This window comes from Pipra filicauda, unplaced genomic scaffold (genome assembly GCF_003945595.2).
Source record: "Pipra filicauda isolate LSUMZ 115617 unplaced genomic scaffold, ASM394559v2 scaffold15_size4787011_pilon, whole genome shotgun sequence".
Lineage (NCBI taxonomy): Eukaryota > Metazoa > Chordata > Aves > Passeriformes > Pipridae > Pipra > Pipra filicauda.
This window is the reverse complement of record NW_024104096.1, coordinates 1,306,400-1,443,543: the sequence shown is the minus strand read 5'-3', so window position 1 is coordinate 1,443,543 and position 137,144 is coordinate 1,306,400. Positions and strand designations below refer to the sequence as shown.

The window sequence follows — 137,144 nt, the reverse complement described above, 5'->3', positions numbered from 1 at the left end:
CCAGGGCTGGGGCATCCACAACATCTCTGGGCAACCTTTTCCAGTGCCTCATACCCAAGGCTTGATGCAGTGTGTGTAATTTGTACAGAATTAAACTAGTCTATCTCGTAATTTAGCATCAAACAAGCACCAATAGTCACCAAAGCCAGACCTTCAAATTAATGTAGTTCCCAAGTCAAAGCTTGCTAACCTGAGAAAACAAAGTACCTCTTACTGATGACCACATTCTGGGCTGGAAGAACTACTTTGAAACAACTGTACACATAATGGTGCTTTCCAACCAAGTTTTAGGACTGCTTGAAATTCTACTTAAAGCTAAACAAAGAGCTGCCTTCTGCAAACATGCACCAAGCCTGCATAAAGACAACTTCTGCAATGTCCCTTGTACTTCGCTTAACTAAGAATTCAATCTGGCAAGTCTGTCTCCATGTATGTTATCTTTGGAATCCATTTAAGCAGGAAACTGCCTTGCTTTCTGCAAATGTTATGGCTATTGCAGGTTTCTAGGTTCGTGTGTTTTTGTTTTGTTTGTTTGTTAAATCCTGCTTCCTAATGCTTTTGGAGGTTTTTTCCAAGCTTAGAGAAACCAAAATTACACTTAATATCCAAGGTATACATAGGCAGTGATTTAGTAACTCTAATTAGTTCAAGTTGAATATTTTGCTTTAGTCCTTTGTACTGTCTCTACAAAGCTTAAATTTTACCTTAAAATTGCCAGACTTAAAGGCAAATGCTTATTTTTACCATTAGAGGTATCCCCAACTTTACTACCATCTCACAGTAAGGCAGGGTAAGGTTGTAAGGCAAAGAGCACATCTTTCTAATTAAGCCTTAATTCAAGTGCAAATAGGGCAACTTAAGCCATGTTAGGAACTGTGGAAAACTTCTAAGATGAAAACATATTCACATATCAAAGATTTTATTAACTTGCTTACAAATGATGAATAATAATACAGTGTTAACTCTAGTTAGGTGTGCAGTGTTAAATAGAGCTTTGGTACATGGCAAACTTTTAAGCTTTTAAGGACCACAGCAATAACTGACTTGTGCTAAGTTGCTTTGTAATCAAAAGCTTGGAAGCTGCAGTTTTTTCTTTAATCCAGGCAGAGAAGTGCTGCAGTAAATATGCAAGAAGACAAGAGAAGAACTCTTTAATAGCTGTCCTTTGCTAAGGTTAAGACATTTTTATGAACTTGTAAACACTGGGATCCAAACTTGCAACTGTACATCTCAAGTTGTATCCAGCTGGCATTGCATTTGCACAAACCAGCACACATGAATTTAGGAAATTTCTTAGGTTATCTATCCCTCCCCCAAATCTTAAAGTCACACATTCAACACTTGTTCTATTTTCTTAGCTCAGTCATGTGGGTAGGCTAACTTGGAGTTGCGTGTCTGTTATTAATTTACCAAGTAATCAAGAAACACAGTTACAGATGGTGACCTGCAGTATTTTCCTTTAACATAAAATTCAGACCAGGATTTGCCAGGTTATAAGAGGAAAATTCCACAAACTAAAGGAAAACATTTACTGCTCAATTTCCCTTTTCAGATGAGGAAAAGGAGTCAATCCAGAGAGCAGAAACTTCAAACCCATAAATTCTGACTGAGGTGCAAAAGCTGCAGGAATGGGGAGAAAGGAAGGATACACTGCATCCTGCCAAAAGGCTGTTCCAGGGACACAGCAAATTGAACTACTCTGCTGTTCAGTCAGAGGCTCAGAAATAGCTGAGCTTTCGGAACATGCTGGCCGTGTCTCCAATACACTCCAGTTCCAGGGGCCTTTGCGGGGTGATGCTGTGCTGTCCATGCCAAGTCTGTGCCTGCCAGAGATTTCCCATATGTCAGGGTAATTACATTTCACAGTTTATGCAGGCTGGATGCTTAGGTACTCCATTGAGAAACCAGGAATACTTACCAGTATACTGGGAGCAAGTGAATTGTGTGGTTAACTGCAGTGGGCTTTTTGCTGCTGTTTCTGTGTTAGTTCTCTTTGAGTAAATGTTGTGCTCTCCAGATGCACATTTATGTATTCTGACCCTGTTTCACATGACTCATACTGCACTTGCAACGATTTAATTATCAATCACAGCCTAGTATCTGAGAAATAAAGACTTCAAGTAGAAATCTGGAACTGTAAGCCAAGGGAAGAGCTAATGCAGATGTTAAAATCTAATTGCTTTGCAAGAACAGGACTTGAAAAAAGTCAGTTCAATTTGTCACGATCTCTGCTGTAGCCAGAGAAGGAAGACATTAAAAAGACATCTACTACCAGAAGATGACACACTCTGATTCCTGCCTTTCTTCTGAATCAGAGCCACCTCACTTAGGAGCAAAATTGACTTTTGACTCTGCGCTACCAAAACAAGTGTGGCTTTAGGAAAATGCTGCACTGTATGCTGATCCATTTCTCCACGCTGCCCACATGTCCACACAGTCCCAATTATAAAACACTTCTGGGACATTTGCAACTGTTCAATCTTCATGCTTCTATTTTGCGAATATCATCACTCACAAACCACAACAATATCGTCAACTAAACTAAAAGTACTGAGATGCTATTTCCTTTTCATTTGGATGCTTTGGATACCTATATAAACATGGGCAAAGTTAATTTCTGGGCATAAAGTCAAAATATAGCCTATACTCATATTCAAGAGAATGTGTTTTCAAGAGGTGGCAGAGGAAGGAATCATGCACACTAACAAAACCAACAGTCAGTGCTGGCCCACCAGAGTTTGTCTTTGTTTACAACTAATTTAATGCTCACCCACTTAGGCATCGTATCAGTTAAATTATCAGTTCATTTGCAAGCTGGAAAGGACAACCTGGCAGAATTCAAAGTTGACACTTCTGCTTTCTTTGCTGCCCTGGTGAGAGCTGCAAGATGTGATCAGCATTTCAGGCTTCTCACGGCCGGCGCAGTCAGCAGTAGTTAATTATTGTTTATAAAATGCAGAACTGTGTGTTCTCGCAGTTACAAGTTGCATCACTCATTGGCTGTGCTTATTATTTATCAGCTGAAGAGCAAGGCAGCAAACAAAGCAAGAAGAGTGAAAAAACACAAAACCCCATGACAGTTTACATGGGCTGTGTAGGGCCAGGGAAAATGAAGGAGGAGGAAGGGACATGGAATGCACTTGCCATCAGCCCATTTTCCCTGGCTCAGTTTGGTTTCTTTCTCCTGGTTTCCCACTGTGCGGTATTTTTGCCTCCAGTATAGATGTGGTCGCAGCTGCCAAAGCCACCACAGTACTGCTGTGGAAGAGATTAGAAAGCCTGACCCCTGGGAGCCTCTTGTGTGCTGCTCCTCTTCCCACTCGAGCAGGTAAAGTAGCTCCAACCACCAACACAGGAGCCTGCTGTGCCACCCCAAAGGAGAAAACAAACCAGCCAGTATCGAGGTCCAAATAGGCTGAAGTGGCAGATGGCTACGAACACCCTACGAACAGCCTGTTGCACCTGCACAGAAACCCAGAGAGAAACTACAACCCTTACACAAGAGCTCCAAGGCCCAACTCTGGCTGTGAGGATGCAGCAGCCAGTGCTGCCTTCATAGAACCATAAAACCACGGAATATCCTGAGTTGGAAGGGACCGATATGGATCATTGAAGTCCAACTCCTGGCCTGCACAGGACAGCCCAAGAATCCCAACATGTGCCTGAGAGCATTGTCCAAACACTTCTTGAACTCTGTCAGGTTTGACTGCTTCCCTGGGGAGCCTGTTCCAGTGCCCAACCACCCTCTGTGCAAAGAACCTCTTCCAAATATCCAGCATAACCCTTCCCTGCCTTCATGCCCTCGCCATCCCTCACACTCATAATAAAAAAACAATAAAAATAATAGAAGACTCAGAGCCACGAGTCCCTCCCTGCTCCTCAGGACTGGGGGTTCACACTCACTCTGTCCCCACTTCACTCACACGGGGGGCAGGGACGGACGGACAGACCCTCAGTGCCTGTGAGGCACCCTCAGTGCCAGCAACCGCGCCAGCTCCCAGGGGTGGCCATGGTGTGGGATCCATCACGGTCCCCACCGCCTCTGAGGTCCCCCCGATGGTCACCAGCACCCTGTGTGACCCAGCCTCGAAACTCCCCTCTCCCCTTTTCACCCCCCACCCGGGTTTGCCAGCCCCAAAACTGACCCACGCCTCAGAGCCCAGCACAAGGCGGGCAAGGCCTGAGGGCTGTGGAGCCGAGACGGGGATGCCGGGCCCAGGGAGGCAGCTTTGTGCTGCTGGAGTGTTTGCAGAGCAGCAAAATCACCAGAGTCATCTGCATCTTGTCGGATTCCTGCCAGGTGAGGATCAGCCTGGATTTGGGGCTGAGTTGCACACTTTGCAGATTTGTCTGTTTACCCATTCAGGGTGTCTAGAGGCAAGGGGGGTTCCTCTGCATTTCGTTAGTCTGCTGCTGATCTGTCACAGAGTAAGGCTTGCATCCGTGGCAGAGATGTATTCAAAGTACTAAATGACTTCTGCAATTATTAGATGCCTTTATCAGCTTTGCTTTGGCATTTAATCAGCCGCAAAAGCTATTTATTGCCTCATAAACTCCTCTGCAGCAAACATTATCCTTTAATTAATCCCTGAAAATTACAAAGGCTGATGAGGTAACCCGCTTTTCACACCACCCAATTAAGCTTAGGAGAATTTGTTTCCCCTTTCATTTTGTTTTTAGACATTTGTCAGCTGGCCCAGTCAGAGGGCTTGTTAGGACAGGTAGTAGCAATTTAGCAGCATGTCCCAGGTAACAAATACCAGGCAAGTCACTGAGCTGTGAGGATTATTCACAGCTGAGAAAGTTGGGAGATGAGTAAAAGTTAAACCCTAATTTAATTCACATTAAAATAGGAAAAGCAATCTGAACAGCATGTGGCTTCAGAGTTAAATGATGTTACAGACTCATTAAAAGATTGGACCAGCTGCTAATTAGGAGTTTTTGAAGCTGAGGACAGAATGGCAAACCTCCTGCATACTGAAAGACTTCAGATGCATACTTGATTTGTATTTCATTAACTTTTGTATATCAGCACTCATAGAAATTCAAAGCATCTGAATCATCAAGATCTGTCTGTGTCTAGAACAACTCAATACCTTAGGATTTCCCCTAGAATAATGTTTTGTAGTCTGTATACAAGGTTTTTTACAGCACAGACAAAATGTTTTGCTATTTCCAGGTACCTCATCCCATACCTCCACCAGAATCAGACATTAGTTTTAAACTAAAGCAGTTCACAAAATAACAGAAATGTTAGGTATCATGATTTCCAACTTTTATATGGCCATATGAGGGCTAGAATTATAGCAGGAAATTCAATGATCTCATGTAAACTTGTTGATTCTACTGGGGACAAGGAGAGAGGAGCAAGAAACATTCTCCTAAATATTTGGGAGCTGGTAATGCTGAGTCCTACCTCCTTGCTTCCCATATACGATTGATAAAAACTCTTGTGGAATTGCCATTGCCTGCTTGGAAATATAATGTCAAGAAAGAAGGTATTTTCACATATTTATCCAGGTTAGTTACTGAGTTGCAAAAAGGTTTCAGGATCACATAACCAGCCAGACCTACAGGCAATGTTTCATGATCTGTGACTTGTATTTTAGGAAATACCTAGTGATGTAGGTAGTTAAGGAAGTATAAATTTGGCAGAGCACAGGAAGCATGGGAAAGGAGATTTCTCCAAAACTCATTGCACAAATTTCCCCATCAGCATTTAAAATTTCCAAAGGAAATTCTGAAAGGAAAAAAAAAAAATCTCTTGTGTTTGAGAAATGGGAAGAGAGAAAGAGAAAACAGGAAAAAAATATTGCCTTCCATGTTTCTTACGGCTTTTTGTTTTTCCTCATCACTGGAAGAAAAAATCCAACTCAAACTCACAAAAACCTCAACGTTGTTCTAATCCTAGCTCACAGCTGCTAGGGAATTTACATCTCTTGTGTCAGGTGTTAATCACAGTGAGACTAAAGAGCAGTTCCACTACAGCGAGTCTTTCTATGTGTTAGTAGGTGGTAGCATAGTCAGGACTCAAATTATAAGAGATTATGTTTTCAGAAATGTATTGAAAACTCCAACCCAGCAATTATGTTTTCCAAAGGAGTCCATTTGTGCTGTGTTACTGCTGGAGACATTCTGCATTGCGTAAATGGTGCCTTCTGGCCGCCTGAGTTTCTGAAATGTAAGTAGGGGAAAAAAAGATGAAGTAGGTGGATACTGTTAAAGTAAAACTTTAGAAGCTGCGAAGTCTAATGCTTTATGTCCCAGGAGGAGTTGTGGTAAGGTGATGTAGTTTTATGCAGTGATAGATGGTACAAAAGTCAGCTTCCTGTATTGCTGGGGAATGGAGGGCAGGTCTCTCCAGTGGTGAAAACACCAGTTGCCACAAAGCAACACAAATTGAAGTATCATAGGGAGCAAAGAGTGGGAGAGTGTGTAAGGATATCAGGCTGCTCACTGTAGTCTGGCATTTTGTGTGCTTCTCAATGGAAGGGACTATAATTGTGTCTCTGCATCACTCATTTTATGCATGTTAAAGCAAAACTTCCTTTGGCTAAAGTGCATAAAAAGTCACAGTACTGTAATTGCTACTTACCTACAGTTGCTTGAAAAACATTCTCTTGACTGTGTAGTGGATGCAGAAACAAAACAAAGAGAAGGGAGTTTGTTTCCCCCAAATTACATCACATCACACAAACTTCTATTACGCTTCTTTTCACTGTTGTTTCAAAAAGATGACAGCATCCTACTCAGTGGGCCAAAGGAATGATAATGCATTCTTACAGTGTGAGGAAATCAGCCTTGTTAGCTCTTCTTCCAAGAATAAAGCAAAACAAAAAGGTTAATGCAAGGGTCAGAGTTGCACCCTTTATAATGTGATTCATCAAATGCATTAATGAGAACACCATTTTGTTATCATTTCTAGAGAAGAGTGGTTGGATCAGAACAACTTGAAGAATAGAAACTGTCTCACCATGCTGACCCTGGGACTTGGCAAGCTGGGAGCTCCCTGAAGAGTCTTCTGCATCACTGAGCCCAGCCTTGCCCCTCCAGAAAACCTCCCATGAGCAGCAAGCTGAAGGTGGAGTCTCTGTGAGTGTCAGGGGTGGGGGGGATTGTCTCCTACAGCTTCAGCAGCGGTGGGGTGCAAGAGGCAGACAAAGGCAATGCTATTATTAATGCTTTATTTGGTACAAACAACGCATTTTAATCTGCCAGAAATCAAGCCTGATTGAGTCATAACTGTTGTGAGCTTGGATGCCTGAATTGTTCCTAATGTCTGAACAAACCTTTTCTTCCTGCTTCTGCCAGTCTGATTTGCAATCCAAAGGAGTTTGTAGCGTTAATGTAAGTACATTGAATAGGCTTTGACTAATTCAGTCTCAGTTGAAAATGAGTGTATGTAATGGGATATTTCTGAGAAGAAGCCTCTTGTATTGTGCTCTTCTGAGTACAAGGTTTGTTTGAACGCTGCCATATCCTTACTGGACATCATAGTCATGTCTTTGAAACACTGACCTAATAAAATCCAGTGCTGGGGGTAGGGAGCCAGTTAAATGTGAAATTATCATAACCTCTCTACCCAACAGGGTATCCCCCCAGACAGGGATCAGACTTTCAACTTCAGTTTTTGCACAGTGGGAAAGAACCAGCAATTAAAGCTCCTTAAACCCCTGTAGTTGTCAAGTGCTGAAATTATATGACAGCAATATATGTTTTCTACAGTGGAGATGGGACAGAAACAGGTTATCACATTAATTATATTTTTCTTTTGAAAAAAGGATTGACTTTATTGAGTATCACAGGCAAGACCACTGCATTCCTGACTGGCTGTATGATCTCAGACAAGTCACTTATTTCCTTCTGTTCCTTTTACATGCTCTTTTTGTTTTTCCTACTTAGACTGAAAACACTTCAGGACAAAAGTTCTCTCCCCCTCTGCCTTATGTAATGCCAGGCCTAACAAAGCTCTGCTTTGCTTTGAGGCTTTAGAGAGTGATGAAATATAAATACTTTCAAAGACAGTAAGTGACACTGGCTTTGAATGGGAAGTCATAGCATGGCCTGAGAAGGGGCAATTTTTACTGTTCTTTCCTATCTGCTGATCAGTATTCTCTTGGAAAAAAGAAGACTGGAAATTTTTGCAAGCATTATAGATACTTACACTGTTGTGGCGGACTCTGAAAGAACTGGATTATGAGTGGTTAAATTGCATTTGGCTGAAAATCAAATTAGCTTTATTGATACCTGTATGCCTCAATAGCACCTAAAGCCCAGGAGAGGTTTAGTAAAAATTAAAAAACTCCTTTTCCTAAGTAGACACTCATGATTAGTTGCAAAATTTAACCATCAAGTGTCTTGAGGGAGACGAGCTTGACAGTGTGGTAATATTCAGGCTGGAAAACAAACAAATGAAAATAGGCTTTACTTTGAAGAATTATGAAGATTTTGCATACCTTCTTTCATTTTTTTTAAAATTATTTTATATCACCTGAGACTCCTGTCAGCATAAAGGGCCAGGCAACATACAAACCCTGCCACAAAAAGGCTGTTGTTCCTCCAAAGAGCAGTTGGTCTTGGGGCACAGTGAGAGGGGCTAAATTAAGTTGCGTAAGAGATGCTTGGTCTGACTACATTTTATAACCTTTTTTTCTCCAGAAGTTCTTGTCATGTCAGTTCTACCAGTTGATCTACCTTATTAATTTTTTTTTTTCCAACTTGGCTCTTTTACACAGTCAGACTGCATTCTGTAATAATTAGATGGATGAAGAGCTGAGATAGGTGGAACTCTGACAGAGACATAGGATTAAGTGTCCAGAGAGTAAAAACCTCTTAACCATGACCAGCAGCAGAAGACACAGCAAGTGAACTTGCACTGTTTAGATTAAGTCAGCCCTGATGGCACAGACATGGAAAATAAGTGCAGTAAGAAACTCCTTCTGGCTGATTTGGTGCCAGGCTGTGATGAGGAGCACCTGGAAAGACAGTCACTGTTACAGTTACTCTGGCCTTTAATTTTTTTTTTGTTTTAAAAGCTAAAGAAAGTCCCAATAAAATTATTTTAACAAATAGACTGACTGATGTAATCATAGAAGGGCACATTTAAGTATTGTGGTAGTATATACAGTTTGCTTCACCCCACTTCTCCTGTACAAGGAGCTTTTAACAGAGGTGGTATCACTAATTATTCCACAAATGAAACATGGAAGTTGTGGTCTGTGTGTTTTCCCTCAGAAGATTTGTGACTGTCCTTCGGAATCAAAGAAAATATTTCTCTCATGGTAGTGGTCCAGGTTTAGACAGTCTGTTGATATCATCAAGGTGGATGATTCTAATTCACCTTCTAGTTCACTAAAATGCATTCCCCGTAACGGCAATTTTTTGAGAAAAAGCACGAGGTCACCAGACCTCCTCATCCTCCAGGCCGGCTCATCATTCACGTGCCTACAGTGTATATAAGTGCAGGTAATATCTCATAAATCCAGTAATCGGGTGCATCTTTAGAGGCTCCTGGATACCTGTTAGGTGATTGGGGAATTCTGAACCTGCTCAGTGTTAAGTGCAGTTAATGCTTTCATACTTGGCAATGCAACTTCACCAGGAGTAGCTCAGAGGAAATGGTGTGGACAGCAGCAGTCCTGAGATCTTGTCCTTCTTTAGCATGTGGGAATGTCACTTGAAATTCACACTTGCGTGTCCTTGCAGTCATCTAACTATTTTTTTCTTTCTTCCTTAACATGTCAGTGTAACTGAAGTTCTTATGAACCATGAGAAAAGATGGAGGCTTGCTGGTGTGAAATGAAAGTGTCCAACGCAGGCCTACAAGAGCACTTGCTCTTTGGATTTTGGTGCTGTTCAGGCAGACACTATTTCAGTGACCTGCTCTGCTTTGCCAGGACAGGCAGTTCTGAGTCTGTGCAAAGGCAGCTTTAGGCAACTTAGTGAGCCAGATAGTTCAGACAGCTTCAAGGTTATGGAGCAGCTGAGTAGGAGTTTTCAGGAACAGTTTTGGACTTTAATTTTTAATTGCATCCTTTTTTATTTTTTTAGTTTGGCCCTACAGTGAAATTTGATTAAGGCAGTAGTAAAGGTTTTCCACACCAACAATTTCACCTTCAAAGGCATTTGCAGCTGTGACCTCGGACATTGTCCCTGTTTCATGTATTTCTCCTCTACTGACAGAAGGAGGAATTCATGTTTGCTGTTCATAAATAGGATCATGCCAGGGAACATCCTGACTCTGCGTACAATCTCTCTGCCTGCAGTCTGTCTGCTTGATTTGCCAGCCCTGAATTTTCAGCTACCCACTGGATTTGAAAAGGGGCAGATATTAGATTTTATTCTGAAATTAACTCTTTCTTCTAAGGGCCATGAATGGAAACGAAGGGCTAATCTCCTTGCTGTGGTGCTTAGCCCTGAATTATGCAGCAGGCACTCTGAGCAATGCTATGATATTCTTAGAAATCATTTTGATGAGGTGCCGTTACATCAGCTGGAAGCAAACGCAGATGAAAAGCTCAACAGATAACAAACCAGAGGAATTCCCTTCAGTCTGAGGTTCATGTCCTCATTCAGGAGTTGAATTTGGAATCTGCTTGTCCTGGGTGTCATGAAAGTATGTTCTGAAAGCACACACACAGCTGTCCAGAAAATCTGAAAGGACTGCCAGCCAGCTCATTTGTCTTTACCGGCTACATCAGGCTTTGATGTGCTGCACATGCACCCATATGATCTTTGTCCAGGTGGACAAATGTCTAGTTTAATGTTTAGCAGTAGGTCCTTCATAGCCTTTCAGTCAAGGGCTTCAGTTACATATTAATGGCACAGGTCTTTGTGCAGGTTCATCAGCAGAAACATTGGTACATACTGGGGTCGGGAATGTTTCGGCTCACCATGTCAGATATAGCTGCTGGCCCCACTTTGGCAATTACTTCAGTGTGCATGTAATTTTAAGCACATAAGTTATTCCAGTCAGTCAGGCTTGTGTTTAGAAGTGCATTGCTGACCGGGGAATTTCTGGCTCCTGTAGCTGTTCGGATGTTGGCTCCCAGGAGTCTTCCTCCAAATTTAACAACGTTTCTGCTTTACTCTCTTGTGGTAGAAAAGTGGTAGCCTGCTTTGCTCTGTCAGCACAGACAGCAAATCTGCTTTAACTACCATCCTGAGAAGGTCTATCATTTATGCATTGGACAGATAACTTGATGGGAATAAACACGCGATGGTTTACTCTGAGAGGCCAAGCAATATGCATTCCTACAGCTGGGACTTGTTAGCTTGGTTGCATAAAAGCTCAACCTACCCAACTGGCAAAAATTTTACACAAAAAGTTGGGTGCTTGTTCCACGAAGTTTAGAAGTTTTGCAGAGCCTAAAAAGGGCAGTAGAGAATAAGAACCAAAAGATATATTAGAAATGGAATTGCTTTTGCAGCAGGTTTGGGAAAGAAATGTGTAAGCTTCTTTGAACTAGAACATGAAGCTACATCAGCTCCATGCTATACATGAGATAAATATTGTTCAGGGATGTGTGGAGAAGATATAGCAGATTAATCCTGAGGGAGAGGAAGGAGTGTTTGGGACATTTGTAGGTAAGGGAAATGTATTTAAAACTGCTATTCTTTATCCTGATTTTTTTTAAAAAATGGATCCTTCACTTTACTGCACCATAACCTATACGAGTGAGGGAGTTTCTCTTTTCTCTGGGCAGTGATGCACTGTATCTTTTTTTCCTGTATTCACTTGTACTAGGAAATGTCTGCAGGCCATCTGCCACTTCCACCTTGGCTGTGGAAGAATGAACCTATAACAGGGAGACAGTACTGCCTTACAGTGCAGGCCTTTCTCTTCCTTTTTAACCACATCCTTCCCTTGAAGAGCAGACTGTCCAGCCTGGCCCAGTTCAAAATGGGAGAATGGCAAAAGCAGCTTTTCCTGTGAAGCTGTGCTTTTTACAGCCAACTGTATAATTTAAACTTACTTATTATATCATTAAATATATATTTAACTCTTTCCTGTTTTCAAAACCATCATTGCCTATTCCACTGAGGTTTTGGGACACAAGCCCTTTTTATAAGAAGAATCTTGGTCAGTGCTAGGTTTTCCAGATCATGGATCACTGCTGTACACACACATCAAACAATTTTTCATCTCCTGGAACTTCAGATGTATTCCAGCACCATTCTCCTATGGGGAGAGTTGTTCCACAGTTGCCAAAATCAGATTTCCTATGCCTCCTGCCTACGCATTTGAGACCGTCAAGTCTCTGAAATGGGACACGGAATTACAAGGATCATGGGCTTAGGAAACTCCTAAGCTCCTGCAGTACTGCCTGGGCCTTTCAGTTGTCTGTAACTACAGAAGGCAACTTCACATCAGAAGTGGTCTGGATAAATGAGCACCTTGGACACCGCCCTCCCACCATATCTTCAGCTCTTCCTCTACACACCTGGAAAAGCTACAAGTAGCTGGGGAGCTCTGTCAGCTGTAGCTAATCTCTTCTCTGTCAGAAAATCCACAGCTGTTCCCAGGTGCAGCCCAAGTATATCCAAGCAAAACAGCAAGAAGTGGGGTTCAGTTTATGACAGGTTTTCCTGGCTTCTATAGAATAAATGTGAACTTATAGCTCTGTGGGTTACATCAGACAGCACAGTGTGGTATTGCTCTCTCCTTTCCTCAGCTGTGCAGTTCAAGCTTCTGCTCATAATTAAGAGTGAGGATGATCTAAGGAGAGGTATGTATAAGGGTCTACAGCATGTCTGGGGCTGTGCTGGTGGGGAGAGGTGGAACTGACAGAGAGGTGGTATCAGCACCTTCAAAAGCCTCAGAAGGGATATCATGTTCTTCAGATCCAGAGAGAAGCAGCATCTTTGCTGACTGCCTTGTCCCACTGCCAAGATGAGGCTATTACAAGTAAATGGCTTGGTAATAGGAGTTGCAGAAGGGCCCCAGGAGTCCAAGCAGGTGGCACAGCTGGTGATGACAGGCTCAGTCTGTGGGAACAGTATGTGTGCTGGAGATAGCCAGGGAGGACTCATTTTAGCAGGAGCTGGGCAGACTCACAGTCACATGGGTTCTGGCTCAGCTGTACAGCCTGAGCTTTAGGAAGCTGAGAAAATCAAGTTTTCAGAACTTGCATATTGCAGCTGAGTGACTCCACAGCACACTGACTCCATTTCCTGGGGCCAATGAGTTGTTCTCACAGTCCTATTTCTGCTAGAATCACAAAACAGATGACAACCGAATTTCTAATCCGATAGTGTATTTAGAATTGGCTCGGGAATTGGGCAAAGATTCAGTTTGAGTATTTGATATGAAGTGTTCACTTCAGGCTAATGCTATTTCTGTTACATCCCTCCTTCAGAGCATGATTTAAGAGGACTGTCTGATAGAAGGGCACTGCTACTTGCTGACTCTACGTTACCTCCTGCAGCATTTTGAATGCAGCTTAATTCCTCTGTGAAAAGAACTGATACAACCAATCCCCATGAACTCTTCACACTTGATGGAAACACAAGTGAAGAAGTTGATCCATAATAATTAGGGAATTGGGATCAAAAGCAGGCAGGTTTAACCCAAACTGTTTTGCTCAGAGGCAATACTGCAGCTTATAATACACAACTTAATTACCAGAGAACATCCTTTCTGCAAGTAAAGGCACTTTCCAGAGTGGAAAAGCTGCTATAAATATAATTTTAAATTCTACTCAAACTAGGTTAGGAGAGCGTGAGCTTGAATGGTACTTGAAAGACCAAAAGGAGAATGTCACGTAGTGTTGTCCTATTTTGGCATCGCTCCTCAGTGGAAAGGCCATTGTCACCTATCTGCCCTCACATGTGACTCAGAAATAAGAAATCAAACACAAGACAGAAATTATGTTCCTTAACATCCTTTTCCAAACGGATGTTTTTGTCCTACTTTAGAGCAGTGGCAGGCATCTTCAGCACAGGGCTGCAATTGCTCTGTGAAAGGCACACTGAACTATGTTTTGTATGAACAGTCCTTTTGCACGTCTGAGACACTGTGCTAATACAAAGCTAAACTGCAGAAGAGATTCATCCTCCCCCACAGTTTGCTGCTTTTCCTCTTATGTTATACACTTACTGTACACTCTATAAGCTCTGCTGAGTGGAGCTCAGACTCATAGGATGGATGTAAATTTAAGATTTAGTGTTTTTTTTAAATACATTGTGTGTGAATAGTTTGACAAATGTGGAGGATATCAGATATTTTAGCATTTGTTTTCCTTTGTCTCATACAACCCCTGGCTTCACTGAGGATTAGCTGTCAGCAGCCATTACACAGCAGTGAGTTAACTACAGGAGTTACTGGGTTATATAATCGTGTAGAAATTTCCACACTCAGTAAGTCATATCTCCTCATGACCAGGTTTTTTTCTGGCCTTCTGGCTATATAGTCTATACTAAACTTCTTTCAGGGCAGTGATTGAAGCAGTATTACTGAAGGAATTCTAGCAATAAGTTTCCTGGTATCTTACAGATTTTTCCAGAATAAAACATTAGCAAGACACCATTACAGATTCTCATGTTTATATCCTGTGTGCTCTGAGCGTAGTGCTTTCATTACATGGCCTTCATTACATGGTACTTCTCTGCCTCTAAACTCTCTTTACAGAAAAGTGCTAAAACATTCTATCTCTAGATTTGCTTTTTTGTCCTTTTTAGGATTGGGGTGTGGTGGCTGCATTATTGCTTGGTGTTTTTTTTTCGTCATAGAATTCTACAGCACTTCAAGACTTTAATGTCCTTTTCCTCTCTGTGGCAGGTCTTTTTTTTCAGTGCTTGCTGGAGTATATGTTTTCTGCTATGCTCTAGTGTCAATACTTGGAATCTTTGACTAGAACAACCTAAGCACCTAGTGTAAACATTTCAGCACATAAAAAATCTCAACTGAGGAAAGGAAAACCAAAGCTGAATCCACAAAATTGTGTTGATGTTGTTGAATTTGAGTATCACTGTGTCTAAGTGTTTTGTTTGTGGTGGCTAGAGCATAATTCATGTCCTTGCGTTAGGCACCTGTAAGAAAATAATGTGATGCAGAAATACTCAGGGTGCTTTAGCATTGGCTTATTTAGTTGCTTTTCAGGGTGTGTTATCACAGAGAGCATTTCACGCTCATGACAGTAGTGATACCTCGTGTTATGCTGCCTGTGACTGGAGGAGGGCTTTTGCTTTCTGTTATTTCACTTCTATATAAAATGAATTCTCTGGACTAAGAGGGTGGGAGCACAGAAATGACTTACTAATTAAAAGGCTTGGACACTCCCTTGGGAGGGAGGAGCCCTCGGTTCTGGTTTCTGTCCTATTTCTGAGCTCCTGACATAATGAGTATCAAATTCTCCTGCTTATTTCTGTCAGAGTGACTGAAATTTTTCTGGATAAAACATTAATTAAAATGGAGATAAAATGGACTAAACCTTTCCCCATTCCTTCTCACCTGACCCTTGCTAGCTCACACTTGCAGGTTATTAGGTTCAATTAAGTAAGTTAAAAAGCCATGAGCAGGCATTTCCTAGGCTAGAACCTGTTTAGTTAGATAGCTGTAAAGTAACAGAGTAACATTAGTGTTTGTCTAAAGCTGGAGCGGATGAGAACGACACAAAAGTTGAAACATTTTCTGGTGGAGTCCCACTGACAGCCGTAAGGTAGAATTCTGTTTTCAAATTAGTTAGAACAATATTCTATTCCCTTATATTTTATGTATTCTTTTGGGCTTTGATATTATATTCCATTTTTGTTAGAAAGTGATTCCACATTAATGTGTTCAGCATATAATGAGCTTGTTATACAGAGGTAAAATGTTGGTTGGTGTTGTTAAAATATATTTACATTTTTAATATTTGTAGCAAATCTTAAGGGGGGAAATGCTTTTGGTTTTCTTCGTTCATGGTTGCAGATAAAGGGATGTGACTGTAAGAAGTAAAACTGTCCAGCTCTGAGCTGTGACAAATTCTACAACAGGTAGTGATAATGGGGAAGAGAAACCAACAGCCAGTCACCCGCAAACTAGAATATGTGTCATGTCTTTTAACCGGGAATCTAATTGCCTTCTAGAGTAAGTTGTGACTACACTGAACTTTACTCCCTACAGATAATCTCTTTAGGTAAAATCCTTCTCATTGTGCAACATCATCTTACTAACATCCCGGTATTATTTTGGTGCTCTTTGAGAGGAGCAAAGAAATATTACCATTGCTTGTCACTCATTCATAAACTGGTGACAATTTACAAGTGACAGCATGCAGGTCTAGTCCAAAGCAAGAAAGGCAGAGGCAGAATGCTCAGCAGGACATTTCTGGCACATGTGTGTATGCTGTGAGTCTGTGATGTGGGCTCTGACTACAACAATATGCACCAGGCACAGCTGGAGGAATTAGGTATGTCATGAACAAGATTTTGTCCATCTCTTAGAATTTCACGTTTGTTATTTGACACTGCCCATGTTCTGTAGTCTGACAATGAGATTAGAGGCCTTTTTGTAACTTTGAAAGCAAAGATCTTGGAGACCAGATGAGATGAGATCATGAATTGTATCTTTGCCATGGTTTTTGGCGGTATTTTGCAGAATTATTTTGCATATGAATTGTATCAACCCTCTCTCTCTTTCAGACTTTTATTTCAATGGGTACATGTGGAAGCTGGCAAGTAAGTCAAGCAGGTGTATCAGAGGGCACAATGTAGTTACATGTAACAACCATTTTGATTATTTACCTTAGTGGTGATGTTTATGCTGTTCCAGAGACCATTTTTCTTCACTTGGTAGTGATCAAAGTACGTGTCATCAAATAGTTAAGAGTAGTTGCTACAACCACGAACAAAAAGGTTAACTTCTTGCTCCAGAGTGCAGGAAATTGTGAAAAAGAAAATAGCAAAAACTAAAAATATCCCCAAGTGTTTTGACCGCTCAGGCTATTGGATAGAGAAGGAGAAATACACTGTTCTCCTGTATGTGAAACATGGGCTGATAAATATGTTCGCAAGTGCTTTATGTGTTTAGGCCTGCAGGTGAAAAAAACTACAGGGGAATACCCTGAGAATCTAAGTAGATCTTAGGTTATTGAACAATTGAGAAGTATTAGGACAAAAGCAGTTTTATACATTTCTGTTCACAAAAACACAGGTCCAAGCAATGCCAGGCAGCAGCTCGAAGGGGATTTTAGGAAGCTGGTAGCAAATAAATATCACTCAAGCTCCCAGAAGTAGTAAATGGATACTTGATCTTACTGATTTAGCCCCAAGTGCCTACCATGGCACTCAATGAATGGTAGGCACAGACACATTGAGAAGTTATTGTGCTCTGGGGAAAACAGCAGGAATTCTGTCCTAACTACTGCCAAGGGCCTGCCATATGACTTCATACTTGCTTACGGTTTATTTCTCCTTCAAAAACAGGAAAAGGGGGATATTTGGGGACCTTTATCATGTTTCCTTCTCTAAGTGTTGTAGGTACAGTTTGTTACCTCAAGATAAACTGCAAAAACTTGCTTGCCCCTGGGGAGAGAGAGAAAATTCATTTGAACAGCCATCATCTGCATGTGCAGCTGGTGCATGCAACTTTGTCGTGTGTTCATAATAGAACTCTGTGGCATAGAGGTTTTCAAATAGCTCTTAACACTTTTATGAAAGCAGGTTGCATAGGTTGCGTGTTTTAAAACTCATTCCTTGGTTCATCCCTAGGAGAGAATGTAGCAATTCTCCCCGTGTGCTCCTGCTGTTTATCTTTTGCTAAACAGAGGAAAGCAGATTATGGCTTTTAAGAGCTAAGCTCTGGCTTTTTCTGCAGGTCTGTGTGAGGAGGGACATGTTGCTTTTGTGTCTTGAATGCAAAAATGCTTAGCTTAGAAGCATGTCTAAATAAGCTTAATACAAAGCTTCAAGAGTCATACAGGTAGCTATTTTAGTTCAGTTTAAGTTTGCCAAAATAACACATACAAACCAGAGGCAAAAAAAGGCCAGGCAGCCCTTCGTACTTAAGTGCATTGGTTTAAATTAGGTTACTGCAACCTTTAATGCAAGCAGAGTTAAATGCTTTTATCAGCTGCAGAAGGGAGATTGTCATTTTCAGTGTACCTTGCAAGAGGTATGGCTTACTTTATCAGTAAGGGAAGGATTGGGGATTAGAAGGTCCACAGCAACAATTGTTCTCTGTAACTGAAGAGGGGATAAACCCAGACTGATTTTTGTCCGGATGGACTTGGAACATCGTACAGTGAAAGGCTACAATTAGTAACTTAACACTCATTAATTGGAAGGTGTTCATAAGAACTCCCTTCTCAAATTCAACTCTGAAGTGATGAGAAGCCTACAACTTCTCATCCATTCATTCACTACTGGAATTCATATTACAGATCACTGTCTTGTAAAAGCACTTCTCCCGGAAGAGCAGCCACTAGACCATTCTCCTGAAAGTTATAATTATTCACTACCAGTTCGAAATCAAGTTCACATATGAGATATTGCACCAGGTAATATCAGGATAAAATAGAGTAACAAAAGCCACAGGGCTCTGCACACTAAGGAGCTTTCACAATACTTAGCACAGGTAACCTCATCAGCTTTTCGTAGTTTCCAAAGGGCATTTAATTTCTGGTGTAATCCTACTCGGTTCCAGCAGGGTTCTTGAGCTGCATTTATGCAGACATTGAAAGAAAGCAGTGACATAGACCATGCACCATTCTTGTGGTCTTCACTTGCCCTGACATAGCAGAATTCATATTTTTTTCAAAGAAATATTCTGTGCAGTTCCACACAGCTGTATCACTGAACTTTGTCTCCTATTCTTAAAAAGTAAGTCATTATAAACTACTGTTGTGATTTTTTTCTTTTTTCTTTTTTTTACTGATCATTCTAATCCCTAGCCTGCAAACATTGTTAAACTTCTAATAAAGGAGTGCAGTATCTTTGCCAGCAATTTTTCTTAAGCTCAGAGAAAATAATTCAACACTTCCTATTCTCATGGCTCTTGATGCTGCATTTCATGGGGAAAACTACATTCTCAGAAATATTTCCATCATATGTATTTTTGTATTTACCTTCAGCTTAGCATAATAAATAACTTAGCAAGTGTGGCTTTTCCATTTTAGAGAGAAAACATAAGTGGATCATATATTGCATTATAAAATAACTAGAAAAAGACAGTTTGTGTGCGTGTAAGTTGTTTCTCTGCTTAACCTTATCCAGTGTAAACAGTTCTCCAGTACAAGATTTGGGGGTTTTGTATCTAGTATGCATTCCCATAATGCATATCCCAAGATTTCCTTAGCATGTGCAAAGGATGACAAATATCAGTACTTCATACAACTATATTTAATAAGTTATTACAGAAAAAAATAAAGTCCAAACTACAAAGTTTAAGCAGTTGTAAGCAATAGCAGCATTGAGCTCCATGTTTAGTCACAGTACTGCAGTTCCATACAAGCATTAGTCCAAGCCAAAAAGGAAGAAGCCTTGTTAGAATTACTAGCAAAAACAATCTAGGAGAACATGTAATAAAAGATACAGTACATTTAAAATTAGTTGAAAAACAAGTACAGAGATCTTAGCTGTGAATGTTCTAAAAGTTATGTCCATTAGTTTGACAGTAAAATTACAAATATCTAATACTTTATACCCCAACAGAACTATATCCAGGAAAGAAAAAAGAGCAAAAATTATCTCTTATTAGCACCCTGGTTTTCCACTTACTGATGAACTTTTTCTCATGTAAATTTGAGTGTGTCAGAATTATGTGACCAATGTGATTTCTGACCAGCTACCCATTTGGGGTATAGAGTAGTCACTAACATGAATATAAAATACTCTGTGGTATGATAGAACACTATAGCAGCAGAGATTAAGAAGTTTGTTTAAAAAAAAAGAAAGGAAGGAAGGAAAAGAAAAAGGGTTTAGCTGACATCATACAAACTAGCATAAAAGCAACTACATACAAGCCAGATTAAACAAAAGAGACATTTCTACAAATCTGTGACTAATCTTTCACTCATACCTTGCAAGTAGAGATGTCACAATACTGAAATATTAACATGGGAGCTTTTCCCAGTTAAGCGCCTTTTTTTTTTCTTTTTCTTTTTTTTTTTTTTTTTTTTTACTACTCTAACAGATAGTGAAATCAGCAAAGTTATTTGCTAACTGCATATTTGCAATACAATTTGTTTTAGCCCATGCCTTGCTAGCAGGCTATAAAATACAAGCATGTCGGCAGAAATATAAGCATAAACTTTGTACCACTTAGCAGGAATTTTTTATTCCCTCTTCATTCCTTAATCTCCTTTGTTTGCAATTTGTGTACATTCCAACCAGTAGTACCTAATTTGAGTCTAAATTTTACTTCACTATTTGATCTAGTCTATACATTACTTACAGAACTGAACACACAGAGGATACACAATAGACCAACTCTGGGCACATTTCTTCCCACAAGTTACCGACGAGCCACTCTAACACTCTAGATTAAGTTAGTCTAAAAGCTCATCAGTAGCTTGTGGAAGCAAGAGTTTTGTCTAGAGAAAGCCATTGTATGCCCTGTTTACGCAACACCAGTTTTAGTCTGGATTGTTTCAGGTGCCAGAACAGAGAGTCACTGGCTTCAGGAAGGGGTTTCTTCTGGCTGCATGGGGAAACAAAGGTGATGTAAATGGAGGTGGAAAGTGTTCTGATACTGGCCCTTGGTATTGCCAATACAAAAGAAAAAAGGACAAAGACACAAGAGAGGCAGAGAAGAACAGAGAAAGACAAAGAAGCTGAACGGATGTTCAGAGGAGGCGGCAATACGGGGTTACTGCATTGCCACCAGGAAATGGACTGAGAGTATTTTGCATCAACTGGGCAGCTACCAATGCCTGTGGTAACTGGGTTAGAAAATGGTGTGGGCACCGACAGTCTGCTCCGTGCTGCCACTGAGAAACGCATGCAGAAAGGAAGGTGTGCAGGAAAGGGTCAATTTAATTAAATAAATAACACGGTGGCAAAATACAATGAAGAACAGATATTTTAGGAGGTTCGATCTAAGGCTACCGAAAAGAGAGTTTATTGAGTTCATGACAAGAAAAGTAATGAAGAATTATGCTGAATGGGCAGGGTCAAAAACCCATTGTTCAATAGATTTAGTTCCTTATAACGGCAATAGTTTCATCAACACTGGTGGTGTATAAATCTAGACAGCGAACTGGTACTGTGACATCCCTATTATCTCCCTAAATCATTTTGATAAAGGAAAAGGCTTTTCAAAATATCACGTTTTTTCTGCTTCATTCTGTCATTTTATTGCCCAATTCTTTGTTACAATTTTCCAATCACTTTACATAACCAACCATTTTCATCATTGCCACACTATTGTAAACCACATCAGCAAGTTAATACATAAAGCTTTGCATTTCAAAAAACTAGACACTTTAGTAACAATATTACAAAGATTTTAGCTTCAAAAATAACTGAAAATGAAAAAAATAAACTTTTAAAGAATCAGCATCATAAAATTAATTTATTCCAAGTAAAAATACAAAATAATATTAATGACATTGACCAGATATGAAAGTCTCTCCCAGAAACAACTATATTAATGGTTGAGAAAGCACTCCTTAAAGAAAATACGAAATAAAAATGAAAAATATGTAAATATGTTTAATTTTTTTCTTAGCAAAAAATCTTTCTAAAAATAACAATGAAAATTTGTCTCAGTACAAAGGCTACATTACTATTGAAAAAATACCAGCATGAAGAAAAGGTACATATTTGACAGTAGAAAAATGATTTTAGTGAATCACAATGTCTAAAGTCTGCAATGAAAATAAATCTGCAATAAAGATTTATGCCTTTTTTCTTTTCATTTTTCTTTTTTTTTATACAAACAGTACAAACAGTATTGCACATAACAACAAATAGTCGAGGTTAGGTTAGCCTTCAAAAAAATCGACTAGTTCAAGTCTCACATCAGAAAAGGCCACAATAGGACCTGTTGTACCCAGGGGCTTCTTAGTCAAGTTGCAGTTCAGAACTCCATATTTTAAAAAATAACTTTTTTTGAAGGACCCTCTTTTAATATAACATATTAACAACTCAGGGGCACATTCATTTACAAAACAAAAGGAGCATGTCATAATTTAATAAACTAAAAAAAGTTCTCTTTAAAAAAATACAAACAGAAGAACTCTCACAATTCTGGTCAGTCGTGCATAATCACACTTGATTATAAATATACAAATTAAGGGAAAATATTTTTTCACCTTCTATTCACAACTTTCAGCACCAAATGGAGTTTGTGTTTACATCTGTTCTTTATGATGATTTTGTTTCAGATTTAATCCAACATTATGCTATATTGTACATTTTCCAGCTTCTCTCTCTCTCTCTCTCGCTCTCTTTCTCTCTGGGGGTATTTTTCTACATGAAAGAGGGGTATTTCTTCAAAAAGATTTACTTCTTTCACATAATTAGGTAGATTTCTGTAGGTTAGCTATGATCTTTAATATTACAGTTATAAAGCTCTAACTTCTTCATTTTCAAAAAAACTCAAATAAGCATGAAAAAAATAAAGTTACCCATCTGTTAAATCATTTTTCTTGCAGAATTAAATTAATATATATTTTTCTGAATAAACTTACTTAGAAAATATCATTTTCTTTCCTATATTTCAAAATTGAGGTATTGCAAAAGATCATGTCAGTCAGAAAGCATGCCTTTTTCTTTAAAAAAAATCATCAGCCGACTGTTGAAAACTGTCTAGATACAAAAAGTAGTGCATAACAAAATGTCTTGTACAGATGAAAAAAAACAGAAAAGACACCTGGGCTGGGAAAAGCAATATCACAAAACCGCCCAGAAGTAACTTCAAAAGGGATAATTATAATAAGCATTTTAAACCAGTAAAAAACTATTTTTTCTTTTTTTTTTCTCCAAAAACAGAAAAATCCTTTCAAAGCCAATACTTGCAACTAAACATTGGGAAAACCGACTTACTAAATTAGACACAAAGAAGGACATCACAACAAACAAAACCCAGAACATTTAAATCTACTATGCGGTGTCATATCCAGTCAGATTGTCCCCAGAACTGCAAAAACAAAGGAGGAAAAAGAAGAAAAAAATAGTGTACACATTCTCACAATCATTAGTATACCAAGTGTGTTTATATTTATATGCTATCTGCAGCCCCATAGTTCATGCTAAAAAAATGTCCACTGTATTAGCAGGTCTTAATTGTATTCAAGCTTCACAGGATACATCCAGGGATTAGAGAGATAACGCCACATCCACAGAGCAGACATCTCATGTTACTTTTATATGCAGACATTTCTTTAGCACCACTTTTTTTCCTAACTCCCTTAAATGTGCCTAGTTTATTAGTTTGACAGACTATCTAATCGGTAGTGTATGTACGCTAACATGAGCTCTTTGGTTTTCTGGACACGGTCTGCAGCTACGGAAATGATGCAAGCATTAGGAGAGAGATTGTATCTAAGAGCTCATTTCTGTTTATGTACCTGTTATGAACTGTCAAAAATGTGTTAATGTCGGATACAGAGGCTTTAACAGTTAAGTTTGATCACAGTACTAGACATAATCACTTTACTATATAAAATAAATTGCACGATATATAACAGAGCACCGCAAAGTACTTCATCTACCATCCACAAATTTGTTTTAAGAATATCCTACAGCTAGTTTTTATATTTGTTGTAATACAGGTCATTCTGTAATGGGCTGATCCTAATTTCAGAAGCATTACATTTACTGAGGCATGCCTTCCTCCAGTCAGTAATCAATTTTTTTTTTGTTACTGAGCATTTTGTAGCCTACGAAGATTCATAATTTGTGCATTGTGGGCAGGTTTTATATTAGACATATATAAAATTTATTGCATGCAGCAACCTGATTAAGTAAACATGCAGTCAAAAAATATTGACCTTCCTTGGAAGCTTTTCTGTATGCTATACTGATCTCCTTTCAGCAGCCATCACTATTTTAATCACATATTCATTTTTAATTGATACCCTAGCCTGAATAGAGTATTATGGTATTAGTAATACCATTTTAATAGCAGCAAAAGCTATTGCAGCATACATTTACATAACACTAAAAGACCTAACAAAACAAAACAAAAAAACCCAACAAAACAAAACAAACAAAAAAAACCCTCAGCAAAACAAAAGAAAAAAGTCTGATCCAGCTTATGAGGTATCATCCTTACAAGTCAAAATGGAGAGCAACTAAAGGCTTATTTTCTTTAAGGGTTATTACTACTCTAAATGACCCAAACTAATGATTGCTGAATATCTGTTTAAGTTTTTGCTACATCTGCCACCTACTTGTGAATATTACCTTTGGTAAAGTCATCTGCTAGGGGCAAGTCTAAATTTCTGAAAATAAGTGCATGCTCCAGTTTAAAAATAAAAATAATTATAATTATATTAAAAAAATCTTCATCACATACACATCAGCCCAGTGAAGGCTGATGAGAATGGCAGTCTACATAATGTCACTAGTGACAAGTCTTGTGTAGGAAATTAAGGTACCAAGCAGATGTTTGTGTGAATCAAAGTGCAAAATCAGTACAGTTACACTCTGCCGGTTTGTATTATACTGGACACTGAGTTCAGTAATGTGACTGTAAATAATAATAATAGTAATAAAAAGACCCATATCTTCATTAAAGTCGAGGACGAATGCACAGATTTCCAGAACACTAAGCCCTGAGGCAGCGCTCTCTTTTCACTCAATTTTATTTACTCCAGTACTTGTTGCTGGGCGAGGCCTGGGGTTCAGCTCCAGCGGAACGGGACGTGGCGGGGCCGGTCGCCTCCCTCCTTTACCAGTGGTTTGTGGAACTCCCGCCCAGCACGAGAGTGTATGCTTGCCCAGCAGTATTCACAGTAATACTGCAAACAGGTAACGTTGGCACAAAAGAACGGAGCAAATTTTCCACCACAGCGAGTGCCCTGGCATTCATCACACATCTGATCATCCAGCACATATGGCTTCACTTCCACCTGCACCAGGAAGAAGAAGAACAGCTGTAAGGAAATTTCATACTTTTGCTAAGCATGAACAGAAAAAAAAGTAATATTTTAATTCTTTTTGACACTATTGAAGGTTTTCAACTGATGCAGGATTAACCCAAGAGGTTGGTATTTGAATTTTCATACGAACCACTTTATCTGTCAGAAAATCTCAAGAAAGAAGGGTGTGCTTTTGTAACTTTTTCTTGGAAAAGTGAGGTGTGGGAAAGTACTAAGATGGAAGTACAGTAAAAATAGCATCTGAGAGGATTTTCCCACCGTCTAAGAAAACTCCAGGAATGTGAATACAGTTGTTACGGGGACAGGCCACAGAGAAGCATTTGGGAAGAAAAATTATAAAGAACAAAATTGTATTTCTAAACTTCAGAGGGTTTTTTCTCCAGAGAAGATTTTTTCCTTTTGTTTTTTTTTTTTGTGAATTGCAAGATGCAGGACCAGACTGATAAGAGAATCAAATTGAACCAAATTAAAGGTACTTGTATTAAATGCTCTTAATTCTGTAGGCAAAAATCACTATCTAAAGATTTTTAGCTCTTGCAGTGCAACAACATTTCACAGTAATTCCAACTAGGGCCTTGCCATCAATTACAAACAGGCTGGAGAGCCGATGACTTTTGTCCTACACTCAGTTGTAAACATCTTGGGGTTGGAATGCTTTTTGTTTTTAAAGCACTTGTGCCAAACACAGCAGGGCTGATGAATGACTAGACACTTGCAATAATGCTATTACAGGAGTTGACAACATGTAAGTTCTTCCCTGTGTGTCTGTTCCTATGAATCAAGTCATGCCTACACATTTATATTGAGTGCTCGTTCATTCCAGGGAAATCATTAGTTCATGCATGTATAATTCTTACAGCTCTATGATGCTATTTATAAAGTAGTTGAAGTACAGCCAACTGCATTAGAAGACACAGAAAAATTTAAATACACATTTATTATAAATAATTTTGTTGTAACTGCACAAGTGCTAGTCTGGCACAATTTGTATACTGCAAGGAAAACCTGACTCTAGTAATGACACTTAAATACATACAAAGTTAAAGAAACACAGAAAAAGATGTTAAGCTGAATGACAAGAAGCATTCCCCACAGAAGCTTTATGCTGTATTTTACTTCAGCTTAAACTGATCACACTTCAACAAATGTTATTCATTTGAAGTAAAGCTCATATAGTGAATGATATTTCTTGCCTATTTAACAGGTAGGGCTGCCAATCTGTTTTTTTTAATTATACCATGCTACCAGTATTGCATGGAACAAGTCTGAATAAGTGCCATTTTGCATATCAGATGTCATATCACTAAAATTAGAAGCATCCTGTAAAATAAAACAGCACTGTCTCAAATGAAATTGGAAGAAAGCAGGTCCAATGTCCAACACAGCTCTAGATCCCCACCTACTCACATTTCCCAAGCATGAATTGTGAAGGCCTGAAATAGAGTCTCTCGCTCTCTCATGCCTTTTCTTGCTTTGGTTACTAGTGAAATGATTTTAGGAATGTATGCTGTACAGTCCAGGGATTTCAATCTATTAGATTTAAAAAACTAAGATTTAAGGACTTATTACGAGACTTCATACTTCTTCAAACTCACAGATAAACCTATTCAAAACAGGTAAGAGATAATTAAATAAACTTACATTATCAATCAACCAAGTGAAAAAGGAAGTGACTGATAAAAAAACTACTAGCTAGCATCTTTTGTGGCTCTACCCTAAAGCTTAGAAAGAAACCCCTTGTAAGCATGGCTGGTATATAAATCTCAAAGTGTTCAACATGTGATTGAGACTCTTCCCAATCTAAGATTTTTCAGAATTCAATGGACAAGAAATCTTTAGGAATAGCCTTGTCTTAGTTAATGCAATATGGTGTACAGCACCACAGAAAAATTATTTGAGGACTTATAACTCCATGACCTCCTTGAATCTGACAAAAAGCTTAATTCAGATTTTTAAAGAGATGTATTTCAAACGTTGCAGCCGTGTGGATTCATATGCATAGTGCACATAACAGACACACCCAATACCTGTTAAACTAACTTCTGAAGAAACAATTTATATCAGATTACGGAGAAAACAAGTCATCCCTCCTGGAAAATACTTTGCAGCAGTGCATGCTGTATGTTCTCCTGAATAATTCTAAATTGCTGGGCCCTCAAAAACATGTATGTGTAATCAAGAGGTGAAGACAGAAGGTCTAAAGGAAAAAAAAAATCTTGGAAATTAAGTAATGTTTTCTTCTAATGTATTTAACTCAGATTTAAGTGAACTTCACTCTATACTTGAAAAGCCCTTCAGAAACCAGGATTTCATATTGACTGAACAAAACCAAGTAATTTCCCCCCCTTCTGCCTATCAAGCATCTATTGGCATATGGTTGTACTCAAATAATGTTCAAGACTTTCGAGGTCAGCATCACCTATTTTACTTACAATAAACCTCTGCTTTAGGGACATCAAGTCTAGACATACACTACTGACAGAAAATGGTGCCTCATAACAGCAAAAGTGTCAGAAGCTATATAAGTAATCACCAAAATAAAAGCCATTGATGCAGAATGAGCAAACATCTAAAGGAAGAGAAAGAAGCTGGGAAATGCTGTGGAATTTGACCTACAGGATTCAAAACAAAACCAAGAGCAAATGCACTTACAACTTTTTCAACTTTTAGTGCTAAACATGTCTGAAATATTTTTTTGACTCTGCTTTAGATGCTTAAATAAGCTCTTAAAAATTGACATATGTCATCTGAAGAACAGAATTTACAGTGTTCTCCAACAGAATGTTAATAATAATGATTTTAATTTCTGTACAGTTTTGTAACAACCAATCTGTTCCACGCTATTTTACTTACCCGTTTATCAATGTCATTATGTTGGAGCTGGACAAAGCGAGCACTGATAGCAGCAATATAGCTCTGCTGGTTGGAGAAAGCCACTCTGCCAGCACCTTTTGGATACTTCAACTCTGGGTCTGTATCAATGCCAGCATAGCAGACACCTCCATATAAACGGTCCATAATCATTGCCAATTCAACTGCAAGAAGTCAATTGTTAAATATAATAGATTTAACATAAGTAATAGTGTTGCATTTGGATTGTTGCATTTAAAAAAGCACTATTTGCCTTAGCATACTTGTCCTCCAAAGTCTAAAACTGCAAACTGAAATGCTGGTTTTAACAGACTGAATCAACTCTACATGAATTATAGTAAAACATAAGGCAAAAAATAGAATCTGTAAAAAGAAACTTGGTGTGACTGAAGTGTGAAAAATATGCAGAGTTACACTGTTAAATCAGGTATCGGATCAACTAGAATTTACAATACTATAAATTAAAACTCTGGTATTAGGCATCAGGTAGCTCCAGCCAGGCTTCTTAATGCTAGTTTGCATGTAAGATCACTTAGAGATATTTCTATATTTAGAATCTGATATTTTGCCCCAAGTACTAAGGTTCAAAAGACATTAAAGAGGTGTTTTACATTTGAAAAAAAAAGTGTGAAACATCAGATGTTACTACAGGTAAAGCAAGCCTACATTTTCGATGCAACTTAAATTAGTATTTTGGTGGAACATTATCTTGCTCATGGATCTTTTAAAATGGTTTGTTGCTTTTTCTGATACTAAGAATAACTGTAAAGAAGTCAGAAATATCATTCATAAAATAAGACAGGTTGAGTGCATGGCTGAGGAAGCATACAGAAGGAAAGTTAAGGGAAAGAACTGAAGGAAGAGAAAGAGAGGCTGAAGAAAGCAGAGAAAGGCATGTGAACTGTGCAAGGACGTATGGTCACTGAGCCAAGTCCTCTGTCATTAAAAGCTCACAGGCAAAGAAATTTGTCAGATGGACAACACAAAATACCGGGACCTGTACAGGCCCTGCCAAGTCAGCCATCTTCTAGTGCTAATGTGTGAAAACACTTTCTATAGTGAGTTACAATTCAGCTATGCAAAATAAAATGAAAAAAACCCACCCTAAATATTTAAATCCTTGTAGTTCTCACAAAATTCTGACTAGTAAATTATACATAGAATAGAGACAATTTTAAATTGAGTAGGTATCTGTGTTTGTATAAATTTGTGTGTGACTCATTCTACCAAACCAGGTAATACTCTTGCTCCAAACAGTAAGGAAAAGCTATCAGCATAATGTAGTCACTAGTAGATTCTTCTGCTTTCTAATGATTTGGAATCATCATGTGGGTAGTGATCTCAGAAAATGACAGTACAGAATAAACATCAGGAACACTTAAAGACATTTACAACAGTAGTTCCGCTAAGTTACTCTTGCCAATGGACAAAGAATACACAGGATTCCAGGGCAAGGAGACCATGCAGTGCTCAGATATCTTAGGAAAAACTTCTGTACCAGATCTTTAAAGCTGCAAACAAGAAAAACTGGAAACTGTTTGGCTGCTTTGGAGAAGTTAACTATTTAAAGGCATTAGTTTTCAAATGTAATGCATTTCAAATGTGATCTATGACAGGCCAAATGACATATAGTTTTATAAAGGCTATCATTAGAAATGAGGTAATGTTTAATTGTTACTATTTACATAATTACCATCTTACAACTCTGCCTTATTTTAAGATGCAGAGGGAAGTGAAAGCTGCCAAGAAACCTGGACTAGGAGAAATCTTACTGTCTGCAGTGGCTGGGGGACCTTGTGTACAGCTTCCCTAAAGATTTAGGATTAGGCAAAAGGTAAAGTGAGGAGCTTAAATTCTAGAGGGCTGGAAAGCGGCTGCCAAAGGAAAGTGAGGGCTACAAGGAAACCTGATTCAGAAGTCTTTCTTCCAGACAGTGACCAAGAGGTCTTGTCTACTACAGTCCTGGAAAATGAGGATTAGGATTGAGCGGGTGAAAAAGAGAAACCATGCAGCTGCCTTGGAGTGAGCATGGAGAGGGACTACTAAACAGAAGTGAGGGCTGCCAAAAGATCTAGCCAGGAGAGATGTCTTGACTTGTTTCATGACTTTGTCATTGGCTCACCAGAAACGTAAGGGTTAGGAAGAAAGAAACGAGTGTCGAGCTACAGTTGGGAGTGGTGCTGAAAGGGGCCTTCAAAACAAAATGGGGGCTGCCAGGAGATCTGAGCTGGGATAAATCTTTCCTCTGGCCAAAGGCTAAGGAGTCTTGTCTATGGCTCTGCAAATAAAAGTGAAGAAAAAGAGTTAAGGGTGAAGAAAAAGAAACGGAGGGAAAAAACTACATTAGGAAAGAGTCTGGAAAATGGTCTTCAGTGTGGGGCCACCAAGAGACCTGGTTGGGAGAAATTTTTTTCAGGACAATAGCTGAGAGGCCTTGTCCATAGCTCCATGAAAAAATTAGGGTAAGGGTTGAATAAATGGGAAAGAGTTGACGTTGGAATTGGTTTGGAAAGAGTCTGGGAGAAGTCTGTCTTCTAGTCAAAGGAAAGGGGAAATTGTCTGCATCTCAGCAAACAAACGCAGCGTTAGGATTAAGATGGTCTACATTACAAAAAAATCAGACTAGTTCTAGGTATTATGCAAAGATGGGGAAAACTGTTTCTACTGGCAATCCTCATTAGTAACCTACTTAAAAGGTAAAAAATGTTCACAGTTTGTATTCTGCAGACAGGAAGAGACCCCTTGGCTTACAAACCAAGCTGTGATCTGTGGAAAAGACATGGTATATCTTCTGTTCTTTTACACATTTTTTCTACTTAATCTGGACCCCCCTCCTACATGCCTACATTTTCCTTCTACTCACCAGCTCGGAGGGGCCGTGGAACTCCTCCAACAAAGATTGTTTTTCTTGGATCCAAAGGCTGAGACCCATCCATCACAAAGTCACTGTCACTTAGGTTCCAAGGTCGAATTTGCACCTGTATTAAGGACTGTTTTTAGTCGAGGAACTTGGCCACTTAATTAAGAAACTGCCAAATCCTTCTATAATTAAAACCAAAATTTTAATTTGATGAAGACAGTAAATCGGTGGCATGAGCACCAAAACAATGTGAGAACATTGCTTATATAAGTGTCCAAAAGAAGGTGGACAATTCATTTACCACCTCTAGAGGCCAGGCTTGAGTTAAATTTCACCATTGCAAACTCCTACCCTCATTAATCCCCTGCCCCTAATCGCCATTATAGTAAGAAATCTGTGAAAGGTCTTTCAGAACATTTTACCATCTATCTACAATTACGGTTGCAGTTTGGACTTCTGGCTTTCCTGAAATCGCATCCAGTGATCTACAAATTCTAAAGCACTGATAGGAGTGGAGATAAAATTAATTTCAGCGCTTGGATACAAAAGGAGTTTGTATAATGTGTGAATGCCTACTTATACTGAGCAACAAGCAACACAGTTGATAAGAAATCTTCAGACTGTACAGAAAAAAAAACTGCTCAGAAGTTATTTAGATAGAGTCGTTCATCAATCCATTTTTTTTGATTCTAGAAATCACACAAGCCCACTCACTGTGCTGTAATCTTGGGTTGTTCATTCATCTGTGCAAGATTTTCAATATTGATTTTAAAAGGCAGCATGTTTTTTATCTTATCTTACTTGTCTGTAGTTTTCATCTAATCTATATACATCCACAGGCAAAAAAAAAGACTAACATTAAAGAATGTTGGAGATGTGAACAATAAAAACAGGTCTTCTATTCTGCTATAGCTGTCTGCAGTACTTGATTTTACCCTGCAGTTTCTATAAGGTAAATGAGGCCTAAGTTACAAATTGATTAGCTATTGCATGCATAAAAAAATAATAATTAAGAAACCCAATGAAGTACAGAGGATATTTGATGCTTTCTGGATTTTAATTTGGCAGGGTTAAGCTTCTTCCCTTCACCGCAAAAGGCTTTTTTTCCTCTCAAATAACATAGCCAAAAAATTACAATTCCATTGTTTTACAGCTAACATTCTAAAAGGATGCATTCTCCTTTTAGATACTAGAGTACCAAACATAAAAATTAAATGAACATGGTATTTATCAGAAAAAAAGTAAATGTTGAAGCTGTGTTATGCTGATACAGAAAGTCAATTCAACGTAACAGCAAGGGCAGAAACAGGAAGTGACAAGTAATCAACTGTATTTTTTTATTTATTTATTAACTGAAAAGAGTAACAGCAAACGTGCTAGCAACCAGCATAAGGGTCATGGCATAAGCTACTTACTGGTTTATCCTTGATTGTGGGACTTGACACACATAGGTAAAGTTTCCCATCTTCTTCCAGACAGGCATCTATCAGAGCTTGTACAGAGCTTTCTTCCTGGAACAGCAGAAAGGCGTAACCTTGGAAAGGGCAAGGGAACAAGAAAGAAAAATAACAGATTCATTTATAAAGCAGGTTTTTTTTAATAAACAAACCCAAGAAGTGGATAAGATCTACAAATTACAAATAAGTTGTTAAGGTTGTTAGTTTGTTTTCATAAATTAAATTCACCGAATATATCATACCCTCATGCAGTACTGATTTCAGAACGGAGACTAGTGTTTGCTGCATGTGAGGATGTTTATTTGATTAATTAATGATTTTGAGCAGTGAGAATATAGGCTGGTGAATAAGGGTTTCTTACTATCCAACAACTGTATTGGAGCTATTTCTCAGTGGTATCTGCTGGTATCAGTGATTATTATCTTACAATGGAGGCACAAAATTTCTGCTTACTATATACAATTAATAAATTCTAGAAGAAAGGGTTAATTCCAGAAGAAAATGGTCAGGTAAACAGAAAACCAGACTTTTATGCTTACATACTTAACTATGAAAAAATGCTCCCCTAGAAACAATAAACTCGAGAGAAAAAGAACGTGTTGTGGTTTTTAATGAGTAAAGACCCCTTGTTGTTATTTATACTTAAATAAAGCAGTTAAAAAGAAAGAAGTCCAATAAAATTGTTCATGTGATTCAGAATTTTAAGACTTTAAATGAGCCAGTAAAATTAAGTGTGTGTAGCACTCTGCTCTTCTGAATGCAGCTGCCAAGAAAACTCTGAATTTTACTTCACGTTGTTAAATTTGAATGAAGATTTGACTCAAGCAGCCTATGCTTCTGATACCTCAGAAGTAACAACTAATACAGCACCCTGTGCCCTGAGCAAAGGCAGGTAAGGACTGGCTGCTGACTGGAACAGAGCTGCCTGGTTGAGAGGATTTCCTACGGAGCGTGCAGTGCTCCTTCGCTCCACCATCAGTATAACGCAGTTTTCTCACTCCCTGTGAACGTGCTGGCTGTGATTGTTATAATCTGCCACTTGTGTGTCTCACAGAATACCTCTTTCAAAAAATCCTCAGCAACCAGAGGCAGCTGGAGCTTAAGCAGGGACTGCTAGACTTCCTCTGCCTAAGATTCTTGACACAAACTGAGCACATACACGATGACACATCATATGTAAGTATCAAACAAAGCCATACAGAGTCTATTTGCCATTAATATAGTACTGACTTACCCTAATTTTTTATGAGTATTGAGTGAAAACTGTTTGACATGCCCTTTTTAGATAAATACTACACAACTCTGATTTATAAAAAAATTCAATACAGACACTGAAAAAGTGTTTTCTTCTGTCAAGTTATCTACCAAACTACCTCTTACCCTACTGTCCCTACTCCTGTGTGACTTCTCAAAGAATATTAAATTCTATGCAGCTGTTTGCTTTTAGAGGCCAAAAAAAGTTTTCATTAACATCATTATAGCCCAGAACACATCTAGAAACACTGACTTGCCCAAGAAAACAACACGGTTTGATCATCACTCTTGCTAGCAAACAAGGAGCTTGCATAGCTAGAGCTGGAGTAGATTAAAGATACCAGTTCCAACAAAAAGTGAAATAATTCTTCAGTAAAAACATCTGTTTCCTTTACAGCAGAAATATTTCTCTTAAAACAGTCCCTTAAAGATATAAACATGCTTCAACATTCCAGTTTTAGATTTTACAAAATTAATTAGAGTATGAAAATAATCCCTTTGCAATCACTATCACTTTTGGCTTCATTTTATTTCCATCCATGCACTCATTATATCTACCTCCATTCCATCCCTTCTGATTACATGTAATAATTACAGCTTCATACAAAATTAACTTCATACAAATTAAAGTATCTTTAATTTAGCAGTTCTTTCAGTCTTATAAAATGTCCCAGTCAAAAACGTAGATACTTGGAAAAGACTACACGGCAATTACGACTCCAAAGCCAAATGATCACAATTTAAGCCTCAGCCCAATCCTTGCCCTCTATTTTAGATAAATGCCTCATGAGACAAATTCACAGAAGATGCAGTGTAGATCATTCCAGTACTATGAAAAAACTAAGTAAGAATACATGTACATTTATACATACTTTAAAAGAACGGTTTACAACACATTTAAATAGATGCAAACATTTAAGATTTATCTGCTGGCCACACCATAAATTTTGAACTCTAAAAGAGAGAATTTTGTCCATTTTGGACTTTTATAATCTTAAACCAGTAAAATATTGGAGATTTCTCTAGCATAAAGTCAAAATGAAAACTGGAAAGTGTTTCTTATGACTTAATTATTTAGCAAAAATCTGGGCAACAGACTGGAGTGTAATCTTTACAATCTCAGGAAGCTTGTTCAGGGTTTTCTGGGTCATAGTAAGAGGTCACATCTGTGGTAGCTGGAGTTGACTGCCACTTGGGGGTACTGTAAATGGTATGATCATAATTTCCCAAAACAGTTAAAATTAACCAAATTAACCAAACAGATACTCCTAATTTCTCTAGACCTCTGTGACTAAAACCTTCCCCTGCATGCTATGGGGTCCATGTGGGTCCGTTTAAGACACTGGTAAGCAGTTCATTCTGTTAATCTAGAAAAGCAAGCAGGCTGGATTAGCATGACAGGATGTCCAGCATTACTTCAAAACCTGGTGACAGCACATCTATTCCGATTATTCAAGGACTTCTGGTACTGAATATTAACAAAGATTACACCAAAATGAAAACTAAATAAAGAACAGAACTTCTGATAATATTAGGATCATGTGGAGGTTGATATGGTCAAGAAAGATACCTGCTGAAGTTAAAGGTATTTTTTCTCATTTTCCAGAAGCACATAGGGATGTAAAAACCTTACATTCAGAAAGGTGCAGGTCCTTCTCATGAGCAGTTCTAGGTGTTGCTGTTACTGAAGAATCACTCTCTTCCTCACAATACCACTGTTTAGAGCTGCACTCTAAAGCAGGAGATGCACTTTGAACTCAGATTCCAGTATAAAAAAATTTTGGAAAATACCCATGCCAAAACTGACATTGCACAAAGAATTATCTCACACTATGTGCAGTTTAATAATCAAATAACTTTGTTTGTACAGGAGCAAAGCACCATTTTTAATAACTTCAGCCAAAATTTAAATTAAAACCAGCATGCCAATCTGTAAATTAACAGTAACTAATTTTCTTTTTTCTGTATTTAAATCTTAAGTTTGGCTATAAATTTATAAAACTCTAAGAGTATTTCTTCCTGAAGAGATTCTCAAAACTGTTTACTTCAGGCATTATATCCTGTCCTATAGTTTCTATTTCTATTCCTATTTCTGCTACACACAGTGAGACCTTACCCTAATCCCCTCAAAGCTGTACTGCATGGCCAGCTGACTTCTAAAATTCAGAATAGTCAGTTATAAGGGTATCTATATTTAAAAAAAAATTAATGTTTAAAGACAGTAGGTGAGGTAGATTTAATAAGATGATCAACCTACAAACCAAAAATGTATTAATCCAAATAATTAGAATTATTTTGCAGCTGCTGAAAGTTGCTTCAGATTCCCCAGTCTTGTGTCCTTCAGCACATTCTCCCATCTGTACTTCACGTATAATATCATACCACTTAATGCTCACGTTTTTTCCCAAGAAGTAAGAGATTTGAGGAATCTCAAAATTTTAATACTCTACAGCAGAATTGTGGTAGCACACTGTGGTGGTACCTTGCAGGCAAACTTCAGCAGTGCTCCTTTCTTACCTTGCCAGACATTCTAAAGGTTTGAGGGCTCAAGGGACTTATCCTGACTCAGATTCCACAAAGTAAAACAGGCAAGATATTTGAGGCCTCAGAAAATAGCAAGCTACCTGACAACAGCTGAATATTCTATATACACAGATAAATAGCTTCTTGGAAGAGCAGAAACAATCCAGCTCTTCCTCTCTTGATGGTACAATACATCACTGTAGTGCTGACAATAAACATTGCACCTTGCAATTCTCTGGGAAAAGGCAACAACGTATTTTGATATTAAAACAGTCACTATAACTTTTCAAAGGGTACAGCAGAGGGAGGATGAGAAGAAAATTAATTTCCCTATGTTCTGAAGCAGCTCCTCAACCTTGAGCTCCAGGATTCATTATTTTATGGAAAGAAGTACAAGAACTAAGCTCCTTTGTACATGTCACATTCTGACATCCAAACAGTGACACAATTTTCATATGAAAGGATAATTTAGTCCAGTTGGTCTAATTTCACTTAACCTTGCTGAGAACAAACTGGAAAACCTGGCATATGCGCTGTGTCCCACAAGCCTGAAACCAGGTTGTCACTTGAAATGCAAAATACATTTGGAACAAAACAAAATTGTTATAGTCTGGCAAATGCGTTTTTGCCAGCCTAGTTAGCCTGGAAAAATCCTTATTTCAATTAATATCAACACAGACATATCTTCTCTAATGATGGGAGCCTTTCTGTATTACTGAAAGTACAATTTGTAATAAGGCCTCAGCGACCTCTTCAAAAGAACTAGATGGAAAGCTTACTAAGGTGTTTTTCCTGCCTTTCTTATAATAGCAGATTATTGATATTCATACTATTGATATTCACACTTTTATGTTAAAAACTGGCGTGTTGGTACAAATTACAGGCAGCTAGCAGTGCATCACACACGTGTACTGCCCATTCCTCCTCAACATAATCAAAAAGAACTATTTTATCAGGGCAGAATGTGCATTATGTGTATCAGGCATATGAGAGAAAACAAACTTATGGGCTTCACAGACACCATTCAATTTAGCAAGCCATAGCTGGTAGAGTTTATCAGAAAAGACTATTCTCTTGTCTAAAGCAAAATATTTCTCAGATTATCCAACTTCATGCCTGTCATGGCTCACCAAGAAAAGACTGACTGCACTTCAGTGCATTCATGAAGAAAAGATGTTAAAAATAACAATAAAAAAAGGCTTTTTTATAATCTTCTAAACCTGGTAACACCTTCTCTGTACAACTCCACTGTTAGGCATAGTTTGGTGGTTGCATTTTGTAACCCATACGAGATGGTAGGAAAGACGTTTGGTACACCAGAATTTTTATACTCCTTTCAGTTTAAGTGATTAATTATTAATGCTATGAGAGTGAAGGTTGTCTGATCAGTCTCTACTTATTTAGGAACAAAGGACTATTTCAGAAAGGTACTAACGGAGTAACTGCGCAGATCTCTCACTTAATAAAGTCCAAAGTTGATTCTTCAATCAAGAGTGAAGAATTCAAAACTCTGAAATAGTTCCATTTCATTATAATAACTGAAAGGTACCATTTTATGCTCAACTTGTGAACTAAAAGTAATTTCAAAGTTCTTTAAGTTCTTGCATTTGACAACACCAATATATAAATTGCTGTTCAAATACATCAACCATGAGCCGTATCTTCCAGGACAAAGCCAGTATTTTGGCAGGCAAATGTTATATAGCCAACAGGGAAGGATTAACCTATTTCTGGCTCTTAGATTCCAGGCTCTTTTCAAATAAAGTAAAAAACTGAAATGAAGAATTATATATCAGGTCAAAGAGTATTTGAATATTGATGTCAGACGTGTGTGTATCATCTACTGATTTTATTTGTAACTGACCTCAAACCCATAATTCCCAAAACTCAGCCCACTTACAAAATCAGATATAGAAATCATACTCTAAGGGTCATGTGTTTTCAGCTTTCTAACTCTGAAGTTGGGTATTCTTAGTCCTTAGAATGAAGAGAACTTTCTCTTTTCTTTACATGCAGCACAGCATGTCAGAACAGTTTTTGGGTAGTCACATGTGTTGATTTCATGTGCAAAAGGACCAGTTATGCTTGAAAAAAATTAAACTACCTTTGAAGCACATTTTCTTTCACTCATTTAGACAGTGTCTTTTCTGATGTTTTTATAAGCTTCAAGATTACAACAGAATCTACCATCAACCTAAGATTTCTTACGAAAGTATTTCAATATATATATATCTACCTCATAATGCTATAAATAAGATGGAGTTAAAATGGCAAAGAAAATTAATGTTCTAGTCTCGTGTCTTTGAGTTTATTTTTAGATGGTTGAGATGGATGCCTCAAGAAAGTAGATTTAAACAGACTTAATTTTTTATGAAATATAAATTTTACTTTCTCATTTTATTTTTTTTTACTATAGCCCTTAAACAGTTTGGAATTGAATTGTGGCTGTATTTACTAGAACTTAAGAGAATAAAGTTGTTTTAAAAGCCTGCAGCAAAGGAACATTTAGAAACAGTGTGAACCAAATTTCTAAATCAGTTAATGTGATGAGAAGGGTCATTGCTCAAAGTCACTTTAGTAATCTTATTAGAAGATGCTTTGAACATGAATAAAACACATTTCTAAATCCAAAGATGAAACGACTATTAAAAATGAAACTCATTTTTGAAAAATAAAAATCCGAGGTGTTGGCAAAACTGCAGACTTTCCTTTAAACATTGCAGTGACATGACTGCATTTTCAAAAAACTTCAAAGGCTTTAAATACTTAAGAAACCTCAAAATAGAAAGGGCTGTAATCTCACTTAGCTACTGCAGAAGAGTGAAATTATGTATTAGTCAGGGCTGCAAAGATTAATTTCTTTTAGTCAGTCTAATTTTAAATGGCAGTGTTTGACCCTGTCAGCTGATTCCTTTCTCTAAAAAGCAAAAGGTGTATAAGAAACACGAACAGTTTAGCATCTTACAGCGAGTCTCCTATGTCTTCATGTTTACATTTTTATGTGTTTTTCATGAGTACCAGGCTAAGTCTGAGGGGTCTCATATGTAAGAAATTCCCCACATGCCACATTAAAGACAGGTATTGGGGTAGGGTTTGTTTGTTTTTAATTAAAGGTATGTACTCCATATACTCAGTTACACTGAAAAATAATTGAATCCTGAATCTAAATAGGAAAGAAGCATATATGTCAAATGGAAGACAGGATACATAACAAGAAAAATCAGCAAGCAAGCAGATCATATGGAAGAGTTGAATGAAAACTGAGGTTCTGTATCAGTAGCTTCTGTAAAATAAATTGCATGTCTTCATAATTCCAGTTTTACCATTACATAGCCCACATCATGAGATCACCAAAAGAACTGAAACTAACATTTAACCCTTACTACTGATGATCTGACCATAACAGAAATGACAGAGAAAATAGAAACCTTCCATTTTGTCATAAATATTACAGAGTTTTTCCCCCGCACCTTCAATTTAAGAGGAAGAAAAAACCCAGTCCAGCCACAGAACCCCTGTTTGCTGGACACGCATTATTTCTGGAAAGTGGGAGAGATGCCCCAATGTTTCCTCTGCACTTCAGTGCTCGACAGAAAGGACAACATTTCAACAGTGCTGTAGTAAATACATACAGCTAAAGATTTATAACATCCTTTCAGTTCCAAAACACGTCAAGAAACAAAAGGGATTTTCTAGCCATCATTACTTCCCTTTCACCACTTATGGGTAAAAAAAAGCCCCAAAACAGCAGTATACACACACCATCCCAGTTTGTAGTAAAAATACTCCCACCCACCTGTACTGAAAAAGAAAAGACTAAATAAATTACTTGGTTGAGGTTTTTTTAACTAAAAGAATATTCTACAGGCATACATAAGCCTCTCTTTATCTGGCATTTTACTTTTAAATGAGTGTAAAACATTGCAACAGCAAATTTATAGGGTTGTCTCCTCTTTCAAAGGTCACAGCCATTTTCAAACATCAGACTTCAGACTGCAACATGATCTACAGCAGCTATAAATCAGAATTAAAGGGTATAAAAACATAAAAGAAAGGCTATAACATACAATTTGGTTACTGTAGTTATAAGAATAGTCACATGAATTAATCACATGACAAAGATTAAATTTTTGATCAGGTAAAATCTATCTTTGTGAAGTTTACTGAGTCAGCAGAATGAAAAAAACCCAAGCATTTACATTTGTAAATATAAAAACCCCAACTAAATTCAGAATTGAGGTTTTTTAATTTTGATTTTCAAGGGCAATACGCAATGGTGACTGCTCATGGTCATCATCTGGAGGGGGTCAGGTCTGCTGCTGCTGCTTTTACTCTGAACAGATGGCTGAAGAGAGATCACTTTCCAAGTCTGAACAAAACCTGTTACTCTTCCTTGTAAATAAACCAATTTTCAATTCTACTCCAAGCAACATTAACATCAAAAAGTTCTAGAGAAATATAAACAGTCTGCTTGATTTCAGCTTCTATTTCAACCACAGTATTAGCATGAAGTAAAATAAATTTTCAGAGGAAGAAAGCTCAGGTCCAAAAATCCAGGCTGCATTTTAGCTGAACTCAGTTATTTTAAATTAAATTTGATATTGGGTTTTATAATAAAAATGGTTTTCACTTTAAATTATATGTTTCTCTTAAAATTTATTTTTAAAGAAAAGAGAAAGCAGCACTTAGTAGAGCTGTGATACACAAAATACTTGGCACTGTTGTCAAGAGCTTCATTCAAAGCAAAGTGCTTCAGCCAAAAAGACATCCCACATCATTTACACAGAACAAGCCAGTAACATATTTTCTGATTTTATTTGTATTATTCTAACTGTCCTGTGAACTGTAAGACATTTCTCAAGGCAGAATGCAGAGCTTCAGTACTAGGCTTTGGCTTTCCTTCTTTTAATCAAGTAATAAGCTGTGGTGCTCTTAATAACTGGTCTGAATTTTCACTCACATGTGGATTGTTTTCAGGTTCTGGTTTGTTCAAGTTTCTTGTCTTTGACAACTATATGGAAAAGATAGAGCTTGAAAAGCCTTCCTTAATAACACAAGGATTCTTTCCAAAATTGGATTACTTATAATAGAACAACAAATTCCTCTCAAAACAAAAAAGAAATCAAAACCATTTCTCGTGAGTAAGAGTATGCATTTCCCTGGGAGATAAGAACGGTACCTTAAAAAAAAATAAATTACTGGACTTACCAAATCCTCTAAAACATTATGTCTTTCACTGTACTAAATGAAACCACACAGCCTCCATTGGTATACAACAGATTACTGGTTATAACATCTCAGTATAATGAGTAATCATATACATCGTAGGTCCCAAAACTAGGTAGAATTTGCATGGTATCAAGTAGACAAAATCTGCCCATCACAGCACTGAGACAGCTGAGCAAGACACCAGTTCTGAGCTGCTCCAAGCTCTTGAAATCAAAGACAGGCAGATACTCTGCCTTGGGCAGAGGCACCCACAGCATATCCAGCACCTGATATAATATTCCCATTGCCAGTCCTAACCTCTGATTTGAGAGAACATAAGTATAATTTGGGATATTATCTTTGATAAATTTATGAGGTATGTATTCTGATGATCTTGCACTAATTTTAGATTACTGTGTCATTATTTTAGGGGTAGAATTGCACGCACCATTGAAGGAATCCTAGGAACTGAATACATAATATTATAAATATAATGCCTGCAGAGATTTACAAAGAGAGCATAAGCTTCTAAAGCATTAAATTATTACAACTGATCAGGCGGGCTGGAGTAGCTTATTTTTTGGATGACCATCAGAAACAGTGAATACGCTGCAGTCCTAGTACAGAATCTCTCTCTTCACCATCACCCCCAACAACCTCTTGAACATATTTCAGTGATTTGAAAGAATAATTTAGTGCTTCATAAATTATTAGCAAAACAAGACATATCACAAGCTACTAGCAAAGCACAAAATATTAAGTAGTCAATACCACTAAAGGACTGCTTTTCTCCTGGAGCCCATAATATTTACAGATCAGTCCATGTATTTCCATTTGCAAAACAAAAGGCAACATTTAATAAAAATATCATTGGGGGTGGCTGTGGGTGTGCAACCCACAGTAAAATCTACTTAGCTTTAGAAGTGGTTAATGAGAATAAGACAAACATTTAACTACTTCCATTTGACAAAAGTGGTCTGGCTACTTCTGTAGATAAGCAACGAAAAGCTTTTTCTGTACTTAGATACGTTCGAATTATTGAAAAAGGGTCAATAAATGCTTGCTAAAAACTGTGGTTTCTTCAGGGATAAAAAAAAATTTCTATAGCAACCTAGCAATTCTGAAAGTAAACAGCGTTCGTTTAAAGCAACATAAAAGCTGGGAGACAATAATCCTGCAACATTACTTTAGAATCAGGTTTTTTCTGCCTTGGCCTGGATGGCTCAAAACTAGTTTTGTATTTTGTCTCATCAGATTCTTCTTTACCTCTAGAAAAAGAAATTGCAAATGGCATCATTTTAGAGACAGAAATTCTCTTATATGAAGCAAGCTCCTTGAATACTCCAGTAACTGGCACAGCAGTCTCAAAAGACAGACATTTAACAATCATTATTATCAGTATACCACCAACAAACCTCAAACACTTAGAACAAAACAGGAAACAAAGTGAAGAGCTTTACTAAGGGAGGCTTAAACAAAAGTCAACAAAAACCTCAAAGAAAATTCTCTGCAAAACCAATCTTAAGTCACACAGCTACAGAAGAGCAGATTATTATGTACCACATTTTGTTACCACACGTTTTGTGAACTGCACTGATTTGGGATTATGCTGTTCTGCTGTGGGAAGATACAGGGTTACATATTACACAAAATACATACCTGGCCACAGATGTCAATGAGTAAACAACTGACACTGCATGTGTGTGTTTTGGAACATATGCAAACAAAATCTAAAAAACATCACAGAATCACATTTACTACGTAACAGTAAATACACGAGTGGATAAGGATAAGGATAAGGAATGTCAGTTTCCATCCTGACAAATATTATGATCTCGGACTTCAGGTTTTAAAATACAAAAATTGTCTTGGCATCTCGCTCTGGATTGTGGTGGTATCAAATTTGATCAGTTAAGCCAAAGTACTTTGTTTCAGCAGAATAGATTGCTGTATTCGGACAAACCAGATACCAGATACTGTCTTGTAAATACAACTGATGAAACTAGAAATACGACTCCCTACTTTCTCCTTGTAACCGTTCATTCTTGTTCCTCTGGCAGAAACTACCATTGCCATTGCAGTAGCAATGGAATTAACCATGAAAATGGTCCGTATCCATGAAATCAAGATCAAAAGACAAAAGACTACAACAACAGTGTTCCCATCTAAACAGTACCTTAGAGATAATCAGACAGGCTCACACTGTCTGTTCTCAACAGTTGTTTTAAATTAAAGCATGAGAATCACTTCATGTTACTTTGTGCAACTTGGTTTACACTATTTTCTTTTTCATTACATCTTGCTCACCCTTAGTGTCCCATATGGAGCACTAGGGACAAATGTGCTTAATTTTATCAGATGACAGAATAACAAACTGAAGAACAGGGAAAACATAAAAGGATCAGACTACTGCACCACACATCTAAATCAACTGTAAAGTCAAAGCATTCCTCTGATTCCAAACCCATCCTACCTCCTAGCTCTGCCATGCTTTATTTTCTCACTCTAATTCTCATCTTTATCCAAACATTAGTCTTTCTAAATGGAAAAAAACAGAGGAAAACTTTTGCAGTAATGAGTTTTTAAAGAGTTGTTCTAAAGCTAGCAATCGGTTAAAAAAAAACCCTGAAAGAGTGTTTTTGAAACAGTTGGCACCATCTGTTTAATAAAAAAAGGAAAAAAAATTACTGCAGTTAGCATAAGCATTGCTTAACTCAGCAGACCAGCAAGTAAGTGAAAACCCCACCAATTTCTATTTAAATAAAACATGAATTATCTGGATTTTGCCAGAGATAAATAGACTGTGACATGGTAATGTGCAACTACTTCTGATAGTATTCTTTGATGCATATTTCTTTATTTCTCAACGTCTCATAGGTACTCAAAAAATACTTAGCCACAAACCACATTTAATTCCCAAACTCTGTGGTGAGAGCCAAGTAAACACATTACAAACTGGGCATCTGCTTACCCAAGACCAACACGTGGCATTTATAATTTTGCCAGTTCCGTTACTAACGTACCCAAACAAATGCCAAAGGAAGTAATCCAAAGACTTCTCAGGCAACGGGAATGAATTGGCCTTATTCAGAGGCAAAGCGTTAAAAATCACCTCATGTATGACACAAACATAAAAACATGGTGCTAAGCTTTACAATGCATAGGCGGGGTAAAAAGAAATGTTAAGGCAACAATACAGATGCTCAGAATTAGAAACAGGAACCTGTTACACACATTGTCAGCTGTTACCAGCTTCTCTGGTCCAGGAGCACAAGTGGACTTTTTTGTCTCCCAGTGACAAAAGCTGGGTGCCACCAGTCCCTCTTCTCTCAGCAACCTAAATATTGAACTCACTGGCAATCAATGCATCCTGTAAGGTGTGCTTGATCCATCAAATTATTTTGGCTTTGCTATTAAAATGACCAAAATTCAAATGTTGACAAAGCCACACTGCTCTCCCAAACACATGCTCTGTGATGCCAGGCAAGATTCAGTAAGCGTAACAAAAACGTAGAACATCTGGGAAAACAGGAAATCCTGGATAATATAGATAGCACCGATGTGCTGGAGAAATATGCTGCAGACACACCTGTGTTGATCTGCCATCCCCCAAGGTCCAAAATGCCACTGTTGACACTGCACTGAAATAAGCCTTCAGAAACTCACCGTGCTGCGGATCCAGGTCAGCACCTTTCACACACAAACATTTACGTCCATCAGGACCAGCACTAAATCTGAGGTAGTGTGCCTAAGCAGACCTGTGGTGACACCATCCTGCCCAGCATGCCAAATCTAGGAAAACCACCTTTGTTCAAGCTCAATGCTGCAGGAATGTTTCTGGACTCCAGCTAGTCCTGATGATAGCTTACATGCCACTGCACCTAAGCTAATCAACCATACCAACTAATAAATTAGCTAATAAGGCTTGCTGGAACTGACTACACATCTATGGCCTGACTTGCTCACTAAACTAACCAGATAAAGCCCTCAGGGGAGCTGGTGGGTGGTGGTGGAGGTCACTAGACTGTAAGCAACATTTTAATCTTTTAGATTTCATGCTTGATCAGATTAGCCATGGCTAATGGTCCCTGCAGCCTTTTCTTCCAAGCCCTAAGAATATCAGAGTGCTCCTAATACAGAGTGACTACAGAGAATTCATACGTTGCATCAACACAGTAAACATTCCAAAATTCAATAAACTAAACCAATAAGTAGATACTGGAAGTTTGTACTGATTCACTGAAGACTGCAGAGGATGTTACATCACCTGGATGTAACTATGAAGACAGAAAACCATGATGTGAAACAGTTCCAGCATAAAACTTCACTGACTATGCTGACCCATGGCATCAACTTACTGATGTTGTCTGCTTCAAACCTCTAAGTGAATGCTTATCAAAGCAAACAGACAAAAAATACTGAACTTTGCTGTAAGTCCAGACACTGCCCTGCAAACACAGAGTAATGGAAAAGGCTATCCATCAAAAGGAAACTAAAGTCTGTCTGGAGGTGATGGCATATGTTCAGAAAGAGCAGGGCTCAATTTTACTGCCACTGGTGCACATTCAGGTAGGTGGGAGAAGCCTTGAAGGTCAGCCTTTATTAATGTGTGAACAGAGATTAGCCTCTGCATCATCCCAACTGCATTCCAACAATCCATTTTTCCTGTTTTCTTTGGAGATTGCTAGCACACAAAACCCAACTCATTTTCTCCTCTATAATTTCATACATTCTTTTTTTTCGGACATATTTTCCATTTGAAAGACTCATATTCAAAATGTCAGAGAGTTTACAGACTAGCAATGCAACATGGAAGAGAAGACATCTAGAAAAATGAAGGGAGAAAACATCTGAATTCATGAGTACTTGATAGCTGAATAAGTCATGTCACTGATTCTTGTACTAAGCATCATTTCAAACATCTCTTTTCATTTCACTACATTTTTCAAGAGATGTTTGATAATGCATCAAAACAGCTTAAAATAAAATAATAAAATAAAAAAGATATTTAAATTTTAGGTCTAAAGGAACTTCTAATTAAAAACAGCAGTGGAGACATTTTATTGTGGAACTTCAGTCAATGATTTCATAATAACTTTAAAAAATAAGTACTCTTTATAAAAAACAGTTAGTCCAAAAAACTGCGAAAAAATCATAATACACATTCAAACTTTACCTTTTGACTCCTGGTAATAATATTCTGTCTTCTATGCAGATGCTGCCTATATGGGATCACAGTAAATCAAGCACATTTGACCTACCGAGCTTAACACGACTGTAAGTGAATCTCACAGACAGGAATGCAGGACTTATGATGCTGCAGCCCTGATTGATAACTAAGAAGTCAGTTATAAATAAATCTGGAACAGTTGGGATTGACTGTTGTTTAGCACTTTCAGGCAGACGTTCAGGGCAACTGGCAGGGGCTTTGAAAGCTGTTTCCTATATTAGAATCATGACAAAAATAGAAGTGAGGCTGCATTCCCTTGTCTTCTGCTAAAACAGATCTTACTCAAAAACATTTTTACAAGTTTGATGAGGCATAACTAGCCCACAGTCAGATACAGAAAAAAATCAAAATTGGAAGTCCCATGTTGATCTACCATGAGTAGTTGCTTATTGAACTATTAAGAGCAAAAAAAGAAAAAAAGGGGGAAAAAAAGTGCAGCATACTAAGAGATATTAAGGACAAGGAGAAGCTGGTCTTGCTACTTTTTTTTAACTTACAAGTGAAGGTACAATCAGAATTCACCAGTCAAAAAGACCCTAAAGACCTTTAAAAATACCATAAAAGGGGAAAATCATACATTTTACCAACTGTCCTTATGAATACATGGCGGGGGGATTGAGGTTGGGGGTGTTTTGTTGCTGGCTTTGGGGTTATTTGTTTTGTTTTTAAATTCAAGAACAGATGTTGCATAATAACTACTGACAGCAAGGCTGAGTGTTGAGAATGGAACAGGAAAGAGGAAGCATGTATTGGTTTCTGTTCTGTTTTTAAGTGTCCCAAATACTGTTTACAGGGCAACCATTTGCACAGAGCTAACTCGCCTCCAGCAATTAAGCTTTCAAATAAATTAAGCTGGCTTTTATTTGTGTCTTTTTACAGTCAAAATGTATATATCAAAATACCGTAGGATTAGCTAGTTCACTGACTAAACAGCCTATTGTTCTGCCAAAATAATTAGTGGCCTTAATGAGCAATTAACAGCTTTCAGGGTCAGTGAGAACAGAAAATCTTAGCATGTAGATAAGAAATTTTGTGTATAACGTCCTGCTACTGTTTCAGACTACGAGTGAACTCGTAAACTATATGCAAGAAGCATGTGTGATTGAGAGTAGAATGTATACAGTATAATACAAAATCAGAGGAGAGAGTAGGGTACAATAAGAGCAGTTAGATTTAGGCAAGTAACTCTCCCAAACAGGTTTCCCATAAACTGTTCTTTCTCAGCCAAAACAGGTCCGCATTATGTTTTGCTGACAGATATGAGATTGCTCCCCCTGCACACACTCTAAACCACCCTGAACCAAATCAGCTCCATCCTCGAATCCCTGTGCCCGTGGTGCCTGATCCCAGCCTGCTCTCTCCCAGCAGAGCTCGCGGTTCAGTGCCCAGTGAGCCCTGACACAGAGCTTGTGGTTCCGAGCAGGATCACAGCTCCTTGGGTCAGAACACACACAATGACTTCCAGCTTTTACTCCTGTGAGTTCTGCAATATGCAAACTGCAACAGAATCAGCACTAGGAAATTTCTGCAACTTGCCTTCTACCTAGTATAAATTAAGGCATAATTCAAGGACTCAAGGTGTGCTGAAGAAGTACACACAGGGAGCACATTTCAGTAACCAAACTGTGATTCTTTTTCATCATGACAATGGCTGAAAATATGTTTGTTGAAAGACAGCAAATTCATCATAAAGAGTCAAATCTTTGCTTTGTAATGGATTGCTACAATGCAGACATAATTTCCTCTTACCAAAGAGCCTGCATAAATGTATTTAAAACTAATTACCTTTAGGTGGAAAATATGACTTGCTTTCAGCTTTGTGAGGCCAGTCCACCACAAGAGGTCCAAACCTACGAAAGCTGGCAGTGATCTCATCTACAAAAAACAAATGAGGCACCTTAGAATGTGAAGACTGACACGGCAAGGTAAAAAGTCTCACTTAAAACAAAACAAAAACAGACTTCCTGCTTTCTACACTCATTAAGAAGTGAAAACTGTAATAATGTCCACTGAGGATGCCTAAATATTCTTTCATCTCTATGCTATAAATGGCTGCTTAAAAAAGTAATTTCACATTCTACTAATGGAAGTTTGCAGCAGGATTAAATGCAAACATGATCTATCAGAAGTGAATATGCTTCAGCTGTGGTCTATTTCTAATTATAGCCACAAAGCAGGGTCAGATGTAGCCACATGGGACTGACGGAGGAGCTCCATGTCAGCACAGCCGCTCCTCCAGCGTGCCCTAGAAAGCAGGCTGCAGCAGGTCATGCGGCTGTGGGGATCTCACCTTCCTCAGTCCCCTCAGGAAATCTGCCTTGAATTGCCAAGTTATTTCTTTGCTTTTTAAGCATCAGTTTAGAAACAGCATGGAACACACATCACAAACTATCCTAAGTGACAATTTTGATTTAAATGTAAATGCTCCAGAAAGAAGTATTTGAACTCGTTTTTAAATTTATTTTTTTTTCTCCATGCCTTTTAAAATTTACTTTAAAGAAAGAATTAGTTTAAAATTATGTCTAATGTGATGCTAGATAGATCAGAGCAACAAGCACTCTGGAGAAAATGGGTTTTCCAATTTTTGGATTGCTGCTTGAGGTGTATCCAGTCTCTCTGACCCCATGAGTTGCACGCCGGATTTTTCAAGCAACTAAAGACACATATTATATATATACCTGAAGAGCTGAAGGAAAAAGGGTTACTGAAGGAGACCTCTCATGAAAGAGGGTGACAGCTCCCAGGTGGCCGTGTTACTTCCTCACAAGACAGGCAGGGCATATATTTTGATTGAGTGACCCAGCAACGTTCACATCAGTTGTATCTGTTGGCCTGCTTCTTCTTATAGCTGGAGATTCAGATTACCCAGCAGGCCCTGTATCAACAGCCCTGCAACTCACGATGTGACACAGGAACCACATTTGAGCTGTTTGCAAATCGTAGGTTGGCAACTCACAGTATTTCTTTATTAAAACTGTACATGGTTTGGACTTCAGTGTAGTAGATCAGATTCAGATATCCCTCTTTTCATTATAAGGCATCCTCAAATTCCCTGTGTATGCCCACTGAAGCTAGATAGTGGTGGATTCCAGATATAACATGAAAAATACACCAAAAATTGTCATGATTTTATTTTGGGAGTAAGGGTTTGTGGGGGCACACACGAGTAGAGCAGATATTGAGAAAAATCCTAACCACCTCTGCTAAGCTGGTTACTATTTTGTAACCATATTACTGCCCTACATTTTTCATCTGAGCCCTACATATATGCTGGGTATAAGAGCTGATTAATTAAAGCCCAATGTATTTCGGAAAGAACTGTATTAACAAAGTCCTTAAAGTCAACCACACCCAAGAACAGGAAAAGACTATGGGGGAGAGACAGTAACCAGTAAGTTCCCTTTCCTACTTTACAGCTGTGGGAAGACATGCAGATCAGAAGACCTACTACGCAGCCATTTCTCTCTCCACCTCTTCTGATCTACAGCACAAAAGAATGTCACGTAAATTCTCAGGTGTTGCCGTTGATTGTAGTGTGTTTGCTTTAAATAATGTCACAAGCACTAAAAGCAACACATCTGGGAAAATACATCTGTTTTCATCAAAATCTGACCTTTTTTATAGTAATTATACGAAAGCCAATTCCTACATCTCACCAATGTAACTTATTCACAGTACCTTCATCAATGTCAGGAGGAAGACCTCCAACAAACACCTTTCTAGAATAGCGTTCCACTCTTTCACCGTTTTGACAGCGCGTTGGAGAGCTGAGACCCGACGATAAAGACTGATCCCCATGACTGTCGTCTAGGAAGCCATCTTCAAAAGGAAAGAGGGAGGACCGACCTGCAACAGATTTTGTAGCATCTATAGTTAACGTTGTTTCCTGGAGAATTAAATGTTTTAGAAAAAAACGTTAGCTCTTCCTTCTACTGTTTTACTGCAACAGAATTTGCATTAAAGGGCCCAACTAAGTGGTCCAGGTGTCCGAATTATGTTCTATTTTTCCAAGGATGTATCACCCTTACAAAACAATAAACCTAATTTAGCTTTAAACCAAAGCCTTGCAAATGGCTAGCAACAAAACCAACAAACTATCTGATGAGATTGTTGTCATCACTATAGAAAGGACCTTTGCAACATTTACATTTCAAACCAATTCTTAAGAGATTTAAACCTTCCATAACAGATCTTCCAGGAATGATCTCAAAATCAGATCCCTCAAGTCACTGCACACTTTAGAGTGCTTTACAGGGACCTAATAACAAGGGCTGGAGCACTTCCACCTCGAGGGAACAGAGGCCCTCTCAGGCCACACTGAGTAGGGGCACAAACAGCAAAATAAACATGGGAAAACTCTGCATTGTGAATATTAAACACATAGAAGAAACCTGGCTAATAAGAAAAAAATCTTGTTAAATAAACCAAAAAGAACTTGCACTTGAAGAAAAAAGTTGTTAGCTGGAACAGCCTGTCAGACTGTTTGTTACTCAGTGTTAAAATATCCTTTCAGTGATGAATGAGCAAAATCAACATAAATGGCTGCTACTCAGTTTGTTAATGAAAAGTAAAAAATTTATTTGTGATCATCAGATGCATTTACTTTGTTGCTACTACTACAAAGGCATACACACATTATTTTAACAGATTTGTTAACAGAGAAGATAAAAAAGTTCACCTTCATACAAGCAACACTTTGGAAAATGCCAAATTTAGAATTTAATAATTCCCTATACCTGAGATGAAAATTAAGTCCTGCAATATAGAGAGATGGGAACCCCATCTCAACTCTGAAAAGGCTAATTGTCCACTCATTTCATGGAGGATTGTTCCTTGGGATGGAATTACAATTAATGGATACAAACAGTTTATTAGGGAGGTTGATTACAAATATAAATAACAGGGTACATAATTAAATTCAAAGGTAATGGATCACATGAACTTGACTTCCAGCAAGACCTGAGGATTAACACCATCCTGGCAGTAACAGCACAGGGAAGTACAGGAAATAAAAACAGGGGTAAGGAGGAAAATCAAGACAGTGGGACTCTAGTAAAAAAACGTATACACTGAAAATATCAGTAATAGTCTCCAGTACCAAAGGACAGGTTACAAAAAGAAGCAGTAATCCTACATATGGAAAACAAGCAAAAAAAAAACAACAAACAACACAACAAACCAGGAAATATGTTCTGAATGGCACAGAACACCAGCCTGAATTTTTTATGAACACCAGACACTAGAAAAGTCTTGATTAGAAAAAAAATATATTGAATATTAAACATTGACAGAGATCACAGACACAAAAATCCACTGAATCAAAATTCCTACTGTACTTTTACACCTCAACATAAAAACCAGGGTAAATGCCACAATCAGAGAAGGATTTAGAGATACTTCTCTTCAAAGTCTTGTCAGATATGGTGGGTTTAGAGCATAAAACAGGAAAGACTATTGATGAATATTCTATTAATGGACAAACATGCATTTCAACATAAAAGAGAATATGTGCATGAGAGAAAAAAAATTAGGAATACTACAATTGTGTAAAAGTATCAAATCAGAAAACCCACTGAAAAGCAGGAAATTTGAAAATATCTATGAGAAACTGACATTACTAAGGAGCTAAATAGTCTTTTAATTCCTGTCCACCAACCTACCTTCTTGTAAAAAATGAAACAAACATGATCCAGTAGTGGAAGGCGACATATCAAATTAATAAATACTAGAACAAGGTGTTCAACTAAAATACAGATTTGCAGAGGTCACTTAGTGCTGAGTTCTGAAGGGAATAATAAAAATTCACAGCAGCTTAGAAATCAAGGTATCACCTCATGCTGGATGCTTGACAGTCTACAAGCACTGTACTCACCTTATAAAAATGTAAACAATGTTCTAAAACTTTATATTTAAGTCAAGGATAGAGTTAAATTTATGGAAAACATACAGACAAGGGAATAGGTAATGACTGTTCACTATCTCATCCAGTAAGGGAAAAGGTAAAGTGCATTGAACACAATCAGTACATGGCAAGGCTGAAAGCAAGGCAAACTCTGGAACCCTTTGCCAGAGGCTTTTTGGGATCTTGAAAAGTTTATGTAGGCTTAGAAAAGGGAACGAGTAAGAACAGGACAAAAGCACATTCTAAAGCAATAAATATTGAGACATCACCTCATGAAACCCCCTGGGGCAAATTTCTGTGAGAACATCATGAGAAAGCATCACTAACTGTACTATTTTTTTAATATACTCCTGTACCCCTCCCCGGGCATCTCTGAGTTGTCAGCGCAGCAAAAGAGTTTGGGCTGATTTCCCATAGCTATGCTTACATCTGTACCTGAAAAACTGGTTGTAAAAGTTAAAAACAAGGTACCATGAACATGACTCAACAGCCCTAAACATAATACCTACAAAGAAATGCTCTCCTTACTCAAAGAAAACAGAGGGTTATGTATAGAACTGATATTTTATGGCAAGCCTCCAAAAATGTCTGACAAAACCTCTCCTCACTGAAGATGCTTAGTCACAGTAACAGAACCAAACACTAATTAAAATATCCAAGTATAACAAACATGAAATGAGTCCCTGGACAGACTTGTCTCTGGTTATTCTGCATATTATCACAATACAAATGGTGAAAACAATAATAGAGAGGGATATATGGGAATATTTTAAAACCAACACATCATTTTTTAACGGATTACCATAGAATTTTATGCTTCTTAAGGTTAAGAAAGCTCAGTAACAACATTATAAAAGTCAAGGTAATGATAAAGCGTGAACATCACAGACTTCAATATTGCATGAATGAGTGTTAATGACAAGACACACACACAAATCTACTTGTTAGTATAGAAAAGCCTGCATTTCACACAGGAAACAAGTTTATAGAGTGAAACATGCTTTCTGGTAGAGTGAAAAAAAAAATTCTGTAAGTCCAGCACATTCAGAACTTGTTTGCCCTGTTTTGTCATCACTACCATTTTTATAAAACAGCCTACACTGTATTCATCACAATTACTGCCACATTATTATATTTGGCTTCTACAAGTAAATGTGAGTTGCAACAGTGTCCTACTGCTTCCTACCTCCTTTCCTACTTTGGTGCCATTTGATCAATCTGGAAACACTTGCCACAATCTTAAAATGAAAATAAACAGGGTTCACATGCATAGAGAGTATACAATATTATATACTCCACATACTTCCCCATTTGTTTCAGTACCATGAGAGCCCTGAAAAAGTATCAGGATGGCTTTAACATCTGTTAACAGTAGCCCGATCTCTGGAGGTGGGGAAATATGAGCAGGTAAGTTTGTGAGGAAAACTGGAATCTTTTGGGTTTTTTCAGCTATCAAAAAACCATGAAAACCAGTCAGCTTTGAACCAAATCAGCTAAATACTTTATTATAAACTGTGTTAGTACAGCCTCTGCAGTCCAGCACCTGAATCCTCAGTGCAAATTACAAGTTCCTTCACACACTGTTGGCCTGTGTGAGGGCTATGTCTGCCTCCAGCTTCTCAGAAACACGATGCAAATTCTACATTCTGAAAAGGAAGCAATGTCACCTGCATAGCTGTCTGAGAACATCACAGAAAAGAAGATAAAATAAGGTTTAATGCCTAAGTACCCCAAGCAGATGGCACTGCCTAACTCTAATTGTTAAAAGCTGCAATTTTCACTGTTACTTCTCAATAAACCTAGCCTGTATAAGCTACAGCACAGTACAGAAATGTAAGCTGCTATCACAACTTTCTTAGTAGTCAGCAAACTTGCTACTGTCCTTGTTCATTAATCTCTCAGAATAAACTGATATGCAGCACTGTACATTTGTAAAATGCTTTCAGTTTGCTTTAATTTTTTAAGGGTTTTCTATGATGAAATACAGTTAAAATGTGCTCAAATACTGTCTCTATTATTAATATTCACTGTTGAGGAAAGTTATTAGTATTGGTATTCACACATGTTCTACCTGAGGCAATTCAATGTAATAGTCAAGTGTAATATTCAGTGAAAGCTGTTTCATCGAAAAAAAGGTAATTTTGAAATGTTCAATGCAGTGGTTAAACACTGGACTTTACAAAAAAACCAAACAAACACCAAACATAGAGTCTATTTTTTTTTTGAATGTTACACATTTCAAGTCACAAATATATATCATGAAAGACTCTTTACATCCAGTCATCCTCCAGTTCACTAGTAATAGCAACACACTTGAAGTCACCAGCTCAAGATCATCATTGCTTTAAGATGCTATTAAAAGGGAGTTGTTTTGCAAGTGAAGAATATAAGATGGATTTATATGAAACAATTGATCAACAAAATGTTAAAATCGGTAACATCTTATCATAAGAAAACTAAATATTTAATTCTCCCACTATTCAGCAAACAAAACATTTAGTAAATACTTTTACCTCTTCTCCGCCCATAGCTCCTGGCTGCATGTAAACACAGAAGAAAATTGTCGGTACAACTGTCATTAGATTTAGCTCCAAAAGCAATGAAAATGTAGCTTCTACCTCTTCTATTTTTCCCCTCCCACCATAAAGAAGGAAAAAACATTCAAAAAGTGCAAGATGAAATTCAAACAATCCAAGACAAGAGAAAAAAGTTGAAAGATAATACAGCCGGGGGGGGGGGGGAGAAGGAACATACCTGCTAGAGCAAGTTTTCTACATAGCAAAGGTACTAAAAAAATTAGGCATATCAGACAGTACTATAAAATAATAATTTAGGATTATGGTTTTAAGAGGCAATAAACATCATCAACAGTAATCGTAATTAAAAGAATTAAGTTTGCATTTTATTAATCAGTTGTAGAGAACATATTTTCCAATTATATTTCAATTTAAATAATTAACCATCTGTAGATACTAAAATCCTACCAAAACAACATGAACTCAAGAGCCAGTATGTTTAGAGGAATAAAACCAGATTGACAAAATGCCTTTATAGCTACCAGAATTAACACAGCCTTTCAATGAGACATGCATCAATGGCAAAATCCACAATGCTGGACAACTGCAGGAGCATATTTTGTGATATAATGGCAAATGCAAAAGTCAGCATTTTTTTTAATTGAAATTTTAGAAAGCCACAAAATAATCTAGAAAATACGTGTCTTCTACACAGTCAACTTATCACAAAAGACATCTATCCTTTCAAAGTAATCAAATGCGGAGGGCTAGAAATCAGGTTGGGTTTTTCAACAGAAGTGAGGTGATAAGTAACAGAGCCTTGTTTTGTTTCTTTCTCTCTTCATTGTAATACTTTCAGTGTTCCTCCCAACTCCATCTCTTATTTCCAAAACTGACACAATGCCTTCCAGTCCTGCCCGACACACCCAGGTATCCCACCATACCCCTCAGCATTCCCTGTCTACTTTTCTTTGGCCAGCAATTACATGACAGATTGGTGGTGGCTATTTGAGAACTATTCACCTGCTGACTGGTCCCCTGGCCATCACCTCTGAGTAGCCCTGGGGATACCCGAGTGAGGCTCACCCTCCTCCAGCACAGGCACTGCTAGTAACCTCTCTTCTACCCAAGCAGCTTCCTCCTCAAGCCCTGAAGAAACACAGTCTCAGGCACCATACACCTACACCTACATCTTTTTCTTCCACTATCAATGAGGCCACAAAAAAGCAAATACATGAGTACCTCATTAGGGGGATTACCAAATTTCAAGGGCCATGAAGACAGTCAGAGCTGTCTGTGTGAACAGTTATTCCGTCACGGTGAGGTGGTTGGTAAGCCCTGAGAGAGACTCTGCTTCTTGCATAGCCAGTAATAGTTGAGAATTAATACTAGAGTTGGCTTTGCAGCAAGAATAAAATTAGTTCTGCTTTCTAGCTACTGCTAAAGCCATATTCTATTACTTATTATGATGGCAGAGAACCATTGTCAGACCTTTTGTAGCAAGTCCTTGTCTTGATGAATGCCCACACATCCAAAAAAAGCATGTATTAAGAGTAATCAAGAGCATCAAGAGTAATTTATCTGAAAGAAGTTTCTCAAACAGAACGCTACCAATCTAAAAATTAAATAAAGAAGTACTATTTCAGTATGAGATGAAAAAGACTCCTGTGCTTCTTTTGAAGAAAACAAAGTTTTATATGCTTAATTTAAACTTTTAGGCTCTGAGCAAGATCAGTACATGATGGCAGAAATCTACCAAAGACTTCCGTAATGTTAGAACACCCTATTGCTATTCATGTATTATAACACTTCTATGTTATACTGCACTGCAGAATAATATTTTTTTCCTATATTTGCACTCAGACACATAATCTTTATTTTCATAAAAAGGTTTCACTGGAGGTATATTTACAATTGCCTGTAAACTCCAGGAGGAAAATACTGCAATCCACTTAAATAGGAAGACAGTTAGGCAATTCAGCTTTTCTTGATTTAAAAACATAGCATCACATTCAAACACTCAAAGAAGGTGTTTTAAGCATTGTTGTTTATATTTTGTATATATCGACACACATAATTTGAAAATTACCTCATTTTTATCAAGTATTTATGTTAAACTGTTACTTTTTTCCAGCAAGCTGCCAGTTATTCAGCACGGCAACTTCAGAATGTCAGTGCACACTTTATTATGTTGTTTACACAGGATGTGAAATAAGAATGTGTCATTTGAAACAAGTTAATTAAAAAATACTCATCTTGTTCACAAGTCAAAGTTCAGAGCACAACAGATTTAATAGCAGGAATGGTTCATCAGGTAAATTTCATAATGCCTCCAGTATGAGTAAATATTTAAAAAAATAAAGAACTTGGAAATTATTCTTGAATGAAGACATCTGGGAGTCAATAAGAAAATTATTGCACTATTAGAAACAATGAAATTACCAGAGTTATGTATCTGAAGTTACTTTCTCTCTTGGGCAATTCCAACAGAAGAGACTGGGAGCTCCAAAAATCAGACTCCCCACCAATGCAGCTGCTCCCCATATACTAGTTTTGGTGCTAAATATAAACATCATTTTGCACAGAAAACCACCTCCGGAAATGTTTCTGAATTCAACACAAGCGATTCTTTCCTAGGTACCTCCTAGAGCATTCCAGTATTAAGGAAAACACAGCTGCTTTAAGAAGGGATGAGTACATTTTCCCATGTAAAAACTAAAATTGTTGCAGGCACTGATCATTTGTGCAGCTCCCAGAAGGATCAGCACTGCGTTAATGTCTGTTCGTCCTTAGCAACTTCCTTTCACTGTCAGGTAAAAAGTTACATAACCACCGTGTCCCCAGTTGCATGCCCTCAAATATAAAGGAACAACAGATTCTTTTCCATCCCCTGATAACTCTCCTGAAACTATTAACTCACCTCATCCCAGAAGATGAATGTATTTTTACAAACATGAAACTGCACGATGAAGAACAGAACTCTAAGCTTTCAACAAACAAGCAAAACAAACTCCCCAAACCTTGTAATGCAAGCAAGTAAACTCAGTACTAATGCTATTGGAACTCCCCAAAGCCTGCAGCTAAGATTACCCATTGCTGCAATAAATCAAAACTCACTCAAATTAACTGCTCAGATTTTAACTGCATCTCAAAGAAAGCTACATGAAAATTACGAAAAAGAACTTTTCTGGGGTTTTTTTTCATTGTTTTATTATAATATGGGATTGGAACTGCACCTTGTATATGTATCAAATAGTTAGCAGTCCTAGGAAATAATAAATTTGTGAATTCATAAAACATTAACTCAAAGGGACTAGAGCTACACTTTTTCCATATCATAACTAAAAGTGGGTCTGATCAGGTAATTTCAAATTCAGAAATAAGTGACATATTTATTTGTATTCTCATATTTTATGGAAGACAACAAAGTATTTTGAGATTTTTAAAACCATTCTTTCTTCACTGTTGGTATGCATCTTGTATGTATCATGCAATAATGTGTCTACAATATCAAAGATGCACACTTCAAGGCAATCTTAAAGACATATCTTAAATTAACTTTTAATTAAAGTAGCATTAACTCTATGAAAAAAAAGTTGACATTTCCAGATTAGAAATTTTGGAGCTAGACTGGTTAAAGGAAAGTTTATTTGACAAGACTGGGAACCTCCTTGATTTATAAGGTACCAGAATCTCATTTCTAGCCTGGAACACTCATTTGTATTCTTGAAACAGTCAGCAGTTCAGAACAATACTTGCTTTAGGACATTATGAGTTATGCAATAATTTTCTAAGATCAGAAAGGAAAATATGTCAAGCTTTTTCTTTTGAACAGTGGGTCTCAAGTTCTTAGAGATCTGGAAGTTTACAAGTGAATTAAAATACCAGTGAAAATGAACTCATGAACTGAGGGAAGGTGATAGAATCAAGTATAATTACGCAACGTGCTTTTGCCCAAAAGAGAGGATCATATAAATGAATTGTAAAGATGATTGACACTCATATATGAGAGGCTCAAAAGAGGGTTCTCAATTTCCACTGATAGATAGGCTGGATGTGCAGATGGGTGCTACAATAATTTGGTGGTATTGGCCTCAACAGCCCCTCCAGGTTGATTTTTTTTTCCAATGCTACCAATGCAAGCGTTACAACAATCTCCCTGATCACATATGCTCACATACATAAACAACTGAATCCCATCATCAGAGAAACACCTCTACATGCAAGCTGTATGCAGTTAAGTCCCACACACTGGATCTCAAACACTTTATCAAACAGGTGAACTGCATTTGACACTCAAAACCAGCTTCGGTGTTCCTTTCTTAGGCACATGAGCAGCCAAGTAACTGTGCAGGAGAGCAGGCTTATCTATTTCCATCTCTTTGTTTGAGTTTAAAAAATCTGTTAACAATAAACCTCACATTTTTAACAGCCAGGCTGTTTCATCTCTTCTAGCATCATATATAATGCTTGTGGAATAGCCTGGAAAATCTTGAAATTCTGAGGAAACAGATGGCACTAACCCACAATAGAGAGGATCACAAAGATGAAAGGAAAGCACATTGGTGAGGTTGTGAGGCAGGAAAAGTGGTGGGGAAAACAAACAAACAAGAAGGTATTGAAGAGCTATAAAGTTGGATTAAAAAGACGATTTAAGAAATCATCCTGTGCTAGAAAAAGCCTTTAGCAGTCACTGATAAGAGACATTGCCTTCAGTAACAGTCAAATCAGATTTCTGGAAGTGCAGATGCTAATATAAAAAACTGAAGGTAAGAAAGAAGATGATGTATTGCTCCTTGGCTTCCTTCCCCACCTTTTTAAAAAATTAAACAGGTATAGAAGGGACTTGGAGATACCAGCAAGTCCAATTCACAGCCTCCAAGGCAGCACCAATTCTCTTTATACAGCTGGTTCTGAAAAACTTAACAAGGTTATGTGTAAAGTGACAGTTCACACATTCTGGGACTCCTGTGAACCCTGCTGCCTTTGCTATGTCACATTTTATATCATTCATTTTTTCCCTCCCGTTATATTAACTCTGGTCTCTTCACGACTAAATTAGGTTTAGTTTTGCAAACTATGTAAGGTCTCTCAGTGGTTTTTATTCCTTTCCATTATTCTACATATGCTAATAAGCTGGTAACACATTAGTAACCCCACGTGGCAATTGGGTTAAAGAGTTCAGTATATTCCTATAGGCAAGTACCAAACTATTAGAAGAGATTGATACCTCTCGAAATTTAGTCACACATTTTCCAAGAACACTATCACTACAAAAACCCCAAGCTTTTATTAGCTGTTAAACTGCCAACCCAAGATCTTGCAGGACAAAAATAATTCAATGAACCTTCTCTTTGGAGCAGTTAATTTCAAGCTATAACAGCAGCACTGGCAAGAAATTCAAATATAAAATGCTACTTCAGCAACTTTTTTATATCAAAACACTATATGTGTTTGAAAGCAACACATCAGAATACAGGAAGAGCCAAGTACAACAGCTCTTAATGAGACAAGGCAATTTTAAAACCAACAGAAACATGAAAATAAAAACTGAAATCCATTTGTTGTCATTACGTTTCCTGTCACGGTGTGACACCTTCCTCACATAATTATTATCTGTATTAATAAACCAAAACCAAAATCTCAACATGGACATCTAAAAAGATGCCCCAAACCCTTACCTTAATGTATTTTTCAAATTGTTTTACTCTGAATAGACAGAACTAATTACACTAATGAAAAGAAGAAATGACAATCAGATTGAGAGCAAATAGGACCAGACCTCACAGATGACACATTTTCATATGAGACAAGAATGAACAGTGGAAGCACATGGAACATTTGAAGCCCAGCATCACTAAAAAGCCACTGTACAGACGAGCTTTAGGGAAAATCAATTCCAGCATTTCACAAAGGGGTTTCTTATTTGCTCATTTAACTACCTTCAAACTTTTTTTATGAAATCTAATTTGGGATACCAGCAAAACAGTTCAGTTCTTCCTTAGAAAGCTCTCATACCCTTGTTTATTCCCATCTCCCTTTTTCACCTGCCATACTTCTCTCTCCCTGAAGTTTATTGCTGGCTTTCTGAAGTTCACAAAAAGCATTAAAGATAGTTCACCACCTACCATGTAGGTGACTATGTATTCATGCTGATCATTTAGTCCTATTCACAAAGCAAATTAAAAAGAAGCACATTCTCTAGAGAAACACTCAAGAGAAAGTCCAATTGCTTCCAAACAGAAGCAGTGGCTGCAGAAACATATGGCTGCAAATGGCAGTGAATACTAATGAGAGAAGGGATGGAGGACACCTTTGAGGTAGTTTTGCCAAAGCAAATTAATTTCTTTTCAGGCTTTGCCTAGCATTTTAAGCATAGCTTTTAACTGGTACTGCAAACATCTACTAAAATTATCATTAATAGATGCTGTAGATTAAAGTTTTTAAAAATTCTTCTACTTTTTAGCTCAGTATGAATGATGTTATTAAAAAGTTAAATAACTGATGTCACTAATTGATTAAAAACACTATTTCAATTAGAGAAATTTCAATTAGATCTGGTACAGACAGAATCTATATCTTTTTCCCTCTGAACAATGTTTCAAATAGAAATATTTGCATCTTCCTTTTGTTTAAGTGCTCTTTAGGATTATGCGTAGACCTCTCTGAATATTTAAACATTGCATTCCCTAACAGAAGTCTAATTCTGAACTTAAAGAGCATTTATAATATAAACATGTTCATACATATGTGCAACTGTGTACATATACAAACATAATGCCATTAATGACAAGAAGAGATTCATAATAATTACGCATTTAAAAGCAATCTCTTCTATCCCACTAATTTTATTATTTCAGAACTTAGTGCTTTGAGATGATGATGATTTATAGCTTTGCACAATGATGAACAAAATGGTGTAAGTATGCTCCACACTGTGCTGCCAACTAAGCAAGTAACACCTTCCCTCAAACCAAACAATCCCCTTCAAGATTTACAGACAGCATCCCAAGATTGGCAGTCAGGAAAATCCCAAGTTTCAAAAGGCTGTAATCAGTAAATAAGAGTAACAGCTGAAGTACAGTTGAAGGTGCTGCCACAGAAGATGAGGAGCTAGAGATGAACACCCCTCAGAGCTTCCCCTCTCCCTACAGCATGTGAAGTTTTGCATTGCTGTTGGCATGAGCATATGCTGTCTTCCAACTTCAAAAGCTTGTGTACACTGTCAGTGTGAAATTGAGCTTTGAGTAATAAATCTTAAAGATTATTACTGTGTCTTCACAGGAAAAGACAAAAATGCTTAGGTAGCAATGACTATAAATAGAACGTGAAGGTTGGATTTGCAGTTTCAGCAGACAGTGGTTTCACAGAAATTATACACGGATTTGACAAGTATTATGATTTAAAGATGTTACGTAAGTTCTCAAAATTGTTCCAAAAATTACTGTTATGAAATATCTTTGGGGAATTCTTATTTTACTTATTTTATTTTTTTAACCCAAATCACAACCATGCCAGCACAGAAAAGAGTATTTCTTCTTGAACTAACTTTCCTTAGTATATTTCCCCATGACAAAGGTAACAGATGACATGGGAATTACATAGTTCTAAATTTCTCAGTTTTAGCTGCATACAAAAGAGAATTTCAATCACAGGAAGTAATTTTTAAGCTTATGTACTTAAATATTTGCTTTTATTCTCAGCTCTTCAAAGATTTAAGAGCAAAACCCAACAGGTTTCATAATACAGTAATTCTAGCTTCTGGGTTCTCAGTAATGACCAAAAATGGTGCGGCCTCACCTAGTAAAGAAAGGAAAGTGAAATATATGGAAACTTATTCAGACTTTTCATTTCACCGAATTTAATTCTGCATAAATTACATATTTATGGTTCCAGGCTTTTGCAAGTCTGTACAAAGTTAATATTTCAATAAACCGCTAATACTTTAAACAGTGGAAATACACAAATATATTTAGTTTGGGTCCCTCAATTAGCTCTACTGCTATTTTAACCAGACACCAGGACTATTACAAAGGATCATTGTTTTTCACAAACTAATAGATTTTACAGATGCTGTAAAAATTTCAAAGAAATTGAGACAGGAAGAAATATTTCTTAAATATTATTTCCGTTAAAAAGAAAGCAGAATAGAATACATCATTCATTTAGGATAAAATTGAGTTGGCCCAAAACAGTATAACATTTTGTATCAGTTTTTCATCCTTGTCTTTCAAAAATCTCTGTAAGACTTTTTAAGAAATACTACTATATAAATCATAGTAACTGTCAATTTGTCAAAGTAACTCAAAATTCAATCATAATATCCCATCTTCACAAGCATATTACTATTGCAATCAGCTTAATGAAATGCCCACGTTAGAACAACAAATACATTCCGAGACCAGAATTCATGTCAAACAGCCAATAACTGCACTGTGTAGAACTTATTTACACACGCATACCGACATGAACAGTTGCCTCTTTTGATAAAGCCTTTAATTAAACAGTGCTTCTCCTAGTCAACTACTTGATTTCCCATAATTTCCTGTGCCCATAAGAAAATGGGGCACACATGCTAAACATGACAACTGAAACTCTTCAAAATATCACCTCATCATTAACAGTGTAAAACTAAGGAGAACACAAGCAAAGTCTTGCAGGTTCCAAAAGCTGGCCTTTACAGGTGTTAAACACCTTGCAACTTGTCTATTAAAAATTTTCAGTTCTTCACATTTATAAATTATTCTTTGCTTGGTACTAAAAAAAAAAAAAAGGCAGTTCTCAACTATACACAGTCTAACTTAAATTGACAGTGCAAGGGCAAAACATTTTAAGAGAAGTTTGTACGTTAATCCTAACATGTCTAATACAACACTGTAAGCAAAAATGGACATTTCCAAATAGCATTTCATAGGATTAGACAGACAAATACTATGCTTAGATTTGCATAGTTCAGTTCTGCGTTATGCTGGTGGTGCTGAACACCCCACCCCCCAAAACCCCCCCACATGAGCTATCTTCCAGATCCATTTTGGCAGGTTTTTTGAATACATATGTTCATGACTGGACTTTTAATTTTGCTTTTATTTCCTGACACAAACAAAAGCAATAATCTCTCAGTGAAGTGCAGTTTTTCCTCATTATTTAGACGTGTAAACATTCTCTCCATTCCTGTCTACATAATGGAAACCAACTGAGCAAACTCCATCAGTCAATGTAATTGTATGCAAAACTTGTAACAGCTCATCCCAACAGGAAGAAAAATGTCTGGAGAGATATCAGAAAATAAAGTTACAGATTTAACACACACACCCACAAAACAGGAAACAAGAGAGACTGTAATATTATAGCAGGCATTATCAAGCTTCCAGTAAAACACAATGTCATTATAAAGCTAATATAAAGAACCCCCAATTCTACTAATAAAATCAGAGGTGACTGATTTTCAGAACATTTTCAGAATATGCACAAAGTTCTATGCAAATATTACCACATATATTTGTCTGCCTGTGCAGCTACATACACAATAAATGTAAAAAATAATATTCAACATGACAATATAAATCACTAGACGTTAACTACTTACTATTAAGAGCCATAATATTGTCTGTTCCTGGATGATGGAAATTTATTCCCATACGCCCTGCAATGTAAGCAAAAGCTATTTTCAATGTTTTTATTTAAAAACTGAACTAAATTAATTAACATGAAAAATTTCTAAAGGTTGGGGTAGGTGAATCTTCCATCTATTGAAGACAACTTCCCAAGAATAGACATTTACAATATTTAACACCACAGTACCTTTAGTGTTATGTACTTAAAATATTGAAAATCACAAAATAAACAGTGAAATAATTCTTTTTAATAAATTCCTTTGCTTTGCACTAAGAAAGTATTATGCTTACCCTTCAAAATAAGACCTCTAGTTCAAGCTTGCTGCAGTTATGACATTTACAGCTGGCTCCCAATAACAACATTACAATACTTCACTTAATGGGTAAAAATAAATCACTATTTTTCATACTACCTGTAGCACCAGAAGCTCTCAAGTTAACGGATAGTTGGAAGGAAAATTCTTACTCTGGTTTTGTATTCTTCCCTAAGAATCTTCTATCTGCTATTTGAGATAAGACACTGGGTTGGAGGGAATGTTGTTCTCATGCAGTACCTTCATATGTACTTTGAGAAATATATATCTTGTCCCAAAGGAGACTTAGCCCAGAGAAATCTACTTTTATTGTCAAAGCAAGAAATGAGCCAACAGAAGCAATGCTGTTCAGATTAGTTTCAGGTACCATTTAACTGAGCTGAAGTATTAAAAATGTATCCTGAAGAAAATTTGTAACAGGACTTTCTTAATTAAATACCCGAAACAGTTTGAAAGCTGTAACTGGTATTAGTTGTCACTTGGAAAAAGATACAAAAGGATAATTATAGCCATAAAAAAATTATTTCAATTAAGGTAAATAACTTCATGTATATAATGTCAATCCATTGCATATGTTTTTCATATCTCTATGTCTATGGTTAAGTTTGGGAGCTAAGGAAGGAGGCACTTTACATTTCTTCACTACATGGGCACTCAAATATGGGAACTCAGGACCCACTCACTATACTGAAGAACCAATATAATGGTTATGTTCCTGTACTTCTGCAAACCAAAGTTTTAACACATAAACTCTGGCAAAGCAGAACTAAAGCCAATCCTCTCCAGCATTTTTAGTTCCTATTGATGGTTAAAGCCTCCTTATTTGCAGTCACAGAGACTGCTGTGCTGTAATGAACGTTCTTGCTGAACAGACGTGGCACGAAGTTTCAGTACATTTCTGAAACTAAGTCATAAGCAGGTTAAGAAAAGCAAATAAATCTTTTCTTCACATTATAGTTTTTCCTTTTTTTAGAAAAAAGTGTTGCCACAATAAGGCTATGAAGCCTTCATAGAAAGAAGTGGGGGTAGAAGGTAAATAGAATTTCCATTTCTACTTTCCAACTCCTTGAGCAAAGCTTCTTAAAGAGATGATCTTCATTAACTACTTCACATTTCCTAATTACAGACATAATTCTCCTATACATATTTTCACATTAATCTGGCATTGCAGAAATACTAAAGCTGCTACTATTTCAGTTAGTATAACCTTTGCTAAAATATTTCAGAAATCTTGCCAGATGGACATTAATTCCCTTTCCTCAACAGTGTATTAATGACTGTGAGGTTACAAGTATTACTTGCAAAGAGAAAAGGTGTATATACTAATCTGTACTTTCAAATTAATACTTCGAATAGAAAAAAAAAGAAACTGATATGAAAAAAATATTCAAATTTGAATGCATGATAGTTGGATGGGCCCTTCTATCTTCCTTTGCTGAAGCTGAAATTCTGCTGTTTGACCAGCTTCAGAAATAGAATCCTATCTGTGACATCTGGGTCTGTTTTTTTCCTCCCTCCAGGCTGTCACTGGACCAGGTGCTGCTTGTGTGACATTTTGTCACCTGCCCTTGGCCTGCTATTTTTAAACAGTTCTTGTCAGCTATCTTTTAAGAGGAGCAGAAAATACAGAGCAGCACAAGCAGAAGGACATGTTCTCACACTGAGCTAAGCCACTGTGCAGGATAATTCTGTACATCTTCAGAGGTCCCTGGTACTACTCTATAGAAACAGATCAATGGAATCCTTTCAAAACACACCTGTATTAAAACCATTCAAAAGAGACTAGTAATGCAATAATCATAAGACAATCAATTACCAATAATTATACAGCCTTTCATATTAGCTATAACATTTAAAAATCTTGTTGCTTGAAGCAAATTATTCAATTGAAAAAAGAGGCCATATGCAGATTACAAAACTGCATCATTATCTCAGAAAATTGTATTTTTTTTTTTAATTTAAAGGTGCAGTATAGAAGTGTGAAATGTAATTAAGAATATGTACCTTCAAAGACATATTTAGGTTAAACAGATAAATGAGTATTGGAAAACAAACAATTTTAAGAAAAACACATGTATGTTACCTGGACCTTTATGAAGACTATACAAGCACATATTTCTAATTATAGTTTTAAAACAAAATCTCTAGATAAAAGTTTTACTTTTCAAGATTATTAAGCACATTAAGCAGAAACGCAGAGAAGACAGAGCAGAAGAAGTTATGGATTCCAGCAGTTCACTGAAATCATAAATAGAAACCCTTCCAGTAACAACATCCCCAGTACTTGTATTCAGTGTCCATCTGCCATTTTCAGTTTGCCTATCTTGGTTTCATAACTATTTACTGAGTATATTTTCAATTACGTGCTTTTATAACATACACTTACAGTGCTGCAGTTAGGGTGCAAATTTAACCACTCTTTTACATCTTTTCAATTCCTAATTTAAAAAGAAAACAAATCCAGTTGTATACTGCTTGCTCTTTAAACATTTCAGAGAAAAAAATGAAGGTTTAATGATACATGTATAGCCCAGGCTGCACTTTTGCTTATTTTATGTCATTAAATTTCTTAAATTATCTCTCCTAATGACATTTGGAGAGACTTTCTGGCTGGACAGCCTGAGCGCTCTGCTGCATGTGCCATATCATGCTCGTCATGGCAGAGAGCCCAATTCGTTTTTAGAGCACATCAAATCTGTGCATCTTCTCTTCTGTATTTTATTAGAAATGAGATGTTAAATGGAACTTGCTTTGTTCTCTGTAGAAGAGTATAATGATCTTGGATCAATTCTGATATCTTTCCAACAACTAAAGGAAGTATACCCTTTCCACATATGAATCTCTTTATTAAATCTTTCACAAATAAACTATGTTTTTAATTGTCTACATAATTTCAAGTTACATGATCAGTTTTGAGACATAATGTTGCTCCAGAAATAACAAACCTAGGTATCAGACACAGTTTTACCACTATTTCATTTTCTTTTTAATTCATTCTCTCTTCCTAAGTCCTTTATGGCTTTTTGAACTTGTGAAACCCTAATCAGCTCCTGGACGTGCACTTCACTTACTCGGTGAAGGATTTTTAAGATTGCAGTTACTTTTCTCATAATTTTCATATTACAATCAACATTCCAAGAAACCATGTTCATTGGTTATATATTGACTAAAACTTCTCGCACTATTATACCTCATGACTGTCACCAAGACTGACCACTCCCACCAATTCAGCAATTGGTATTTGGCATAAGATTTGCGAGAAAACAGGAAAACTGGCCTGCTTTTGACCTGTCCTGAACTTTCTGGGAATGAGAACTTCCTCTCACGTAGTTCTTAAGACCACTGTTGATATCAATTACAAGTTAGGATTACATAATTCAGTGGCAAGGTCAAATGAAACTGGCAACAGGACTAGTTCTGCTATATTTCCTTAGTAATAATCCCTCCTTTATCATTCTTATATTCTCTAGCAAATTATTTCCAACAAAAGGCACTAAAAACTAGCTATAATTACTTGGATGGATAGGTAGCAGGTGGGTAGAGCAAAGTTTAGACACAGAAGAGTTGAAAAATCAAAGCAAGACCAGTGCATTATCTCAAACATCTGAAAGAAGATTATCCTTTTGACTCACATGTATTCAGTCAGGAGTCCAGTTTATGGCACAACCTACGGCTCCACACACACTCACACACAGCCCCACCAGCTCAACCATGAGTCTCTACTCTATGACTCACAAATGGCCACAAAGCAAGAGGCATGTGTGTGAACATAAAAGAATCGTCATTATTTCTACCTGAGTAGACCTCAGAACATTCTCTCACCTTTTCCCCCAAAATTACAGACACTTGAAAACGATGCTCAACATACCAACTAACTCAACATACATGCCCAAGACAATTTCAAAACTAAGAATGTTGTGAGCAAGGGTCTCCATAAAGAATTATAAAAAATAAAGGAAGTTTGTTGGGATTATTTCCCTCACCCTTTTTTATCTGCCATTTGTTCACACCCATAATTTAAACACCTACACTTACAGATCTTTAAAAAAAATTAAAATACTGAGCAGAACAAAAGTAGTATTGTTTGCCAGAAGGGGAATATGAAGAACTATTACTGTATTCACATGTATATATTTTTACTGTGCAAAAACATATTGTGGCAATGTGGAGAGAAGTGTATAATTATCAGCTATGAACATCAGTAATAAAGCTTGCTGATACTAACTTCTTCCTATCACTGACTAAGCATGTATATGCCATCAGTAGGAAAAGCAACCTATAAAATAAAGCAACATATACATTACAATGAAATGCAGTCTTTATAAGTTAATTACACTGCTCCAATAAAACACAAGGGGGTCTTGCATATATCTAAGTAGTATAAACATTTTCAGCTTAAAAAAAGCTATATTTTCAAAATATTATTACTTTAAAAGCAAGACTAGATGAACATAAAGATATATTTGGCTTTACCTGTAAGCAGTAGATAAGAATATGTACACATATACCCATTCTACATGAAGTTCTAGAACTGTATTCAAAAGAGCAATACTGGTATTTTTATTGGTGAGTTTGGGGGGAATAAAGTAAAACAAAACGAAAGCAGACTTTTCCATTAGCAACCTATGCTAAAATACACAAAACCCTCAGAATAGCAGAGAAGTAGGAAAGAAAAAAAGAAAAAGTTGCTTTAGGTCTTTGTGAGGCCAGTCTTCAACAGCACAGTGAAAAAACAGAAATAAACAGAAGAAAAATTTGATATCCATATCATCACTTCTTAATCTAAACAAAGTAAACAAAAAATCCCACCACTCCTGCCCAAAACAGATTCAGCAGGTTAAAGACAAGAAAATGCTGGATGCCAGCAGCAAATTAAGAAGTATGATCATACTACAGGATCATTGGACAAAGCACTTTTTTAAGGAATATGAACCATTTAATGATCATATTCTGTACTGAAAAAAATATTACAGAGGATTTTCTTAAATAAGCAGAGTTTTAAATGGCAACAGGGGCTGTGTCCTCTAAAAGGATTAGCTTGAGTGGCCTAATTCTGAATACAAATAGATGTGCAAACACATCTATCTGGTCAATCTGTTTTTCATGAACATTTACAGAAAGGGGTCTGATGAGCACTGAGATTTTGGGAAATGCAGGTACACTGCACTTTTTTCTAATGAAAGTGTTGCCAAGAAGCTCTAACTGGGTAGCACCATTTCTAGGACTGAGATGACAACATTTGTTCTATTTGCATGACCTTTGTGTTCAGCTGCTGACTGCAAACACAAATATGATCCATTCACCTTCACTTTTCTCAGGTCATGTGGCAAACTTACTGCTTTGCTTACAAAAAGCTTAGGAACACTTACAGCTGAACAAAATCAGGTGGCATGTACTGAAGTTAATGAAAATCAAAGTAGAAACCTAAAGGTCCATTCTATATTTATTACAACACTGTCTAAGTTGCATATGATCTTCAAACATTTGGCTGCCAAAAACCATAAACAACATAGTTAATTTAAATGTAAACAGAAAATCTTAAATTTTGCTTAGTTTTCATATGACCTGATACAGTCTTTACAACAGCTAAAAAGCAGTAACCCAGTAACTTCAGTTTTCTATTACGCAAATATATGGGTGTCATTAAGCACTGAAAATCAAGATAAAAAGCTTCCTCACAGATGCTATTTCTGCCTCTGAACTGTTGCACATTTATATTCAACTTCTCAAGCTCTACTGAAATATTATGACATAATCAACACATACTTTATGTATCTTTCTACAGTATGGTATCGATTAAAATTAGTTTTAATAAAGCCTACTCTTGAAGTTCTCCTGGTCCATATGTTGTCTCCAAATACCCATACTTGAAGATGTACCACACTGATACTTCAAAAAAAATTCAGAATTTTCGTTAGGTGGGGATTTACAAATTACAAAGTTTGTTTCCACTCTGATTTAGAATAAAACCCAACTATTACTGTTATCTAGTGTAACAATCAATTTAAAATAAATATTTTGAAGGGATATGATTTCTCTCCTCAATATTATACTTAGATTCAGTTTCATGACCTGTCAGTAGCACATGTGCACAGCATATGATCTAACACAGCTGAAATATTTTATTTAATTATTTAAAAATAGAACAAAGGCAGCTGCTAGTTACTACTGATCAAAATATTTTTTTAGATCAGAATGCCTCTGTTTGTGTTGTAATGCAATAGTTTGACACGGATAAACATATTGCAACAGTGACATATTACACCATAGACAGAAGACACTTTGATGTAGGAAAGAAATGTTCTAGTCAGTAATAAGTAGCATCTACTTAGCTGTTCTGATAATTCAGTTTTGCCCTACAGTCTCAGGTCAAATCAGTATGTAAATAAAAAAGGCTATAAAATACTGCAAGTATATTCTTTCCTCATTAAAACAAAACTGTCCCTCATATTTCTGCAGCGTATAATATATTTTATTTGCAACTCAGAAAATAAGTAGGACCACTCAGGAAAAACATCTCAGGAGATATTGAACATTTCTGTCACATAGGCCTTGTTATGACTGACACAGGGAACAACCAGATATCCTAGGTCATATACAGTAATTCATCATTAATTAGAAGCAGCTTAACAATTCCTTTCCTGAATTTTCTTCCTTTCGTTTTTCCACCTTTTTGAAAGAAGAAAAGTATTTGAGAGCATTGACTGAAAGAGAAGAAAAACGTTGAAGCTGGTCTTGATGGTAGAGAAAGCAGGGAGGGAACTCTGACTAACTGTTTTGGGACAAAAGAAAATGAAACTTCCTTTTCCATTAATTTACATTCCTTAAATCTCAAAGCATGAAAATGACAAATTATTTGTAAAGTTAAACAGTTCCCAGACTATGAAGACAGAAAGACAGGAACCTACAGCAGAGTTCCCCTATCTGGCAGGAAAAGCTGAGAAAAAGAAATCAGTTTTAGACAGAAATAAAACAAGAGCTGACACTGAGCACCTTCTCCCAAGACTGGGCTCAAGATAAAATGCAACACTGATGGACATGCTGGTAATTTATTAAAGTCCAGAAACCTCAGAGCCAGATATCAAATCTCTCTTACAGCAAAAACCACAAAAAAAGAACTGAGTGACCCTGGCTCTCCTGGCTGGAGAGCACCAAGCCAGTCTGCCCATCAGACTGGGTTAGCACTCGCTCAATGTAAGTAATTCAATATTGCAAGAGTGAGGATCAGTTCGTTTCTGCTGCACTAACAATCTATCAGACTTTCTCTGTTCCACATTTGAAAGCAACACCCTCCCAAAAAAGTCACTTAATCACATGTCCCCTCAAGGCCAAGTGGATCATGTTTTAAAAAAGGGACCTGCCTTGGTGATCTTGAAATAAACTCTATTTCCATGGCCGGCAGGACAAAGTCTGACTATACCTCAGATTCAGAGAAGGGTATGAAGCTTCAACTACTATAAACAAGAGGATAGACTCCTCCTTTCTCACCCCAAGCTTCTCCCCTACCTCCTTCTGAACAATGCGGAGCATGAGGAACACAGACCCCAAAATAAAAACAAAAATATCCCAGAACCATTTCAATTTGGTCTTCACATCACAATCTTTTATGGCTAATCCTCCCACTCACATTCTAATCTAGAACTCTTGTCCTACATCCAAGAGAATCATTTTTTTGTTTCAAGTATCTGCTGGGATGTGAGGGGGCACATAGGCCAAGAGGGGCTATGTTCCAAGCAAAGTTTCAAACTTAGATAAACCACACGCAATACTTTACTAGTGAATATATAGAGACAATACTTCTAAAAATAAGTATCTGATGAAGACTGTTGGCAGTAGCAGGTTGAAATGATCCTGAAATAGCTCCACTGGCTTTGTAACATGCGTTGGAAGCCCTAAGACATGAATCAAATCTTTCTGTATTTTCAAAATCAGAGGATTTGGTACTCATTTTTTCACCCCTTCCATTTAAAAATTTGGATAGTAAAGGTATGGCAAGTGTAAGTGCTGCTAGCTACAATTGTTTGAAAAAAAAAGGCTCATTTACCAAAAGCTGAACAACTAAAAAAAGTCATTTGAAAGCCATCTCATTATTTTTCTTTGTTTATTTTAAATCAGGATTTTTGTGGCTGTTTTACTTTCTACCTAGAGAAGAAATACCTGCAGAAGTCTAAGAGAGGAAAGTCACAGATGCAAGAGGAAGGAAAGATTTAAAGGGAAAAACACCCTGTTTACTATGAAAGACAGAGGTTGTAAAATGAAGAGGAACTAGGTCCAAGATTTGGTTAAGTCAATAAGATTCCAGAAAAAGTGGCTGAAATTTTGCACAAGAGGCAATCACACAGGAATGTCTATAAGGAACTGAAAAAAATCAAGCTGAAGCACATAACCAATATATTCAAAAAGCTTCAAGATGAAAATAAATGAAAATGTGAGAATGACTTAAGAAACAAGCAAAAGCAAGCATAATTGATGACTTTCTCAAGGTCATAACAGACTAAAATGTCCTGCTACGTTAAGGGGGAGAGCCAGAGAAGAGTGGGATAAATAAGAAAAAAATCAAGTGAATTTAGGAGACAACATTAAGCGAAATGCAAGGAAGGTACAGAGAAGGACAGCAGCTCTAAACCTTCTGCATCTTTGGTAGAGAAAAAGCAAGAAGTTGGATGTACAGGAGAAGAGGCAAGACCAATTTTCACAGAAAAAGCAACAGCGAAAACGCAACAAGAAAATGACTTGAGGAATGGATCGATGTTTGCAGAAAAACGGTTTTTATGAAAAGGATTCAGCTAAAACAGTAACATATATTCATTTAACACAGAGGAAGGAGACACTTCCTGCAAGGGAAAATGAAACAGCCACTCCTATGAATATTGCCAGTCATGCTGCATAGTGTGAAAGCAGGAGTAGAGAGGAAAGTGCACACTAGGTCAGGCCAAGGCTGAAGACTACCAAAGTAAGCCCTTCCTGGAAGAGGAAAAAAGAAAAGCAAGACAGGGAATTAACTATATCATTAGGAAAGCAAACAAACAAACAAAAAAGCAGCTGCGCAGAGACACAGAGAGATAACTAATATCTCCAACAGTTACTGAACTGGAAGTGAGGTAATTAACACGGCAGGAAGGCCAAAGCAGCTGAGCAGCAGTGAATGAGAAAATTAAATAGTTAGAAAGAGCACATTTGTTAAGAGAAAGTGTAAAGCTACTGGTCCCACTGGCAAATGGAAAAGTTCAACTTAAACTTTACAATTAATATCCAATCCAATAAAACTTCTGATACCATCTTTCTCATTTTTTCCACACAGATTCACATGGAAATTCAGTCTTTAAAAAACAAGTCTCCATTTGTATCTTTATGTAAATACTGACTAAAAAAAAAAAATCGGAGTTTTTAGCTAGATTATCATATTTACTGTAATAAGATACAATAAATATTTAGCTCTATTAACTAGCAATTTGGATTTTATTTTATATTTTAATGCCAGCCACATATAACACATATCCAGCAAAAATCTCAATTTTGCTGAGCTTGTTTTTTCAAGTTCCAGTTTAACCCTTATTCTGGAAGTCTATGATCAAAATAGACATGAGACAGTACTTGTCATTTTAGACAGATGAATAATGATTAAAGCACAGCAAATTTCAACATAACAGTGGAAAGCACAGGATAGAAGAGAGTACAGAAGCCAGTTCAGTATGGCTGTACAAAAACTCTGTACCCAGAAAGATGGCAAAAGAGGCACACGACCTTAGACCTAGAAAAAATATTTTCCACGTGTAATACGGGAGGGGAGTAAATGAGGCAACTGTGACATCAAAAAGCATGTATACAAGCATTAGCATAGGAAGTGCTATACACAACTGACTTTCTTCTCTGTGTCCTGATTTCTTAGTGTTTAGGAACAATTTCTTGTTCAATACTTCCCTGGTACATGGCTTACTACTGTCTTCAGTCTTAAAAGTCACCAAGAATGCACGTCAGCAAGAACGTGTATCTATTTTTAAACATAACTAAGGAAAGATTAAGACAGAGGAATGTGCAGGTTGATCAGGAATATTTATTCAATGAAATGGTGCCACACCTTTCACTAATCATTACCAGCTAAGTATTAGAAATGGTTTCATCTCCAATGCTACACCTGGTAGAACAAAAACACTTTAACAGCGTTAACAGTCAAAACTTTTCAGCACTTAATAACATCTAATATCTTTTGGCTCCCCCTAACAATTTGAAATCCAAATTAAGATAAATTTGTTTAAAAGAAACCTGAACAACTGTAGAGAGTAATCCTGATACAGTGGTTGTTTTAGAACCCTGTATAACAGATGATAATCCATACAAGTGTAGTATAAACTTTGAACAAGATGTTGAACATAACAACTGGACTCCAGTCGCACTACACATCTTTTGAAGTGACTGCAGCAAGAGACCCAGTTGTGCAATTTGCTGATACACAAGCCCATGTTTCAGATATGCCAGTTAGATATTATGATTGTACACTTACAATAAAAGTATACATATTTCACCTTATCTTCCTAAAGTAAAGAAGATTATATTTAGATGGGAAAATAGAAGTTTTACATAACTGAAAACTCATTCATTAGCAAAAAGTTTAGAGCAATACTGAAAAGCTGATTTTTGTTTAACACCAAGCAAGCATGGACATATGAATATTCCTAACCTGTAAAATGATTCCTCCACATTATATCAGCGAAACTCATTGGTGGGCCACTGGGAGGGTAGTGTTTACCTTTCAGAGGCTCATGATCAGTCCTTATCATATCCATTAAGGAATTTTCCAAAGAGTGCAAGTTAAAAGTGTCATAGGGCCTATTCCGGTCCTAGAAGAAAAAAAAACGAAAGAATAAGTGTTATTGAAAAAATAATTTTCTAGCACAGGCTCATTTCTTGTTATATAAACTCCAGTATCCAATTCAAATTTCTTCTTGATAGAACTTTTCATAATTAAAAAAAAAATAAATATAAGCCTAGAGTTGTTAAAACCATATCCTTCATTTTGCAGCTGCTGCTTTCCCCAGTATTCCCCTCAGCTATGCAGAGAGGCTTTTAACATTTCTAAAAATACGCATACAAACAATAGGTAATTTTAAATATTACCATTTAAATAAGGACTTAGAAATAAACCAATATCAACGTTTACATTGGAGAAGTGAAATTGTTTCAGAGATTTTTAGTTTACAGCTTCATCACCTGCCTTCTGTCACTATGCTACCTTAATATCAGAGCAAAAGCAATGCTCAAGATGCCAGCAGGCATATTTGTTCCAGAAAGTACCAAGCAACTCTTCAAATGTCTAACATTAATCTCACAGGTTTAAGGAAAATACACTAGGTGCAAGAAAAAAAAAACAACAGGCAAGTTAGAATATGCAACACTTCCACAGTAGGGCTCTCAAAAACCAAGCAAGGGCTTTATTGTTTGAATCTCACATTTTTGATTTGCTGTAGTTCTGCTACTGTTTTATAAGTGAAAGGGGAAAAGAAAAGAAAAAACCAGAATCAATCTTTAGCAGGCCTACTAGAACAACCAGTTTCAAAGTTCAGGAACAATCCCATGGAGGAAACAATCTACCAATGTCCATGTACCTAGTGTACTGTACACAACACGACACAACAGAATGGCCATTGTAATCAGTCTCTTTCTAAAAAAACATTATTTTTCTTATTCCCATCACTACCATTTAAAAAAAAAAAAAACACAACGGTGTTTCTTTATGCTACAATTAACAAGGAGTGGTATAATATTCTACTGTGCAAACTGAAATCTTCACTATAATATGCCCCCATAATTCCTTGAACAATGTTTTTCACATGCTGGTTACTAGAAGATATTCTTGCTTGAAAGAATAAAATTTAAAATCCTCAGAGAAGAAGCAGAAATATGCATAGAAAAGGTAATAAAAGTTTTGTCTTAAGTATTATTTCTCTTGAACCCTCTTGTTCTTAGGTTGTCTTTAAATAAAACAAAGGGAGAGAATGAGGTATAAATTAAGCTTGCTTGTTGTCAAAAATCTCATGTTCCCACAGTGGTCTACTCTAAACTGAAGATCCAACTTCCTTTCTCCAACATGCCAATGTTGTATTTTCTGTAAGTGGACTAGCATGGTTTTCTTCACATATTGATTTCATCCATTGAGCATTTTTTGGCAGTCGAACATGATGTTCAAATAATAATACTTGATTTCTGTTAGAAGCTATACTAAGCTCTAAAGTTCAAATGAGCTCACTGATTTCAGGTTTCATTGCTGATGATTTTCAGGTCTTCTACAGCTGCTTAAAACATCAACATTTGTATACTGTATTTTAAAAAGTACTTGTTCACCTATCCAAGTGGATAAATACATTGGAATATAAAATAAAATGTATGCCTAGGAAATCTTAAGTAGATCCTGGGGAAAAAATAACCACAAACCAAACAAAAACTCCCAAACAGGTTTTTTTGAGTTTTGTTTGGTTGGTTTTTTTTTCAAAAAAGAAAACTTTATTTCTGTTAAAACAACCCAATTCTTAGTAATATATAGTAGGAAAGAAGAGTTTGTTTTATTTCATATTCACTTTCTTAACAGAAATGCAAGGTTATATTAAAAAGAAAAAGCGTAACTTGGATGTAAAAAAATTCCACTCTTGTGATATATTAGTAAATTTATTAAGTAGAATCTGCATCATTCTCTCAAAGCAAGAATTTTTGTGCCTTTTTCTATTTGCTTTTTTAAAATACACGTACTGTGTATACATAAGGAGGTCAGATGTTTCAACACCCAACTATGACATCTTTTTAAAGAGAAAATATGAAAGCAAACATTCATCTTATATCCTAAGTAGGGGTAGGGAAGTATTTTTCAGTCAGATCAGTCCCCTGATCGGGCTTACTACACAGCTGTAGCAGAGCTGAGCTGGCAAAACCAACACTGGAGAGCAAAAGGGCAGCACTGCTGCTTTTGCCACAGTAATAATTTATTCCAGCTTTAAGCATTCCTGAGATTATAGTCTTAGAGGACAGAAGGTGTGAGTTCAGAAGAGGACACAGCCTACAAACTGAATTTAATTGTCCTTTATTAACGTATGAATGTTATATTTTAACTATGGTACTACAGCAGCAAATCCCTGGGAGGCCCCACTTTGTTCTAAAACTTCCCAAGGAGCTGTGCACATGGACACATATGAAAAAAGTGAGAAAAAATCGTAGCATCAAGACAAGGCTAGGCAGGGCAGGTTTGTTAGAATGCCCCCTTTTAAGGGGCGTACAAACCTGCAATATATTTTCTAGATGAAATTAGAGCTACATTGGATGCAGGAAGATCAATTTAATCAAAACCCTTTGCCTAGGAAATTATAACACTTCCCATTATAGTACTTGAGCAAGATAAATCTAGTAAAGGAAATTTTAGACACAACAGATTTTATGAGTATGTTGTGGCACGTACATAAGTATAATGCATGCTGACTACAGATTTTGTAGTGTGGGTGATAAAACAAACAAGTCAGGGCTAACATTCTAGCTCCTGAATAAAAGGGCTACTACCATTTTTCTTAGTAGCTTTCATTTCAGTAGTAACTCATTTGTACTCAGCAGATTTGAAGATTGTTTCCTAAATTCAGCAATTTCTCCCAAGAAAATTGGTGCTTCTGTACACCCACACACACGATTATGTTTCCTCATTTCTCAGCATGAACAGGTTCTCCTGGTTTTGTGAATTGATACTGTTCCATCTCCCGGATTTGGCTTTTGCATTGTTTCCACAGGCCACAAACCTACTGCCAAACAATCTGAACAACAAAAAAAATTCATAAATGTCCTTAATAGCACATGAGAACTTTGCAAGGAAGTTCTGAGACTAGGATTGTGAATGACAATCGAAATATATATAAAATACACAATGACAAAGCATAGTAAATAACTTGAAGTTTGAAAAATCAGCAAGTCTGAAAAATCTCCTGGGATATCTTCCTAGAGAATACAAAGCTCCTAAGACCTACTTAGATAAACTACATTATGGTAAAAGAGAAATCTCCAGCTACAAGGCACTGCCTTTGGGTACACAATAATCATTAAGTCAGTGAAAGATTAAGTCCAGGCTGCCCCTGTTGGATTGTACTTTTGCTGTGTACAGACAGCTACTTGTTAGCTACTAGTGGATACAGCAGCATATTTTGGTTTTTACAATACTCCAATCTTGGAAGAAAGAAAACGTTCAGTAACAACAGCTCTTAGAGAAGAAATGGTTCCCAAAACTTCAAATTCCAGGCTTTGGTTGTAATCTCTACATTCGTCCATGACATAGACTTCCTCAAAGTGTACATGTACATAGTGAAAAATGTCACAAAACACAGTGTCTATAATCTGTTAAAAAAACTAAACCCAGAGATTAACTGCCAAAAATAACTGCAGAGTCAAGACACTAAAATGAGAAAATACAATATGCATTTTACCTCAACTTTATACTTTTGTGCATATGTATTATGCTAGTCTCTATTTATTCAACCATAATAATTATTCAGAGGTCTCCAGTCTCCATCCAATACACATAATGAACCAACTCCAGGAATGAATCAAAACGTTGCTTTGAAGAGGTCTGTTTATCTCCAGGACAGATGCTTGTGTTGCTTATTCCAGGAGATGGCTGAGTTTTAATCAGTGCATCAGCAAATTCCAAGAGGGGAAAAGACATTCTGAAAGTTATCTTAATTATGAAACAAAGGTTACTCAGCAGTACCTGAAGTATGTAACTGACAAGTATGTGTAACATTTGAAATAAAAAGAACTTTTTCCCATTTGTTGTACCCTGTAATGTAGTAGGCTTTCAGACTCACAGCACGGGCATGTAAGGGCAGGGCATACCCAGCACTACCTCAGTTCCCTCCCAATAGATACACAAACCATGTCTTTACTGATGAGAGAGAAAGATAAAGAATGAGGAAAAAAAATATTATGGATGACAATGCCAAGACCAAGTCTACAGTTACAGCCATTACAGGTGCTGAGTGGATCTTAATACAGCCTGATTTCCTCACTAAGTCCTTCAGCTTGAACAGGTAGGCCTGTGAACTGAAAAAGGAAATTACTGACATATCCCATGGCAGAGACATGAAGAACATGCACCTTGTTCCAAAAACTGAAGCTGCACCATTTTCTTCTGTCTCTGCAGAGGATTATGGCAGCAGAGGCACTTGACCCTTAATTACTGAAGTACAGTTGAAAGGTGAAAAGTTTTATCCTGAGAATGCATGTCAGCAATCTAACCCATGTTGCCTGAGCCTGGCTATCATCCATACTCAAAATGCTTAACCATGTAACACGCCTCAGGTACCTGGACCTTTCCAAGATACATTTTCCTGTGTCTACATATTTCAGTTCATCTGTTAACTGACTTCCTATTAAGCTTCCAAGCTTCCTATATTCTCAACAGTATTTCAGTTTCAGTAATTTATTTCAGTGTTCTACATTTTCATGCTGCCCTAGATTTTTAAGCTTTCTGCACCACTATGTGGCACAATGCAACCCAACTCTGCTGAGCAATAAGATGGCTTCCACTTACTGAAATATTAAGTGTTCCCAGAATACCAAACCTCCAGTTAGGGTCACAGAAGTCTCAGCACTTTTGCTTACTAGATTCTTTCTAGACATAACACGTGGTATTTTGATCAGAAGAACGAGATGAGATCCTAGGGAACAGCTAAAACAACTTTGCTATCAATGCAAACTTCTTCACTGTGGTCATTGCTGTGTTTCATTCTGTGCCTGGATTTGGTTGCACAGGATTGCTAAGCATTGCCAACTAAAGCTGAAGCCAATGGAAGCACAGCTTTGAATAAATACAGGGTAAAATGCCAGCACTGTTTTAAACTGGGCTCGCTCACTCTGTTCTAGCACCTGCAGCAGGGGTTATTACTAAGAACACCAGGAAACCAAGTTTGTCTCACTCCCGTATCCCAATCCAATGCAGTAAAAACAACTTCAAAAAAGTATTATGAAAGTTTGGCTTGGGACATGCTCAATATGTCATGATGGTGCACATGAATGATCACATACAGCATGCTCTAAATGCTCACTGAGCAGTCTTTAGCTCCTAGCAGCTTCTGCTGTGATGCAATCCCACTTGCATTCTCAATAAAGTCTTAAAAAAAAAAATCAAAATATAGGAAATCTGAAGAATATGGTCACGCGCTAAAGTAAAATGATCACTTTGCAAAAGAATAAAAAAACTGTAAATAGCAAGTGTTACTTCCTTTGCAGCTTGGTGCTGGAATGCTGCCAAGAACAACATGACTGACAACACAGATGCACAGAGAACTAGAAAAAAAATTTTCAGTAATTTTTTTCCGTATATTGGATTTAATAAAAATATGAAATAAACCAAAACAAATAAGACAATATAAAATGTAGGTAGGATGGAAGAATAGGGTAAATTTGTCTATGCCCATAGACACAGACATGCTATGCACAGCATGGCTACTAGTACTAATTCTTAATGGCATTTTATTTTAATTCCACTCTCTTTTTTGATCTTTCCAGTGAATTTTGGATAGTATTAAACTAAGCTGGATTTATTGTGTTCCCTTACTGAACAAAAAGGGGAATGTTTTCTTATGTTATTGCTGTTCTTGGAATGTCCACAGAGGACACACATCAACTTTTCATACGCTTTTCTTATTACCAACTGTAGCACATTTTATTTTCATAGGTTTCGGAAGTTCACTGGACAAAAGGTGAATTTTTTTAGGCTTGTTTAAAAAGCTTCTAAGAAAACTAAGGAAGTTTAATACAAACATAAAGCAATATCTAACTGTATATAGATTATGAAAACATTTCCACATAATTTGAAAAATAACATTTCAAAACTCTAGTTAACAATATTTAGTCACCTTGTCTGTGTTATATAAACATTTATAGTTAACATGCAAGAACTCAAATTCAATCCAAAAGCCTTGAAAACTCGACCTATTCAAGCAATTTTTCCACAAAGAAAGGTAAAGTTGTATTACCCCTTATAAATTGAGTTCTAAAATGTTACAAGGAAACTAAAATCTTTCAGTGAAATGTTTGCAATTTTTTATTTTTTATTCAGATTAACTAGAAAGCAGAAATAGAGATTCAACCAACATCATACAGAGTTACAAAACCCAATATAAATTATATTATTCATTTAAATGTTCTTTTACTTTGCAGTTGAGATCCCCTTTTTGTACACACTTAATACTTGCTTAAAATATATATTAAAAAACTCAGTCTTTATAGCCATAAGACTTGGCATCATAATCACTTAAACAGTATATCCTGCCAAGTTACTGAATATTCAATATTCGCTTGCAAAGTGCGGGGAAGAAAGTAATTGATATTACCCTGCATTTTCCTAAATGAAGGTGGTAACTCCAGAACAGACTGAGGGAAATGCACTAACTGTTCCCCTGGTTTAGGCAATTCATGTTTTGGAGTTGCAAGGAACAAACCATAATATGTCCTACTGGATACAAACTAAACATGCATATATATATATATATAAATTTCTTTCATTAGACCCTTACTAAGCAACTAAGTAGTAGCCTATCAACTGTGTTCTTTGAAGCATTCTTATTTATTCTTCCAACACAGACTTTTATAATATGCCAAGCATACTACTTATATGATCACTAATGTTATTTCTCCACCTCAGATTCAACAACAGTAAAGCACCTACTCCAGGGTTCACATCACCTAATGTAATGCTCCAATGGGGAACACCATTTTTCACGAGGTAACAGAAATATAATAATTTTGCCATGAACACAATTAAACAATGTGCTTTAAAACCCCAAGCAAATAAAAAACCCCACAACAACAAAAAAATTACACTACTGCAGGGAATGATGTGCAGACAGTACAACTGACTGAGCGCTCACTGACAGGATTTATGTTTAGTCATATTTTGTTCAATGTGATGCTTTAGATAAAAATCTGCTCATCAGTCCTGCTGCTGAATGCATCTCAAAAAGCTGATGTATCCACTTTCTATTATAGTTACTAATTCCAGTAACAAATGGTTCTAACACTTGTAAAATATAGGATTAGAGTAGTTACACCCAAGATGACCATCAATTCACAAAAACAAGCAAGTGGAAAAAAAAATTTGTCAGCAGTAGAATTTACAAGGCCATTCGTTATACCCTTGAGCTATTAAAATGACATAATTTAACTGGTTCATTGGCCTGCTGTGCAAGAGTTCAGCACTGATAAGTCACCTTTGGGCTTCTACCACTCTGTTCAGTAGAATGTGCCCCATAGCCTCTGCCCCATAGCAAGGAAAAAGTAACATTGACCTAAGAACTCCTTGCCAGATAAATCGACACATGTTAAGTGCAAACCTCAGATCACAAGATGAAAACAAAGATGCCAAGGAGAAAGAAGTACTGGAAGTGCTACAGTGTGAAAGGATCTGAATGGTCACACTTGGCAGTCTCGGTCACATAATGTAAAAGACAGTAGACATTGTATAAGGAAGTTATTGCCTCAGAAAGATTTACAGTCTGTCTTATGGCATGAGAGCATAATGAGACAAAATGGGAGACAGAAAAGAATACAAGTAATCACTGTCAAACAGATTTCTGAGCACCACTATCCAGTAGCTTCATTGATTATGGTCACCACAGCAAAAGAGACTCAAGGATTTCTATGAAATAGAAACAGTGGTTTTATCTACAGTTACTGATCATCAGTAACAAAGGATATATTGGTAAGGTTAAAAAAAAAAAAGTGTCACTGAAATGTTTAAGCCTGATGACAAATAAAATATTGTCTCTCACCCAAACGCATTACGCTTCTAAGAAAAACGTGACTAAAATAATATCTCACTGGCATATTTCAAGTCAGGCTTCTGTTCCATTTCCATTGTGCTTAGAAAATACTGCCTCCTGAACAAAAATCTTGTAGGTGTCAGAACTCCAGACAGCAATTTCAACAAAACAGAGGTAACACACTTCATCTTTTCACACAGGACAAGATCATCCTACAGGTTTGGAGAACTACCCGTAGAGAAGACAGTCATTTTCCATCTCAATGCAAATATAGGCCTTTGCTTCTAAAAGAAAATCAATAGAATTTTAAGAATAGTGGGGACAGTTGTTCAGTAAGGGTTGAGAGGGAACTACAGTCATCTACCAATATTTATGCACAGGCCTAAACCAGGCCAGAAACCCTCACAATGTTCCAGTTCCCGGAAAAGACAAGGAGGTGACCTTTCCAGCATGATGCCACTTTGCATTCAGCAGGATTTAAAGAAAACGTTTAATCTATTAGTTGCAATATACTTTTAATTACTAAAATTACTCATGTGAGTTTATCCAAGTCCTAACTTTATATTATTAGAGCATGATCAATATGCATGACAAATTGTGGCATGCAAAAATCCATTCAGTCACTTTCTTCTTGAGAAGAGTCAGGAAGCAAATGTTCTTCATCCTGGGACTTTATCAAGGACATAATCTATGACAGAATCTCAAACTGTCTCAGCCACCTTCTCGTAAGGGAAACAGAACTACGAGCTCTCTCAAGCTGTACACCTATTTCTAAATATGAGTTGAGGACTCCTGTGTAGCTACTGAGATATAAGGCAAACCTTTTCCTAAAGGATCATTATATTAGAAATTTTAATTTAAGAATATTTGCTATTATGTACTTGATCATCTGCAAAATTATCAAAAGTTGCATATATACAACTGAACAGGTAGGAAACAGCAGACAGCAGCAATCCAAAGACCACTCATAGCATCAAGCCCCACTCAGAGGAAGGAAAAGCAGAAGTGGAACAAAAAAAATCACAGTCCAAAATAATGTTTTCATTAGAAGCAACTCTTCAAATAAATTATACACAAGTAATTCCATTTCAGATTAAATTTTGTAAACAAAAGAATTTTTTCAGTTTCAAGTACTGAATCATCACACATATGAAAAAAAATCCGTTTAATAACAAATTCAAAATTAATGTATTAAATATATTACTTCATATGATAAATATATTAAAATAGTAACTGAATCACACTATGTATACTTGTATCTTTGATTGCCTAAGGAGCATAAAGTCATCCAGGACATGAGGAAAAGAATAACTGTATCATGTACAAGGGGCCTGAATACTTATATTACACTTCTTCAAAATAACAAGAATTGATACTTCTTCCTCTTAGATGGGAAGAAACCATGAGCAGTTTTATGTTGTCAGGTGTTATGCATTCAAATTACTGCTGCTGCACATTTAGATTTAATTAAAATAATTCAGAAATCACTTACAAGACATACAAGTATGCAATTAACCAAAAGGAAACCTTCTCTATGCAGAAATTGAAAAGGATATTCACAGGAGCAAGAAAAATGCTTTCCTTTTACATTATAAGGGCTAAACTGATTAGCACATGGCAAATTTAGTAAAGATTGCTCCAGACAGGAAAAATGTCTTGAGATAAAAGCCTGCCTGATTGCAACTGAATTCTCCTTTTTTGTACAAGGTAATAAAGACTGACAGGTGCCTTAAGAAATGTTGCTAGGAGGAAAGAACCAGGATGCTCAGCCACTTACATACATTCAGGGAAACTATAAGAAGGTCAGCATGAATACCTTGGACAACAAATTTCCAGAAAAAAGTCAAGCAAGATTGATAAAAAAATTAAAACACATCAGAAGTCAGGAGCAAATAATGAAGCCTCCCTCACATTCACAAGGGAAAATCAGGTAAACAAGGGGAAACAGAAAATACAGGTAAATAGTAAGAGACAAAGCAATATCATCTATCCAATTCAATAATAGATGAGGTGCATGGGAACACCCTAAACAAAAGGAGCCAGAGTCAGTAAAGCACAGTTAGTGGAACCACTAAAGCTAGTCCAGGTAAGGATGTCAGTACTGTATATATCTGACCAGCAAAATAAAAATTAAAGAACTGCAATAACTGAAGCAGAATATGAAACGTAGGTGACAAACACTGTTTCTAGTTTTTAAGACTAAAATTCATGGATTTCTTAAGAAATACAATGCAGAAATAATATAGCATTATACGTTACTGAAGCAGTACCCTGGAAATATGATCTCCGGTTCTCGAAAGACTATAATATGGCTGATCTAACAAGGATTTCAGCACAGCGTTTCATATGGTGCTACAGGCAAAGTAACCATGTAAACAAGAAAAAAAAAGGTAATTAGTGCAATTGAGGTAAGGAAAAAAAATGGCAAAATGGGAAAGAACTGCTAGAGATAAACAGAATCTGCTAAAGAAAAGTGAATAATAGAGTTTCTTAAGGGCAAATCATGAGACCAGTTTTATCACTACTGTTGGTTAATAAAGTAGAAACACAATAATAATAATTACAAGATAACATCAACACAGAGGAGATCAGCTCATCATGCAGAAAGAACTGAAGAACTGCAGCAAAGCAGGCTGATATTTAATAGCACTAACCTACAAGGTCATGACCTCAAGGACTCAATTCTCTCTATAAACTGGGACCTCATCAACCGGAAAGAATAACATGGAAAGGAAAAATACCAGCGTTTATTAGTTAATTTCTGCACAGTTATAAACTACAAATATAAGTATTAAGTGTGAAAGGGTAAACAAAATTGCAGGTTGTGTGAAAACTATACATCTAGTACAGTTATCTTTTGCATCTATGCACACATACCTTCATTAAAAAAGCTATTTTTACTGTATTTGTTCTTTTAAATTAATTTCCCTTTCTCTGTATGTCCACTAGAGCCAAGGACTGAGTTATATTTTGAAACATTCACCAGTTCGAGTTTATATTCAAACAAGACTACCATGCAAGTGAAATAGCAAGAAAACTTTCCAGTTTCTCTAGAAAGTGAAGCCTTCCAAAAAAACTGTAAAATGTACTACAATCCATTTTCAAGTAGTTTTAAATGGCACACACAACAACAGTTACTTTTCCCTTGCCTGACAAGAAAAAATTGTTATAGAAGTAGTCTACTATTTCTACTTTACAAAGCCATGTCAGAAGAGTGTGTTCCTCTTTAGACAAGGGAGGTAAGACTGTCTGCAGAAACTTGCATCACTTATAAAACCTGCTGACAACTATGGGTGATTTTTTTACTGAGATGTCACAAGAACAGCTTCACTTATTAGCAGCCAAAGTAGCAGGAGCCACCAACCTGAGGACCTTTACCACTAAATGTTGAACCCAGTCCAAACTACAAGATTTTATTTGCAGAAATTTTCATCCACAGAAAGTGAACAAGTGTAGTGTCATCTTGGATTGCCATATTTGAAAATGCCAGAGCTTCCCTTTCATTCTATATTATAAAAGTCCTACTTTTCCTTGTTCCTGACTTTTGTTTCCTCCACTCTCTTGTTCTGCCTTACTCTTCCTGCTGCACAGTCAGCAGCTACTTTGGCCATTGTGAGTTTTAAGAAAAGCCCTTTCAGTTACTGTGAGAGGTTTCACTGTTTTCAATTTCTTTTTTTTCAATTGTCACAGGAAGAAACAATATGATCCTGGAAAGAATACATGAACAAGAGAATTATTTAGTGAGATGAAATAATTAGGTCAGACTGTTATGGGCATCATGACTTAAAACTAAAAGGCATCTTTATAAGTAATTTAAAAAAAATTTCAAACTTACAAAATGTGCTATATACATTTTACACACGTGGTTATTACAATCTTGATGCTTACTAAGCATATCAATAGATGATATTAGATTTGGTTATAAGCCATCTGTTAACATGCTGGACCCTAACAATCAGTTAATACATTAATCACTTAATTAACCCTTTACAAATGTACAATTACTGTAAAGGTCATGTAGTAAATGGGAGTAACACCAGCTACCTACATGTTAATTCATTAATGCTTAACATCTCTTTCATGAAGCAAAATACTTCAAGCAGAATGAAGCAGCAACTTCCAACAAGGAATTACGAATTTTCATTTAATCCAAAACAATATTTAACCATTAAAGTGTTTTAAAACAAAACTATTTTTTGCAATTCCCTAATAAGTCTTATTTGCAAAAAAGAGCCTTTACCACTCTGAGAATAAAACTAAGAGAGCTTTGGTGGGTGATTTTGTTTTGAAGAGCCATTCTTACAGATAGAAGACATTTATTCAAAACCACAATACACTACAGATAACATATATATCTATGTATATATGCCTATATATGACTTTCAAAAGTTGCCTGACATTTCTCATTAAAAGATCAGCTTTAACTTGCTTACAGTGTTGCCAAAAATAACTTCCTAGGATGACACTTTTTAAGATGAGCACCTTTGCAATAATTCTTCCATGTAAGAAAGATGAATTTCACTGGAACATCCACTTATGAGTATGACATAAAATAAAATCATATATATAAAATGACCATGTTAAAGACATAATTCTTTCCTCATTTACATCATAAATGTTTTTCTGTCAATCTGTGTGAAGATCCATCCTAAGTCACACATTCCAGAAACCCAGTGTGGGGATGAGGAAAGAAAATCAGGCATGTTCAGACTAAATTATCACGTGGTTAAAATTTTTAAATTTCCAGAATTTAGAACTTCTAGCCAGTACTTCTGAAAATTCCATTCTCCCTGAATTTAAACCTACTTAAAACCCCTCACGCTATTAAGTTTACTGGAGTAATTCCCACAGAGTAAGTGAACACTATTCGCCTTATGCCTACAGGGATTTATTGGGCCTTCCCCTGTAACTTGAAGCTTTGACATGGAAAGCAGAATAGGGAAGGCCAACTCATATGAGAAGGCTCAGCTAAAAAAGGGATCAAAAACCAGGAAGAAGTAGAAGGGATGTCTGAAAGCAGTGGAGTTCAAGGTGGATAAAACAAAGAAAAGGGGCCATGCCCGCAAATCCACACTTTGCCCAAAACTGAAACCCACTGACAGTTTATGCTCTGTGTACACATAGCTTTCATTTACTTTGTTAAACAAGAACAATCTGTAGAGTTGATCAAAAGACTCTAACTTGGTTGATGAATCATGTGAAGGTCATCATCCTAACATGCAACAGAATCTGTGGTTTTGCTTAAGTATTTCATTTAAACTCTAGGAATTTAAAAGAAAACTACAATTCTTGCAAATTTTGCAAAGCCATTCAGAAAAAAGAATCGGGAAGCAAAAGAGTAAGACTTCTCAGCATTTGGAAGATGTGCAGAAAATAACATAGACAATTGAAGGAAAAGTGGGTATCAATCAAGTAAATTAAATATTTTGCTTCTTTTATCCTCCCTGATGGAAAGTTCTTAATTCCTGAGTAACTGGCATGTAACATAACCTAAAATTTTTGACAAGTGATAATTTGTTGTCTTCATTTTTTGATGCCTGAGATTCTCACAAACATCAAACTTAGAGATTTCAGTGGATGTTCTGTTTTCAAAGACCTATGTAAGACCTATATGCTAAATATTTCAGAAGAAAACTACAACTTTTCAGTCTTCTCAGATTGAGCACTGAGAAGAAAATGAATTCCCCAAACTCTGTGCCTCTTATTTACATCTCTAGAATGGCAATCACATTCTCTTAACACTGTTGTGACAAAGCAGATCAACATCTATCCTGATTGGCACAGTGTTTCTCTCCTATAAGATCTTAGAAAACTTGACAATTTTATCTCTGCAATGAGCTTGAGAAGCATGCAATAAAGGGATAAAGCCACATTAAGCAATGAGGAAAAGGAAGGCATCATTTAGTTGTGTTTTTCATATGCTACTGGTAACCTGTAGGAAAAGACAGAATCATATAACTGAAACTTATGAAAATGAAAATTTTGACAAAGTCTGAACATACACAAGCAAAGCTTCTGTGACATTTCACAACTTGCATTTTTAAAATTCTAAAATTTACAAGTAATAATAAAAAGATTACACAAATGAAAATCTAACTTCATGAACAAAAATTGTGCATTCATTTAACTACTGAGGTACCTGTTTACTACTGGTATGTACAATATTCTAACAATTGCTTAAAAGCAATCTTCTTGCACTTCTCAAATTTCTACTAAATGAAATATGGAAAAATTAAATAAAGAAGAAATAATGAAACGAAACATGGCAGTGGCACCCTAAATTTAGGTACGGAATGTATAAAACATCATATAGCCTAAAAACTGACAAGTCTAAACATGTTCTGACATACTTGTTAGAAAAAACGAGAATGGAAAACTATTACACTTCAAATTTCATAGTCATTAAAAAAAAAGATTTAGTTTAGTATGAAAAAGAGGCAAATGGTCTCAATAACAGCAAAACCTACTCTGTCAATGCCATTCTAAAGTAAAACACAGCTAATGAAAATTAATTTCAATTGTATTTGGGAGAAAATGAACTAGTTATACATACACAGATCTAGATTACAGATGTACATACATAAATATTTTGCATATATTTATACACAAAATGCTAATATTACTAGGAATGGAAAATTTGCCTAAAGCTTTGAAATATACATCGCTTATTTCTCTCACACTACATGTTCCACTTACTCTTGTTGCTGGCTAGAGGGAAAAAAATATCTCTGAACACATGTGGACATTTCGGAAGTTTCCTTCTCGAAGGGAAATTATGAGCCTACACAGCACCAGGAAGAGTTCAAAGGGAAATTTAGCTGTCCTTCCACTGAGCAAACAGTAATTAGAAATCTCTGTTTCCTGCCCTTTCTGAAATTTTAGTTCCACCATACAGAACAGGTAGATGAGATAAGAAATGGTGAGAACTACTTCAAAACTATGCACCTAACTGGGCTTGGATTAAGTTAGAAGGGCATAACAGTTTGATTACCCCTGAGAGAAGCCAGTAACTTCCACCTAGTACTATTGTTTCTCCCATCTCAAGATCGTACAGAATTTCTTTATCTAGCTTTTGATATCTTCTGAAGACGTGGAATACAAGGAAAAAATCCACTATCATGCCTAAGGAATATGCTGTTCCATTTTCAGCTGCTAACTGCAACCACCAATTATACATGAAAAGCTTTCAATCTTGATTTCAGGGAGTTGAGAAGACAGAGTGGGGAGAAATAGGGAAAAGGAAGCGAAAAGAGATACTTTTTCTATCCTAAGTTTTCTAACTGCCATTATGCTAAAGGTCTTGAACAGATCCTTTTCCTTAAATAACATATCACATGTTACTACGATAAAAGTGAAATCCAAATCAAAGCAGCATGCTTATTTTGGAAAAAACTGTGAAGTTTGTAAATGGCCTTTATTTCCTGTGGGAGTTCATGCCACAATTTGGAAAAAATCTTGATTAAATTTCTAGGACAAGCATCTTTTATTTATGAATAGTATTTTCAAACTTATAACACTATCTCAAGTGATCAGAAGGAAAAAGGAACAAAAAAAAAAATCATAAAGACCAGAAAACCTTAGAGCATCTCTCAAATGTCATCACTGGATAGTTTTGATAAATATTTTTCTATACAGCCTAATTTAAAATTTCTAGAAAGTGGTCTACCCTGACCAAGTCAAACTCAGATGTGTACAGTTTAAGATCATTTTATAACTTTAAACTAAACAGTGCTATATTTTAGTTCCCCTTTAGTATACTTATCCCAGGAATCACTCATGAGTGACCTTAATGAAAGAAGAGCTATTTTACCAACTGCTAAGAAATAGAAATGTTCATCATCCACTCGGCAAACTAATTTTTTTCCTTGAAAGCCACCTGGAACTTGAAAATACTACTTTTCCAGGTCTCCCTTCCTCTTACAGTCAGTTCACAAGAGCAGCCTAGGCAAAAAGATAAAAACCAGGAAAGATGATCCAAGAAGGGAAACAGCAAAATGAACTGCCCTGCCCCTCACCTTCCCTTCTACCTTACCTCCGAAAGAAAAGACAGATAGACCTTTATCAAATCTGCAGGACAAAATTATTGATTAATTGTTCTGTATTAACATCTTTAATGTTTTTAAGGAAGTGCTACCTATATATGGAATTGATCAGAATATCAGCTGCATACTGAACTCAGACCTTTGCTCTACCTTCACTAACTTTAACAGCATAACTACGATTCAATTGGTTACTTAAAACTAATCAATAAGTAATTAGTGATAAAAATCATCATACTTTAAATGTAAACTAGGCATGTACTTTTTCTTCTGTACTGTTACCATACTGCAGTTAATTTGAAAACACAGACATTTAGAATTAAACCAAATTTAAAAACAAATAAGAAACTGTAAAATACTTCACAACTGATAATGCCAGAATGTCATATATTACTTGTAGTTACACTGAAAGACTACTGAGAAACCATGACATACACTCTTACATTTTAATATTCAGAATCTGGCTACTTACTGTGCTTGTTAATACTACCGACAGAAGCATGTAAGAAAGGAGGTGGAGGAAAAAAAAAAAGCAGACCTATGCAATGCTCTCTTTTTTTTCTTTTTGTCCATAAAGTTGAAGGCCGATACTTGTGTGTCATCATGTAAGAAAAATTAAGATTGGACTACATGTTAAGAAATAGATTTTAAGATACCAGTAACATTACTAAGTGTGGTTACCTACTAAACTGTCAAGAAGCCAGAGCCAATGCTAAATTTAGACTAAAGAAATACAGTGTTTTAAAAATCAATCTTCAAATAGACTTATTGCATACAACTATTTCTGGTTGGAAAAAACCCACTAGATCTAAACAAAGGTTTTAAAACTAAAGTCACCAGAGTGTACTAGTCAGTATAACTCCTTTACTCATAAACACAAAACTGTATCTGTTACACTGGTGAATGTTCCAATACTTGAACTCAACATATTTATGTATATATACACTCATACACAAACTCACTGCATGTTGGTATTGGCATTTAGGTATGAGATATTGAAGTTATATCTAATTTCTAAATTTAGCTTATAATTTTATTTGGTTAAGAATAATTCCTGTTAAAACCAATGAGGAAAGAAAATCCATATCAAAACACCTCCCCAAAGACCTTTCTCAGTCTCCCTGCAAAAGACAGCATGTTAAAACTATCTTTATACACAATAAACACCACCTTATTTATTTCTGCTCGAGAAATATTTATCAGTAAAGCTGCCAAGAATGACTTGATGCATGCCAGAATCTTCAGAGCACCAAACTGCTATGCATTTTGTATTGTTTCTAAAGAACATTACTTGAAAAGCAGCAAAACTTAGCACAACTTCCGGAAATTTGTTACAGTGCTATTATAATTAAAAATCCACAAGGTAGATATCTTTACTTAGAATACTGGTCTTCAAACATTTAATTCCTTCTCTATCTTTTTAACTGTAAAGAGAATTTCTTACTCTTGCTTCCAAGGGTCTATTTCAGGCACTATCAATCCTCCTGGTTAGGAGGCTGTGTCCCAATATCTTCACATGGCCAACAGCTAAAAGAAATACACTATTTACCTGAGAGAAGAGAAGGAAAAGAGAATTGTGGGAGCAACTCAGAAGCACGAGATGACATTAGCTCTCTTCAAGTCCCACCACTCTGCTGTAAAATGGAACTGAACCGTTGCCTGTGTCCCAGGGACAATCAGTTGCTGTCAGCCTCAAAAGCCAGAGATGAGAATCACCTGACACAATGGCACAACACTACTGCTTGCCACATGACAATCACAAGACCTTCACCTGAACCATTCAGAAGACAAAGAATATTCAGAAGAACAAATGGCCATATGGCTTAGTTTCACATATGTTCCCACGATCTCATCTCCAGCTCTTATCTTCTACATTTCACTCCAGACTGATCACTTCTCTTCTGCCTTTCAACCATCAGCTTTGTATCTCCCTAATTTTTTTGTACATTGCAATCAATTTTTCCCAGTAAGTATATGGAAGCAATCTCCCTCAAAGCATTTTTAGTTGCCTTTCAACACCAATCACAAAGCAGACACCAGCGAAATTTCTACTGAATATTTAAATATAATAATTCTAAAATTCTACCAATATTTTAAATCTTCTGATATGTTCTGCAGCACAGCTCCTTGGGACAGATGCCAATTGGTTTTGACGTACAAGATGTACTTGCAACCGGACTTGTCTATCTCGTATTGGCCTTTTTAGCCACCAGCGCACTTGTAGCAAACGTGGGTAGAGCCCTTCCCAAATCTTCCTTCGTGAAGCCCAGCCATGAACAAGATGCACTAAAGCATTACTCAAATTCAGGGATAAAAGATATCTAGCATATTCCTTTATATACATGTTCTTAAGAGAAACATTTTCAAATTGAACATTTTTTCCTAGAATAAGATATACCAATAGCTGAGTATCAACTGTCTTCAAGCATTACAGACTCAGAACACAAATCTTGGCTACAGAAGTTTTCTTGGCTACAGAAGTTTTCTGCTTAAAATTTTTGATCACTGCAAAGACCTGAACTACAAAATAGCTCTCCCTGATGTTATTTCAAACAGTGAACATATTAATAGTTTTCTTTTTACTTAGGAAGCTTAGTAATCTTAACATAAAGAACACGTTAACACAAAGAATTTGCTATGTGCAAAAGTGTGTTGCTAGAAAGTTTACTGGAAGGTCTTTCTGAAGTAGCTCAAAACTGTGCATTATGAGGGGTGGCAGACGTACATGGACAAACCTGCCAGAACTACTTGATAGTGCTGACAAGCAGAACTTACTGTGTCAACATATTGCCCAATTTTGGGGCAGGGGGAAGAAGAAGAAAAAAAAGGCAACCAGAACCTTGGCAGCAAATATTAAAAACTCTTAGACTAATCTGAATTTCATTTTTATCGTGTAACTAAACAGTTGCCTCTTATCAATAGTATGGTTTCAAGACATCTTTGGCAATTTGTTAAGTACAGCAGCAATTAACATTAACCCAGATCACAATTTTGTAAGCAAAATTCAGCAGCTTGTATAAAAAAATAGGAAAAAAATACAAGTTTTCTGAGTCTCCAAAATCAGACTGTTATACCAGCTGGTGCTGAGAGTAGTCTAAGTATTTGCTTTCAGTGGAACCTGAAAACACTAGGTTAAATTCACAGAGGAAAAAAACCAAGTTTTCAAATTTACATATTGCCTAATACGTTAGTTTTTCAAAACCTTAATTTTAAAAAACAGAGGAACTTTTCTTTAGAAGCAGTTGTCTATTTTTTTTCTCCTAGTGATGACTAAATATTTGTCAGTTTAAATTGAGACAATTTACAGTCACAATAATAAACTTGTATATTCATTAAAGATGTATCTCAACAATCAAACCACCAAAATAAGACCATTTACTGTTGTTTTCCCTACTAATTCAAATATATCGAAATTTGTCATGTCTTATATGTAGACAATTAAGAATAATTGTAAATCGAAACACATTTCCCACTCCTAAAAAACGACTGGGAGCTATATTCATTAGCTTTTGTGTCACTGTGCTCTGTGCAAAATACTATTTGAACCAGGCATATTGTGTCTAAAGCATAATCTTTCTCCAGACTTCAGTGCTCCAAAGACATTAACCAGCAGTTCACCAGAAGCCACTCCGCCTTCATTTAGGGTAGCCAATAAAAAATTTGCAACTCTCCCTTTAAACAGAATGAAGCAGCAAAATGAAATTTCAGGGCTGACTATAAGGTGTCCTCTTTGAATGGGACTGGAAAGTACACACGATAACATGTATTTTACTTCGACAGTCTCTAAAAATAATGGGGGTGAGGGTTGTGTGCTTGATTTTCTTTTTTACTGCGTCTCTAACACTGTCAGTATAAATGCTATTCTTACCAAACTTGTAAGTTAAAAATATTTAAGAGTTCATACTTTGTTGAGAAAACAATTACTTAAAAACAAGAATATATATGAATGGTTTAAATGTATTTCAAAGCAGAAAATTTTGACTTGTCTGACACTAAAACAGCTAACCTAGAAAAAATCAGAGATTCACTTCATCTTATATAGATATAACTGCAACTGCACACTCTGCTTTTTTTCAACCTAAAATGGATTTCACACCATGACAGGTTTCATTCTGCATTAAAATTGCAAATCTTCTATGTGGCCCAGTTTCAGCTGCAATTGATCTGCTTTGTCGTCATAGATTAAAAAAAACAGTGAAGGGCACTGCAGCTTTAAATATTTCAGAGCTATGTAGCTAGTAAATAGACTCCATTGCAATATGGCTCTGAAGGTCGTGTCCTATTGTCTCTTTTCTCTGCAAATATTTTGAACAGCATAAAATGGTTTATTTTATACAATACCTCCCTGCCATTTCTAAATCATGTCAATTGTATTAGGCACTTCCTTACTGGAAAGGACAGATACGCCACTCTTTCCACACACACCCACGCTGCTTCGTATTCAAAACGTCCACTGTGAATATAACAGCAGGGTGTACATATTAGAGGTACACAGCTTTTCATATGGATACCTTATGCAAACAGACTCCCCATTAAATCCCACCACAACATAAGGACAATTAGTTATTTCAATGGTGATAAAATAATTAACTGGATTTCAGGTCAAGAAGCATCTTTGGTTAAAATTAACAGCCCAGTTAGAAAACTGAAGGCAGCAATTTTAACATTTCCATTTTCTCACATATGGGAGAATATGAAAAAAAATTATAACACAGCATCAGGAAAATGTAGTCTGCCAAATCTGTTTTTCATGAAGGCTACTACCTTTCAGATGATAAAAAAAGAGCAAAGAACAACAACATAAAAAAAAACCAAAAGCCCTGTCACATTTAACAGTATGTTATAAAAAAATAAGACTATAAATCTTAAGCCCAAATTGGAAATCTCTGTGTATGTAGATCCTAGGTTCAACCTCAATTCTTTCATATAAGGTGACTATTTGATGCAAATATGAGTTATGGAGATGCCTCTCAGAACAGAAATGTGAAATACACCCCTGCAAAACCCACAAATTTGTGATAGCTGCCACTGTTCAGAAGGTGCACGGAGTCATTTACCTGAAAAGGCAACAGATTGTTGCCATTGTCCGTCCTGAACGCGTTGTCTTCCATCCAGGATTTGGGGGTTAAGGGTGCAGCCCGTGGGAACTTCGGAGGGGCAATGACATTGCTGGAGAACGGTTTTTTAAGGGGTGAAATGGGATTGAGGGGGGAGGGTACACCGACCCCCACTCCCACGCCGACCCCCACTCCAACTGCCCTTCGAGGGTCCCTACCAGCCTGCAGCCCACCCCAAGGGTTGGAAGGTGTACTCCAAGCCGCATTTTGATGGTTATTCCAGCTGGAGGAGGAAGAAGAAGAGGCAGAGGAGGAAGATGGTTTGCTGGTCATGATGGGCTGATGGCTGTAAGCAGCATTTCTCTGGGCAAAAGGTGCCTGATTAGGGCTTACAGGTGACCTCCGCTGCTGCTGCTGCTGCTGGGCTTGCTGCTGCTGCTGCTGATGTTGGTGGTGTTGAGTCTGAGCTAGGCCAATCTGAGGTGAGAAAGTGCCACCAAATACAGGGTTGACATGGTGTGGAAAATTCTGGAAAAGCATTGTCCCATTGACTGGAGTAATCCCCTGGAAAAAGCTATCATCCACCGTGTTTGTGGTCCCTGTAGACCAGGTGCTGCCAAAGGAGGGAGACAAGGAGGTGCCGGCTGCAGGTTCTTGTTGAGGCTGGTGAAAGCTCAAGCCAGGCAAAATGGGAGACTCCATCTGCATCTTCTCCTTGCTATTTTGGGAAGGAGCCGATGTGCCGATACTAGTCACTGAACTGTTGTCTTCTGGTTTGGGTGTCTCCGACGAGATGGGTGTAGAGGGGGCTTCTGCTGAGTTTGGATCTTGCTGTTGCTGCTGCTGCCGCTGCTGCTGGGGCTGGGCTTTGCTTTTGTCCATCAGTAAATCATCCTGCATGGTTTGCGCAGCTGAAACAGTAGGGGAAAAAACCACAAAGACAGATTATTAACATTGTCATTCATACCACAAACCAGTCTGTTTTAATCATTTGCCAGCCAAAAATCTCGCCCTATTGCTAGTACTATGCTACAGCAAATTGCAAGGCAAACCCGTAATCTTCCCCCTCCCCCCTTTAGGAATATGTAACCTTTGATCGTGCTAGATTGCCTTTAAAATATTTTTTAAGATGCTTCACCCTTTTTGATGCCTTGTTTCCCTTCAGTCTAAATGAGAGATGTGCTTATAGGGCAGAGATATACAGCAATTTCGCCACGTCTCTTTTCTCTTACACCGGAACTCAGAGCTCTCACCCTGCAATGAGAAACTGATTCTGGTTCCTGTTTTTCCAAGCACCCTCCTCCACCTCCTCCCCCTGGTTATTTGCATACGTCAATAAATACTGCTGCGTCCTTCAGCAAGGTTAAAAAGACACCAGTCTTCGCTCTTCTCCACCCCCTTTTCTATTAGGGGACCTTTAAAGGAGCCGGGTACCGATTTTTCCTAATTAACAAACAAGCTTTCAATGATTGAGATTTATCAGAGAGAAAGCACACACGACAGCTCGCACTGATACGGGAGAGGTTCTTCGCTGCACAATCGTTTCCTGCCCTTTCCCAGCCGGCTCGGGGCAGGAGGGGCGATGGCCACGCCGGGGGAAGGGAGGGAGCGGGGGGTGGAGACACTTCACGTACAAAGCCTCCGATGGATGTTTTATTTGCCTTCATGACCTTACGGTCTCTCCGTGTAAAATGCTATTTTACATTAAAGCAGTCGTCTGCTCGCTCTGTTTATATATATATATATATATAAATATATATATATATGTATAATCATCGGTCATTTGTTCATTAGAAAACCATAAGGTCAAAATGAGCAGATCTTAGAGCTATTACTAGACTATGATGTTTCTGTTGCTTTCAAATGAAAAATAAACCCAGGGAAAATCGAAATACCTAACATATAGACATAGCTGCATGTTAAAAAACATCCTTATATGCACAAGACAAAGACTAGTGATGCAAATTATTTTTTAAATCAATACATAAGGTTAAGCTTTAAAAAGTAAATGTGGAATGGTTGAGTCATATCTGCTAGAAAAGGTGCTTCATACGAAAAGATGATATAATTTTATTGTTTTGAAACACAATAGTACTAATGCAATACAGACATCACTTAACAGCAATTGTATGAAATCACAACAGGAACATCAACATATTGCAGGCTTTTAGTCAACTGAAGAGATCATTCTAAATCTCAAAAGTATTTTAAATGAGCCCCAGATCACTCAGTTTAATTGAGTGACTATGTCAAAGATGGCCATCGCTGGATACCTAATTGCATTTCTATTGAGTTAATCATATGATAGGAACATGCCTAAGACTGCATTTTTAGGATTGTTATTTTAAGGTAACAAAGTAAAGCCAAATCGATTGACTGTTTAAGAAAGGTGGCAAAGCATGAAATTGTCGACACTGTCCTTCCTGATATCAGCGGTCTTCAGATGGTCTGTGTCTATCTAACATTTTTTGTCTCTTTTTTTCTTTCTTTTAAATCTCTTTGAGCCACACACACACATTTTAGTTAATATGAATGTCAGGAGATGTTCCTGCTATCAATTAAGTTACTGCTTACGCTCCCCCTTATTTACCAGTTCAGTATGTAAACCGAGCAGCAAGGGCTCCTGAACAGACTAAGCAGTGAGACAACATTAAAGCAAGCTCCTAAGAAGGATGGACTAAACTATTGCATCTGTACCAGGCAGCGCTGCTGCTGCTGCTGGGAGTGCAGAAAACCTTGTGAGGCAGTTTAAAGCAATACTGCAGTCAGCCAGAACATACCAAGCTCTGTGTAACTTTCCATTAGCTTCACTTCTACCGAAAATCACTATTGCTCCTAAGGCTACATAAAACTACTCATGGTTCCACATCAGCGAGAGAAAAGGATTATATGTATCCCTCTACCCTGGTTCTGAGCTATCAGTATAAAAATACATTTAGAGATAAAAACATAGCAGATGAAATGTTAAAATTCTGTTGTCAATAAAGTATATTTAAATCAGTTAGTCACCAGGTTATCTATAGTGGCTAGCACAGCAGCTGCTTCAAATATGTACCTTGCCTTAGCTAGCTGGTTTTGAACTTTATCCTAAGGACTGTGATTTGCATTCCCTTTCATATTGCTTCTTAAAGGTAAAAATCACTGTGCAGTTCAACCCTCTCCTCAAGGTCAAGACCTACCTTTAATGAATGAAGCCAGTCTGAATGGAAAAACACTGGATAATAAATGACTTTGAAAGACAGGCCAGCCAATGTCTAATGTTGGACTACTACACAGTACCTCTTGATTATTTGCCGGTGTAAGTATTTTTACAAATTTACAATCCAGTACAGGAAATCTATATCCCCACAGCAATACCAGATCTGTTTGCATGCAGTAACCCAAGCAGTCAACACAGAAATTTTTAAGGAACAGTTACCTTTGGATTTTCTGTATTTAAAGATCAATAAAAGGAGAGTATATTTATTTTCTTCTTTCGGGTTTGCTATATGACAAATAGTCGACCATTCGGGCAAGAGCACTTTGACAACTGGAAGCTCTCAGCGCATGCTCTCCCAAGGAATCATGGGGGTTGAAGTCTTATCTATAGACAGCATTTCACTGCTGCCTATCCTGAAAGGAAAAGAGCTCGAAGGGAAAAAAAAAAAAATGTGCACTCTCCCTCTTTCCAGGGAAAACTGCTGAAATCTGAATCACCACCTCTGAGAAAATATCTGTCATACTGAGCTGAAAATGAAGAACTAAGTAAGAGCTTTAAACAGTTTCATTTATAAGCCCAGATCAATTAGCCACCTATTCAGAACAATTGCTAGACAAATAAATAGTTCTAGTATTTCCAAAATTCCCTTCCAACCTCCTAGTATAAAAAAATAATTATAAGTTCATATCAGCTATAAAATTTAAAGCTATTACAAAGGAGATTGTGTCATGTTCCTTAGCTGAAGAAAATCTTAAATAATCACTTAATATAATTTCTCAAACTATTCTGAAACTCAAACACAAGTAGGTCAAGTATGAAAATTTAAAACAAATCAAAATCAGTGCGTAGGTGAAAAGTTGGACTATTTGAATAGTTTCCAATTTCCAAGTTATGACTTTTTCATTACTTAGTTGTTGGTACACTGAAAATTCTACCAAGAAAAATAAGCTGCTCAGAAAAAAAGCAAGGTGCAAATTTTACTATTTACCACTTCATCTACTCTGTGCACCGTGGTTCCACATTTCAACCACCTCCCTTTCACTACCTACTATCTACATATCTCCAGGCTCTACATAAATATATAGCCTGACAAGAGTTCCTCTCATAAGATATTAATGTTGTGATGATTAATGTAGATTGGGTAAAGTTTTCAGAATTTCATTCCTTGGCACTTGTGTTCTGTTTTGCGCTAGCCCATTCTGTATATTTATTCTGGGTAGTTATTCATAATACTAATTATTCAGAACCAAATACTAATGCTTGTATGAAAATTACTTAGTTGAAATCAGAAGTGTGAAAATAACTGTTTAATAAAAGTGCAAGCTGATTTTCAAAGGATGAAATATGCATAGCTTTGTAGGTGAAAGAGAGAAGACTGAAGCTGAGAAAGAAAAAAATAGGGCAGTTGAAAGTGAGATTTTATAACACGTCTTTGCTTTCTGCAGTCTGTTTATGTTGGACTGTATGGTCTGCCTGCCCTAAATCAATGCTGTAATTAAGAGTTTCTCAACACTTGCTCTAACCTGTTTATACTACTCTGAATCATTAAAGGCAGGAAAACTGCTTTCTTACAGCAATTAAAAAGACTTAATTTCATGAACTATCCTACCTATCACAGGGCTGGCTCTAGGCATTCTATATCCCCCCTTTACATCCCTATTTACTTCTGGATTATTGCTTTTCAGATGATTTGAGGATTCACGTGGAAGGCACTGATTCTGTCAGTTCTTCCCAGGAGACAGCTTCCCTTTGCAGATCAAACATTAGGATAAGGAAAAGCAGTCCAAAACCAAAGAAAATCAGGATGCAAATACAGTTTTTGATGGACTAGCCACTAACAGAAAAGCCTTTTTTGTTTGTTTGTTTCTACCGACCAACTCTTTCATAACTGGAAGTTAAAAGATAATAATAACAGCTGAATCAGAACATAAGAGCTTAATTCAATCTGGTATCTGAATTACTTGACCCAGACCAGTTCCAAAGAAACAAATGTAAGAAGGCCAAAATAAGCCTAGCTAACTCAATTAACATTGTATTAAGTGTATTTTTATTTTAAGAAATTCATTATGAAGCACTATAAGCCTACTATGACTAACAAACCATGCTAGTCTTTTTGACAGATAGGGACTATTCAAACTAGCTTGACAGTTGAAATGAAGTGTTATGCTACTGGAAAAAGGTTTTGTTGTAGAAACATTTTTCTCAGTTTAGATCAGTTTCATTTTAGCCTAATTGAGGGCTCTTTGTCTCTTAAAAAATGGAAATGAGTAGATGAAAATTGCCTAACTTATCTAATAGTTTAATTTTACATATTACTATCATAGTTAGAATTTAGTTTTGCCAAAATAGAGTACTCTGATATTGCCAGATTACTTAACTTTGTTGAAAATAGTGAATAATTTCAACAGTTTTAATGCTGTCACATCAAAAGAACTGTATTAAGGTACAGCTTCTTCATTATTTTTCCTCTTTTTCAGGCCTCACTGAAATAATCAGATAAATATTTAATCTACCTCCATAGAGTTCTTGCAGTAATTGCTTTTCAACTTCTTTATTAAACTTAAATCTGTATAAATTTGTTATCAAACAATTTAGCATTTTAAAAGTTGATATTTTGCAGCAAATCTCTTGGCCAAATTTAGGACTCAATTTTAAGCCCTAAATAGCTTATATTGCTTTTGGTGATTTTCATTAAGTTCTCTACTTGCCTTCAATGTGCAGTTTTACTTAATTCAAAATGGCTGGTGCCTCCAGCTAGTGTCAGGGAGGCTGAGCTCTGGCAAATCTCCATTAGCAGCAATCACTTTCCCTCACTTTGCAGTGGTGAAACAGAGTCTGCTCCCAGGAGAGTTTTCTCTTGGTTCAAATGCAGGTACTACCAGGTGAAGGTAAAAGATGACAGAGTGAGACAGTGCAATGAACACCATGGAAGCAGAAGGAAGAAACAAAGAAGGATCTATTAAAGGACGATAGGGGAAGCAATAGTTTTAGAAAAGAAAAAACTGCAAGAGGCAACCTGAGGTTTCTAGTGGAAATTGCCAATGAAAAGAAGGAAGCACAAAGATCAAGAAGGGGAAAGAAAATGAAGAGAAAAGCGGGATGAGGGAGAGTGAAGGAGGAGATTGTAGGGGATAATAAAGCAAGCATTTGAATAGACCAGCTGCATATCCAGTCTTGTTAAGGAGATAAGGGTGGAATGACAACTCTTCCTCTATCAGAGAATAAGGAAGGTTTCTTTCTCTGATGTAAAACAGTTGGTTATACACGTATTTTAGGATCACACTTTGATTCTGAGAAGAGCAGACAAATGGAGAACACATACCCCAAGCTGTCCAACAGACTTCTGAACAATAAAAAGGCACAAATCAGTTTTTAGATTTCAGAATCTTTAAGGAATATTAAGAGGGCTGCCATTATAGAATGGTTTGGGTTCTCATCATGGCTAGACTTCGCGAACAAAGATTAAGGAAGGCACTATCCACATTTATTACAGGCACACTGGTGGCTAATGAGGCCAATACGAGATAGACATATCCGACTGCAGGTTTGGGTTCTAAGGGACCTTTAATGACCATCTAGTCCAAACCCCCTGCAATGAGCAGGGCCATCCTCAACTAGACCAAGTTGCTCAGAGCCCCGTTCAACCTGATTTTGAACGTGTCCAGGGATGGGGCATCTACCACCTCTCTGGGCAACCTGTGCCAGTGTTTTACCACCCTCATTGTAAAACATTTCTTCCTTATATACGTCTACTCTCTTTTAGCTTAAAACCATTAATGCTTGTTCACTTATGCTTTTATGTATCCTATTATGTTTTTGCTTTTCATGTTAGGGAAAAAAATAGATTAAAAAAAAAAAAAGTCCAAACCTACCAAGTGTTCACTATATGGCCTGATATTCAAGTTTTGTCCAGTCTTGTCATACCTCCTTGTGCCAGTGGTAGAGCAAAGTAGCCACCTTTGTCACAGACCGTTCCTTAGCCTCAAATGGTAGCCAAGTGATCCTGGGTTGTGGTTCTACTTCTTCAGGTAAGTAAAGTTCACAGCCATTATTACTCATCATGACCTTTATCATAAATGGCAGGCAGCTAGCATATCTTTCCAACTACAGAGCAAAAATACAGAAATTGCACAAACCACATAATCCTAGAAATAAAATCAGCTTCCCTATTTCCATTCATAACACTTGAGAATAAATTTAAAAAAGTAAATATAATAAATATAAAACCCCAAAACATTTGGCTAGTCTAGCTGATCAGTGTGCTGGACAATAGACAATGCACTTAGTCTAGACCAAGAATAGGAACCAGACATGCTTGGTATCTAATATTGCTCTTACATGTCACAAACAGCTGTAATTGGGACAGAGTGTATTATGTTCTCTTCCAGGAAGTCATGCCCATATGGTTTACTCAAGCCACTGTACATCCAAGAGTCTTCAGCAGTGCAAGTAACACTGAATTTTATGGTCCCAAGAGTCATGGCTAGGCTTGGCGAACGAAGATTTGGGAAGGCTCTATCCACGTTTGTTACAGGCACGCTGGGGGCTTATGAGGCCAATGCGAGATAGACATATCCGATTACAAAAGGCACAGCAGAAAGACTCCTTAGATGGTGTATTCTGCAAGACACTGTTCTTTCTGCGTTGTCTTTTCTTCTCGAGAGTGAGGTCCCAAGAGTAAGTACAAAATAAATTTTCTGTGACAGGATGTCGACACCTTTTTCCTACCCACTTCTATACATACTTCCTATAGGGAACATTTACATCACTGTAACTACTTCAGCAGTCCTGTTTATATTTGTAGCAATCAGAAAATAAACAACACCCTCCCTACCTTTATGTGTATCCCTACTATTATACACATAATGCAACTTACAAATCCAAGCCTAGATGTTTTACACACCTTTTGACAACACTTTTCTCTCAACAAAGACTCTCAAAACCAGACTGATTTGTCCCTAGCTAAGGCAGCAGTCAAAGAATCCAGCATATTCACTTCCTCTTCTACCTAACCTCTATAGACATGTACATCCACCATGCAAATGCTTGGTCTCAGCCAAGAACAGATGTAGGTTCATGCAGCTTTACAGTTGCACTCCGTGCTTGGCCCTGTAAATTACTACCTTGTACAGCAACTGCAGTGTAACAAAGTTGTAATTTACACAAGGTATGAGGAACTAATTTCATGTAAGAAAACTTATTACTATTCATTAAAAATATAACCTGAAAAGCTTAAAGTTGATCTTTATTAGCTAACCTTTCTGAGAATCTGTAATGTCACAACAGCCTCTGAAAAACAAGACATTGCCCTTTGCTTGGGGAACATGACGCAAGGGCAGGAGACAGATACCCACGGTGGAGGTAAATGGAAAGGCAACTTCCCTCCAGGTGCTATCCACCTCTTTGCTCTCTAAAGGCTTTTCAATTTCTAAATTTCCAGTTTTCCAGACTGTGATGCTCTATGTTGACTTCTGAACATACAACAAATTTTAAAAGCACGTTAGAAGGACTTTTTCCCATTTGGAAGCATGCCCACAAGCCCAGCTGAGAGCGTCGCCATTACCACCGGCTGTCCCACGCCTCGCCCCACTCGCACACAGCAGCGAGCAGTCACCGGGCCTCCGCCGAGCACCAAGAGCACTTACAAGGGCGCTGGGTGCTTGTCCTTGTCATTGACAACAACCACACGGGCACGGACTAACTTCCCTTTCACCGTTCCAGCCGCCGCCCCTCGGGGCAGCCCGGTCGGGGCCGGCACCGGCCCAGGTCCCCTCCGCCCCGAGGCAGGGCCCGGAGCCCGGCGGGCCGAGCCGGGGGGGTCGCCTGCACCTGTCCGGCAGGGGCCGTGCAAGAGGATGCTCCTGCCCCGACGGCGTCCTGCGGGAGCGGGGAGGGGGCAGAGGAGGCGGCCCGGCTTCTCCCTCCTTCCCTCCCTCCCTCCTCCCGTGAGGGGCCCCGGCGCGGTGGCGGAGGGGGGGCGGCGGCCGCCGGGCGCGGACCTTCCCCCCGCGGAGCCCCCGCGGTCCCGTACCTGCCCCGCGCGCGGTGCCGGGCAGCGACTGCGCGACGGCGGCGAGCAGAGACATGGGCAGGGCAGGGGCACTGCGGGGAAGGGGAAGGAGAGGAGGGGACGCGCCCCGCCGGACCTTTAAACCCGCGCCGGCGGCGGGACTACAGCTCCCGGCGGCAGGACTGCGGCAGGACTACAGCTCCCGGCGGCAGGACTACAGCTCCCGGCGGCAGGACTACAGCTCCCGGCGCTCCGGGACACGCCGCCCGTTCCCTGTGGCGCAGGCGCTGCCGGGCACCGGTGACGGGCGGCTGCGCTCAGCGCTCAGCGCTCGCCGCTCTCCCCGGGCGCCCCGTCCTGCCCCAGCCACCGGCCCCGCGCCGCGTCCCGCCCGCCGGAGGAGGAGCCGCCCCGCGGAAGGGCGGATTTGCTGCCTTCCGTCGCTCCCCCTTCGCCGCCACCGCACGCGTGACGCCTTTGTGAGGCTCCGGGCCCTCGGCTGGGCCCGCTCCGCCGCCCGGGGCCATGGCCGAGCAGACGGGCCTGGCGCTGCCGCAGACCATGGACAGGTACGGGCAGGGCCCGGCGGGAGGGAACGCCCGTGTGGGCCCCCCGCGCCCCTGCGGCGGGTCTGGGGCCGCTCCGGGGGACGGGGCAGGGCCCGAGCCGGTGCGGCGGGTCCGGTTTCGCTTCTTTGTCTTCTAAAATGTTTGGTGGCCCGGGAGAAGTTGTGCAAGTGCAGACGTAAATCAGCGCAAGGCGGAGCGGTGTGGGGGGATCCTTCCCGAGCCTGTGGGCAGGAGGTGTGTCCGGGCTGCGGTGGGTTCTGGCGGAGGTGGAGGGCTGCGCAGGGCTGTCCGTGTCCCGGCGTCTGGAAGGGCCTGTGGGTATGGAAGGCATTGACGTGCACGTAAAATGAGGCACCACAAGACGACCGAAGTTTAGCTGGTCTTGTGTGTTTCGTTGCTGGTTTTATGATCTGAAGAAAGCTTAACAATTGATTTTTGGAGTGCTGTTAAAAAGTACAACCTTAGAAGTATTTTGACAGTTATATGCTTATAGTTATATGCTTAGTAACTCTTAAAATCTATTACACTTGCTTTCTCTTTATGCTTTTATTTGAATAGGTAGCACTTTCACCCTGTTCCACTAATTGCTTCAGATTCTTTATGTGTAATTTTGAGTCATCCAGGAAGCCCTTGTGACCTGTTTCTGCAAACGATAAAACTCCTGTTATTGCAGGAGTTGTTATAGCCTGGTATCTCAGAAGGTGGGGACCCAAAAGGAATCAGGCTTCTACTGATGAACCTGTCAAGTTTTCATCATAAGGAAGCAAAAAGAACCCTGGTGGTTTTTTCCTTTCCAGGTTATCTCTAAGGAAAGAGTATTTAGTGAAATACAGGCTGTCATCAGGCAGGTGATGGAGACATAAACCATGTTGGGCAGGGGTAGAACTGCAGCCTGGAAGGTGAAGATGAGAAGTTCCAGGTTGATGTAGAAAGAGGATAAAAGTGAGCTGGGGAGGGAGGGAAAGTTTTTTGTGTTTTAGAAAAACTGAAAGTGAAAGATAATGATGGGATGATTTAGGTTATAATTTAGAACTATGCCTGTCAAGGAGGCTGGCAGCCAGGAACAGCAAGTGGATTTCCAAGAAGTAACAGGGAGGTAGATTTTTAGAAGTACTATCAGGAAAGCATACAGTTTGATACACTTCCTGTGGATGTCGGGAATAAAAGGGAAGAGTTAAGGAAGACAAAGAACTGAGAGGAGAATGATAGAATTATCTTGTAGGAGAAAGGAGGGAGGGAGGAATAGATTAGGAAGAGTGCTGCAGAGTCGACTTCTCTTAAACAAACAAAAAGAAAATTTCATCTTCATCCTGAAGTTTGTAGTTCAGTAATATATAATATTTAGTGGTTTTGAGTTCTAGGAACCTGTAATATTTTGAGCGGATGCTTTACTGCTGTTATATCATACCATGAAGTCCTAGTTCACCCTGTTGGGAAGTGGCTGAAAGGTGCTGTGTATCATCTGTGTTGTGACCAACTGTTAGGTTAAACAGTTAATTTTAAAAAAGGAAGTTAGTTAACTAGTGGCCAAACCAGTTTACTGTTCATCAGTTACCTGTAACAGAGATGTGAGGTTTGATGTACACTTCTTGTATCCTTTCAAGTTTGTGAAATTGTAAGTTGTATCTCTGGCCCTTTTTAAAGATTTTTTTCCAGTATACTTGAAGTAGCTTGATATCTAAAACAATTGGAAAGTGTCCCTGACTTTCTTAATAACAAGGGCAGCAGGAAAAAATTTGAAGTACCTAGGTAGAGTAAAAGGAGGTATGAAGAGAAGCTGAAGCTTTTATATAAGAATTCATTGGGCTTAGTGTAGAAAACTTTAGAAACAGGAGTGAGAATTGAGAAGTGGTAATGGTAAGAAGGAGCCAAGTATTAAGGATTTGAATTTAATTCAGGGTGTAGCACAATACCAATAAAAGGATTTTGGAGTAACCAAGACCTCAAAATGCAGTCAGTATAAATAATTTTTTGTTTTATATTGGGTTTATGGGGTTACATTCAAAGAAACCAGTTTTTATTCATCAGATATTTCTGAAGGTCGTACATAACTGCTTTCATGTTGTTTGTAGTGATAAACCCTTGGTATTTTGCCTTGTGGGACATAACCCTTGGATAAATTATCTGTAGGGATTCTGAGGCATGGAAATGCCTCTTCTATCCTGTTATCTTTTTTGCTCATGAAGACAGTTGTTTTTGTGATTAAGAGGCAAAAATACATGTACAAAAGCTTAAGAGTAACTGTTAATGCATTATACCTTAACACAAAGTGCATACTTTTAAATGAAATTCAGATCTCTTAGTGAAGGATGCAGAAAATAGCTTTCCAGTAAGATGACTTTCATTTGAGTTCTAATAGTTAAGGAGGAGAAAAAGAAGGTTTTTTTCTCTGTTTCCACTACCTGGATCACCACTGAGAGTGGTGATGTGCTGTTGTGTCAGGAGTAAGGTGTTGCTGTAGATCGGAATGTGTGCACTTTGTATACAAGGGTCAGAGCTCTCAGAGCAAGTCCTTAATTCTGTATTTCTGAGAGAGAACAGTTGGCTTCTTCTCTAGACTCTTATATTCTACACCTATGTGATTACTGTTTTTTTCCTTAATACGGCATTTTGGATTTCTCCAGTGTAAGGACTGTCTTGATAGCATCTCAACATCATTGCCTGGGATTCGTCCATCTTTGATGTATTTTGTGCTCCATCCTTTATTTTCCTTGCATAATTTCAGTTTGGAAGCAAATCATGCATTTATAACAAAGAAGGTGTTAAGATGTTAGGAATTTGTTCCTCAAAATTTCTAGCTAAGGATTTTATGCCTGGCTGAAGGATTGGCTACAACGTAAATACAAGAAGCCTGACTGTGAAGTAACACTACATTGTGGAGTTGTCTTATTGCAGCATTTAGGAAACTAATCCATGTGATTATCATGATCTTTTCTAGCCTCAAAATTGGAATTTCCATCCCTCTTGTAATTTTTTTCTTCTTGTTCAGGTTTAAATAACAGTTCCAGATAATAGTCTTAAAACATGTTCCTTTTCTGCAAGAACTCTTTTCAATCTATGGTAAAGGGCCATGGACTAATGTCTACACTTAAAGGCAGGGGTTAGTGGTCTGTTTAAATGCTAAGATTTTATTATTATTTTATTATTTTTAATCCCTTTATTCATGTTGATTTAATGTATAAATTACAGAATTATAGTCATTTTCATTAAAACTTGAAATTATGTGGCAGTGTGTTTTTTATATGCTGTAATGTGAGCTGTAATGCTAAAATGTACTCATATATTTAAGCTTTATTCTCTTGACTTCAGTGGAAGTGTATGTGGATTGCTCTTGCAATTGCTTATGCTAAGGCTTCAGAATGCTGGCATTTTGGTTTTTAAAGCATGTTCTGTGGTAATGATTTGTGGTACTTCCTATACTATCTACATTAATAAAGACAACTTCTTCTCTCTTCCCATGTATTTGCCAGCTGGTCAGAACATGGGCACCATTGCCTTCTGTTATTTCAGTATTCAAATATGTTAGTTAAAATGTGATAAATAATCTGTTGAAGGCTTGTACAGGTACCTGCTGAAGAATCAGTGTAGTGGTAATTTTAGCATGGTTTAATTTTTGAATTAGCATGCTTTGTTTTGTGAGTGGATAGTAGTTGGTTCAGTTGTGGTCAGTATGCACCCTCCTTGATAAAAACGAGCAATATGGTACAACTTTTGTTATCTACCCTTGCCATTCCTTTTTGAAAGGAGACAATAGAGTTGAAATTGCAGGTAGACTTTAAAAGCAATTAAACAATAAAATGCAGAATTGTAGTTTGCTTAAGGAATTACTTATACTAGCAAGAGAGGAATACTGTTGCGATTAAATTTTCTCTTTGGCAGAGCACTGATTTATCAGAAAAATGCTAGCAATTATAGTTCAAAAGTGGCAAAATGGTAAATTCATGGGTTTTCTATTTCAGTTTTCTCAATTGTCATCTGATTCAATGCTAATTTTTTTCACAAGAAAAAAGCATATGCAGTAGTTTTGTACATCATTTTCAATTGTTACTTTCACTGCAGGTAGCATTTGAGGTGGTGTTTGTGTTGGTATGAATCTTTTCCTTCCCTCTTTGAAAGGGCAAGCATTGACTTAGTTTTATTGTCACCATTAACTGTTGATACTTTAGTAACTTAATACACAGGTTTGGCTTAAGACCTTAATGCTACAGCCTAGACGATGTAATTAGTGCAGTGTGGCCCTTGATTAAAGACCTTTATTCTGAACTTCTTAAACTTGTACTGGGTGTTGTGCACTGTGAGTTGTCTCCCTGACTGAAGTTGACACATGAGTAAGTCTTCGTAGGAGAGGAGTTCAACCAGATAAGATGGGCAGAGTAATAAAGAATAAAAAACACAAAGCAGGATTTATGTAGTATTTTCACTTTTCATAAAAATACCATCTCTGCAGTTTGTTTGTTTTACTTACACTGATTAAGCATGTCTCTCTTCATTGTCCTACCTGAAGGAATTGTTTTCTTTCTACACAACACAAACTCTTTTTTTGAGAGAGGATTTTCCCTGACTTCTGGTCAAAGCCTATCAACATCTAGAAGTACCTGGCTTTCTGTTGTTCCTCCAGAGTAGGTTGTGCATGCTTAGAAGGAAGGGAATATAAGAATAAAGAGTGGACTGTGCTGGTTAATCTCTACCGGAAAGGAAACAAGGTGTTTGTTTTTCCCTGTCTTTACCTTAACTGATTGCAAGCTGATACTGATACAGGATGGAAAAAGCAAAATCACCTTGGAGAGTGGGTTTGAAGAATGAAAGTTTGAAACAATGATAACTTTGTAGTAGCTTGGCTTTTGCATTAGTGCTTCATCCCAGGTACATTCCTTACTGTTTCACTTCTCTTTATGCTGAAGGTTCTATGTAGATTGAGTTCTTTCTGTGTCTTAGCAGTAAAGATGGTTAGTGAAGACTTAATGCAGACCTGTAGAGTGCCTTTTGCCTATCTGAAATATAAAGGTGTCAGCATGTTATTTATAAACCATCTTAACCTTTTGACTGTCATGTTATAGGTGTTATATTTCCATCTTTGATGTCTGGTTTGATATGCTTAGGAACAAACGTACATGTTTTAATTGCTGCTTCACAATTAACTTCTACCTGCAGACAGTAAGTAATTATTCTTCCTATTTAAGTGTGGGAAACTCCTGAGAGACTAGTTATAATTTTTTGTTCTAAAAGTCTCGGTATTCTTTGTATTATCAAGGCATTCAAATAATATTTTCAGTTGTTGTATCAGCTTCATCTAAAAAAGCTGTACAAAACCTTGCTCATTGATCTCTTCCACATAAAAGTGCTCACACCTCTGTCCTAGTGCTTAACTGGGATGGTTTCCTTTGGCATGGTGTCTTGAAGTGCTCACTGAAGTTAAAACTTTTGACAGTTAATGCAAATGTATGATGCAAATAAATATATGTATAATAATTTACAGAGAAATACCAAAAGGTTCAGGTTTCAATTTTGGAACATCTTTTTAAGTAATACTTAAAGTGGCAATGAATATGCCAACTGTTTAGGACTTGTTTGTTTGGTGTTTCTGACATCTGAACCTGCTTAAGACCTTACTGAACTGTAGAGTGGGTGGAAAGTTTCTAGGGTGAAAATAACAGCTTTTTGATGCATCTCTTTCTTCCTCTCCACACAGAATAGGTCAAGTACTATCTTGTTATAGGATGTAATGCCTACCTTTATCAAAAGAGTGCATGACTTGCTCATGTTTTTACTGGCATTTGTAGTTTACCACACTTTGCAAATTCATCTTCAGTGCGGAAGAATAAGATCCAATCTGAAGTGGTTAAAGCAAACTGCTTCTGGCTAATGTTTCTAAATGAAATTGTTGAGGTTACATAAGATAGTCAAGGGGCTGGAGCACATGACTTACTAGGAAAACCTAGAGGGAACTGTGCCTGCTTACTTAGCCTGAAGAAGGGATGGCTTGGGGAGACCTAATAACCTTCTAATACCTACCAGGGAGGTTTTTCAGAAGACTGTCTGTCTGTGGAGATGAAATGAGAACAACTTAATTTGAACAGAGAAAGTTTTGGCAGTTGAGGATGGGAGCTGATGCAGTTGAACTTGGGAACAGTTTGCCCAGTGCAGATGTGGATCTCTGTCCATGGGGCTTTTTCAAGGCCCAGCTGGAGAAAGCTCTGGCTGTGTGGTCTGAATTTAATGTTCCTTCTGCCTTGGGCAGGAGGTCTGACGAGACCTCCTGTGGTCCCTTCCAACCAGTAATTCTATGATGTCAGGTCTAGATGCAACCCCAGTTTAAATAGGAAGACAGCACAGTATTAAGGTTCTGTTTGCACTGCATGACATGAGCATACTGAGCTGGAGGTGCTGATACAGGAGGTACAGTCCACCAACACCTTCTAGCAAATCTGCATGTGGCCTTTTTTTAGCACCTGCTCTGAAATCTGTACCTAAAAGTTAAGATGACTTCTTGTCTACTTGGACTGGGATCTCGTTTTTTCCTTTTCTCTAAAATTTTTTGCTCCTGTTACTTTAATGGTAATATGAGTGCTTTCTGTCAGTAGTTTTCTAATGTTCAGTGAAAGTGCTTATGCTCAGGATTTTTGTGTCAGTGATTCTGGGGGAAGAATTATACACCTCCTGCATAACACTAATATAGGATAAGAAAAATCCCGATTAAAATCTCCACTTTTAAATGCTAGTTAAAAAAATGTTGCACTGAGGTTGTATTGAATCTGGGACCAGCAGTTCATTTGTTTCTACATTAAAATAAAAATTAAACTGGCCTGCTATATAACAATTTCCCTATAATAAGTAAATACCTACTGATTTAAGGGCCAACCATGGAATTTTGATATATGCTTATGTTTGGAAGCAACTCTCACAGAAACAAACTTTTTGGATAAGTGTTGTTCCTAGATTTTCAGGTGATTGCTGTTGAGAATTATGAACTATTTTAGTGGTTTTAGTTTATATATCTGCCTGTTTCAAATTCCAACATCTCTTTTCAAACCTATGACATGTATCTGCCTGTTTCTCCCTGTGGCTGTGCAGCTCTTCTTCAAGGTGTACATGTTAAAAGAAGATACAGTGTGAAGGTAGTGAATAATGGTTGTTATGGACAAGAGGGGCTGGCATTCAGTGATTTATTTTTTCTATATATAGTAGTTATTCCTTCACCATCTTTCTAGAAAAAAGACAAGATCCTTTATTTAAACCTTTAAGGTTGTCTTTACTTACCTTCCTATCTTTCCTCATTTGCTTCTTCTATGTGCCTCCTCCTGGCATCTGAATACTTTAGTTTAAAAGTCGATATTTTTTATTGGACTAAAATGTGCCAACATAAGTTAGCCTTCTGTGAAGGATATAATTACAAAAGGCCATGTGCTGAGTGCTTGTGACTGTTCTACTGGTGACTCATGCAGTCAATTCTACAGAGTGTTGAGGGGAGTTACTCAATGTTGTCATTAGATATCTTGGAGCTTTGTTCACATTTATTCAGAGTAAAGACAAATTTTCCATGTCTGCCACATTTGATTGTTGTTTTTTGTTGTTCTTGAGGTATTAATGTCCCAAGAATATATTTTCTTGACATGTTAAGTTTTTTGGTAATATTTAGGTCAGAAATTGTTCAGATTTTATTATTAGGATGATACAAGATGACTGACTTCAGTAGAGCATTTTGGTTTGTTCTCTTATACTGTAAATTATCTGGTAAAAAATAGAAAATAATTTGAGAATAATTTGAGTAATAGTGTCTGTTATATAAACTCTTGAGTTCAAAGCAATTTGCTTGCTTTGGAGTCTTCCAGCCACTTTTTGCAGCTTTAGGGTTATACTTCATTTTTTCTTCTCTTTTTTTTTGAAAGAACATAACAGAAAAATTGCTTAACCTGTGTGGTCACTTTAACCATAAAACTCTAGGAATACATGGAAAAAAAAAATCAAACTTTTATTTCACAGTTAACCTTCCCTAAAAATGGAATGTAAAGTGAGTAGCCATGTTTGGTTTTTGAAGGATAAGGTCTGTGCTAATGTGTTTACTCTGTAACTAAAGTTACTGTGCCTAGAGATTAACTTGTACTTCTGCATTACCTGTGTGACACTGGAAAAAGGCTTCAGGAGATTGAGCTCACATGAAACAGACTGTGAGTAGAATAGAACATAACTTTGCATTTCTTATCTTTTGCTTATCACAGCAACAGCTTAATGTCAAGATGGTTACGGCTTTAGACAGGTCATAGTTGGTCTATTCTGTATGTAGGTCAGTCCTGATATTTGTAGATCTGTCATCTACTCTGCACACACAACCAATACCAATATTGGTATTTTTCTTATGCAACTCTCTTCCTCTTTCCCCCAGTGCAAAGTAATGTTTAATAGAAACTACGTATTTTTGTTTTCATTTTGAGACTGGTCTTCTTGAACATACTAGCAGCTTTTCTTTCTTCAGCCAGTGTAAATAGTAGTGTATGAATTTCAGGTAATTAAGCCTCTTACTGCTTCAGTTATACCTTGACATTTTGCTGCTTTGCAGTTAGAGAAGATAAGACTTCAGGGAACTTCTTTTGGTTTTCATTTTCCTCATCAGGTGGCACTTTCAGACATACTGCTATACAATGTTGTGAATATTAGAGGCAGCTAATAAATAAGACATTCAAAGTCACATTCAAGAAGTAACTTTAAATAGCCTCTAAAATATAATTTGCTAGTTGCTTCCTATCTCTGTTACTTCCTATGTTTGTGATTATTGACAGATTTGTCAAACAATGCATGAGAAAATGTTTCCCTGTATAGTAAGCTATCTGCATTATAAAAAATCCATTAAATTTCTAAGGTATTAACTTAATGCTATAAGAATTTTTCAGTGTTTGCTATATATGTAAATACTTGACTACTTGTTCAGCTTTTCTGTTCATGTTGTTCAAAGCACGTTTCAGGTCTAGAAGTAAATTGTTTTGTGTGGGTGTATGGGGTTCTTTGTAATAAGGTGCTTAATGTATCAGTAATAGTTTTACCTGATTTGTCCTTTGCACACTTCTAGAAAGGCCCTGTTTTCCCTCCCTCCCTTAAAAAATAAAACAAATGTTTGTAACAGCAAAGTTCATTGTATAGTTAAAGGCTGATAGCAAGGCCACTGAGCCTTGGTGACTTCTCAGCTTTTCCTTTTGAAAAAGAGTATGGTAATATTAAAGCCTTTAAGATAAATGAATTTTGAAGTCTTTGCAGAAGGGATATGTCTGAATAACTGGTTCAAAAGTTTAATTTGTCCAGAATGAAAGCTAATTTTTTTACTGACAGTCTAGATAGATTGGCTTTGGCAAATTAGAGACTAAAACCTAACGAGATAGAATAAGAAATGCACTCCCCCAGATTTAGCTAAGTTGTGTAGAAGCAAAGAACACAAAAGCCTTGTAAGGCCCAATTTTAACATAATAGGTGGTGGCTGGCAGTCTAAGGTTTAATTTTATCCACAAGCTGAAAAGCTGCAAGCAGGATTCTGTTAACTGTCCTTCGCTTATCTCTGCCTTTATAGCGTGATTAACTCAAGTATTTCCTCTTGATTTGAGCTAAAATTGAGAATATATAAAGAAGTTCAGATTGAACTTCTGATAATCACTAGGTCTTTCTGATGCACTTCCTAATTAATTATTCTGTGTTTTAATGTGTTTGCTTGTTGGATTTTAGTTATCCATGGGCTTTTATTAAAAGCTTTTTAAAATTAGCTTAAACAATGCCACCTTGAGGTTAGAGGAAATCAGAGCCTGTATATGCATACCACTTGTATGGCCATGTGTTCACACCAACATTAGCTTGATATTCTCTGTTTAAGCTTTCCCTGCTGCTTTTAATGAGAGCACTACTTCTGTAGTAAAGTCTAGTTACTGTTATGTCTAGATGCTTATCAATGCCTCCTTTACACAGCATTACGCTCTATCTTTGATGACTAGACAGAGCAGAATTGGGTATTAGGTCAGATGACTTTCAGGACTTCCTTTGAGGATTTTAGACTTTGTTTCAAGGTGACAGCATCTTTTCTAGTTGAATGATACAGGCATACATAGCATATGGCTGCTATGCTGTGCTGCCTTAAAAGGATCCACAGAAGTCCTGATGGAGCATCCAAGACTACTATTTCTGCACTGGTATCTCTTTTCCTCGCTCTGTGTTGTGTTTTTTTTCCCCTTAGGTTAGTGTAAGGGGTTTTTGAGGTTGATAGGCACATCTTGGCTTGAAGATAAAAGTATTTTCCACTGTGTGTAATGGCCAAGAAAATACTGGGGAAAGAGCGGTGTTCCGTCTGTAAGCCTGCGAGTCCTTCTCTTCTGGCACTTCATCTCCTCTGTGAAGCATGACATAAGCTAACATTTCTTGGGTTAATGGTATTCCCCTCTTTGTAGCCTTTATAAGGGATTTGTAGGCTAGGCTTGCATTCTGTGTGACCAGGCAGTGGTCCTTTAGCACAAGAATCTTATTGCTGCTGGTTCCTTCACATGCAGGGGAAGGAAATGCTCAGCAGTAGCATTTGCAGTGTGGTGTTTCTTCTGCTTTTCTCAGACAACAGTTTGCTGTCCCCAAACTAAAATTCCAGCCAGCTCCAAAGCAGTGTGATGCTACTAGGTCACTCCATTTGTCTGACATCCTAGTCTTTCCACTTAAACATGATCTTACTGTACTTAGAGTGTAGTTGGCAGGTTTAGTGTAATCTTATCAGTATTTGTCATCAAGATATTTTATCTGTTGGTATAGACTGTGCATAAAAAGTTGTTATAGAAGATAATGAAAAATTGTCTCTTCCAAACAGCAGATTTGTGGTCATCCCTTAGCACAGTGCCTTTTTATTGGAGTGCCAGTTATTGGAATGCTTTCAGTCATTTCTTCCAAGATAAGTTTTCACCCCTCACTGTGTGGGCTCTCTGTGCTATTGTAACTGTCAGTTACGTTTCAGCATTTTCACTTTCTTCCTTTTGGATGTGAAATTCAATTGCAATAAGTTACTCAGACACTAATTGCTTAGCAGAACAAGGATGCTTTACTCTGACAGCAAGATATCAGCAAATTCCTGCCACTTTAAGGGAAAGCAATGTGCTTTAGGATGTGGGAGAAATGCAGAAAATTTCTGTTTTTATGAAGGACCTATAATGAGAGGGAAAATGCTTTTTAGTTCTAGAGTATGTCCTGCATGTTCAAATTTGCATTTCCCGTGGTAAGGGTTATGTCCTGCTAAAAGTCTTGCAAGAATTTTCTTTTCTGAGGAGTTTTCTGGGTTTGCTTACCATTCATACTTGTGTGCCATTGAACATCAGGGGAAAAGTTACAAAACATTTTGCATTCTCACTTGCAGTAGTGAATATTTGAAACCAGCCTATAAGGCAACTGTGCTGTGCTAGTCTCACAAATCATCTTCCATTAAATGTTGTGGACACAAGGATATCTGCTGGGCTTGTGGGGCTTTAGAAATTTCTACAAATCTTTTACTAGTGTGTATATGGAATCAGTATACTGCTTTTAAATTACTTTTTTGTATTGCTTTACACAGTCATGCCTGCTTGAAAACAAAGCTGTTTTATGATGAATTCAGCTCTCACAAATTGAGGCAGATTTGATTTAAGTTATGTGAATGAGGTCCTGTCTTCCATCCCAAGACTGGTTTTGGAAAAAAGTAACCTTTAGGAGGAGTATAGCTTAATAAAAAGGAAAGCAGTCTGCCTCTAGGTATGACTGTTGCAACTGGAGGACTGATGTGTGGGAGCTGTAGCTCCAATCAGGTACCAGAGACAGTGGCCTCCTTACCTGGTAAGAAACTTGTGGTTTGTAGGTAGGCTTTGGCTTTTTAGATTAGTCATATAACATTTGGAGTATAGGATACCTAGTCTTCAGTACAAGTTTCTCTCCATCTGCTTTGCTCTTAACATATGCAGTGTCCCGAAAAGGGTGTATCTTTGCTAGAGAAAAAACCAGATGCAATAAATGCATTATTCTTGGAGTCAGAATAGAATTTTTGAGACCGGAGAGCTTTAGCTGCTGGGCAGTGGAATTTAAAAGGCATTTGTAACCTTATATTCAAAGCTGAAATGGTGATATTGGCCTGGGTTTTGCTTATGTTTGGGGTTTGTTCTGGTGGTTTGGTTTGGTTTTTGTTTGTTTGTTTTTGTGGGAGGTTTTTTTGTTGTTTTTTTTTGCTTTGTTGGGGGGGGGGCTTTTTTTTTTGAGCCAAGGAAGCGTGGAAAAATATATTAGTGTTATTGATTTGGCTCTGTAGAAAGTCATCAAGGAAAAAGGCTTGAGTTTCTATCAGAAACAATGCTTTGTTCCACCTTTTCAGCCCTTTCTATTTCAGGTTATCTGAGTAGCAACCTGATTCAGTGGTAAGAATCAAGGTCATATTTTATTCAGTACAAGAAAATGGAAAATCTGGCAAGAGCCAAGACACTTGTTTTGAAATGGTTTTATTTAGCCCTTTCTGCTACAGCTGCTGTCAATGGCAAGAGATAAAGCTAATGACAGAGTACAGGGAATTTACTGTTCATTATTCATGACTTGCTAAAAGTTCAAGTCTGTAAAGGATTTTGTTATTCTTTTCATAGGTCTTTCAGATTTTCAGATATAATTGGCTGCAAGAAATTGGATGAAGCAATTAAAGAAAAGATGTATGTTTTTCTTGACTTAATAACCTTGACAGAAAACTTGAGAACAGAATTTAATCCACAGAATATTCATGGACAAGTTCACTAGTTAAAATTGCAGTGTAGCAAGATTATGTTCATGCTTAAATCTGTCATTATTGGAATAAACTCTAGACTTGCATTTTGTGCTGGCATCCTCAGACCTAACTAGCTCTGTTGTGAAGCCTTTAGTTTATAAATAAAAATCTGAGTTACAAAATTAAAGCAGTTGTAGACCTAAATGGGACGTGGAATGAATGAGTGGAGATTTACCTTTAATGCAGAAAAACCTCTGCTGAATAGGAACAATTATCAGTAGTGTTGTATTGTCTTATTTGTTCTTAAAGTAAATTTGAGGGTTCTTGATGTAAGTAAAAATGAATAAACATTTCATCTAGATTCTTCCTAACTTGTGGCTTGGCTGTCTTTCCTCCTCCTGCTTAGGAAGGTTGATGTGTCCTTTCATTTGGGACTGCAGTAGGTGCATATTGGGAGCACGAAGGTGAAAAGAGGGGTGGTGCTACAGGAGTCCATAACATGACACTTTTGATTTAAACCAATGTGGGGAAGGAAAGGACAGGAAGAAGCCAAATCAGTCTTTGATTTTACCTTCCCATTAAGACAAGTGGAAGAAACTACAGCTCTGATTCAAGGTGTCAGTTCTTTGGCTGAAGGGTCTTGGATGCAAACTGAGGCAGTTCTAGTTTTAGAGCACCACAGTTTGACTTTACATCTGTACCTGCTGTAATGTATTCTGTGCTTACAACTGGACATGTGGACATGACAGGTTCATTTTACATATTGTTCAATTTTACATTGCTTTTTCTGCAGTCTTCCCTGGAATCTGAATCCCAAATTGTATTCCCTTTTACAAGTATGTCAGTAATAAGTTGCTACAGACTGCCTTCTGCTCGTACACACAACGTAGTTTCAACATACTTCCACCACTATAGATCAAAAAAAGATTGAGTGCTTTAAAAGAATGTCTTGCACATATTTTACAGGCACAGTTACCTTTACAAACAAAACATGGTTTTGTAAAGAAACATTTGTAAAGAAACATTTTCAGTTTACAAATAAAATGCTACCCAAAATAGTGAGGAAGGTGTTAGACAATATTTTTCATTTCTTCAAGTTGGAGCCGGACAACATTAAATTTCCCACGGTAGAGTCCCCCCTCTTTTTCCTCATAGAGTTGAAAACAAAAACAAAACCCACAACCTGTTTAAAACTGACCTTTCAAAGGAATTACTCGGGTTTTGTTGCTTTGAAAGTGGCTGTAGTGGCCCTTGCTGTGTGTATAATTCCCTTCTAAATGTTTTTTGGTGAGCTTAGTTACTTACAAGCATTGTTTCTTTTTTTTGAATGGGTGCAGCAGAAAGGCCTCCACTACGTATATGCTCGAGTATAAATTTGTGAATTTCTGACAACTATTTAGGACTGGTTTCAACAAGAGAGGTTATGACAATCTGGCAAAATTATTAGAGTTGGAGGGGACTTCTAAACTGTAATTTCTCCTCCCAGATGCTAACATAGGTTAGAGATGGGATACAGAATAGGCAGACTGAAACAAAAAAGTACGAGGGGGAGAAGGAATAAAGGTGGATTAGCGATTAAGGAGCTGAAACAAGATAAAATGAGATGGAGGAGTTTAAAAGGCTAGCAAGAAGGTTTTTTTACTGACAAGGAATGCTGGGTGGGCGAGAGGAAAAGCATTATGAACCACTATAACATCTTGGCATAGAAACCACTGTCACAATTCTCAAATAGTAAAGATGTTTTGTTTACTAATGCCAGAGCATTTCTCAGCTTCTTCCTGTCTCAGTTACTGTCTGCTACTGGTTACACATAAGAAGCCTCTTAGCTCTTCATCTTAATATTGTTACTGAAGTTTTTAAGGGAACAAAACTCCATCAAAATAGTGATGGAAAACTTCACATAGTGCACAATGTCTGATTTGATTGTGTCTTGATAGTTAAATTATAGGGATGATGTTGCTGTGCTGTTTTTTAAAGGTTTAACTATGATTGCAGTGGCTTGTGTAAAATATTTTTTTAAAATATCGAAACAGATATCTGTATTTATATATATACACTTATCTTTGTAGTAAGATCCTTATTTTGATAGATTCTGGTTTATTATGTAAACTTCAATTTCTTCAGTATGGGAATTAGTAAATTATTTCACAATGAAAACTATTGGGTCAACATGTCTGATATTTTCCTAGTTTAGATCGATATTTTACTTTCTCTTGCAAGTTGTAAGGTGTCCAAGGGTCAGGCCTAATCATCAGATCAGATATCTGGGAGGTACTAGGTTATGTGCTCACTTCAGGTCAGGTCATATAGCCTGTCAGTCTTGTGTTTTCTCCTTAGAGAATTATTATGTTTGAATTTTACACGTCCACATAATTCTTCAGTGCAGAAATTTCCTTCTTTAGTGGTACAATAGTATTCTTGAATTACTTTGCAACCTGATCTATATTATACAAAATCGATTTGTTTCGACAAAGTACTTTTTCTTTTCAAAGAGAGGAAATGAATTTAATATAATTACTTACAGTTTGTTTTGTGACACATTGCGTCATTTGTTTTGTTTTATAATTTAGGTGGATTGGAGTTAGTTTTCCAAGTCACAGACTACGGTATTGATGTTATATTTTTAAAAGTAAAAAAACTCACCAAAATGTCTGCTGTAGAAGGAGATGGGAATACGCTAAAAAATATATGGATTTTTCGTATGTTGAATTATTCAAAGGTTGGACTACAGTCTCGATGGTTTTTAATCATATATTAGCTAAAAGTTAAATTAATAATTCAGGTTGTATTAAAAGCAGTTATTTTGCTATCCAAAATATTCCGTTTATTATGTTGTTTTTTTATAGGAAAACTGTGGTACAAAATACTCACATTTTTGGTGATTTAGAATGAGGTAACAAGCATCCTCTCCTCTACTTGCGCATTTTCTAAAGCTACCTGCTTTCACATGTGAATGTTTGAGTATGTAAAAGTAGCAAAAAATATCTTTTTTTTTCTCCTTCCTATAATTTCAGGAGCTGCTGGGTTTGTTTTGCTACCGACGAGGACGATCGGACAGCGGAGTGGGTGAGACCCTGCAGGTGCAGGGGCTCCACGAAATGGGTTCACCAGACGTGTCTGCAGCGCTGGGTGGATGAGAAGCAAAGAGGAAACAGTACTGCTAGAGTTGCTTGTCCTCAGTGCAATGCAGAATATTTAATAGTATTTCCAAAGCTAGGTAAGATACGTATCACTGAAATTCTTGTTTCTTTATTTGTTCTTGCTTTCTTTTTTTTTTTCCTTTCTTGTGCTCGGAGCATCAGTTCTGTTGAAAACTTGTCTATTCCTTTTTCCAGACAGAAAGAAATAACTTTATATTCTGCTCACATCTTATTTGGTGGCTTAGTTAAATACCTTCTAAAAATTTTGGATGTGTTCCACTTAGGTAAATTGATAAATCTTGTGATTGACCTGTAATTATTTCATGGCTAATGGGATTATTTTTCAAGTTGAGCAGAGGGTGAATTCTTTCAGCAGTTGCCACACAGCACATAAACACATCCCTTTTTTGACTCAGCTTGCAGAGAAACTTATCAAAAGAAATTAAGAGGAAAGAACCTTACTAAGCAGCGTGTGGTATTACCCAAAAAACATAACTTACACTTTGTTTGGGAGGTATTTCTGAGTCAACACTGCCCTGAAATAGAGGCAGAATATCTGTGGTTGCTGGGCACTGCTTTAGCTCTCTTTGTCAAGGTGAAAGAAAAAGGTTGGATGTGGTCTTCCAGAGTCTACTTACTTGAGTAGCCAGGTAGGACACTGCATGGTGTGTTGCATGTTATTAAATTAGCAGTGGTTGCTGTTAGTCCAGCCCTTATTTGCCCATGTGTTCTGTGGGATATATTAAGTAAAGCAAGAAAATGAAATGTTGCCATGGGAACTTAAATTTTGTTTAAAAGTAAAACTGCTTGTTAAAGAAATGCTGATGTAGCAAGTGAGTGCAGGCATTTAGAGGATTTTAAAGATCTTTTAAAGGACCTTTTTTTTGTAATGAAGCAGCTGAAAATAAGTCAGTTCTTTGGGACAGAACCTCTTTCCTATTGGTACAAGGGCTGACAAAATTAGGGTGTCAAGGGAATTTTATGAGTGATAACGTTTATTTCCATGCTAGAACACTGAGTATTGGGAAAGAAAATACTGACTAGTGTATTGTTGATATTCAAGAAAACATAAACCAGCATGAAGCTTACTACCAAGTTATTTGTGTATTGACCACAATTCAGCTGTGCTATAAAGATAAGGGAAATCTCCATCATAAAGAAAGCATCAAGTGATAAAATTTAGCATTGGCTTTGGGAAGAAAACTAGTGTAATATCTGGACAGAGAATGTACCACAAAACTTGAAGCTGTTTAAAATTCTTATTTGTATCTTGAATGATGAAATAGTAATGTGAGCTGCATTTGCATTTTATTTTGGCATTGGGAAAAAGGGGAAGCAACTGTAGTTTGGACAGGATACATGCACATAAACAACAACAGGCATTTTAATCTCTTCTTGCAATTTGTGGCATACTGTATTTGAAAGCTAAAATTACTAAATTCTAACATTTCTGCTTTCTGAAGGTGACCTAAAATTCTTGCATGAGATTTTTCAGCTCTTGCATGCAGGTATGCAAGAACCTTTTAATGTATCTGATGTATTTTCCTTCACAATACCATCTTTTTCTATTTTAAGAGATACGAGCATAAAATTCAGACTTGTCTGAGTGTACAGAAGACATCAGTAGTAGAGCAGGGAGATGAATCTGGGTCCATGCAACATCAATCATGAGCTTGAAGAGCCTTAAACAAGTGAGACAGTCTTGCCTTTTTGTAGGTCTTTCTAATAACCCAGAGCTGTTCTCTCACAATTCAACTGTAAGTCAGGCAAGGTCCCAGCAGGCAGAGTTGGACAGTAGGATGTTTTCAAGCAGTCTTGTTTCTTTCTCCTGCAGCAGGTAACTTTGAAGTCAGTACTGGTCATAGCGTACAAGAATCTAAAATTACTTGAGCAGGGAAGAAGTAACAAGTGAAGTTTCCCTGAGGCATTACAGTTCAAAAACTTATCTACATTAAGACTTCTCTAATGTGCTGCTGGAAACTTCTTTCTAAAAACAAATTTCTGTGAAAGGGCACTCCTTAACACAACTTTTAATTTATGTTTATAGTTTGGAAGTAATATCAGTTTGAGGAGACATCCATTAATATCTTTATAAGTAACAGTGGGTATCTTTTTATATATTTACCAATTCTCAACAACCCCTCCCATGGCATATCTTTACATTATAATTCCATTTCAAATTTGATAGTGCCTATCAGTTTTGGTGATTGGTAGTAATTATGTTCTTGCTAGCTGTTTTCCTCTCTTCTGAGAACTTTTACTAAATAGAAAAATGTTATTGCCACTTTGAAAGTAACTGTAGTATCTCTTAGATAATTATTTCAGTTTAATGAACAGAAAACAGACTTGGCAGAAAAAATTCTGTTAAAGCATGACAAATTTTGCAAAATGAAAAATATTTTCATTTTTATTTCCTTCTTTAATTTGTATATCAGTGATATTTATTTTCCTGCTTTTTCCTTAATACCATCTTAAAAGAAACAGATTTGTCCTCCTTTCTCACTACTGCCTTCCTAAGGGACTAGTTGAAAGATTGTTTCAATAATTTTTTTCCTAGTGTTCTATAGCCAATTCTGTAACTAGCTTCTCTTAATGATTAGTATCAGTATTATAACTTGAAGTGTTATAAGGGAAGCTTCACTGCTTTTTGAGTCTCTTGTCTTCAAACAGATATAAGTTTTCAAAATTATGCAACTAAACAACTTTTTCAGTGACTGTGGGAAACAGTCAAGATGTGTCAATTTTTGTGCATTTAGTACTTGCAGTTACGACCTTGTTGCTACTTCAAGCACATTGATAGACATCCCAGCGCTTTCTTAAGTCTGTCCTGGAAAGTTAAACACAACTGTTAAGAGCTGAACTGCTTGTTCCAGTTCTTTGTATTTTAAACAATGTTCCTTCTTCACAAGCCTTTTAATTTTGGTACTTAATCAACAATATGATGCTCAACTCGACAACAAATTTAACTCTATAGTTACACTGTTTGTGGACTAATTGACATCAGTTGGTGTATTTGAAGCAGGATACTGGTGAGGTGTTCAGTGTCTTACAAGCCACATAGGAACATGCTTCCTGCCCTTAAAATGAGAGCTTTTTACTAAAGAATGCACACTGTACTGGAAAACGCACACAAAGGGAAACAATTTGAAGTACGTGAGTAGTAAATTAAGAACTCAAGGCTCCAGCAGAGCTCAAGTAGAGAGTACATTAAGCAGTATTCTGCCCAAGTTGTTAGGACTGCCCACTAGTCTGTGCATAACTGCAGTATTTACAATGACTTGTGTTAAAACTGCATATAAGATAGATGTGTTTAAATCGCAGCTCTTCAGTATGATATTCACACACATACACATGTACAGGGAAAAAAAGTTAGTCCTTCTACAAGGTCTCTCTACAAACAGTGTGTAAAATCCTACCCTGTTTAAAAAAAAAAAGGAAAAAACCCATCACAAAAGAGATGTATTTGAGAGTGCTTTACGAGAATACCAATGCTGATAAAACATGACAACAGATGAATTCAATTAGATGTTCCTGTTGCTTTTTTTCACTGACTGACTTGAACTGAGTAGAACTGGTTGTTTTGAAATCATTCACACTAGAGCTGTGCTTTTAAAAAGAGGAACCAACGAAGTCATGAAACAGGAGTCACAATTTTGTCACTGTGGCTCATGGAAACACATTTTCTGCAAATATCTGATGTGAATTTCAAATCTTGTTTGAATGTTTAAATGCACAGCTTTTAATTCATTTAGTGTAAATATGATAGTTCAGACACAAACTTTGGGGAACGGGGTGTTAAATTATCACCACCCTAAAAACTGAGAAAATAAAATTGTGATGTACTATGAATATTCGAGGTGAGAATTGAACTGCAAGGGATTTTTGGAGAATGCCAAATACAATACCTTTTACCTTTGGAAAGGTAAAAAACCGGAAAAAACCTATGGCACCTAATCTTAATTCTGTGCAAGGTCAGAACAAGTTTTGATTTGTTGAAGGTCAGGAGGAAAATGGCAATGAACTCAGGACCAGTGTACAATCCAGAACATGCTAACTAGCCTGGCAGTTCATCTAGCAGAAGTTCTGTACATCTAGTCTATCCAGACTTCAGAAAGTCATTTCATGCCACTGCTCAAGAGATCATTTTTTCCCCACCCTCCAAAAAAAAGGAGATTAGTGAAAGAATTACAGGCTAGAGTGGGTAAACCTCGATGAGAGACACAGAGGATTAGTTACTTGAAGAATGCCTGTAGGCTGGTTTTGAGCATAACTTTTGAGCATAACTGAATTTGGTAGGAAAAAGTAGGAGGAAGCTAACAGGAACTGTTCTGCATTTGAGCTGGGGGAGGACAGTCTGTATGTAGAATTTGTTGACAAATACAGAAGTAATGTGGAATCTGATCATGGTGATGATGTTTTTCACTTCCATACATACATCTCAGTGTTCTGGCTTTTGCTTGACTGGTGCTGTTGCAGACCCTCAAAGAAAACATGCAAGCATTGCCCTTGTTCACCTCACCAGAGGTGGTCAGGGTAATGTCTTGTTCTCTCTAAGTCTGGAAAGTGCAGTTTTCCATAGACAGAACAATGAAACTATTCATGCATTGTTGTCAAAGGCACTAAACACTGGAGAGAAAAATACTCCTATTCAGGTTGAGAGGTGGTCCTCTAAAAATACTGAATGCAGTCTCTAGCAGTGGAAGGAGTCTTTCCTCCTGACTGTGCTGCTACTTACTGGATAGCAGGATAGTTTAATGACAGAATTTTCAGGTGAAGCTGTCAAAGATAAGTACATGAAGTACATTACTCCTTATTGGTATTTTTTCCTTTTGAAATTTAAGTGTCTAACAAATAAAAAAACCACTAAGCCTAAAGTGCTTTCCACAACAGAACTATTCTGATTCAATACAAAGGAAGCTTGTCAACTTTAGTGGGTAAATTAGTGCTCTAACCAGTGTATCAATCTCTTGGAAAGATGTTGCAGTACATTAAATAGTATTTAGTTACAAGTTAGGCTTAATAGCTTTTTAATTATATGTCCTCTTTTAAACAGCACATGTGGTATCTCGGACTTGTATTTTGCCCAGTTTTTTCTTTCTTATCAGTGATAGACATCGAGACCTTTCTTCAGGATGCTTTTATGTGTATTTATATCTATCTTGAAACCTTACTTTTCCTTTATCATAGGTCCAGTTGTTTACGTTTTGGATCTTGCAGATCGACTGATCTCAAAGGCATGTCCCTTTGCTGCAGCTGGAATAATGGTGGGCTCTATATACTGGACAGCTGTTACGTACGGAGCTGTGACGGTGATGCAGGTACACACGTGTTCCCTCTCCTTACCAGCTTTGAAAGCAAGTCTTCTAAAGAAAAAGTCTATTAGGATTCCTTTTTTTCCTTGGCTTAAAACATATTTCAGCTGCTTTCATTGTAGTTAACAAGTGAATTCCAGATGGGCGCATAGAAACCTTTTCACTTTTAACTGGTCACACAGACTTGGCTTGGTATAAAGCCAAGTCTGCCTGTTCAAACATGGTTCAGTCTGCAACTAACAAAATTCACTACTGCTCTAGCTGGCTGCCTGTTGTATGGCAGGCTGGTGAACCCAAGTCTGTTCTCATAGAAAAAGTACCATTACTGCCTAGATACTACTAATGGGTAATTCTTCACAAAGGACATGAGATTAATATTTTTCTCTTAGCTGGAGAAAAACTTTGCCAGTAACATTCAAAGGGTTGAAACATGGTGAAATTTTTTTTTTTGTGTAATGTGATTTTTTTTTAAATTGTATAAAGGAAAATGCATCCTCTGAATGATGCAATTCATTCATAAACAAGAAATGCAAAGCACTGCAAATTAATAATATGCTCTTTTAATTACTTCAGACTGTATGATTAGTTGAAAGGGGAAAAAATACTTTTCCTACTTCTGTTCTTGTGAACTTGCTATTTAAATATAAAAATAATGTTGATAGGTAGTAGACTATTAACTACAGAAAGGCTTGTTCACAGCTGTCCTAGTTCAGCCACAAGACAAGAGTTTTCATAGATTGTACAACTAGAAGGATCTTTGTTACTGTTGTAGTTGTTGATTCCTATATCAAGTCCTTAACCTGCCTTGCCTGAAAGCATAAAAATATTTCAGATGCAGATTCAGTTGTATGCCAGCAAGTATTCCTCCACACAGTTCTCATTTTAAATGTACAACCTGGTCCTTCTCCACGTAAGTCATCTGACACTAATCGTTCCTGAACTGTGTGGTACTGCCCTGCAGTTCTGCAGATGGCTCCATCTCAAGATCATGTGCTGTTTTGGTTCAGTTTGTATGTGATCTTGTAGCAGAAATGAAGTGAAGCCCAAATGAGTTGTTGCAGTCCCCCTGGTACCAGTGTGGCCAGGGTCAAGCAGGTGCATAAGAGATGTTTAATGACTTTGAATATCACCTCCATTCCAGTGGATGAGTCTCTGTATTACAGAATGGTACCCTTAGGAATTTTCTCATTGGATATTTTGCTCTTGTGGCTCCTACAGGAACATTACAACCATCTGTAATACTACAACCAGACTTTTGAAATGCACTAGTCCTCTTCTCCTTGCTCATTGAGACCTTTTCTGTAGGAAAATATATGACCTTTTTTAGCTGCCCTAGAATTACATAATAAAGTGGAAAGATAAATGCTTCTTTCTGTAGTTGTTTTGCTTTTGAAATGAGGATCTGTCTAAACATTAGTTTAGGCAGCTGGTCAAATCCAGATATGAAGAATTAGCTGTTTACCTCATTTAATGTTTTGATTGCATGGGTGACACCCTTGGCAAGACAATTTATTAAGGTGGTAATAGAGGGAAACTGTCTCACCCCTTTTGCCACCCCAGCTTTGCTGGGTTTAATACAACTTGTCTCCTGATGCATTTCAGACTCCTTCAGCTGAATGGCTGGGGAGAAGCACAAAAGCTATTTTTAAAGGTTAAGAAAATTAAATACAGAATTGACATTGTGACTCTAGTAGTAGCTAAGTCAGTAACAAATCATATAGGGTTACTGAAAGCAGAGAAATATAGTAATCTAAAGCAGAAGAGACAAGATACTGAGGCTTTTTTAGATGGACAAGGAGTCTAAGGAGAAAAAGGATAGTGTCAGACTTCATGGTTTGGGTGGAAGATATGGAAGAAGCTGGAAGACAGATGCTGAATATTTTTTTCAGGGATAATCTTTTGGCAGCAACAGTATTGGTTATGCCTATTTTTAGAGGCTGTGGTAGATAACATAACTTCCTGTTCTAGAAGCATAAAATGGAATGGTTTTCAAAGCGTGTCTAAAAAAATACAGTTTGAAGGTACTGGGGTACATTACCCTGGTTTCTTCCCTGTGCCCTACCTACTCCAGAAGTACAAGTTTTGTTGTTTTCTTTTTTTTAAATTTTGTTATTGTTGCGTGTTCTTATCACCTCATTCTAAGTTTTGTGCAAGTGAAGACTTGATAGCTTGTTGTATTTGTGGAAAAACAAAAAGTCAGTGAAAGTGCATCAGGAAATTTGCTGCCTGACAAACATAATAGTTATTTTAATGTTTCTAGTCTTCCTGGATTCTTATGGAGAGAGTCATGAAAGAGCCTGTTCTTCCCAGAAGGACTTCAAGGACTTTGTTACCATTTAGTAATTCTTAAATTGAGACGACTCTAGAGGATATCTACCACTTGCATGTTTTTTATGTCCTCAGCCCCATTAGATTTATTCAAAATTAAAACTATGTACTTTTTAGGAAACATAAGGCACTGGTTTTTTATAGTTTTAATCTGTACATTTTATAAACTGCAAAGGCTGATTAATATTTTTATGTGCCAGTGGAAAGGTTTAGACACAGCAGTAAGGATTGTCCTTTAAAATCATAGCATTAACCACATTTGAAAATAAAGTACACGTGAAGATATGCTATTTCCACTACAGTTGAAAATAATGTACATCTTCCTGCACTGCCTAGAGAAGCAATAGTTTAATACTGTGATCTCTGTTGCACAGAGATCATAACATAAAATTTTGATTAAAACATCGTGAGATACTTGCTATCAATTTATCCTTTGAACAGTAGTATCTAATCAATTTCTGAGTGTAGAATTAATTTTTGTCAAACTGTAAATGCTTTGATGCATTTTGGAAAGCCTGCTATATTAATGCTTGAGACATTTAGGGGTTTTACATACACAGAAACACGTGAAACTTCTCTTGGGATGGGAAGGAATTGTGTTACAGCTCTCTGCAAGATTAATGATTTGCAAGCTAGAGCTGGTAGCTCACCTGCATTACACTTCATAAGCAACCAAGGATGCAAAGAGAAAACAGAGTAAATTAGGTAAAACCATATTCCTTTTTTCTTAAAAGGTGTGGGCAGCTCCAAACAAACCTGACTCTTTAAGTTATATTTTGTTCAGTTGTGGCCTCTGTTATGTTTGCCAACCATATGTGTATTTTCCAGGTTGTGGGTCACAAAGAAGGTCTTGATGTGATGGAGAGAGCTGATCCTTTATTTCTTCTGATTGGCCTTCCCACCATCCCAGTCATGCTGATATTGGGCAAGATGATCCGCTGGGAGGACTATGTGCTCAGACTGTGGCGCAAATACTCTAATAAGCTACAAATTTTGAACAGCATATTTCCAGGTAATGTGATAAATTTGAAAGAAAATACCAAGATTGAATTTCTGCCTTTAGGAGATGGGGATAGGCAAGTAGTGTTTGCCATTCTTAAGCAGAGGTGATTAACACCATCCTTCTCTTTCATGTTCATTCTGTTTAGATTGTGTTTGTATAGTACCTAGGGAGAAAGGTGGGCCAAGAGGAGCAGGAGCATGGTTTCAGTTAAGGCCTTAGTAACAAAACAAGCTGCTAAAAATCATATGTCTTACTTGAAAGTAAAAATTAATACAGTCATTTAATGGAAACAGAATATTCACTGAGAAGAGGGATTGGGCTATAGATTTGTAATGGAGTGGAGGGTGGGCACTACTGTGCTGTGTTCTTTTTGAGGCAGTGGCTATGTAATCTTTCTTTCCCCACTTTTATCCCCTTAGGCATTGGATGTCCTGTTCCTCGAATTCCAGCAGAGGCGAACCCTTTGGCAGACCATGTCTCTGCTACACGTATTCTCTGTGGAGCTCTAGTTTTCCCTACTATTGCCACGATAGTTGGCAAGCTGATGTTCAGCAGTGTTAACTCAAATTTACAAAGGACAATCTTGGTAAGATTCAGTATTGTTTGTTTCATAAATTATTATAATTTGGGAATATGAAGTGTTGTGGGCGAAGGAGGGAAGGTAAAAAGGAACATGAATTGACCTAGAATTTTAAGAGTGGCATTTGATTAAGGGAAGGGGTTTTTTAAGGTTGCCTGTCTTGGTAACCATGTGGGTGAAAGACTTTGTCCATATGACTGAAACTAATCTCAGTTCAAGACAAGGCTGAAACTTGTATCTGGTACTGTACTAAGCAAACTTTAGCACTAATCTTAGCCAGCATCTTCTAAGAACAATCTCTGCAAGGGAAGACTAAGGTTTATATTATAAACTTTTTCATATAAACTTTTGTTTACTAATTTTGAGAGAAATTCTTCATTTCTTATTTTAATAAGGAGAGAAAGACTAACTCTCCATAGAAGTTGAGTGGAAGGGGAGTGACAAAGAGAGGAGATGATCTCTTCCTCTCTGAATAATCTCTCTGGTCGCAGCCTTGCAAGGGGAATTTGGTCAGATGGTATCCCAGGTCATCTGACTGTCACTTCAGCCCCTGTTTACAATTCCTATGTATTTATGCCCCTCTCTTCCATATGGAAGAAACAGTGATATTACAAACATTCATGCAGACTAAAGGCTTCTTGGTGTCTCATTTTGAAGGCTTGAGATAAACATATTATAAAACTTTCCACAGGGAAATACAAAAATAGGTTTTATTTCACTTCACTTTTGGCAAGTGGTGTTTTTCACAGTCTGGTTATGGAATAGTTATCTTTATTATTCCTTGTGCCATGTATAGTATATATACAGAGAAGGGAGGAAAGCAGATACATATCTGCATTTTCTTTGTTCTTGAAATAAGATGTATTTTGTTTTTGGGGTTTTTTTAAGAATATTTGTCAGACTTCCCAGCAAATAAAAGCTCTTATAGAGTCAGTGTGTAATCTCTTTAAGTAATATTAACCTCTGTAATAGTGCATTGTGACAGAAAAGTTTGAGATATTCGTTTGGAATTGTCCTGATTAGGTAATCTTCAAAAGAAAATGCCATATATTTGAAAACAAATCTTCTTTGACTGGAAATTTTTAAGAAGAACATTTGCAATGGTATGTCACTGAACTGTGCAGGTTTTCAAAATATCTTTTTATTTCAGGGTGGAATTGCTTTTGTTGCTATAAAAGGAGCTTTTAAGGTTTACTTCAAGCAGCAGCAATATTTGCGCCAAGCTCACCGCAAAATTTTAAATTATCCTGAGCAAGAAGGAGCGTAAGGCTGTGACCTCCAGATGTCATACAGTCTCACCTAACAGGTTTCCATGTTGTATTGGTTCCTTTGTTATTGCACAGTAGTGGAAAATTGTGATAAATTGCTGCTCCTCTTTTTTTTTTTTTCTTTAAATACAATAAAGCACTGTCTTGTGGCAGGGTAAATCCTTTCAGCAACCACTGAACCTAAGAATGTGACTTGGCTTTCATTATTTTGGAGTATTTCTGTAGGGCAACAGGCTTCTAAATTATTTTCTTTGAGCCAATATACTGAATGGAAAAAAAAAAAAGCATTAACTACAGAACATTTTAAATGTTGTTAATGTAGGCTATATCCAAATGCCTTTTCCATAGGTGTTGTCATACCCACGCTGTCATCCAGTTCAGCATTTCACACAATGAAGGGAAATTGTTTTAGAAAGGAAGTGTGAGTCATTGCCAAGGAGAAATAATTGTAGGACATCAGTCAGTAAAGATTTCCTTGGGTTTTGCTGGTATCAAACCGGGAGTGTGAAATACTCAAATGACAGAGAAAGCAGAAGATAGATCTCCCTCTACAGGACTTGTATGTCAGCTTGAACCACCTAAGTACTAGGTGTTAAAATTAGCATGCCTTTCAGGTGACTGTTTTATTACTGATAATTTTCAGTGTCCTGTTGTATCTTCTGCAGTGCCTGGTGTCATTTTCTCATGGCTTTACTGGTTTGTAACTGGTGCTGGATAGCATTTTTTTCCTCCACAGTAAAATAATAATAATGGGGGAAGTAAACTGCAGTTGCTTAGTTTGTAGTTAAATTAGAACACTTGTTTAGTTTCCATGTCCTTTTGATTGTGTAAATATCCATACAAGTACCAAGAGCAGTAGAAATGTGAGGAAAAAACATTGAACACTAAAGCTACATTTTAACTGACAGAGCAGAGCATCCTTCTAAATTTCCAGACCTGAGTGTGTGACTCAGCTCTGTTCAGGACTGGGCTCTCCTGCCCTAGAGGAAGGGCTGGCTGGAAGGGTGTGACACTACACGTAGAGTACCTGATCTGAGCATCATGCTGGCAGGGTAGATGCTCTTAAGGTAACTTGGCTCCATTTTGTAAAGGACTAAAGGATAAATCTTAAATGTGTAATGAAGTTTATTTATACAGTAAGCTTTACTGTTCCAATATGTCTAAGGTAGTCAGCTGAGAGAGACATTAGCACTTCAGTTATTTGATGTGTTTATAAACTCAATTTCAACAGAAATTGTTTTGTGAAGTTAAATTTTGACAAACATAATACAGCCATTTAATATTCATACCAGACCTAATCTAAATTTAGTACTTCATGTTCTTTCCTAACAACAGTTTGTTTGTTTTTCTCCCAGTTTTTCTTTTCCTTGTTCATATTAGTATGTCAAATGCATGGAGAAGGGTTTAAAAAAATCTTCTAGTGAATTTATTCATAAATAAATATTTCTTTTCACCAGAAATGGAGTAAATGCAGAATTGACTTCATATTTGACTGCAATAATGTATGTTAAGAGAAATTCAAAATAAGGTACCTTTTCTATAGTATGTTTATCTTAATTACCAAGATGTAATATTTTAGAATTGTACAAAAGTGTATATAAAGGCCAATTAGTATTCAAAAACTATACAGGTATTGAGAATTATACATTCAATCAATATCAAATACAGTTGAGTTTCTTGCAGTAATGGAAGAATTACTATAATCTTGTAAGTCTGCTGATTATATTTGTCTTAGTGGGCTCACTTTTATATAAAACTCTAAATTGAGTAGCGGCCTCTGAAAGTTGCTGCTTTCTGTAAGATAGTCTTGAAACAATATTATATGTATTTCTTACAGAATTCCTTGTTTCAAGAAAACAGCTTTTCAGTGGTCTTCACTGTATATATTTCCAAACAATTTATTACTGTTTTTTAAAAGTTTGAAGAATTGAATGATGCAAATTAGCGGGTTTGAAACTTGTTCCATGGGAAAGCTCATTGTCTCTGGAAGTTAAAGCTATTGTAAAAATACAATTATAAAAATACTGTATGGACTGTAAGATGATTTCACATGAGCGGTAGAAGGTCATTACTCTGTAAATCTTGTTTTTAAGTATTGAAAATTATAGTTATGTTGAATTAGGTTGAATAAATATTTTTTACACTCCCTAGTGTATTTTGTCAGTTGAACAAAAGCCTGTAGCAAAACTTTTTAATGAAAAATGTGTTTTGTTTTAATGCATATATAAGGACTTATAATTAATTTTAAGTTTATAGCCTAAAGAAATATCTTGGTGATGAAGGAAGAATTACTATAAGACTTAAAGCTGACATTGACTTTTGGTTTGATTTTGTTTTTTTTCTCCTCTCTGGTGATCAATAAAGGATGTAGGGGAATGCGTTTCTCAAACATTTAAAAAGCAAAAGAATTGCAACACGGACAACTGCCAGTAACACAGAGCTGGGTTTGGGAGCTACTACATTTCTTTAGGTTGGCTGATGGGCAGCATTTATTTGGGCAATACACTGATCCCTCCTCTTATCTTGAGAAAGATAATACTGTCTGTAGGAAGTGTATTTTTCACTAACAGCCAATTTATGTCCCATTATTTTCAAGACAAGGAATATGAAATGTTATCTGGCATTTCTGACTATACTTCCTTACCTGTAATTTGGTTTCTCTTAGACTTCCATTATATTGACAAAGGCACAAATTTTCTGAGCTGTGATTATGTAAATACATAGGACTTGCTTCTCTTCTTCTCTCTCGTGTCCTGCCTTAAAATCTTTTATTTAGATGAAACCCTACTTTGCTTTTCACTATTATTTTTTTTTGCTTGTATGGTGGTTCTTTCCTGTAAAACTTAAAAGTATTTGTGCCAAAATTTGCCCAGCATTCTTTCTGCTTTACTAATACATGGAAGTCCAGGGTAGGCTTTCTTAATTCATTTCAAACCTTACTCAAGAGCTTGAGTAATACAGTTGACTTTCCAGAAGGGCAACTGTGGCATTGACATGTGCACAAAGAGAATATTGCTGTGAGTCAAAAATGTGTTCTGCAAACAAGGATGAACTCTCTCCATTAGGCCATGGCCCCTCTGCCTCAAGAAGATTTGAAGATCTGTGGCCACTTTGTCCATTCTTGCCAGTTAGTTATTCACATGTTCTGCATATTTAATTGCTTTTGCTCCTCTGAATATTGTGAGCATAAAGCAGTTATTTCTGGTGTACTGTACTGAGTCTTTCAGTAGAAAAATTCCATTCCAGAACCACTAAAAGCAAACAGCAGACATGACTTGAAACTGCCTCAACTAAACAGCTCAGCAGCACCTGTCAAAACATATCGTGCAGGCACCTCATTTAATGCTGGGTGACTAAGCCATGGAAAAGCAATTGCCTAAGCAGTGGTCCTCCATAGGAAGTACTGTGCTTATTAAAAAAGTTAAAAAGACAAAAAAGGCAACTTCTAGCTTTAGACCACTCTGTGATTGAGCACACACAGCTTGATGGTTTGGGTGGTTTGTGTTTTTCAGTTGGTCCTCTGCTCTTACTACAGCTCAGTAACACTGGGCTGCAGATAATGGGAGCTGACAAAGGATCACACTGCTCTGAGGATTTACTATATGTCTAAGGACTGTTTTGTCAGTAATTGTCATTTCTCTGCCGTGAATCATTACAAGAAGCTAATACCCTTACTTGCTACCCCTAAAAGTGCTTCCCCCTACCAATTTTCTAGATACTTCTCATGCACAGAAAATAGAATATGTAAGACAACATAGAATCAGAAAAACTTTTAATGTGATGAAAATGAAGAGTGGGGGTTTTTTCTGCAGCAAAATGGTGGCTGGTTCAGAACTGTCTGACTGACTTGATGGAATAAAGTACCACGTGACCTCTTTGGCATAGTTATAGATTAAGATCCCATGGGTAATTCAGAGTTTATTACTCATCATAGTTTGCTGCATGTCTCTTGTGTTACTCTGTTTCGGTAGAAAAAAATGCCATTTTGACATACAGAATCTGAGATTTGCACCCAATTCCCTCAGTACCAAGCTATGAAGGGCTAGTGGGATTTCTCATAACCAAGACAATAGCAATTCTTTTGAATGCTGAGAGGAGCATAGAAAATTGTTACTAACCTATAAGAATATTTCACTGAATAAAGGTTTCAGTTTTTATAATGTTTTTTGTACCTTTTAAATGCAAAACAATTTTTCTGTGTTCTGTCTGTGGTTTCTTTTGAAAAAGCAAATGGCATCTTTTAACAGCAGGGTTCTCAACCCCAGCATGTTTTTAACTTTCAAGGTACTACAAAAATGAAAGTGCTTTCTGCTTAGCATAAATTATACACTGTGGAATGCAACTGACCTTCCTCCA

The 137,144-nt window shown here is 37.2% G+C and overlaps 2 protein-coding genes across 11 annotated transcripts; one reads left to right on the top strand and one right to left on the bottom strand.

The window, feature by feature from the left end:
• Window positions 1-19,302: 19,302 nt before the first annotated feature.
• Window positions 19,303-106,090, bottom strand: CPEB3 (cytoplasmic polyadenylation element binding protein 3). Of its 9 annotated transcripts, none has more exons than XM_027710931.2 (11): window positions 106,004-106,090; window positions 96,659-97,569; window positions 75,456-75,615; window positions 64,436-64,492; window positions 54,847-54,870; window positions 50,110-50,277; window positions 48,217-48,306; window positions 32,175-32,293; window positions 30,763-30,877; window positions 27,882-28,063; window positions 19,303-24,998 (listed from the first exon to the last, which is right to left on the bottom strand). In XM_027710931.2, the coding sequence occupies exons 2-11, from the start codon at window positions 97,556-97,558 to the stop codon at window positions 24,771-24,773; spliced, it is 2,043 nt and encodes a 680-aa protein (XP_027566732.1). In that variant the 5' UTR covers window positions 97,559-97,569; window positions 106,004-106,090; the 3' UTR covers window positions 19,303-24,770. The 9 variants fall into 9 exon arrangements, with proteins under 9 accessions (XP_027566732.1, XP_027566728.1, XP_027566734.1 ...); XM_027710927.2 differs by lacking the exon at window positions 106,004-106,090 and adding an exon at window positions 105,889-105,980; XM_027710933.2 differs by lacking the exon at window positions 106,004-106,090 and adding an exon at window positions 105,889-105,980 and having other exon boundaries at window positions 75,525-75,615.
• Window positions 106,091-106,206: 116 nt separating this feature from the next.
• Window positions 106,207-134,934, top strand: MARCHF5 (membrane associated ring-CH-type finger 5). Of its 2 annotated transcripts, none has more exons than XM_027710936.2 (6): window positions 106,207-106,436; window positions 122,172-122,374; window positions 127,515-127,615; window positions 130,766-130,949; window positions 131,360-131,526; window positions 132,671-132,967. In XM_027710936.2, exons 1-6 carry the CDS (start codon window positions 106,393-106,395, stop codon window positions 132,785-132,787), a joined length of 816 nt encoding a protein of 271 aa, XP_027566737.1. In that variant the 5' UTR covers window positions 106,207-106,392; the 3' UTR covers window positions 132,788-132,967. The 2 variants fall into 2 exon arrangements, with proteins under 2 accessions (XP_027566737.1, XP_027566736.1); XM_027710935.2 differs by having other exon boundaries at window positions 106,208-106,436; window positions 127,485-127,615; window positions 132,671-134,934.
• The last annotated feature ends 2,210 nt before the right edge of the window (window positions 134,935-137,144 follow it).

Coding starts and splice junctions, on each gene's coding strand:
- CPEB3 (XM_039379184.1), bottom strand. CDS start 97,987: ATGCAAATAACCAGGGGGAGGAGGTGGAGGAGGGTGCTTGGAAAAACA. Junction 48,307..50,109: donor TCCTCCTGACATTGATGAAG/GTACTGTGAATA, acceptor TGTTTTTTGTAG/ATGAGATCACTGCCAGCTTT. Junction 28,064..30,762: donor TCCACGGCCCCTCCGAGCTG/GTGAGTAGAAGG, acceptor GACTTCTTGCAG/TTGAATTGGCAATGATTATG.
- MARCHF5 (XM_027710935.2), top strand. CDS start 106,393: ATGGCCGAGCAGACGGGCCTGGCGCTGCCGCAGACCATGGACAG. Junction 122,375..127,484: donor AATAGTATTTCCAAAGCTAG/GTAAGATACGTA, acceptor CCTTTATCATAG/GTCCAGTTGTTTACGTTTTG. Junction 131,527..132,670: donor ATTTACAAAGGACAATCTTG/GTAAGATTCAGT, acceptor TTTTTATTTCAG/GGTGGAATTGCTTTTGTTGC.